At 39.0% G+C, this 144,179-nt stretch overlaps 1 protein-coding gene and 1 long non-coding RNA gene across 5 annotated transcripts; one reads left to right on the forward strand and one right to left on the reverse strand.

The window, feature by feature from the left end:
* Positions 1–2,677: 2,677 nt before the first annotated feature.
* RHOBTB1 (Rho related BTB domain containing 1) lies at positions 2,678–56,394 on the reverse strand. Of its 4 annotated transcripts, none has more exons than XM_057421526.1 (11): positions 56,373–56,394; positions 52,116–52,214; positions 27,559–27,760; positions 27,092–27,195; positions 15,176–15,361; positions 12,538–13,505; positions 11,996–12,114; positions 8,965–9,115; positions 7,125–7,213; positions 5,502–5,607; positions 2,678–4,969 (listed from the first exon to the last, which is right to left on the reverse strand). In XM_057421526.1, exons 3-11 carry the CDS (start codon positions 27,748–27,750, stop codon positions 4,800–4,802), a joined length of 2,085 nt encoding a protein of 694 aa, XP_057277509.1. In that variant the 5' UTR covers positions 27,751–27,760; positions 52,116–52,214; positions 56,373–56,394; the 3' UTR covers positions 2,678–4,799. The 4 variants fall into 4 exon arrangements, with proteins under 4 accessions (XP_057277509.1, XP_057277512.1, XP_057277510.1 ...); XM_057421529.1 differs by having other exon boundaries at positions 27,559–27,853; positions 56,373–56,391; XM_057421527.1 differs by lacking the exons at positions 52,116–52,214; positions 56,373–56,394 and adding an exon at positions 38,742–38,903.
* An 863-nt stretch (positions 56,395–57,257) lies between these two features.
* Positions 57,258–80,583, forward strand: LOC130605811 (uncharacterized). Its single transcript, XR_008973791.1, has 3 exons — positions 57,258–57,428; positions 78,244–78,287; positions 80,533–80,583. It is a non-coding gene; the product is annotated as an uncharacterized LOC130605811 (long non-coding RNA).
* Positions 80,584–144,179: the final 63,596 nt, after the last annotated feature.

Genomic DNA, 144,179 nt, shown 5'->3' on the forward strand with positions numbered 1-144,179 from the left:
TTACATTTGGGTAAGGTCCTTGTTGTTCTCGAATATACTTCAGTATGAGACAAAACCAGATGTACCAATCCAGGAGGTGGTACTGGGCTCCTCTGCAGGCCAAAGGACAGATTGTGGGGTACCAGTGCCTCATAGGAAAGGATTGAGGTACATCAGCAAATAATGTTTTCATTGTAACATGTTCCCCCCTCCCCCATGTGGTGGGGGCAGGATGCAGAGAACAGTTGTTCTGCATCTGGGAACAATTGTTGCTGCAGAACAGGCCAGTGGGATGTTGTAGCTATATGGCCTTGTTACAAATCAAACAGTAAAGCTGAACAATTATAAAGGAGCCATCACAATCCTGTTGTCCCTACGCTTCTCTCTCTGAATCACATCATTATCTTCCTGGTTTGGTTTTCTCTTGCGCTGGGATATGTTAGCATAATAATTTTTGTCTCTTCTGATGTTCAAATATTCTTCTTAACCTCCTGCAGCCTTGATTCAAAAGGTTTTCATATTTCTACCAGAAATCAAGATTTTTATGTAAGCATCAGTGAGGGATTTAGTGTGCATGTATAAACATACAATACTCTCACTACTCTGGCTGCTAGTGCAAGGTGAATTCATGACATTCTTTTAACTAAAGGCAAAACCATAAGTTAACTGACAATGAACTATCCTATTGTAGAGCCTGCAGGATGGGGATTATTCCTGCTAACCTACTCTCTTAGCCTGCATGCAGTACAGAAAGCAGACTTCTGTTACCAGATTTGGAACACAAGGAAGTGATAATGTATAAATTCATTAGGTGGCACCTCAAAGCACGCGTGTGTTATCTCAACCATTTCAATGGGTATTTTGCCTGCAGGAGAAGTAGACTCATGTAAATGCTATTAGATTATTTTAATAGACCAAAAATCTAAGGGGACTCAGGAGTGGCAAGCAGTCATCTTAAAAGACACCTCACTGCATAGCACATACCTTGGATTCCAACCCAGAGTAAATAAATGCTGGCCTATCCAGTGATAAGAGTGTGATCTAGAAAAAAAGGGACAGAATAGGGACAAAACTGTAGCTTCATTTGACAAAGCAAATCTCTTCACCAGACTGTAATCTTAAGAAGTCTGGAAGAACTGAAATATTTCACTATCCTGGAGTATAGGTACCAAAATTAATCCTATTTACTACATTAGACCTTTACCTAAACCTGTCTGTACAGAGGATGGAAGACTTGGCTCTCAGAGAAGCACTTCCAATATGCCTTCACCTGGTCTCCCAGTGCTTGTTACTGGAACATGGAAAAAAAAAGCCAACCCTGATTTTACAAAGCAAACACTTAAAATTATTCCGAGAGAGATCTGTGGGTAAATTGCTGAAGAATTAAGGCAATAAAGCCCTGTGGTGCTTTTCCCTTTCTCTGGTACAATCCTGCTCTTAGCGTTCAGAAGGGATGTCTAGATTAGTCCCTTCTACTAGGCAGCAGCCCTTCTTAACATACCCACATATGCCATACTGTCTAGTGTATCTGTCCATGCTTTGAGGCCTCTTCTGACTAAAAGACAATGATGAGTAGGTCTTCAGCGAATGAAATTAAGTGGTTGTGGTTGAAGTCTGGCCAATCCCATCTTCATCACAAAACTCTTCTATTTCTGGCTTTGGTGTGCTATTTGTGGGTGGGAAGCCACAGAAACTGGTTTGTGTTGTGATGCAGAGGAAATTGCTCACAGAAATTCTGTCCTAAAGAAAAATAGAAAAACACTATTTCTAAGAAGCTGAATGAGACTCCCCAGGAACAAAGGACACACAGCTTCTCCTAAAGAGTCATAATATTTTTAAAGTAATGTCCTGAAGAGCAACGCTTCTGATTTGCTCCTTCCTTCCATGGTACTGGTTTTATAATAAATAAGAGAAACATTTTTTGCTTCTAATGTTACCACTTTTTCAGTTGAGTCTATTAACTTTTCTAATAGTAAGTTCAAAGAAATAAAATTTTCCTTCCAGAAATAAATCACGGAGATATGTAACATTCTCATAAATTACCACTTAAACATGCACAGTGTGTGCTGAATGCGCTTACTTTCAATGTCCTTGGCACTGCTTAAGAGCTGAAAAAAAATTGCAAACATGGCATTCTTTGCATGACATCTTGCAAAAATCCTCTAGAAAAGCATTAGCTTTCTATCTCTATCAATTAAACAGCCTATATGCATGGAGGTAGTTGCTAAGAGTCTACTAACAGGTAATGAGGGATTCTGTAGAATGGCTGACAACTAAGGAAGTGAGAAAGTAGGGAAAAGAATGTTTGTACAAAGGTTAGAGTGTACTGAAAACCATACAGACCTCCTGTTGTTTACCTGCATTTTGTTTCTCCATGTCCGTCATGACTAATTAGTTCCATGTCCTTGGGTAATGTAATTCTAATTAAGTATCAGAAACCATGGGGAAAAGTGGCAAGAGATTTTTTCTGCTATGTAGTTGAACAGTAAGTCACAAACAGCAACCTTCCATCATCACATACCAACACTGTAGGATCTCCTTATGACACTCCCAAACATAAATCCTAATCTGCCATGCAAATATCAGTTCAGTAAAATTAAACGACTGATACCACAACTGGATGATTACAAACAGCACTAAGAAGCGCAGCACCTAATGCAAAATTCAGGGAGCTTCTTCAAAGCGCTGGGAGACAATGTGTAACTAAATGGTTTTATTAACTTTTTTTTCCAAAATAAAACCCACAAAATAAATACCAAGATTAAAGGCCATAGACAGCATTAACCAAATGAACCAGCCACTTGGTTATAGTAGCTGATAACTAGAACAACTGGATATTATTGCATATACCTCAAGTTCATTTATATATCCATTACAGTTTGGCAAGATTACAATCATACAGTAGCTTTGGTTGTGTAAAACCTAGTAGCAGTACTTACTCAAAATATGATTGGTTAACACTTTATGACAACAAATATTTCTCATCTTAGTCTTGACATATCTTCTCTCATGAATTCTTCTCCACACTGTATGTTATCGCTGATCAAGAATTAAGGAGACATATTTGCAACCATCATTTATAGCCCTTCTTTATCACCACATGGTGATGAATCTTACAGGGGTAGGAATCTGTCACCTGCTTTCCTTATAAAAAAATTGTAGAGCAGCAACTCTTCCATGCTGGGTAGCTTCTACCATCCTGTGGTAGCATCCACCATGAATTAGTCCATTCCGAATGCAAATACGTAGAGGTGTATATGGCTTTCAGTCCAAAGCCTTTCCTGACTTACAGTACTGGGGTTTGACTGCACTGCCTTGCCTTTGAATACAGAAAAAACCACAAACAAACAGCTTTTCACATTGGTATGCTGAGCTGCCAGCACAAAACAATATTAACAAATCTAATACACAATACTACTGTGGTTACAGAATTGTGCCTGAGACACTGTACAGGACTGCATGTGTATGTTCTACAGTCTATGTATTTCAGTTTTGGTCTTTTAAAAAATGCTCTCATCCTTACATAATCTAGTGTAACACTGCAGCTTCAGAGTAATGCCTGATAAAAGGTCATGAACACACAGGCTATTTAAAAACACTGGAGGCTTTTTCTTTTCTTGCACTGCTTGTGCAGAATTCCTCCTTTCTGCCATCATTTTCCCTCAGCTTTCTGGGAATACTTACTTCCAGGGGAAATATATCATCTACTTCATTAAAATAATCTAACAGTTTGAGTTCTACTTGGGAAAAGCTATAAAAGATTTTGGATCAAACTGATCTTGGGTGTGAAGACCCTTCTTCCTTTACAAAATGCTGTAACACTAGATAACTCCTAGTTGTTTTCGCAGCCCTTTCATTTGCTTGCACCGAAGCAAAAAGGAATTCAGCGTAAGGAATGGCTGCATGGTTAACAGAACAAAGTAACTGCCATGCAGTAATTCAAATGCAAGCAGTGTAACTGCTTTTTTTGCACTCAGATCCATACTTGTATGAGGATATAAATTAATAAGCCCTTCTAAATGATTTTAGAAATATCCTCTTTGATCTAGACATATAAAACCTCTGAATACTTAGAATCACTAGACTTCATGTGGCCCACATAGTCATAATTATTTGTACTTACATGGCAAATATTAGAAATACATTTGCCTGCGGTTGAACAGGTAATTATACTGCCTATTATTCAGCTGAGCAAAGATCAAGCACTCTATATCTTGCAGTTATTGGATCTTATTCCAACCCTTTGCTTTAGAAAGGGGAAATAACCATCTAATTAGATTACCCGTGCACAGTACTTAGTTTAAGAAGACAACATATACTAGGCAACTAGATTTTTTCCTAAGATGACTTTTTATGAGATATTCTAGAAGTGGTTTCTTATGACTGAAGATTGTCTATTTCACTGTACTCGCATAGTAAAAATAGTTAAAATCTAATTACAAAGCTGCTACATGGTTATTTTGTAGTCTGTAAAATAAAACAGTATCCAGAATTTCATCTGAACAAGATGTACCAGACAGTATAAAAATATTTCCCAACTGGAGACTGAAATATTAATGCTGGATTTTTTTTCCCTTTTTTTTTTTTTTTAATAAAAAGAAATGTAATAATGGTAGATATTTATCTTCTTACTAGTCAAAAATATACATATGACTTCAAGGAGCTGTTCCAGGCTCATTTTCAATGAGCTTGTGCTTTTGACCCTAGCATAATAAATGCACACGTGGAACAAAGTTTCCTGACAACCTGAAGTATATCTTATTTCTAACAATAAGACTAATTTTTGACATTGGTTATGGATTTTCCCTTATTTGCTTTGTTCAGGCAACTACAGCAGAAGAATTCCAGAAGCACCACTTCCGCTTTGAATGGTGTTTGTTCAGGGCAACATCTTCCTTTTCTCTTTCTTTTTTAACTCGCTGGTAGTGATCTTCTTCCTTTAAATACCACACAGGCGGCCACCGATGCCTCTCAAAATATTCTTGATTATCTGATTAAAGAGAAACAATAAAAAAGCTGTCAAACAAGCTAATAAGATACACATCTCAGAAATGTCTTGAGTACCTGCAAAAAGCTATGCAGCTAATCATTCATCTAGTCTTTACATTAGCTGGCTTTTTGGGGATTCCCCCAGTTTCTTCATATGCTTTACTTACAGTGTGAAGAGACTTTGAAAGTGGTTAGACACAAGAGGCCTTAGTTCACTAAAGTGTGAAAAAACAAGCCCCTTAGAGAGTGTATTTTTCATTGTGGAGCCTGAAACTACCTCTGTTCCTTTTAGCATCACTATAATAGGTAAAGAATGTAATGCTTGCCCAGGAATAAGGTTAATGATTATGAACTTTCTTTACAGGTAAGAATTCATGAATGATACTCAGGGTAACATAGAGTTTCAGTCTCTGAATCATGAGATGATGCTGATGATGAGCTGAGTCATGCTCATCTTTGTCTTCATGTTTAATCAACTGGGTGCGAAGAAAAAGGGAAACATCATGAAAGCTGTGGAGGGAAGTTGCCCATACCTGAAGATTTAGCTTTGATTTCCTTGCGGAATTTGGAGCAAACACTGTTGTAATTGGTGCAGATGTAATGCAAACACCAAGCTGCCAGCTGGTTTGCATTGTGAAACTGTAAAGAAAACAAAAAAGCTTATTCCATTTCCTGAGGTTATCATTCATTTTGCAGCTCCAATTAACAACTAAAGCTAGAACAGCCCCCAGTATATCTGGCAGAAGTCTCCCAAGCATACAGGGGAGTTATTTGAGGCTGAAGTGGCTTCTAAATGCCCTAGACCTTGCCACACAATTCTGCTGGAACAACCACTGGCCCAAAGGGCTCATGAATAGGTGTTTAGCATTTACAGCATACGGCAAACTGCGTCCAGTCCCACAGAGGATCTGAACCCTCATGAAGGCATGCTGGACCTATGATTGTACCAGTCATATATCCCTATCAATTACTGCAGACCCTGCTCAGAATTTATTGCCTGGGAAACTGTGCTCATCGACAGAAACAAAATATTACTTGAAAGCTCAACACAAAATCTTGTACAAGCTTCCTCTGGTTGTAAGGAAGCACAGCTGTAATGCAAGTCTAATTGTATAGCATATATATTTATTTTGGCATTCTGACTGTCTACTATGATCTTCTCAGGCTATAAACACATCATACTGATGCAGGTGGCATAGAGGCTATCCTACCAGTAGTTATATTACTTCTGTGTTCAAACAGGAGACAAAGACAAAAAGAAAAAAAAAAAAAACAAACAACAAAAGAACCCCCCCCCCCCCCCCCCCCCCCCCCAAAAAACACCCCTCATAAAAATCAAACTTAAGTGAGCTGCTCTTTTTTGGTAGGTGTTCACTCCCGATTTTGCAACAGCATTATAGGTATTGCAAAAGAGGTACTTGAAAGCAGTTTGGTGCTCTTGCTTGTGCTATATTTCAGTGCTACTTAAACCCCAGGCTTCAAGCCAAGCTACACCCAGATTCACCATCCGTGTGAAATCAAGAAAAATAAAGCTAAAAAAAAGTATTTTAGCTTGTACTACTGTATCTGAGAGACTGCTGTATCACTCCTTTTGGAAAACAAAGGTGTGCAGGGTAACTGTGAGCTGGACCTCTGTTCTCTTCATAGTTTCCAGGACTCAAGAAACATTGAAACATATTTGAACATAAAGTAGCAGGATTTACATTCTGAACTATCAGATGACTGGCTCTAAGTAGTCAGTCTAAGCGTCAAGACTAAGTAACCAAAAAATGTTGCCTTTATAATACAGGTCTACATCATCTACAAGAACTAAATTGAAAGGAATCACTCACTATTAACAAAGCTGCGCAGCTTCATTATATTGCATTTCATGTTACTGAAGCATGGCCGTGAGAGCTTAGAAGCTCCACAATCAAGAAAAATTGAAATACGTATTTGAAAGAGAATTCCTCTGAGATTGCTTACGTAGATGTTTCATCTTTGAACTAATGGAAAAATCTTCTTTAAAAAGGAAGATAAAACTAAATTTTATTGTCAGTCACTCTCAGAACTGCAGACTTTGAGCCACTGAGAAGCAATGATCAGAATCAGTAAGATGCTAAAAGAAAGTCCTGCAGTTCATCAGAATATCTTCAAAAAAACCAATGCACACTGACCTGTGCCAATTCCAAATAGGATAGTACTTCCCCATCAATTGCAATGCCGCTCATGGAAGCTTTTGTCAGCTCCTGTACTGCATGCTGTTCTGTTAGAGGAGAAAACTTATCACTCACATGCGAAATGGTCACATATCAAGGTCAGGTCATCCATAAGAACCAGGAAGGAGTGTTCTCCCTCCTTCTAGTGTTAACTCCAGCATTATGCAAGTGGCACATTCTCTCAGACATCCTGAGCCGAATGAATGGCCAAATGATGATGCCAAATTCTGTCCTTTTAGAGTTGTGGCTGGAGGTTCTACATCACAGGTATAAATTGCTTGCTCCAATGGAGCACAGTCCATATGAGGATTTACCCCTTTGCCTAAACCCAAACTATTAATTTTTGGTTTCACACACAATCTTACCTCTTTCTTACAGAAAGCAAACCTGCAGTTAATAACCACTTCAGGAAGAACAAAGTTTAGCATCCACTGGTCTCTTTCTGGCAGAATGGACAGGTGCAATATTCAGTATAAATTAGAAATATGGATCAGCTGTCTCTTTTGGGTAATAAAAAAGCAATAGCCAAATTTTTAAGCAACAGAGCACATGCCACTGCACTGTATTTATTAATGAATATAACCACAGCACTGATATAGAAAGTTTACTTCAGGCCCTTTTCAGATTCTCAGATTAGTTGTTCCTATGGATCCAGATGAATGCTGACCAGCTTCTCAAAAAGTTACTTCACTGCAAGAGTCTACTCAATCCTTTCCTAGAACCATTTCCTAGAACCTTAAAGATCTGAGTATTTTTTGAGAAATGCTGTCCACTGATTTGATTCTAATGAGTTCAGTTGTTAGCAGTAGCCTTTGTACTCAAAATTATTTTATCAAGAATTAAATGAAATTAAATATTCTTAATACTCCATGTATGCTTATGCCACAACTACTTAAAAAAGTAACCAAGACTTCAGTTAGAGATGTATGTATAAAATCAGGCAATAAAGATTTGGTCTGTCAGAACCAGTGAAGAGAAAGTACATGGTCCTGGTGCACAGCTGAAGGAGAACTAGGATTTAGTATGTGATTAAATTTTGCCTATACGTTGACCTGTAAATATGTGTAGCTTTGCGTCCTCTGTCTGAGTGTTTGCCTTGGCCATGTAGAACAATGCTGAATTACATACATAAAGAGAAACAAAAAAACAAACAAAAAAACAAACCAAAAAACAAACCAAAACAACTGCAAAGGTCTGGGGGTTGTATGGATTTAATTTTAAAACTAAGTAGTATCCTATCCTGTAATTTTTCTCTAAATATGTGATTGAAATTTTTTTAATCCTGAAACTAGGTTTAAATTCCCATGTATTTACCAAAATATTAACTTCTCATCTAGGCAGTAGAAAAAGATCCCGGCATCGTCTAGATAAGTTTTGAATTGGCTCAGTTATTCTCTTTAGATAGAAACATATAACAGAGCACTTCATTCATTACATAATGGAAAGCCTGGCGTCCATCCTGGTTTCAGATAAATTAATAACAACAGAATGGATATTACAAACCACAGACATTATTATCAATGCTAAAGAGAAGGTTTACTCTTTTTCTTTTTAAAGCACAGGATACTTTAGTGTCCTGAGTTGGTGGCATAAAACTAAAAAAAGGCAAGAATATGGAAAATACACTTTTCTAAATGCAATATCAATTTGTATTACAATATTCCCTTCATAAAAAATAAAAATAATAAAAAAAAAAAAATTCCCTGACACTTGAGGTAATCCTGTGTGTTCCAAAACCATTAAACATGTTTCAGCCATTGCAGAAGAAAGTTCTTTGGACAAGGCCACAAATTCTTACCTGCTAGTGCAACAAGGTGAGGAAGGCAAAACCTATTTGCCAATGCAATTAACTCCAGTGTGTCCAGCTCCTGACTGGAGGACAGTTGCTTGGTATACAAGTAATCTAAAACCGCTTGCATGGAAGTCTTGTTTATGTTGGGAAGAACTACCTGGAAAATATATTTAAGAAAAGAGTCTCTAATAATTAAGGTACTTTCATACAGAGGCCATACTTCACTTATGTCACTTGGCTGGACCGTCTCATTTTCTCTTTGAGTCATTTTAGAAATGCAGGGAAAACTTTTTTCCAAAAAAGAAATTTCCCATCAAAGTTCAACAAGCTGCTAACAGGTAAACATACCTCCAGAGCTAGATCCTTTGGCAGTTTACATACAAGCAACTTGGTATCAAGCTGCTGGAACTGAATCCACATCAAACGGTGAATCTGTTCAATGCTTTCTAGCCCGCAAATAGCCAGCTATGTGGGATATGCAAAAGCCAGTGAGCACTTCCAATGCCAAACCTCCCTTGGTAGACTTCTTGAGGAAAGTAATCTATCTGCTCTTGGCAAGAGATGTTCTGGGGGTTTTGAGAATAACAGAAACTAAAGGATAACAAAAAAACCCCAGCTATCTTAGTCTGTTTAAAAATAAATAAATTAACTTAATGATGGTAGGGGAAAAGACTGAGAAATGAACAAATGAGGCAAAGAAAATGTAAACCATTTCTGCCACACAAGTGTAAGTAATATAACCACCATGCAATGAAACTACCAAGGCTAGGACAAAAGCTTTCTAATTTTTCACCAGCACAACAGTAACTTCATTTTGTTACACTGAAATCTAAAAGAAAAAGGACAGTTAGGAAGCCTTGCTGTAACCTATCACTGCAGCATCTCAACTACAGTTTGTACATACGAATATTCCTCTAAACAACAGGATAAAACTGATTCTTGCGGGGCTCAAGGTTGCAGCAGGTTAAGTCTGCTTCCAATACCCAACCTAGTCAATCCCATTAATCACCAGTGTTCATAACTCAAGAAACAGATGCTGGCACTGCAGAATTCACAGTGGTACTATGAAGGACTTGCAGTAAAAAAACGACAAAGATAGAGTGATAAAATTATGATGAGGAATCAAATGTACATGCAACTTTGAGTGCTTGGAGGCAGTCAGCACATAGAATCACAGAATCAGAATAGTTAGGGTTGGAAAGGACCTTAAGATCATCTAGTTCCAACCCCCCTGTCATGGGCAGGGACACCTCACACTAAAACATCTCACCCAAGGCCTCGTCCAACCTGGTCGTGAACACTGCCAAGGATGAAGCATTCACAACCTCCCCGGGCAACCTATTCCAGTGCCTCACCACCCTTACAGTAAAGAATTTCCTCCTTATATCCAATCTAAACTTCCTCTGTTTAAGTTTCAACCCGTTAACCCCTTGTCCTATCACTACAGTCCCTAATGAAGAGTCCATCCCCAGCATCCTCATAGGCCCCCTTCAGATACTGGAAGGCTGCTATGAGGTCTCCACGCAGCCTTCTCTTCTCCAGGCTGGACAGCCTCAAACTTTCTCAGCCTGTCTTCATATGGGAAGTGCTCCAGTCCCCTGATCATCCTTGTGGCCCTTCTCTGGATTTGTTCCAACAGTTCCATGTCCTTTTTATGTTGAGGACACCAGAACTGCACACAATACTCCAGGTGAGGTCTCACAAGAGCAGAGGGCCAGGATCACCTCCTTCGACCTGCTGGTCACGCTCCTTTTGATGCAGCCCAGGATACGGTTGGCTTTCTGGGCTGCGAGCACACACTGAAGCCTGCTCATGCTCATTTTCTCATCGACCAGCACCCCGAAGTCCTTCTCCGCAGGGCTGCTCTGAATCTCTTCTCTGCCCAACCTGTAGCTGTGCCTGGGATCGCTCCAACCCAGGTGTAGGACCTTGCACTTGGCATGATTAAACTTCATGAGGTTGGCATCAGCCCACCTCACAAGCATGTCAAGGTCCCTCTGGATGGCATTCCTTCCCAAAAGCATTGCTGAATACTTTAAACTCTACAAAATGGAAGCTAAATATTTTAAATTGGAAAGATGAGCTAAGACTGTTAAGTTAATCATTAAACATAGGCTGGTAGAAAATAAATGAGTGTTCTTTATTGCCAAATGTTGCTTACTAGAACCAAGCTATGTATTTTTAATGAATCACTTGTTGAGCGTGCCTCTGGGAAAACAATTGTTTACAGCTGCATTAGAAGTAGCAAGAAAAATCTAAGTAGAGCAAAATCTTCCAGAATATTAAACACAAAAAACCTCTTCATATGAGCAAGATCCATGAGTATGGAAAGGAACAAGAAAATAAAAACAAAAATCAAAGCCTTGGTATGGGTAAGACACAAGCAAAAACATACAAGCAGAGTGTTTAGAATCTAAAAAACAGACCATGAGGGCACCTGAAAATACAAGGCTTCTGCTGCAAAATATTAATTCAAAGCTTTGAGTTATTTTATACCGTACTTCATACCTGTTTTACTCAAGCGGACAAGCTGATGTACTAGAGAATCTAAGCTTAGTTTCTGTTGAAATACCGTGAAGGCAGCTCCTTCTTTAAGTTTAACACTCTGTGTTATTTGAGCCTTTCACCCCTTTAATTCTTTTATCAATGCCCCTGCCCCAAGAATTTTTTGTTATGCTTCTGATTGTATAAATACATACTCACACAGCTTCATAACCTATTTTTAAAAAAATCATACTTAGTTTCTCCCTCTTTTGCCATATTTAGTATTCTAAATGATTTCAGGTTTAAACACATGCTCCACATTGGAGGAAGTCTCATGCCTTGCAGAATATCTGTTATCTTCCTAGGCATCTTAATTGTTAAATTAGCCTTAAGGCATTAGCCTTCTGAAGAAGCAAATCAACACAGGTCTGCAAGGGAAGAATAAAGATTCATTCCAGGGATTATTGCAACCTTTCAAATAGATACAGAATGATGTTTCCATCACCCTAAATCCGTCAGACATTAAGCAAAATGGACAAAAATGGATAAATACCTCACTATTGGAGCTTTCAATAAATGATCCTCCAAACATAGCAGACATCCATTCACAGCTACAGATCAGCAGTGGCTTGTGTGCATTTATGGTTCCGTCATCCAATTTAAATGTTACATCTGTCATGGGAACAAAGAAACAGGCATGCTGCAAGTCTGTGCTTAAGGTGAAACTGTGTCTCAAGAATATATGTTTCACTTGCTCATTGTTAACCAAGGACTTCTTTCACTTCCCATGAGCCTCACCACAAAGATAACTCTAGTGTTTTATATAGTTAAATAAAAAGCCTCACTTAAAAGAGGGATATTGGATGTTCAATGCTTAGGAAAATTGGGTCACTTATTTAAAACGTTTTGTGAAATTTTAAGAAATTAAACTGCAAAATCACAGGTTGGAACAGTTGGCCCTGAGTAACACTATAATTATAGGCTCATCCCTCCTCGCAGAACAATGTAAGCTGTCACAGTTTTTGAAGTCTGTGAAGTGACAGTAACTCGAATGAGAAAAGAATGTTTTTCCTGCTAAAGCATGTATTTACTTACCAGAAAACGTCCCTTTGCAAAGGCACTCTTTTATCCGGTTAGCTTTTCTGAGATGAAATGCTTTAGTAATCTCTTGATTCATGAAGGCTTCTTTATTCATAATATTCTCCACCATCATTCGCAAGTCAAATACTTCTAAGATTTCAGCAATTTGAGCCAGTCTTGTGAGGTCTTTTTCATTTTCATCCAGCTGCCCTGTATATAAAAACTGCAAAACAGTTTTGAAGGGTCCGGCCTGCACAGATGAATCCATTTTTACCACCGTTACAGGACATGTCCTATTCGAGACAGGATTTACTTGCATTTCCTTATGCATACTAACAAACCCCTTTCCCCAGGATGACAGAGATCTTGCTGCAGAATTTGTTTCACCAGGTTGTGGTTTCAGCATGTTTAAAGAGTCAGTACGTTCTGGTGAGGGAGTTTTAGTATCAGCAGATTTTAAGCACATATCACTGATGTCACCATTTGTCTCAGGATGACCTGTCAGAACATCCTTATTTGTATTTTCTCTATTACACTGTACTTCATCTAAGTCAGAACTTTCTTCACATTCCATTAAGAAAAGGTCATAAAACTTTGAAGAAGAGGTAGCTAGGTAAATCTTATGAGCAAAAATGTAGTCCTGATCTTGAAGAACAAACATAACATCTGCACTTAGTGGGCTGTCCAATAAATATCCAGCTTCATTCATGCTTGGTACAGGACACTCAGGAATTTTGATAACCGGAGGAGGGGCTTTTGGAGGTAGGAATGGAGCCTGAAGCAAAGGTTTTTGGACCTTCTTCAAATGAGATTTCCAGAACTGCAGGTGTCTTCTGGAGATCAGGGCAGCTCTAATTGCATTGTCAAACACATCTTTAATCCCAAACTGGTCAAACACACTGGTTTCATAGTAGGGTATACCAAGTTCCTTGGCAACCTCTCTGCCTCTTTCCGGTGGCAAAATGTCTCCTCTTTTTATTGGTCTGTGGTTAAAAAAAAGAGTAAACCTCTTACACACAGTGATCATCACAAAGTTACTACAGAAAGGATGGAATTTTATAAAATGTCTCAGCACCAATTCTGAGATAGACATCATTCAAATAAAACAAAATATAAAATAGTTTGGTGGTGTCTTTACAATGCTACTTAATATATGTAGAAATCATTTGCACAAAATGAAGCAAGCCTCCTCTCTGTTAAAATGAAATCTACGGTAAAAGAAGTTTATAAGATACTTGAGAACTTTCATTATTTAAAAAATCTCCTACTATCCCTTTCTACTCAGATATTCTGTCAGCATCTTTCTTTGTATCCATCATTTAAACTCAAATGGAAATTCTCATGACATAGAAATGCCACAAATACAGCTAAATATGAAATGAGAAATATCTCCCAAGCTCAAGCTTTTTAAACAAATCATAGTCGCCTATGACAAAAGTGTAACTGAACACACACTTCAACAGATAGGCCTGTTTTGGCTGCAGGAGCAGTATGTGGGAACACACAAATTTCCAGAGCAGCTCTAGCACATGATATAGGGTAAATAAATCAGAAAAAAGTCTGGGCTAGGATCCATTTTCCCAACAAAAAAAATCATCTCACCAGAAGACATGACCCAAGAGTGTGTTCTCTGAGCATACCATATTGGGCAGACAGAAGCTGGCACAGACTTAACACACCCCAGACAACAGCTTGCTTTAGTTGCCAGCTAATAATCAGCTCAGGTGTCAGAAGTCTGTGCTAGACATGCAGACTACTGATTCAAACTTTATTAATGGTGAAATCAGAAAGGAAGATTAGGGCAGAAGAAAAGTTTTGAAAAACATTTCCTTTTAAAGAGTCAACCAAAAAGCCCACCCACCCACCCAATGAAGAAATGTTTAAAAAACACACAAACCTAAGAAAATCATATTGCCGAGTCAAGAATTTAAATCCAATTCAATGCAAAGTTTTCTAAGAGGCCACGAAATATTAATTCAATCCCTTTATGGAAATCTGTTACAATACAGCCTTTAATTACATGATCATGAATATTATTTCCCTTAATCTGATCTCATTCAAATTCACATATAATGAGGAAACCAGAAGGGAGCAGGTAATTGTGGGACTGTTTTGCCCAGACATGTGAATGCTTGCCTTTTGAATCTGGGAAAAACAAGACTTCTCCAGAATGACCCCAAACTCTCTTTAAATTTCAGAACTTTAAAAAAATTAATTTGCAACCACTTTATTTTCTGATATGATCTAGGACTACATTTACAAAATCAAAAACATTGTGTATTAAGAAAAATTGAGTAGAATCTGTGAGTTTAAAACAGTACCTGACAGTAGTAACAGGGTAGGACATGATACACATGTTCAGATGGATAAAGACATACATGAAAACCTCCAGTAATCACTATTATCTCTATATTATCATGGTGCTCAGGCACCAAAACAAGTTTAGATGTCCAGTGTGCAAAAACATTGTGGGAAACTTACAATAACTGTCTGTTAAAGAATTAACCAGACAACAGAATTAAAAATAGGAAAGCACATATATTTTCATTAAAAAAAAAAAAACAGAAATCAGACTCTATCATTTCTCTTTTGAAAGTACTGTACCTGATTACCAAGGAGATTATTTTCATTCATGTTTTTGTTTAAAGTTTACCTTGCCAGAGGCCGTCTGGCTCTGTTAACAGCCTCAAGATCTGCGTAGCGGAGATCTAGTTGGCAGCCCACCAGAATGACAGGTGTGCGAGGACAGAAGTGCTTGATTTCTTGATACCACATCGTTTTCACATGATTCAGGGAATTAGGATTAGCAATTGAAAAGCACAGAACAACTACATCAGACCTAGAAAGACAAGAAAATAGCAAATTAAACCCCAACAAATACGCTTTCTGCTACAGCTTCACTGATTTTCATTACTTCAGCTTAAAGCCACTTCACTCCACACTTTGAAAAATGGACTGAAACCCAGATATCAGGATACATGTTGACTGTGAAGAGGTCTGACAGAAGCTACACATTTCACCACAAAAGCATAAGAGCACAAAGCTCCACACCTAGGAACCACTGCCCCTCTATGCTGAGAGATGATTCCTGCACATATGAACAGAGCGCTGAGAGGCAGGGCTTTCCATTCTTTACTTTTACACTAAAGTTATTCACAGGCTGCCATTGCTCAAAAAATAATTGTGCAGCAATTCTCTGGCATCTTTACTAAATAACCTGCTAGAAGGGCAAAGTACAGCAGAATGACCACTTCTACAATATAAGCAAAAAATTAACATTATGATGAAAATAAGGTCAGTCAAATGTAGAATAGGACATTGGCTTAAATCACAGTAAGCATGACAGTACTTGCAGGCTTTTAAAGTTGTTTTTTTTTTTTTTTAAAGTATTCCACTAAATAAATTTGCTTTAAAAATTAGATGTATGAGGATTAAGGTTGACAGTTCATCCACTGACCCACCACCTTGTCAGAGCTAGCACACTAAGGCAGAGAAATGCTCCAATACTTGTCTCGGGGCAGTCCTAACTTGGGGCAATTTCATTATAAACTGGGATGGGATGTCACAAAGCAGTTCTCAATGTCTTGGGTCTCTCATGGGAAAAAAGGGAAAGAAGAAAAACGTTGAACTCTTAACAAAATATTTGAGGGGAAGGAACATTTTGAGAGGGCAACTTATTGCTACAGAATTGTCAGCAGGGTAAGCTTGACAATACCATGTCTATCTCACTTCTATTATTCTTTAATTTTGCACAAATGTGTTGTGTCTGCAGTTTGTGTAATGTATAGAGCAGCTGCAATGAATCTTACCGTTCACCTTTTAAATAATGAAATACTCCTCAATACTGCTTTCTATGTTTCATTGAGGGCACAGATATACCCAGCAAGCTTGTTTCTAAAGATAGCTGCCTACAATATGGGTACTGCTGTGAGCATAAATTTGATGCAAGAGAAATGCTCCTGCTCCAAGTCTGCATCTTAGACAAACTGCCACATATCTGTCGTATCTAGAAACAAGGCCTCTTCAAGCTGGAAAGTCAATCTACTAAATAGCAAAATGGTAAGCAGCTAATACACTGGTCTTTGCATTATTGAGGCAAACACCCTTTAAGCTCAAACTTGCTCTGTTCAAGGTCACATAAGAGTAAAACCTAGGCCCCAGCAGACATTTGCTTAGCTCCCTGAGAGAAGAAATTAATGCACAGCTAAGATAAAAAAAATTGTGTTACACATATAATCTGGTCAACTAATGTTTATTCAAGATCATCAGGACTGCTGGAGCAGCAAGCGTTGGCTGTCTGGCATGTCCTAACTATAACTAAGCATCTTAGAGAGACTGTCTTGTGTCCTTCAGAAATTAATACCTAAGCCAAGTAATTGCAGTCATGAGTATCCAACCCTCCTGACTCCATAAACCACAAGACACACATCACATCTGTCAAAGGACCAAAAGGAAACAGAGCTCCAGCAGGACTTTACAGGCTGATGACAACAACTGCTTCCCCACAGTGCTGCTGCTGACCCATGCTGACCACAGATCTGAGCTCCTGAGAAGAACCAGTGACGATGTTTCCTTGGACAGGACATGCCCAGACTATCCAGCAGACTAGCCCCAGCACAGCTCTGCATGTGTTACAGACTTTGCCAAGGGAGTCTCACATTTTTGCCAGAGCTGCATGTGGTTCTTGAACAATTCATTACATCTGACTTGAGTAAAAAACCGAGCTGGGGAAAGCTGGTTTCTTTACCCATAACTCACAACACACATAGGATTGCACTTCTGAATGTAGTGAAAACAGAATAAACGGGTAAAAAATGTGACTTGCATATTATTTATCCTGTGTTAAAACCTGGACTTCCTTCATAAAATTAATATTCTTAGAGTTCTATATGAACAGAGAGAAATAATTGGCCCTGTGCCATAAACAGGACAGGAGGGAAATTAGTGGGTAGTGACAGAGTTCACATGCTGAACCAGCACTACAGGTGGGTCTGCTAGATCACAAAATACATCCACTCTAACATAATAGATAAAGTTTTCATTCAAGTCATAAGCATGATCTGCAATACTAGTACGAACTGGAGACATCAATATATAAGGAAGATTAACTGTCTACATAGGAATGTGAACATTTGGGGAAAACTGTCCTTTGGAAAATTTAATTAAAACACCTACAATTCCTTTTAATGTCAAAAGCACATTTACAACTTGCCAAAGCCTCAGTATAAAGTCTGGTTTAACATTTGTTCATAAAAGCCAGAACTTGTCAGGTTAAAATAATGCATTAATATTTCCCAAAATTAAAATTTTACCAGTGTTATTTTAATATGCCCAGGCAACATAAAAGGATAGGATTATTTTTTTTTTTAAAAAAAGCAACCCTAATTTATTGCCATTTTTGCGTGGTTTGGTTACTTGGAGAATGAGAAAGGATGAATCAGGTTTACTTCTGCTTTCCTCTTTCCCTCTGCAGCAATATATTCACAAATACAAGCCGCTTTTTTCTGAAAAGAAATTTCATAATCATTTCCCAGTAAAATTAAGGAATGATTCAAGAAACATTTCCATAGATTTGAATAAAAAGAAGTGCTTTAGAATGTGTCAATCACATTCCTCCTAGAGCACCATTAACTTGAGCTGAGCCACAGATTAGGCAGTATATGCATCCACCTTTATTTAATGCAAGAAAAAGCATATGATTACATTTACTGCAAATACTGATGTTTGATACTTAAATGTCATAAGAAACAAAGATATTATAAATAACTCAGCAAAGAGAAATGGCAGCTTGGATATTCAACATATTGTCTTGTAGATTTAGTGGTACATCTTGATAATGCATAACTGATTTTTTCTTACATTCTACTTTTCATAGGTTTATCAGAAGAAATTGTGACTCATCTGCTCTTATTATCTGAAACATCTGAACATCACCAAAACTCCCCTTTTTAGACTTCAGAGAATGAACAGAAACCCTTCAGACAACCAGATCTCTGTCAGGAATCAGCACATGGTAACATGGGTTTATGTCTCATTAAAGAAATAGGCCTTCTGAAATGTATACACTGTATTGCCTAGGAAGAAGTTGTTCCCTCTAGTTTTATAACCTACAAGTTACTGGGAAAAACTGCTGCATGCAAGAATTCCTGGTCATGTGTAAAGGGTATCTATCATCTGCCATACTGTCATGGAATAATACTGTTGGGTTTGGACAGGAGAAGAAATAAAGAGGAACGTAGTATGTGAAGACAAGATATCTCTGACCTGGAATTCGGTGCAGGAAGTGGGAAAGAGGAAAAGGAGGAAGACTGAACTGTATTGCCATGCTATCTTCTCATCTTTCTAGAGAGCAAGTAAAAAGCAAGTAGTTTGTTTTGGGGAGCTTAAACGAGACCCAAGAGTTAAACCTGACCTGAAAGAATCAGTTTAAGGATAAACAAATTGTATTCTTGCTGACAAGAAATCTGTTGCACATACTGAATAAAATCAAACTTCGAGAACAGACTTGGGGGGGATGTGGGACACAACAAACAAACAAACACTGGATTTCTCCTTTGACAGTCTTTATTTCTCCATATTTTTAGATATCAGCTTTCTCTGAGAAGCAAGGTTAAAGGAAGGGACTCTATTTGAATTCTACAGACCAAATGATTTGGTAGAGGAACATCCTAATCCTAATTGTTAGACTCTTTATTTTACCAGAACAGCTAATTTTTAGACATTTATCAATAAAAAGTTGTTTAGCTTTTGTTCCTGCCTTCATTTTTTCCCCTACACACTTCCCATAATTTTCCCAAGATTTCTCAGAGACCTGCATCACAGCTGAACTTAGCCCATTTGAGACCAGAATTTGAGAAGAGCTCTATAGTGTTCACTTTGCATAGCGCTTCAACCACCTGAAAGAAGAGATTGTGTAGGGCAGTAGCCTGAATGCAAACACCATCCCCTAAGTTCCCAAACACAGTAGGTTCAGGCAGCAGAAAGACATCAAAGAATTAAATTGAGACTTTTACTTATGGCTGAACAAAATCCTGCTACATCTCCATGCCAATCCAGATACATTTTGAAGAGATTCACTCACTTATATGAAATTTATCATGCATGTATCTCACTGAGCCAAAAAAAAAAAAAAAAAAAAGTGTGCAGATAAGCAAGGCTGATAATGTTTTTAGTGGGCTCAGTTTTTAGTAAATGCAGTTGCAGCCATCACATGAAACGAGAAGAAATTCATTAAGTGATGGGTGAGCATAACAAAGTGACCTGAAGACACAAGACTTATGCACACACACTCAAAACAGATGAGAGGATAAGTAAAATAAATGCAGGGAGTGCCTGGCATGTGAAGAACTGAAGATACCCAGGTAAGGCAGGGCAAGACCATGCAGTGCCCTGGATGTGAGCAGGAGAATCAATTAGTTCTATACTTTACCAATAGCTGTGAAGCTTCTTAAGCACTGGTGTAATGTGCGAAGCTGTCAAAATGCCCTGAAATATATTCAGATTTTGTAGTGAGTAGCATGCAGATCCATTTCTATAATTTCTGTAACATCATTTTTAGTAGGAAACAACAGAAACAGACAGAAGATAAGGATACCTTTAGAAAATTTCTTATTTCAAGATTGTGTTTCAAAAGTGGAGTTTTCCCAAGCATCCTTTACAAACAATACATAATTCTTAAATGTTAAGCATTTTAAAATCTCTTCTATTTCCTTTGAGGTACTCATGGGAAACCAGTGGTGGATTTACAGACAATGATAAAAAATGTTTTGATATCACAAAGAATGATTAAAATATCTTATTTTCTATTGCAGAAACTTGTAAGAGCTACTCTTATTGTACAAATACCTGACCAGAAATAGTGCTAAAAAGAATGGTGAGGTCCTGTGGAAAAACATAACGAGAGGAATTTTTTTTTTTTTTTTAAATAATTTAAAGACTTCTTACACATTCTTGGAATTTGATTCATTTTATTGCTGGCTCTAAGAAATGAATTCACCATAATTCTGGTTCAGCATTTACATTTGCAAAAATTCCATCTTAGTGCTAATTAGAACTCTGCAATTGAAACAGGCTGCTGCAAGGTACCCATGGACAATTCTGGGCCAAATTTTTCCAGGAGACTCAATAAAACTCTCTTTGGAATCAGGTATGTTTGCAGTATACATATCCACCATAACATACCAACATGCTTTTCTCCCTCCCCTGGAGCAGAGATCTCAATTACTGCATTTCTAACGCAGGAACAAAAATGCTATGATAAATAGAATTCTAGAGATAGTTAATTGAGGATGAAATACTGAAATATTCTGCATATGACATGCAAAGCAGGGGTTTATAAAAGTAGCACAGAAAGCCTGAACACCAAATCAATGAAGAAGGATAAAAGAAAATGATAGAGAAAGAGAAGGTACAGGGCTAGCTGGAACATGCCAACCCAGGGGAGAACACCAAACCTCACAATATCATACAAAGGGACTGATAAGATTATAGCTAAAAATGCTTTTGTAAGATATATCAGCTGACTGCTGATTCCAGAGAGCAGTCAGAAAAATAAAATACTGTGAAATAAGCTCATAAAACAGTGGAGAAACCAGAAAAAGGGAAAGTTGGGCTTTTTGAGCTTATTTTCTGTTACTGTAAGAAGGCAGCTTACAGATGGGAACTACATGTTATCTCACTACAGATAACCAACTAACATTCAAAGATACTGCAGAAAAACAAACATGGGAAGAAATGAACCCTTTCTCTACTGCCAGCCCCACCCTCTATGATCAATGATAAATCAGAAAATCATACTGAGTTGAAAGAAGTAAGAACAGCTCTAGCTAAAACATCATTTCAAGCACCATGTTTGGAAATAAAAAAAAAACAAAACCAAACTATTTCAGGGTAGGGAGGGATGTAAGGATAAAAAAAAAAAAAAAAAAAAGAAAGAAAAAGGAAGATCCAAAGTTAGGTCCCAGAATTCAGTAAAAGCATGATTCTTTGTAAGTTTTGATGAACACAGAACTAGGAAGCCAAAGACAAAAAGTGAGGTAAAAATCCAGAGCAGGAAAAATTATAGGGTTTGGTTGGCATCCAGCATAAGACTGACTTCTGAAGCCACAGAACACATGAAAACATTAACAGATGCTAAATGCATCTCTTTCTCTGGGCAGAAAATATGGATTTTTGTAATTCTTGCTTTCTTTAGGCTAGCACCAAAACCAGCCGCCTCCTCCTCCTTCTTTTTGTTAAAAGAAAACCAACAAAACAAACCCAACCAAACCCAACCAAAAAAACCCATTCTAAACAACAAAAATGGTCAAGAAATTTTAACTGGCAAGTTGATGACACAAAGTTACTGATAACAGCTTTTAACAGCTATATCTGGCTGTGCAGAGTGATTTCTATATTCTGACATGCATATGAGGAAATCCAGACTGAAATACTGAGATTCTTGGAGTAGAAAATGACTCAAGAAATCTACCCAGCACCTATTCACAAGGAAATAATTCACTAAGATCGAGACTTTGATGGAAAGTCACTTCCCAGGTTTAGCGTTTCCAAAAGATTTTGATGTTGCCTTTCAGCCTTTTAGTATAGAACCCAAACACCCTCCTTCTACCCAGCCACTTCGCCACTAACTTAGAAGAGCAAGGAAAAATGGAAAATGATGTAATACCACAAATAACATTTGATACATTCTTTTTCACTCCAGTCAGTGAAGGCTCAAAGCATTACAGGTCTCTCTAGTACAGATAGGTATGCATCAAGTCAGGGCTCAGGCTGCACCAACAATTGTTTGGCACATACCTTTTAGAGGAAGGAAGAATTCCAAACAGCAATTCCATAGCAACCTCTTTCTACTCACAACCTGAAACCATGGTGTGATGCAGATAAGATTTCAGCGGTTTAAGTATATATAAACCATATACTTTCCATAAACTGACTGAAAAAGCCTCAAATACTAATATAGCTAATGAAAGAACAAAAAAACCCTAGTGCATATAAACACCACATCATAATAATATTACGAAGAAAGCTATCTCTCTTTGATGCTCTCTGCTCATTGTAGTCTTTCTTGGGGCTGATCCGAGTCAAACCCAAAAGAGAAAAAAATCATAACAAAAAAAAAGTTTTTTACAGGAGTTCTTTAGGATTTCTTCATGAAGAACCTGAGTGGCTTATAAACCACTGTAAAGTAGATGGGAAGGCTCACTAATTTTGTATTTGAAGATGGTTCAACGATACTGCATATCGCTTTTTGTTGCAGCAAAACATATCAAAAGGAAGCAGCCAAGGTAGAGACATCTGGAAACAACTAGATTCCTCATCAGCTGACTCTTTGCTAACAAAGGAAAGGACTCTCTTGTGTCTGTTAAGTGCTACTGCTGTGAAGACATAGCTCTGATGATTCCCTCCAACCCATGCCACTAAATGGCTTGTAAGGCATGTGAAAGACGGAGAATTACTGCAACATAAAACAGGGGTAGCACGACTGGGGGAAAGCACTTCTGAAACCTTGGACCTTTTCTGAAAAAAGGAGCTGCTGGATGATTCTCAGCCTAGGCACAGGCAGGGAGCGACAGAAGGCACTGATTTAACTAAAGGCAAACCAAGTAAATCTGCAAAGACACTCAGCTCACCCAAATCTCACTGGATTTGCTGAATGCAAATACAATTTAACATCAAAGCTACATGTTTGTTTTGTTTGTTTAATAGAAATATTATCATTGTCCTTTAGTAAAAAGAAACAGAAAATAAAACAGCCGTAAAGAGAATGGTGGAAGTCTTCAAATATCAGTGAGAAACTCCTATTCCCATTGACCTTTTTTAGTAGCATTCAGAAGGTCTATTTCTATGAATTCAATTACATTGAAGTAACTGGTTAAAGGAATTGTAATCACACAGAAAAAGATGAATGCATGTGTTCCTCTGTGTACATACAATACCCACAAGGCTTATGAAATCCATTCACAATAGAGGAAATACTCTGAACATATTTTAAAAGGCTCTGTCAGCACTCTCACATCAAGGCTCATTCAGATTTGTAAGTCACGAGGAAAAAGCTGTTTTCTGTCCATGCTGTATGAACAGATTTTGTTTGGTCTACAGCTCATATTTAAGTTGCAAGTAAATAAATCATCCTGGCTGAATTAGCTGACAAACCACATCCTTGCTATTGAGAATAAATATTTGACTGGGACTGAATTAACTCTTTGCAGATTTGTACTCATGTTTACACATACTAGAGCTGCATGTATAAAAAAACAGGATACACAGGATATTAGTCAAATTGTAGTCAAACATGTTCACCTGAAAAAAAATTAAAAAAGGATGCAAAACAAAAAAGTGAAAGCCAGTCTTTTTTCCATTTTGCTTCTAGAATTAGTTTGAACACAGTATGCTGACGCTCTCATTCAAAACCAGATTGGACAGGAGGATACAGCATAGTAAACCCTGACAAATTGAAACATAAATTAAGATCCTTTCATGTCTTTACACATGCAGTTTAGTGCCTCCCAGAGAAACTAGTATGGAATAACAACTTGAGCTTTATATGAAGCTTCCACTTAATTTGCAGGCTCACGGAATACAATAGCACTGAGACTAGATTGTTATTAAACAAAGAGGTGACTAGGAGATGGAATCAGTATGCCAATCACAACAAAGACATTGTCATTTTACAGTGTTTTGGAGTGATTTTGCCTCAGATGAAACCTTGTGAGACAATATCGACAAATGACTGCTTGGCATCACATAGTGCCTAAGCGAAACTGAACAAGAAACTTCCAGAACTAAAGCACATGCTTTAGTTTAAGGGGGAAAAAAAAAACCTGAAAAAGCAACCCAAAACATATGCTACAAAACTGCAACAAGTATTTCCACAATTTCCTCCAGCCACATCCCTCTCCCTCCCTTAAGCTGTCAGAAGTCATTTCCCAAAGCTCTCAGAGAATTGTTATTATTAAACTAAACATCAGACTGTAGAACGCAGGCTGGATCTCACTTTCCATAGTCCCATTTTAAAGGATGGCAGCAGAAACATTAACTATTCCATCCTCAGTGGCATTCAAATGTTTCTCTCTGTCACAAAAATAGTGGAAAGCACATTTCGTTTGTCATCCTTTCAAGTTCCTCTGAAAAATAAAGAACTAAGAAGCATTTATCATTGCTTTAAGTCCTATTAACTGTTCACCCTGTCATCTATAGCATAATCTATTTATGAAACATTTTCTAAAACTGCATGGAACATCTTTTCCAATGAGCAGCAGGTGAATTAATGACCTGCTGGTTCTTGTTACTTCAAGTTTGGGACAATTAGATGTCCTGGCTGAATGTTTGGCTGAAATAAACCTTCCCCTGCACACAAGTGCATATGCATAAAAAATTTTGAAGAGAACCAAAGGGTTATATTACTATATGATCCTTCAGACAATTGGAAGTGTGGGGCACATGTAGGTGTAGCCTTGAGCAGTTTGGTATAAAATGTGCCTTCCGCTGTACTGCAAGATCTGACTCAGCTATGAGTAGACTGTAGTTCAATGTACAGAAGTGATTTAAAATCAATTCCTATAAATGTGAATATTAAAAATTGGAAATCTCTTTTTAAAATGCTAAAATAGATAAAATACTAAACAGTCACTTTTAACTGAAACACTAATATCTTTCAAAACAATAAAGTACCTAAGCAGTGCTTTACAACTAGTAGATTTTACAACTATATTTCTATTTATAAACTAGTGCCTTTAGAATTTCAGTTACTTTCTTCATTAAGACTTGCAGAAAACCACGACAGCAGGTATCCAGAACAGCCTTTTTAAGTTAACCAAGGTATAGCAAACCTTATGTTACACAGGCTCAGTTCTGCTAATATCACAGGTGAATCACTGTGTTCATATGCTTAATCCCACGAGATCTCAAGTTATACACGTTCTCCTTGGCATTTGCAGGATTAGAATCTAAGTATGTTGTTTCCCCCCTCTACTATCCTACCAGTAAACGTGGGATCAGAGTTCAAAACATGCCTGATTTTGTCCTCCTAATCTCTAGTAATCTTCTCAGTGACACAGTATCTGTTGCAGAATTATCAGGAAGCCATATCACAGAGGAACAGTTAGTGAAAACATTAAGGTACATCTGTTTTTAACAAAGTAGGGCTCATATTCTGCCTAAAGGTAAAAGAGTACCTATTCACATACTAAAGTAGCCCTAAATACTAAGGCAAATATTACCTTAAAGTCAGTAACTATCCTCACTCTCAAAGCTGATTTACAAATGGTACAGGTTGTATACCCACGTGCTGCTATAGGTTCTGATACAAAAGTCAAAGTAATTCATGACGCTGTGAAAACAAACTAGCACAAAGCTGTGCTGCAAAGGAGGGTTTGCCATACAGAGTTGTGCAGTGTGAAAATTTAACCATTGGGTTCAACCAACAGAACCGTCTTCAGTGGTTCTATGGGGTAGAGAATAGAAAAGACTGGCATCACCCCAAGTCACTTGTTTCATCAGGTAGTACAGAGCAAAGGAAAAGAGTAAGATGGTACATTTCGGCAGCATGGAATGCAAAACTTGGACAGACACCCTACAGTCAGCATTCCCAGCTGGAAAAAAAAAATAAATATCCAAAATCCAAATCCCAGCTGGACATAAAGGTCTACAGAAGTCTGATTAGCTGCAGAGACTGAAGCAGGTAAGAGGATATAAAAAAGTTCAAGAAGGTAAAAAAAAAAAAGTGTGAGGATCAAGACCTCACTCAAATGTCAGTTACGAAAATATCTGACCAAAATCCATCCTCAACTCAGTTTTTGCCCAATGCAGCTAATCTGCTCACATGATATATGCACTCAAATGCGCGCCACAAAGCTGTTCTGCTGTTTGTACTTCCAATAGGCTAGATCTAATTACCATTAAACAAAACAGAAAGACTATCACTGGCTTCAGTTCTTGTTGAAACTATGCAGAAGTTATACATGCTGGAAAGATCTAGATTACTCTTTTTTTTTTTAATTTCCAGGGTTAATCTATTCACTGGCAGACACTTGATATTTATAGAAAAAAAAACTTCTTTCCTCAGCTTTAACTAAGAAAACACAGAAAAGCGCCCCTTTTCACGAAACTGGCTCTGGTCTCAAGGGGTCAGCTGCTCATTTAACATTACAGGTTTTAATAAAATAAATATTTAATTGAGTAAGAGTGATGTTTCCCAATATCTCTCCTTGTAGTTGCTTGTCAGGCAACTATATCATACACTGCTTATACAGGCAGGGAATGCTGATGTTTAATTTTGTAAAACTACAGTCTTATTTTGGGGAATGTTCCTTGAAATTTGAAATAGGACAACTGTTGCTGGCAGAGCTTAGCAGGCTGTTAAAGGAAATGTAGTGTAGTAAAACTATGCTGCTTTTTAAATATTTATATCTTTTTAATCCTTGCAGCAGATAATCCTCTTTGCAGCAGGCAGGAATATGAATACCCTTGATTGTTTTTAAGTCCTTGCTTTTCAAAATTAAGATTTGTAATTTTTTTCAGCCCTAAAATTTTACTACAAGTATTACTTAAAATTTTGCTTGGATCAATTTACCTTCCATAAGCAAAGCGCCTGTCTTTGTGGTGGTCCCCAAATGTATCCCATAGCCTGAGAGAAACACTCACTTCATCCACAACATCTCTTGAGCGTTCTAGGACCTAGAACAGAACACATATAACATACTCTTTCCCTGTATGAAACAAGTAAATTTCTAATTCGTCCTGTAAGAAAATTCAAAGCATATTAGACCAAGAGTCTATCACATATATGTCTACCACATATGGTTTTTAATTTTATAAAACAGGCAGAATATGCATCTTCCTAAAAATAGGTTTGATAAAAAAAAGTTACTTTGGAATGAGAGATGTGGGGAGATGCATATCAGACCATGGCTGCAGTAGAGACTGCGCATAAAATACTTGTGAGTTCATTGCTGCATCCCGACAAAGGCAGGCTGGCCAATAAATAATGGTACAACCTCACAGCATGTGCTCCATATTTTGTACACCTGCAGTCCTTACCTCTTGGCAGACACGATACTGATCAATGGCCCAGACAGTTGGTACGTGAGTTGCCAGCAGCTGATACTGAGTCAAAGTTGTATTGCATGCTCTTGCGCAAATTAGACGAGTCTTTCCCACTGCATTATCTCCAACCACCACACACTTGATAGTTTCAACGTTGGGTCTTTCGTAGTCCATGTCAATGTCCATTTATCAAAAACTGTAACAAGACAGTTAAACTTGTTTTCTACTGCTCTGTAAAACCAATGCTATTTAGAATCAGACCCTTCTACTTCCACTTCTTGAGAGATGCCTGAAGAGGACAAACTCTTAAGGAAAAGCTAGTAGTAAACTGTACCAAAGCAAGCTAGTGGTTGCTTTAAATACCACACAGTTATGCAAATGTACAACTATTTTGACCGTGGTCTGTTTATGCTGTTCACATGCTATTTTCACTTTGGTTTCTGTAAACACAGGCCTGTTTGCAGAAGATAGATCTTGGTGAAACAAGGACAGCTAGCACAAACTTACCTCTTGCTAATACTTGTTATACCAAGACAGAAAAAAGACTGGACTTCAGTGGGTTTAATCTGAAGGATACCAGTATAAACCTGCCTTCCATACCTTGCTCATTCAGGATTTGATTTAGGGCTGTCCAAATAATATTACTAACAGCAAGTCACACAGATGGTTTTAGTTATATGCACACAATAAAACTGAATTGTAAGATGATTGCAGAGACTCTGTTTTCCATAAAACACAACTCCCATTATATCCTTCATGTATCACACACTCCAAATTTTCCAAGGAAAAGTGTGTACAAATCATGTACTAAAATGAAACCTAACAGCCCAGCAGGAACTTACAAATATACTTATCTATACCTACAAATTATTTTTCACTTGACAATGGAAAATGATTTTTGAAGACATTACCTTCATGTAAAGTTATTATTGAAAATATTTACTTAAATATTCTATGGCAACATATTGAACAAAGCCTGGATATGAATATAAGCTGGAAAAAATTGATATTTGAAAAACTAAAAATAAGTCCTGTTAAGTTTACTGCAGTATGTCATTTTCATATAAAGGAATGTGGTATTTTCATATAAAGTAATGCAGGATCATAGTTTGATATATCTGATTTTGATTTTCAAATGTCTAGTAGTCTGCTGAGCACTCTGGTCTCTGACAGAAAATTACAATCAAGGAGGGAGAAAAGGGAAAATGAAGGGTACAAACATGCTCAGGAAGGCTTGCCTAATAATTATTTCAGCAAGGAAACCTACAGCATTCTAATCAATGAAACACAGGTCATCATCTGGAATGATGGTGTCCTTTTTCCTGAGAGTAAAGCACTACAAATAAAGAAGCCAAGTTATTTGTTTTAATACCTTCTTTAATATTCATATCTTATTTGCACATAAATATAGAATATATGTTAACTGTCAGGCTGTTTAAAATAATAGATACAAACTGTCCTCATGTCCATTTTTCACTGTCAGAGGTACTGTTATGATTCAAGAAAAAGCATACTTAGTAATGACTAGGCAAACACTAATTTTAACTGTATTCTGTCACTATTTAAAGTGAAACGGAAGTCAATGTTAGAACTAAATGCTACCCATTTATTTAAAATTTTGGACACAGATTGCATGCTAATAGCTATCATGGCTAAGGTATAGCTACAATCGTTATTTACTTGTGAATAGGAGGAATTAGAGACCACACAGACAGCAAGGTGCATGGATGAGTTTATGGCACTACCGTGTTACACTGATGTTTTCACAGACATTGGATGCTTATGGAAATGCTACAGCACAGACTAGCACGTAAGAATATATCTAGAGAGCTGTCCTACACTAAACTGAAACACAGGCCCAGAACTTCATCCTGGCACAAGTACATGGTTGCACAACTGGAGCTCTGCAATTTCTCAAATGTAGAGCAAATAACAGCTTCAAACATACATGTGAATATGTACTGCAATGTAAACCCTCATGGCCTTGTGATATCAACTTGTTATGCTGGCACAGAGGTTTTAGATGATAAGGAAACAAAGCTATTAAGATATTGCCGTTATCCCTTCATCCGAGTTGTAACCTGCACCCTGAAAGGTTACTAGTCTTGAAGTAAAGGACTACAGAGACTTTCAGTCACCTTTCTGCAATCCAACCTCAGCTACTTGTTGGATGCAAGCTCCTATGAGGCTAATACCTCTTAGGATGGCCCATGGGTTTTGCATCATCGTCTCCATTAGTCCAAATACAAGAAAAAAAGTGAGAGCTAACTCCTCTTTTCTCCTCCACATTCTTTCCAAGAATACAAGATATAAATAAAAGTACAAAAACAATACCTTTTTTTCCACATTAGAGAGAATGAAACATATTTGTACACCACAGCCTCAAAGACAGGCCCCTGAATAAGTAAGAAAAACCCAAGAGGTTTCAGTGTGTGATTTAAAAATGTCTCATTTCAAGTCTGAGAATAAACAGCTCCCCCTCACATAATATGTGTTATTAAATTACTTCATATTTTATTCATGCATGGACTAGACATCACAGATGGAATGTGGAAATATTTACAAGGCTGGAAAACAAAATGAAGGAGTGTGGCTAGTCAGTGTGTCTGGCTGGTTTTAAACTATCAAGCAGAGAGATGGCAAACCAATTTTCCTCCAACCCAATATTTCATTAAAATGCTGTTACAAAGATTAGCTGAGGTTTTATATAATAATCTGATTTAAAAATTCTTCAAAAGTTCTTAAATGGTAGTTCTGCAAAAATGCAGTTCAGTCAGTCACAAAATATGTATTAAGTAAAGAGTCTGGAATTTTAAAATAATTTCCAAGAGGATAACAAAGTGAGTTAAAAATTAATAGGCAAATCCAAATAAAAGTAACAAGCAAAATCAGTGTAATTATTTGAGAATCCTGGAAAAGAACACATCAAAATATGATTTAACTTTATTTTTGTTTTAAATTTCCTATATACTTACTAAATTAAAGCAAAGTTATCATAGAACTCAGACACAACATGCTTGAATGCCCTTTTGTAGATCAATGGCAGTCTAATGAAGATATTTTTAGCATGACTCAATACTGCACAGGACAGAGATTAAAATAAACTGGGAAGAAAAACAAAAGTAGAGATCTGAGACAATGTTAAGGGAACTCCTAAATCCACACTATTATATACAGAGTACCTATTTATTAAAAATGCAAGAATTTTAATATTTTTCACTAGTTTTCAGGAAGTGATTAAAACAGCAATAGCTCCTGAAGAGGCTCACAGACAGAAGCCTGGACAGCTATTTAGACACCGCAAATAAATACAGATGCAAACAAAAAATTACAGTATAAACAATTAGCAAAACATGTGGACTAAATGCTTACAGATGTAGCCAGAAGCTTTCTGACTACTGGAATGATTAACGCCAGGAATATGTAGAAGACTTTAAAAATACAGCCACAGTTAGTTGAGGTTTTTTTTACGGTACCCTCTAGGTTAAGCTTGTGCTAAAGCTATTATATAATCAGACTGATTAAAAATGATAAACATTATTTACAAAACTTAAATGAAATAAACCCTCTAGATTTGAGTTCTGAAAGACTGGTAACAGCTGGGAAGACCAACTGGAACTGAAACAAAACTGGTTAGACAAGAGCAAATGAGCTTATATGGAGCTTAATTAAAAAAAAAAAAAAAAGCAGCATAAAATTCCAAGACCAGTGAAAAACTTGCTAAAACCAACCTACAGCCTGCATTAGTTTAGTTTACCAAGAAAACAGAATAGCTTAAAGTAAGAGGAAAGTTACTGGAAGTGTGACCAGTCTCAGAAAGGACACTGCCAAAAAAAACCCAGAAAGACAGAAAGGCTATCAAACGACAAGCATCAAGAAACCTACTAGGGAAAGATTTGATCAAATATGGCAGGTCCCAAAAGAAAGCAGTTAAAGATTCACCTGCTTAATCCAGTTATAAAGAAAGATGAGCAGATGGATGGAAATGAAAAAAAGATACCCTCAAGAATAACACAGGATCTCAAAAATCTCTTAGGATGTTTCTATTTTTACATTGTCACCTGTGATTGTTTGCAGACGAAGAGGAGACAGAGGCAACAGAAATCAGGAGATGTGAGTAGACTCAAGACCTAAGATAGAGCCATTTAATTTATCAAATTGATTAGCACAAAAGAACTATTCTAAATAGAGCTGATTTATTTCCAAAGAAGTCTAAGGTTACTGTTCTGAACCATGGCTTGCAGATGGTTACAGACACTGATTTCTTTCTCTATTGCTTCACCTCAAATTGCTGTAGGGTGCTTGTTCTTTTTTTTTTTTCTTTTTCTGTGTAGTTTTACCTTACTGCTGAATGAGTTGTTATTATTATCACTTAAAAACAGTTGTGGTTGCCATAGCATGCAGATCCCTCTGGCTGGTCAGCCTCAGTAATGAAACACCACCTTTTTAGATAATCTGTAGATGAAGCATATCACTTGATCATCTAGTCCACTGGTACACAGATTGAACACAACAGACACAAACAATCTCTTTCTCTCTGTATTAATATAGGCATATTCATATACAAAAAATAACCAGATCCTAACCATGAGATTGTCTTCTTTTGAGAATTAATTTTAATATATTTAAAGCTATAATTGCACTTTGCTGGAAAGAAAGTAGATGAAGATCCAAACCCAACAGTGACTTCCCTGTGCAGGATTAGGAATCTACTCATGGATCTCCCTGTCTATGCAGCTAACAGCCCATCCTGAAATGTCTAAATATTTTAAATCATATACAAAACAATATCAAGATTTTTTCAAGGGCAGGTAGCTAATTATCAACCCTTTTCTCTTCAGCAAAACACCACAAAGCAGTAAGTATCTACATTAATCAGTGATTACAGAGAGATCCTACAGGCCTTTACTTCTTAGCTCAGTACTTAAACATGTCTTGTAAGACTGAGATAGCACCTCTTAGCATAAAAACAAGTAATCATGTTACTTAGTTCTTGTGTTAAGAGCAAACCTTTCAGCTGAAGGTTCAGTGACAGCATGTAAGAAACTTGCCAGCTCAGTAGTTTTTAATAATTCCAACTTGTCTCAAGTAATTTGGCCAAACATACAAATCAGGAAGTCATTCAAACAACACGCCGACCTGACAATTATGAAGTCACAATCTTATTGGAGGAATCTAATGGAAACAGACACAGGAATCTACCACCATTTCGTATGAATGGTGCGAGTGGAAATGGTTTGAAAAACTGAGCTCATCAGTAAGGTAGTAAGACAATCAACATTTATCCCTGAAAACCACAATCTTTTGAAACTATAAGAAAGAGCATTTGTAGGTACTCCCATCTTTCAATCTATTCTGGAGATGTATTTTTGAGTATAGTTTTGGAGTGACTCTTTCAGAAAGCCATTACACAATTACATATCAAAAGGAGTACAACAAAAATTTACAAGACAATGCAATGCTCTTACCCCCATCCCCAAGTTGCAAAATTACTGCTTGCAACCATGGTAACAAAAAGGAGATGCAGAATGCCAGTTCTTCAGGCACTGAAGTCACTACTTTACACTCCAAAATCCTAAGGCACCAGCATGCTGGCAAGGACCAAAATACACACGAGCCAGAACAAGCGTGTGAAATGCTCATTCTCAATATAACCGGCCATGTTTCACAGTCTTAACAGATTAACATATATATGCCAGGGGAGAAGACAGAAGGACTTACTGTTCATTTGTGCAAAAGCATAGAATTCACAGACAGCTCGATATGGGGAAAGGTTAAGGGCTAGCTAAAGCACTTGCTGATGACAAAGGGTAAGAAGAATCAAGGTGGGATTAGATCACTGGGTCACCAGGGGACAAAGGTGGGCACGATATGTATCAGCCTGGATTCTCACCCAGGATAAAGAGGCATTGCCCTCTTGCTATTATTTAAAGTTCTGGAAATTTACATGGAAAGACTGTAAAGGAAGAGACTGACTCAGGAGGAAGAAATTCAAGATTAACTCTGGAATTTATAAACTACTTGCCCTACCTGGCCCATTGACAGAAGACAGTAACAGTGATTGGGAATTGAGAAAATGGAGAAAAGCTCTTATATTCTAAAGCTAACCTGATCTCAAATGTGAGAACCTTGGATGCCATGGGTAGAAAGAGAAGGGTAGCTGACTGAAATGTTTCTTCATTGTATGAGATGATGAGATAACCCTGGCTGTTGTTGCCCACAAAAGAAGAGTGCAGGTCAGCAGGAACACCTTTATCTCTCATAGGGGTTCTTCCCTTTTTCAGTTATTCTAGGATAGTTGGGGTGTTTCAATTTATGGTCAGTATCAACAAAGAAATAAATCTCACAGAACACAGCCAAAATTCGATACAGTTGAAGAAGGTAAGTACTGAGGCTGCTATCAAGACAGACTCCTCTTGGCTTGCCTGAACCAGCTTCTTTCATGGCAGCTTTTGGCCAACAGGCATCAGATGTAATCCTGGATGCTACCCTTCGCTTTGTATGCTTTGCTGGAAGAAAGATGTTCTGAGAAGCCTTCATTCAGCTGCCTTGATCCCTGCTCTATCCCTCAAATTTGAAAGGGAGCAAAAATTTGACCATGGTCACACACAGAAATGAAAGAAGCAGCCTCTAAGGAAGAAGCAAAGTTGAAGACAAAACACATTTCTATATTTACCTAGAAAATTTCCCAGTCAGATCATCACCATAACCTTTGTAGAAACTGTAGAGGTGTAGTAACTCATGGCTTGTAGTATCAGAAGCCTGTCAGTCTGCTCTTTCTCAGCATGCTTGACTCCAGATTTGTTTCTGAATGCTAATTATTACAACTCTGTCAAGCCTGACCTACGTCTGCGATGACACAACACCTTTTGATCAGTAAAAGTGAGTACTTCCTCAGATGACCAAAAATCAGATATAGTAGCAAAATACAAATTCTTCTTTATTGTATAAAACAGAGTGCCCCGAAGCTCAACAGCTGAGCAAGAAAATATCTAATTTTAGGTACAATAAGTGGTTCTCTTGAGCCTCCTGAAAAAGTGCAGTCCACAGGTACCTGCTATACACACTTACAGACTATCAGACCAAATAGAGATCCAAATATGAAGCTCAGCATTAGACTTGAGCTATGTCAATTTTCTGACAAGTTCTGGAAGACCTGGAGGGCAAAAATCAACAAGCTGATTACACTGAGCAGCTTACATATTATTTTGACCTGCAACACACCTTGCAATATCTTTTGTGACCTTTTTTCATTTCTCTAGAAATTAATCCATACAGCAGGTGAAGGACATTTAACTGTTTCAGAACTTTGAGTATGAGAATCCTGGGTGAGTGTTTTCTGTATGGTGGGAAAGCCTGCAACACTGCCACCCTTCCTTCCACCGATTTTCCAGAGGCTACCTCAAGAACAGGCCACAAAGCAGGGCAGTCCCTTATGCCTCCTTTTATTTCTTTCTTGTTGTGCAGAGATGTGAGGAAGGGTGGCCACACTGGACCCATCCCTGGAAAAAGGGAAATAATCCATAGCTGGTACATTTTTTACTCATTTAAGGCTGACACTTTAGCTTTGCCAATGTGTTTTGTCAGGATTACAGATACAGCTGGCTACAACTGACTATTCTTTCAATTTCCCAGAGATGTCTAGAGCAGACTAGGCAGTAACCAAGATCTGGCATTGCTGTGGGTCACAATCTGTCATATCATCACAAACTGAAATTAACTGTGGCTGACATTAATAAAAGTGGCTTGAAATTAAGTAACTGAAGAATGTACAATACCCATTGATGGCGATAACCATCACCAAACAGCTGGTACTTTATAAAGCAGCCACCTATAAATATCACTGTGCACTGAAGTCCTTAGATTGGTCCTCCTTCTGCAACAAAAGATTACACTGCAGAAGCAGATTAAGGGTGCTCCTCTACTAGCATTTTAGTTCAGATCAAGAGTACATTTTTGAAGAAAATTCTCCATGCTTTGGTTCACATCAGGTGCAGCCACGGAGTGTACAAACTGACTTCCTTTCAGATGAATCTGAAGTGGAAGATGTGCCACCCACCACTAATAAGCAAGCACTCAATCTGCAGGACCAGATTAAAGTTTATCTGAAGTAACACCCTTTGCCCCTGAAATGTGTGCAGTATGGACGCTGCACACGTGGTCTTCAGCACCAACTTTTCAATCCCTAGGTTCCCTGCTACTGCAACGCATGACCCAGTAATGTACATAGAGTATCAGGTGATCTGGCTCCTAGTCTGCTATCTGGACCAACATAACTGGGGCAAAGCTACAGCTGAATCTTTAGTGACTGCAATGCTCAGGAGTATCCGGGATAACATAAAACTTGAGGTTAAAAGAAGGATCACTGGAAAGGCCTAATTCAACACTACTGGGTTTCATGGTAATAAACTACATGAAATCCCTGATTTTACTCCTATGTAATTAGGAGCATCAGAAATTTGTACAGCATTAAATTACTGATATTCTAGCATAAGTTGTTACTGATTTTAGCCATTTCTAAGGACAGGTGTTGACATGTATGCTGTTTGGTAACAACATTGAGCAGTTTCCCCAACAGTACAGAAGGAAAATAAACAAATCAACAATAACTACCAAACAAGGCATTCTCCCAACTTTTGTGCATTTCTGTGGGGAAAATATTTATCAAGTTTTGCTAGAGTTACAAACAAAGAAAAATATTCCAGAGACACTGTTGACCTTCTAGCACAGAACACTGTTGAATTCACTTTCTGTGCTTGTTTTCCTTCCAAAAGAGAGAACCAGGCTCCTCTTGTTTCATTGAACTTTATGTGACATTTCTCTTGCATTCTCCTTTTTGTTAATCAGAGATGTTAGAAAGATGTTACATGTGATTTTATTGACTCCCATATGTTATTGCTACAAGGAAACTACATAAGGAAAGTGAGGCCTCATAGTGACAGCAGGTAAAAATCCCCCAAAGACCTCAACACTGACTAGAAAAGTAAAGACTTCAGGATGGCAGACTTAAGATAAACACTAATTTCAGATCTTGGGTCAAGTTCTGTATTCATGTCTCAAATGTAAAACCAGCAACATGAATTGAATTGTGCAGGAGGTGAGTATATGTGAAGTTTAGTTGTATATAGTGCCACACAGACATTCATTCCTGAAATAAAAAAAAAAATAAAAAAAAAGAAGAGGGAAATTGCCATCTTGTGTTTTTCATGTCAGACAGAAAGCAGCGCAAAACAGAAAAGGAGAATTATGTTGGATGGGAGTCAAAGGGAATATACTTCACAAACCTACCCATGGTAATAAAGGGCCCAACTATAACCCCCCATACTGCAAGCTGCAGCAATTCACACAGTGTACCACCATTCACTCCTTCACCACAAGGTTTTGATCTCTTTTATGGAAACGCAGTCAGTGATCCAAGGGTGCATTCTCACCAGTCAGACTTGCCTTGATATGAGCTTCAAGTTTGCTGTATGCAGCAGACTGCTCATCCTTTCCCTTTCCTTTCCTTTCCTTTCCTTTCCTTCACGTACTTTGTCCTACAACATGCTCTTTTAGCAGGATAGATGGGAGCAAGGGAGAAGCTTGTCAAATACCTGTTGCTCCTTTCCTTCTCCTGTTTCGAGGCTTCTCTGTCCTTCATCTCCTTTAGCACAGGGCAACATCTGGATGCAGGACTTAAACATTTTTCCACTGAATAAAATGTATTAGGAAAGAATCAAATGTTGAGATTTACTGGTCAAGTGATCAGCTCTTCCTCTCAGCCTAATGCTCTACAGTACTTGTGAAGCTTGGAGTTTTAAAAGGGCAGGAGTTTTAGAAAGCTCCTGAGAGCTAAAATTGATGTTTATTTCTTCTTGGATAAAAATACTTCTACGCATCTGAGCCTGCTCCAGATCTTATGCTCCTTAAGTCACTTAAAGAACCCTAGTACATATATTGAAGTTACCAAGTGTTGTGCCTTTTCCTCCCTCCCAACCCTCTCCCCTTTAATAGTGTATAGATACAATGTATACCCAAGACATAAAATCTGGCATACAAATCCAATGTGCATATAAAAGAAAATCATAACCTAATGGGAGAGGAAAAATATATAAAGAAATTAAGCTATTCTGTTTCTATGTACTGTGACTTCCAGTCTTGAAATACAGCTTCTACAGAGATGTGCCACTCAACTGCTACTTGAGTAAGTATGGCAACTCTTAAATGTAGCCCTTAGAACATTGTTTTTCTCCACATATGCTTTATTTTTGCCTAGAAAGCCCAGCATCTGAAGAACTCCCCTTATGCACACTGAACAAAGTAATTTCCACCTCAGCTTCTATTACAGTTCAAGCTGAACATTTGGCTTTGAGTCAGCTGTGTGTCCTGAAATAGTACACAAACTGAGGATGAACAAAGTCATTGAGAATATTCTGGCATCACTTCCTTGCTCTTGCTGTGACCAGAGCTTCAAGGGCTTTCTTTTATTATTACCATTTTTTAAACAAGTATGTTGCTGCCTTCTGAGCCTGAGTAGTGCCTTGATTGATAGAAAGCAACCTGGAGCTCCCAACTAGACTACCTCAGTCTGTCCCGCGACTGATTTATGTTTGCTTTACATGTGGGATGCCACAACACCCACTAAAGGTTGACTTAAATTAAAGCCCTAACGTTTGCCTCTACAGCCGTTTTCTATGGCCCCAAACAGGTACCGACACAGACACCTGATAATCTGTGTGCTGCAAGACCCCCCAGCAGCCTCCTGCTGTTGTCACAGCAACCCACAACAGACTCCATAGACACAGCACGGAGGAAAAAAAAAAAAGAGAAAAAGAGAAATCTGTCAGGTTTTTAGTAAATTACACTCGTAAGTACCAAGCGCCAGGAGGTTTCTGCTCCCCGTACGCATCGTACCTCTCTATTTTTGCCTTGCATCTTGTGGCCTCACTGGAAAAGGAAGCCAGACAGATGAGCTTCATCAAGGACTCAGCCTTCTCTGCCCTCGGGGAGGGAGGCTGCCTCCTCCTTTCTCCCGACGAGGCGGGAGCGCACCTGCGGGGAGACAGTACCCGCAGGTCGCCGCCACCCGCGCCCTGCGGAGCCGCTGGCTGCCAGCCCGACACGGCCTCGCACACGCAGCCGCGGAGGGTGCGCCCCCAAGTCGGAGCACGATCGCGCCAGGGCGACGCGGGACCTACCCGGGAGGGCGGGATGCCCGGCAGGCGGCCGCCGGGGTGCACGCAGCGAGCCTGGCCTCCGGCCCCGGTGGGACGGGAGCGGGGTGGCAGCCGCCGCCGCGCCCCTTTCCCGGGGCTCCTTACGGCGGCGGGGCAGCGCCAGGAGCCAGCCGGACTTGGGAGGGAGGCTGCATGCCCCCGGCGATACTCTGCCCGCCCGGCCCCGCGGCGCTGATGGGGCGGCAGGGCGGCAGCAGGGCCGGCAGGAGCCGCGCGCATTGTGACGTCTGCAGCCCCACGTTCTATTTTTAGCGCGCCGATTGGATTTCATTCATGAAACCGGGGCCGCGCGTAAAGGAACGGCGGCTAGAGCCGCGCCCTCCGCCTCCGCCCAGCCCGGCCCGTCTGCCGGCAGCGGCGGGGAAGCGAGAGGGGGGCAGCTCAGAGGCGCGCCCGCCTTCTCTATCCCGGTAATAGCGGACTGGGGGGGCTTTCTGCCACGGCCTCGCACGGGAAAAGGTCGGACACGAACAGGGTGAAGAATGAGTACCTCCCCACTCGCATATATCTACAGTCTATAAATGATGTGTTTGCATAAACAGCGCAAAGTCCTGAAGGCCTCCCTGGATAATCCCCTATATTGGGTACACAGTTTTTTAGTGCAGGTACTGCACTAAAGTGCAAGTACTGTGTTTCAAAATTGCTTCTCTCCATTTTCACTAATATTTGAAGCCTTCATGTTAAACAAACATGCACAACTGAACCACACCCCCTTCTCTTAAACTGACAATCTATCTAGGCTTGGAGTTTTCCAAACAGTGAAAATGGTTCAAGGCCCTGCATGTAAGTGGGGAAAGCACACACAATTCAGACCAGGCTCCCTGCTGTGACACTGCTTTGCGGTTCTTCTATTTACCACTTGACATCAGCAAAAATGTAATAACCAGTAAGGGGGCATGGGCACAACTCCTGCAGCTAAGGGAACTTTTTTTTACTTCACTGTGACTGCTTACAGCAGCCTGGACCCATAGACTGCAGTCTTGTAGCAGTAACAGAGTAATTTAAAAAAAAAAAAAAATGTTGCAAAATAATTTAAAAAACACCACTTCCAATCACAGTTAACACTACCAGTAACAGGTTAACCACATCCAACTGCATTTGGTTATAGTCAATTACGTACAGTTTTCAAATGCCCAGAAGCCAAACTTACATTAAACACATCACACTGCAACAATGTTCAATTGAGTTCAATGTATCAGAAACTGAAACAATGTTCACTCGGGCAACTGCCTGCAATCAAACAAATTTCAAATTGATAATTACAAAAGTAACAAAAAAAGAGTCAACAAATTTAAAATTTATAGCATCGTTACCTTCAATTTTTTTAAGTTTTAAGCTCTACATGAACTATTTTTTCTCCAGAAGTGAAGGCTAACATTTTTCATTCTATGCAAGAACAGCCATCCCTGTGTATTCAATTTTTTTTAGGACATGCAACTTTTAGGAAAACAATAAGGCCCAGGTTCATCCCACCTAATTCAGGGGGCTGAGCAAAATAGAGTGAAATAAAGGGTATTCCTGTTACTTGACTGCTTCAGTAGGGCAAATCTTAATTCTAAATACTTAATAATACTTCTTAATACAGAACACACCTAGACTATCACTGCTGCAGAGTGAATGTTATTGTCAGAACAGGTGAGTTAGTTAGCATCCTGTGGGAGAAAACAGAGACAAAGCAACCAAACTTGCTCTGATATTGACTCAAGAAGCATTGAATTGCAATAAATCACCCAGACCAAACCAAAACAAACACTCAGCCTTTTAGATATGCTTGCAAGCTTGTTGCAGAGCTTGCCTACAGCAATAAAAGAAGAGTGCAGGAGGAAAGGAGAAAGTGTTATTTTTAGTACACAGTACTAAAACTACACAGCACAACAGTAAATTTAGCAGAATACAGCAATAACAAAGAATAAACAGGTGGTTAAAATGGAAAAAAAGAAACAGTACATTGCTTTTGATGAGGATAAAGGTCTCAAATTTCTCTCTGTATTTTTTGTTTCGTTTTGCTTTGTTTTCTGTTTCATCAAAGGGTACCCAGAGCCTGAAGGCTTCTGCAGCTGTGGAAACAGCTACATGCTACTATGTAGTTTCCATTTTAATTACCCTCTACAGCAACTTTTACCATTCAGCGCTTTCCCACCACGAATGTATAACTTAGATAATTTAGAATGCATCTTTTTCAGCAAAGTATAAAATAAACCCCCAGAACAGCTAGAAGCAATCTGTTCTCTAGGACATAGCTCTATTGAATCATATTTACCTTTTCCAATACTTTTAAACAAACAGTTGAGTTTTGATCATAAAATTGAGTGACACAAATAAGAAGCGGCTGGAATGCATCTCTAATAGGGTGTACAGCAACTGACAGTTTCTAGGCTTTGGTACAAGAAAGCACAGTAATAATTCACAAGTATTCCCACTGACTTTGCATAATCATTAAAAATATACGAGTGGTAAAGCTTTACCCAATTAGATGTTTAAGTATTCCAGGTAGCCAACTTGGATTTTCCTTTATTTGTTTTCAGGGGAAAAATACAGCTAGAGGGAAAGGGAGAAGGAAAGAAGTTCCATCTTTGCAAGCAATCCTAAAGGACATGGCATTGGACAGCAACTAGCATTCAACTACAGTCTGCTTCTGCCAAGGCCATACAGACTTGTAAAGCACGACTATGGGCTGCCAAGTGTGCTCCATCATTACACCTCCATTATGTGCTTTTAACACTATCACAAAATTTAAGAGTAACTGGATTAAAAATAATAAAATACTAAATTAAAAATGCATTCACATCCATTGAGCATTCTACTTACTTGGAATTATTTTAATATTGCTAAATCAGAAAATGCATTTTGAAGTGCCAATGTAAATGTATATTCCTGTATGCTACAACATCTTATTTGTTACTCTGGGGCTAAATTAACCTTTTGTTTTTGAGAATATATTTCTCAGACAATTAAAAAATATCAGGACAGAACATAAATTGTGCATAAACCATAACTGAATTAACAAATAACCTTTCTACTCCTGGATCTGGAGAGTTAAACTTCAGAGGCTGATCCAACATGCAGTGTTAGCAAAAGTCCTTAGGGAGCTTTCTACCAGCTCAGAAATGCAGGAGGCTCAGTGCCCTCAGGCCCTTCCACCCTCTGCACTCCTTTGACACCAGAGAAAGACTCAGGAGCAGACAGCTTGAAAAAATACCACCCCAGGATAACAGGAGGTGCAGGAAGAGTGGAATACAAGTACTTACTTCACATCTTTGTCAAAATTCTTCTGGAAGAGGAAGAAATGGACAACCTGTGCTTCTTACAACCTCATCATAACCTAAGTGTGCTGTAATTGCATAAGAATAATAGTCTAAGCATGGTTAAGTCTGGGGTTTAGGTTTTGTAGTAGAGTATACCAGTCTTCAGAGAAAGTCTGCATCCCAGACCCATCCAGATTTGTGGCCATGTGGAAGCAAGGGGCTCTTCTCTGTATTGGAGGTTTAGGCAGGATCTACCACAGATGCCTGCTTAAAAAGAAAAATAAAAAAAAATCCAGTGATGTTGGCCCTTGCTCCCTCTTAGAGGATTCACTGAAGCTTTAATTCAGGGCAACTGAGTTTATTTCCCCTCTGTTTTAAGTAGCAACACCCAAGCCTGAACACAGTTTCCTAACAAGTTATACACACTGACAACAGTCATCATGGACAGGTACAGGACTGGGCTTGAGTGTGCACTCAGAGAGGGTGGATCTGATGCTGGAGAGACCATCTTGCACAGTTGAAAAATGAACTCAATAGTACAGGACAAACTAGAATTTCTCTGTCTCCCTTATCCCTGAATGCAGGGGACCTTCATTTTAGAAAATTTAAGAGCATGCTGAGATTAAAAGACATAGTGGAAAAAAAGTTTAAATGCACCAGAAATTAAGCAAAACAAAGTAAGTTAAATTATCTTGTATGGCCTCCATGTTGCATATGGCAATCTCACAGAAACATAAGGTGCTCTCTACAGACCATGAAACCCACTTTCAACAATACAAAAAAACAGGAATAAATGATGTACAACCAAAATCAGGAAATGTGGTGCTTGAGTTGTGGAATTCACCCTCTACCCATTGTATGTGACACATGTAGTCTCAGCCAACTGGCAGCATGTGAATCAAAAATATCAGAATTACCTAGCTCCTGTCACTGAAGCCTCCCCACAAGTAGGCTTAGAAGCTTTAATTATGTGGACAGATAAAAATCATTTCAAACTACTTCTGTAATGGATTAAGATATATTTAATTAGATTTTATCCATTAAAAAATCATAAAGAGAATAAATGCCTTGAAACAACTATGTAAATGAATATTCTACACACATTGAAGAAAAATTCAAGTAATTCCCTGTCAATACAATTTTTGTATTAGTGGGTTTGCATTCAGAACTCTAATGTTCTCATGCCAAGTGCTTATGCATTCACAACTAGCTTTCTTTCCAAAACTATTACATATTGTACACAGTCCTTCTTTCTCTTTGGTGTAATAAGGACAGAGTGCCAATTTTTGACATAAGGTGCTTCTATTTAGTGATGTCAACATCTATTCTCAGCCAACTGTACAAAATGATTAGGTCACTTGCATCCCTTTTCATACCATCACACACAATTGTCTCAGTTCTCAGAGATGGAGACACATAATGTATACAATGATATCTTCATTGTGTGTGTGCACTAGCCACTAACTACTTTGCATTTATTTCTTAAGGGTTTTTTTCAGTTATTCATTGAATGGTAAATACAGTGCAAGAACATCACCTAAGAAGCCTGCAGTGCCCCAGATTTTATTAAAGCATTCCATGAATGATATATAGCACCAGTTGTTTGCCTTATGCACTGTATTTCCACATTCTTTTTCATTAGCAGAGGGTTATAAAATGCTTAGTATATACATACATTTTAAACTGGGTAAACCAGAAAGGGAATATCTAGAGAAGGAAAATGCTAGTAATTATAATTTTGCATAAAAAGTATATACCTACCACTTGTTCAGAGGGCTATATCTCTGCAATGCTTTAGTTTTTAGTCTAATCATATGTAAAGTGTTGGCTTTTGCTTTTTCTCGCTTTCATATTTAAACTGTTAATTATAACATACTGCTCTCCTCACCTCACCCCCCAACAGAATCACAATTTAGATGGGAAGGGGCCTCTGGAGGTCATCTAGTCCAACCTCCTTCTCCTCAATGCACAGCTAGCTTGAAAGCTTGATCAGGTCAAGGATGCTAAGCCAAGTCTCCAACCTGCTTGTTCCATTGCTTAGCCACTCACTATGACAAAGTTTTTCTTTACACCCAGTGAGAATTTACCTTGCTGCTACTTGTGACTGTTGCCTTTTGTCCTTTTGTTGTGCAACTGTGAGAACAGTCTGGTCTCCCCTATAACCCTTATTAGATACCTGAGATAGTAATTAGATGCCCTCTTAGTCTTCTCTTCTCCAGGCCAGATAAACAGCTCCCTCATTCGCTCTGTGTACATCTTGTGTTTCAGTCCCCTAACCGTATTAATGACCCTTCACCGAACTCTGCAGTTGGTCGATCTCTTCAGTACTGTGAAGGCTGAAATTCGGCACAGTACTTCAGATGCAGACTCACAAGTACTGAATAGAGAGGGTAATAATGACTGCCATTGACCTCACTACACTTGTCCTAAGGTAGCCCAGCACATGGTTAGTCTTTGCTGCTGGAAGGGTGCTCCACTGAGTTAGTATGTCTCAGCCTGTTCACTTCTGCTGTCTGAGTCTCTCTTGTGAAACCTTACAAAACTCTATTATTGCCTTTGCTACTGCACTTCTCTTTCTACAAGCTGTATAATCTGGTCTTAAAAGAGAGTGGATTCATTTGAATAGTCCAGGCTGCAAAGTTAGGTGTACCAGAATAGAAATAAACAGAGTAAAATTTTGGCTTAATATGAAGAACAGCAAGAGAAACAGCTGACAGATTATATAAGAGTCTCCCAAGGGAACAAGTGACAGAGTTATGGCTTGCTGCATTCACAACCTAGAGAGGATAAGGCTGTATTAAGAATTTGTTATGCAGCACATTTTTGTATTAAACATGTAATTCTTTAAAATGGTAACAAATTTGCAACAGCTTGTATTTGCTCTATTCTATTCTAGATCCTCAGAACTACAAAATAAGTAAGAAACACTTAATCAGCCTTTAAAAATAATTCTAAACAGAAACTAAATGGGAGGAAGTGACTAGTAAGAGGATTTCTTCTCGAATGTGTATCATTTTGCTGTTTGGCAAGGAAATGCAAGTGGAAGTGATTGCATCAAAGTGCTATAAGACTTCTCCCCAACTATCCAAATGATGTCTGCTTTATCAACTATTTCCAGTATTAAAGGTATTTTCTAAGGTACAGGAGATTCATCTTCAAAATCAATGGTTTGCTCTATAGGGCAATCTACTGAAGTGCTATAAAGCTCATTAACCAAAATTAAGGGTAATGTTATGCTTAATCCAGCAGTGAAAGTTTGACTAATACAAGAAGAATTATTCTAATTTCTTGACAATTCTATCACTAAGTACTGCCCCTGATCTCAGACTGGGACACACCAGAAATACATTTTGAGCCCAGAATAACTCTTTATTGCCCTATCACAGATCAACATTCACACATACATATGAAATGTATGTGAATGTATGAATGTATGTGAATGTATGAAATCCCAGAAGCAAATCCTCACATTGAAGAACTCATTTCATGTCTGTACCATGTTACCCAATTATCTCACCTGTAGTGCTGTCATCCTCATAACTGTTAATAATTTCTTAAAATATTTCTGCTATCTAATCAGACATTAATGGAATGGAAAGAATTTTTTTGTGGAATGAAATGAGAGTCATAGCAAAGTCAGCTGGGGAAGATTTTCTGTCTGTTTGACCTTCTGGCTAGCTGTCAGTCTCCATCTCTTTTCTATGTAGATGAGTCAAAAAGAACTTCTGAGTTTCAAAGAGACAGTGATACCTTGGAACCCCTTTGAACTACAAGAGGAGTTTTTCAATGGCGATCACAGTCTTCGCTTCTCACTCTTGATCTGAGCTACTGAGTTTTAAAAGCCATATATAAATGGATCAGCTCTCATTCTTTCAAGCATTATAAATGCTCTCCCTGCTTTTTGAGTCTTATAAAAATCACCCAGTGTATTAAAAGCCTAGTAGCTTTATATGTAGAAGGATACAAAATGTAGACCAAATTTTAGAAGCTGAAATATTGGTCAAAGAGTGCATAAATTCTACAGGAGCAATAACACAAATAGAGACATACCATTACTGCTCTGAGTCACTTATACTGGTGCTGTAAAAAGATCACAAGTCTCGAACATAGATTTCTAATTACAAAAACTGGAAGATGTATGGTACGGGTAGTGAGGGGAAGAGAAGCAAAGTGTATTTTCTCTCCTTTTTCACAGTCACCAAAAACTAGTATCATTGGTCTCTGACTCAATGCATATATACAGGAACAGCAGCCAACAGACATATTCTGATCCTTATAGGGTGCCAAACCATCAGAGCAGGATTAAATAGTAGAATCAAGGGCAGCTTAATCTCACCATCATTAATCTTTGAGAAACAGCCTTATTAACTACAACTTACTCTTCTACACCTCTGTCCCATAGTTAGCTAGACAGGAAAGTAAAAGACCCCAATTATGGTTTAAGAGCTTGATAGAAATCCTACTGAAACTGCTGGGGAAAAGCTTCCATTGACTCCTCTGGGCTTCAATTCAGGTGATAACTCAAGAAGAAAAGTCCGCAGAATTAGCTGCAACATGCTTGTCTTTCTTAGAAAGATGAAGACATGTAACTTAAAGTAGCTGAAACAAAGCACTGAAACAAAGCAGCACTGAATGAAACACCTATCACTTTAATACTTTTTCCACTAGGTTGTTTAAAGAAAGTACTGGTTTGGATTACAATCCTCCCCTGCCTAAGGTTGCAGTACAATTCTTCATTTATTTTGAACAGTGTGATTCTGCACTGTAGCAACACTGTGGCTTCAACTATTAAAAATCTAAACTAAAAGTCTGAAAATTCTGTTATATTCTGCGCATTCTCTAATTTTGAACTGTATATTTTTTGAAAGAGAAAGCTTTACCAGGAAGGTAAGTTCTTGTGCCTCTTACAAGCATTTACACTAATTTAATGACATAATTTAGTTACACTAGAACAGATAAGCTTGCAAAGAGTGCACTTTTGCAACACAAACTTAAATTCTGTGGGTCAGACTGGATTATATCACCAAAAGAGCTCTACTGTCCAAACACTGCTCATTTATTTTAGTGGTTTACTTCAGCATGTCCAGGCAAATCTAGTACCACTTCGTTTCCCCACTGAGCCAAGGCCTTAGAGCATATGCAGAAATAACATTACCACGGTTGGTTCTGATGGATATCTTTCTGCCACTGAAACACATTCTACAAATTCTAGCAAAAGAGTGTAGCTGGAGGATAACAGTAATTGCAGAAATTGCACAAGTGATGAATGTGCACAAGTGATCCATACTAACAAATGCACACAAGTGATTCCAAGTCTAAGAAGTGTGGAATGAAAATAGTTTTCATGTTTCACTGCAGACAGTTTGGTAAGACTTTCCTAAAATATGTTTATTATAAATAGTTACCAAAAATGATTCTGCCACTATTCACAAATCATGAAAGCACATATGTCTTGCACATATTTACAGTTCTTATAGATGGCGTGGGACATACTACCTCCAGGACCTGTCTAAGTATCACTGTTACAGGTTTGAAACACACATTAGGCAAAAGACATGGGAGTAAAGAGTTGAACCTACTATGTATACTGTGTTATTTCGAAAGTATGGAGAAAAAAGACATCCCTTTCCAATTACACATACACAAACAGATAACTGCAGCATTTAAATATTTTTGGAGCAGATTTACCATAACTAAAACCAAACTAGAACTACCAGGAGTGGTTCTGAATTTAATCAGGCATTCAGGGAGCTTTAACAAAATCAAAAGTATCCCAGTGCCTTGAAATTTCTCATGCATTCATTGCTTGGAATTCATATTGCCAAAGCATCACGAACTCTACTAACAATTTTTTTTCCTTTTCAGTAAAGTAGCAAAGTATGTAGCTTTTTATTTTTAAAGAACTTTTCACAGTCTTTTCTGACTCAAGCAAGAGTCCTTTTCCTGGGTAAGGGTAGATGAGAAGAACTACGAAAATATTAATCCTATTTGCTCCCATACATCTTGGTAATAGTCCTAGAGCAGGGTGCATTTTGTAGCATAATAGAAGCTTCAAGTGAACTGAATGCCTCCCCCAACTCGCCTCTGAAATACTTTTTCACAAAAAAGTATGACTTGTTTACAGAAGCAACTGCCTACAAAATTTTGTCAAACTATTTGCTACAGAAGAGCAACATTTCTCCACCACTCCAATTTAAAATAGGCAAACAGCACTTATTTTTATATTAGGTTTCTAGCTGAAATTCAAAACTATAGCTAAAATACTACTGTATTACTATTGTAAGAGAAATGCTGAGAGTTCCTTTATTATAGTGCTCCCAGGAGGAACCACTCTTGCAAACACACAAAGAAGGGAGGCCTGAAAGAATGAAGTTCACCCCTGGAGAAATTCCAACAGAGACCATTGTGTCAAGAAAAGACTGACCCACACATACTTCCTTAGAAGACCGGTGAGTACTTTTTTGCAATGTTTGTCTTTATTTAGTGACCAATAATCTACATATACACCTAAGCACATATGAGAGTCAAAAATATGTATCTGAAATAGAAGAGCTGAATTTAAGGAGTTCAAGTGTTTGGCAATAGCCATTAATCAAGAACTGAAACATGGATAGTCATAAGTGCTACGACATATATATGTGTGTCAGGTGTAAATAGTACCTGTTGCTCAAGACAGTTATTGGAATATCTGAGCAGTAGGAGCCTGTGTAGAAGTACCTTTCATCACTGACGAAGTGGTGAAAACAAGTAAGTATCTGAAGTTCAGGTACTGTTACTATACTAAATATGTTTATTGTTCCAAGTCCTCATCTTGAGGATGCTAGGCCCTTGCTACCAGAAGTGTGAAACACAGGTAATTCCAGCTGGCAAGAGGATGCTGTTGGGGATAGCACTGCTTTTATGTCACAGTTTGGATTTCACGTGGTAGGTACCTTCTTGCTTTAGGTCACTGAATTAATGGACATTTCAGAACTGCACCATTTCTTTCTTCATTTCCCACCTAACAACAACAGAATTGTTTCCTGATTCTGCATAGATTGTTAGAACCATTTATTTTCCTTCATCAAAAGCACAAAAACCCCCATAATGAAATTTGAAATGTGCTTAGTACAGGATTTCAACAGTCTTTGAGAGACAGTGCTAGAGATCATAATTAATTACAAAGATTAAAAGCAACAAACAACAACACTGCCCCTTCCTCCAACACCAACCACAGACATACTGCAGTGCCCCAACTTCTTAATCTCTAGTCACAAGCAATAATAAAGAACTAGCTCAGACAGTTTTAAATTTTAAAATTTGGTCTGCTACATTTAATTCTACTGAAGGTTGCTGCTTCACACACACACACATCTCTCTGATGGTTTTGCACAGTCCAGAGCTTTGTTTTTACCTATCTAAATTGTCAGCTAAATTAATTTGCCAGACTCCACACTTTAGCGCTAACATACATGCACCTATTTTATTCCACTGAGTGTGGAGAAAGTAATTTCTGAGAGAGCAGTAACTTTTTTAACCAAGAGCTAAATTAACTATTACTCATCTCATAATGCCTCAAGCGACATAAAAGCCCATAAGCAAGTAAGCTGTGACTAGGATATTAAAGAGCAAATAACACCTCTACAAGGACATGCCTTCCACAGATGTAGCATTTTCTGACTGAAGCACATGACAAAATGTAAATTAACTTTTGCCCTGGCCTGCAGATTTGTTCTGTTCAAGAAGTGAGACCCAGTCACAGAAGCAAGAGAAACTAGTGTGGAAACAGTGAGTTTCCAAGAATGTCATTCTGTGCCTTAACTATTTAAGCTATGCATGTTACTCAGAAATTCATTTAAATACAGAAAATAAGGCTAGGAAGTGAGACTTGACATTGGAATCAAAGATGAAGAGAGATATTTGGGTTCTTAGGTGTGCCATTTGCCTTAGTAAGTACTTTGTGATGCTGAGATCACTCTCGGTACATATTAAATAATTAATAGCATCATTGTCCTCGTCTTGGCTAGGATACAGTTAGTTTTCTTCCTAGTAGCTAGTACAGTGCTGCATTTTTGGATTTAGTATGAGAATAATGTCCATAACACATCGATGTCTTAGCTGTCTCTAAGTAGTGCTTACTCTGATAAAAGATTTCTCAGTCTCTCATGCTCTGCCAGTGAGGAGGGGTACATGAAGGCGGTTGTGAATTACTTCTTTTTAACTTGGGTTTTATTACTCCTTCTCTTTTTGTTGTCTCCCTTTTCAATACTATTATAATATTCTTATCTTTTATTTCAGTTATTAAACTGTTTTCACAATTTAAACAGATTTTACCTTTCCTCCACCTCTAATTCCCATCTCACTGGGAGGGGAATGGGTGAACAAACAGCTGCATGGCATTTAGTTGCCAGTTAGGGTTAAACTGTGACAATCAGAACTTGCATACATGTAATATTATATACTGGCTTTCAGGAACTGCATTACCTATAAAATGACTTCTCTTTTTGTTCATAAAGTATATATTTGTCTTTGATGATGTGCTGGATGAGGCTCATTAAATTACTAATGTAACTATTAAAGCTATTAAATTATAAATTTTGAGGGATCAATTCAAAGCACATTGAGATAAGCATAAATCCAAAGTAAACCAAGTGCCTGTTCACTTCAATGATCTTCCTATGAGGCTCTGAATTTCAAAATGTCTTTTTCCTGACAGCATTAACCCCTTCTTTGTATGGCCTTCCCTGGCCAAAACACTGAAGTAATTATTTCTAGGGCTCACAAAACATTCTGTTTGGTAGTACATAATGATGGGGGGGGGAATGCCTGGTTTGTGTTTACTTTGGGAGCCCAGGGGAGAGATTGCTCCCTAAGCTTCCTGACGAGATGCTTATTTTTATTCACATTGTCACTGTGTTTTCCCATGAACAAATATTTATACTTCAGAGGAAATGTTTCAGTAACATGTATGAGTCAGGATAAGCAACACGTTCACTTCCCTTTATTATGTGAAAGCAATTTTGCTTACATGAGGAAGTAAATAAATAGATTTCCTAGAGATGCCTGGGAAGGGTCATTCTTGCAGCAGAGCAGTCTTGAAAATATTGGCAGCATGTCACTGCATTAGATAACCTGTAGAGGTTTCATTTGTAATTGCAAGAACTGAACACTTCAGAGATTTATTGTTTCCTTTGTTCAGAGAGGCAGACCATTACTGTACAATCATGTCTTAATTAAAATATTTTCCTGTCTGACGAAGTTTAGTAGCATGTTATGATCTTATCTGCATTATAATAATGTACATTTAGTACATATGGAAAGATATAAATCTACCTTTTGTTAATGATAATGAACATATAACAAACTGTGAAGGCCAATGGGTAAAAACAACCCAATTTTGTTGACTACTCTAAAATTTGAGCACGTAGCTTCATATAGAGGTCATAGACAACCTGAATTTGCCTGTGATCCTAAATTAAGGATATTTATTTCGTTTTACTAACTTACATGCTTACTGTATGAACCTGTGAAGATCTGAGTGTGGGACTTGGCAAAAGCATTATTAATATGCATCTGTAATTCAGGCTGGCAACAGCCCCACCTTTTTCCTAGGCTGCACAGAGCAGGAACAGAGAAACCTGCCTGGTAGCATGGAAGAGTACCTGCGTATTTTTGGTGCAAACTCTTTATTTATCCCAGGATCTCACTCATTTCCTGCACCTTCAGTCAGCCTGCATAAGTATTCACTCTTGAAAATTAGACTTCACAGCTTACATTTCTTTGATGCCTTGAAGAAAAGCTTGACAGTGGGTCAAAAGCTACTATGTGCAGAATCCACCCATTACACTAGCTCTGCAATAATGCAGATCATTTACACATGTTTTTATCTACTGGAATATCAGAACAAGTCTGACTAATCCTGTAAGTGAAAGGATTAATTCTAGGACTTCTCAGTTAAGACTTTCAGTACAAATTTCTACAAGTCACAAATGCTATATTTTAAAACACCTGACGAGAAGCTGCTGAACAGAACAGCAGCAGTGACAGACAATGCTAAGTGAAATTAGCCAGTTTTATTAATTTTTTTAAATTTCTCCCTAAGAATACTTACCTCACAGGAGAAAATAATGTTCATATCCATTTTTAACAGCGTGATCAAAAGCAGAAGTCTATTAAAGGTATTTCCTGTCTTTCTCTTACTGCGGCACTCCTGAAAGGGAAAGGAGAAAAAAAAAAAAAGAATAAAAAAAAAAAAAAAAGAAGAGCAAGAATAAGCCTTAGTGTTTTCAACCTAAAATTATAATACATGAAATAGTAAAGACATTTCTTATGATCCATTTTATACTGGAAAACAGGCCTCTCAACAAAACAACCTTTCAAAGTTTCAAACAGGTTAATTGAATATCTGCATCTTCACCCCAATGCCATGAAGAAATCATGGCTAGATAGATGAGCTTTTTAGCATAACTGGAGATGGACACAGCTCTGTCAGATAGACTTTTTTCTTGAATAATTTTCCTCTGGATTTAGGGAAAAAAAAAAAATACAACACCTTTCATGTCAGAACCAAACACTGCTTATCACAGTTAACCAGTTCTTCATAGATTAGCTTAAAGACCCTAAAGAGGGTTTTTTTTTTTTTTCCCACAAGACTTTAAAAGATAAGCTACCAGCCTGATGACGTGTGAACTGGGACTTCTGTGTTGCTTTCACCTTTAGTCACAAATGAAATTAATCATACAAATTAATCATTTGGTTTGGTAAATGTCTCCATTACTGTGGCTTGGTTTCCATCCAGGAGCAAGGCTGAGGTTTTCCAAGAGCCTAAGGTGAGAGCAACATTGATTTCACCTCAGATGCTGCTCTAAATGCAACACTCAATGATACAAGTAGCTTTCAGAGGCTTCAGGCAATCTTGAAAAGCAGACGTGAAAGGCAGATTCTCCGCTGAAGAGGCTGGAGACCTCTTAGGCTTAGCTTTTCTAGGCATTTCTTCCTCCTTAACAGCAACATTTAGGAGTTGAATTTACAATTCACGTTAGTTTCTCACAGAAATTCCCATCTTCTGTAGATACTCTTCACAAGACAATAGTGAGGGCAAACAGGAAAACGAACTAACACCTCATTCCATCTTTGTGGAATAGGCAAGCCACTGGAATTGACACTAGAGCTAGAGGCATGATATTTACAGCCATTTAGATCTGCCTCCCTTCCCTGGAAGCAGCGTTGCTACTTAACCATATTTGCCTTCCTCAGCTGGCATGTTTCATGCAGCTATGACTGTCAAGAATCTTCTCACCATCTTTTCTATTGTGTTCACCCTGACTTTCTGAAGGCAGGCCCTTAAAGTCTCCACACATACCTCCCTTTGTGAGCCCTACAAATAACAGCCTTATCCCACAGTGAAACAAAACCCCAGATAATGAATTAAATAGTGGCATTAGCACACACAGGGCTCTCAAACTATTTAATACCTATTTATGTGATAGTTTACCATTTATGACAGTTCATTCATTCCCTCAATACTGATGGCAGATCAGAAGTTACTTACAACTTCTTTCAAAAAAAAAAAAACCAAAACCAAAACAAAACAAAAACCCACAACCCAACCAAAACCCAAAACCAAAAAAAAGGGAGATCTGGTTTATCTGATCATAAACCTCAGAGATTTCTCTGTTTTTATTACACTGAGACATTTCACATTTCAAGCAGCCTTTCTGTGCTTTGCTCTCATTAAAATCTACAGAAATAGCCTCCCCAGATACATTGAAATCCTTCTTACTCTGAAACAGACATGCAAAGCCCTTCTACCAGCTCATTCATAATTCTTATTCAGAAGCCATTAATTATTTACATTATTGTTCTCTTAAAGGCCACAGTGTGACTCTCCTGCTTGCTGAGACTTTAATTGTTATGCTGTAAAGTCAGACCAGTTGTTGGAAGAGTGTAAACAGATAGAAATGTAGTTAAACCTGATTTTCACCATTACTAAAGCATAAGCCAAAAGTCCCACTTCACAGAAAAAAAAGAACACGTTTCTGGCTTCCAACCCCATGACCCTCAATCTTACTTCTGCTTTCTGGGTTTGAAGATAATTGGGACCACAAAAGAAAGGTTCTAATATTAATTAGCATTGTGCTGCCTGATTACAACTCCAAATTATAAATATCTTCCCTACCATGGTAATGGAAAATCTTTTATTTCTGTGATGAAGATCTGCACTCAGAAGAATACAGCAGCTAAACCTTACATGCAACTTCCTTTCCTGAGTCTTGAGTTCACAGCTGAAAAGAGAGCTGGCTTTATGTGACTCTTACCCTGAGTGCCTGCACCAGAGAGCATCAATTACCTCTGCAATTGCACTGCAATTACCTCTCTCTCCCATCTGCTCCTCACTCAGGCAGGCATTACATGAACTAATGCTCACTATGGTGTTGTCTGTAGGACCTGCAGTAAGGTCACCATAAGCTGAGGGAAAATAAAGTCAGGAACAAGGAGTAATTCAGTGAGGGGTGTATTGATATGGTCTTATTCTCCAAGGTGAAGAACTGCCTTTAAACAGGCAGGAAGAAGAGGAGCAGGTGGTTGTTCCCGCAGGTTGACAGCTGATACAACTGCAGTGCAAGGCAGGCCCAAGTCTCCCAAGAAGACAAGCACATGCAGAACACCGGGCTCCCTGGATGGCTCCTTTGTGCCAGTGCACAACCAGTCATGTATGATCTGGCCTAGAAGCTTCTGCTATGGACATGTAATTCTGCTAACACAATGACACTAGAGAAAACTCACGGAAAACAGCCCAATTTTCTCCTCAAATCCACTCCAGTTTCATCTCTGGCTTGTTCAGTAGCCGAAGTTGATTCAGTCTTTTTTTCTCACCCAGTTTTAAGATTATTACCAAACTAACAATATTGAAGAATTTTACCCTCTCAACCTGCTTAAGAGCTTCCTTTTACTTGCCTATCATCTCTGCTTCATGTTTCTGTAACATCATACATTTACAGTACATCTGCCCAAATCTCTTCAACAAACTTAGAGGGATTAGGTGGAAGAAAAGTAACTGCTTATAAGCATAATGTTTCTGCTTTGCTTAATATGGCCTTCTTTCAAGATTTTGCTTTTAAAAGTTCAAATATTGAAAGAATTTCAAGTAAAAGAAAGCAGAACCTTAGTCCACTGTTGTAATCTTTACTATGACACACCTCATTTGCTGTACATTACATGGTTGAACAGACAGTAGAAATTTTGCTTCCCATTGACACCTAACCCAACATTTCCTCTTAACAGATTTTCAAACCTTTAATATGCCGGAATCTATAGTAAATGCAGGTGTTTTGCCCTTCCTACTTCAGTTTAGGCAAGTGTGCTTTTTCTGGGGTGTTCCTTAGCGATAGATGATTTTTTTCCTGCATTGATTACATAGACAGAAGTAACTAATGACATATGATGCAAATACTTTCATTTAACTAAGTACAAATGATGGCATTTGGTAAGAAGTTGTCAATCAGGTTCTAAAAGAAGACTGAATACCATGATTACCACTAAACCCTACCTTAGGAGCTCCCACAATGATTCAGTTCTAACAGCTGCTAAACAAAAGTATATGTACTAAAGCTCTAATTTCCTATGCTCTCTTCTCTGAAGGGAAGGGTCTTACCCTTTTATGATTCCTGAGACCTGCTAAATTGCTGGGCTGGATATGGTGCATTGCTTCCCCCCCAAGAGGTTCTCAACAGCTGTAAGGAACAGAAGGGGCTCTCTTAACTTCATCCTGCTAGGCTTTTTGGAGATATATGATTCTTCATAACCAGCTCCTCTTGTATCTGGTTCTCTGCATGCATTTGCACTCTGTACTGATTGCAAATTTCATTCATGTAATGCAGAGCCCCATTAATAATTTAAGATTAAAATGGAACCCAAGGGCAGGAATATTCCATTTTTGCTCATGCAATAGATGTTACTTAGCTTGTACGTCAACTCAAGTTATCTTTGGGCATGCTACATTAATTTGGTAAATTGCTTTTCAAACAAAGTACATTTAGAAAGAGCCTGGAGAATCTATATGAGAGGTAACTTTAATTTTTAGGGCAAATGTGTCAGATCAATATCTAGAAAGTAAAATACAAACAGATTTTAGTTTTTTGCCCATTGTGTTTTCAGAAAGAGAGGGCAAACAGAATAAATAGTATAAAGAAGCCCTCTGCACAAACAAGTAAAAGTCGTATCAGCTGTAGCGATAAATACCGCAGCACACTACTTAACAACGTCTTCAACGACAGAATAAATAAATCTAACGGTATTTAACAACTCGATAGCGTTGCAGCAGGACCGCCTGCACACCCAAGGGAACGGTCAGCATTCTTAGTCTTACCGGGGAAGGGTGCGGGACACCAGGTCAGGCCAGGCAGGTGCCGGGTCCCGCCCAGAGGCAGGACGCAGCCCCGCTTAGTGCTCCGGAGCAGCCGGGGCTCCTGTCAAGACCTGCCCTCTCAGAGGGGTGGCGGCAGCCGGCTCACCCCAGCCCTCTGGACAGCGCTGTCACGAGCCACGCAGTAGCTCGGCCTCCCGCCGGGCTCCTTTCTCCACGGCAGCTGTCAGCGACTCCCGCGCCGGCAGCTTCCCGCGTTGCTCGGATCCAGCGGAGCTTGCCACCCCGGCCGGCCCCACCCCGAACACGCTGGGTCACCCGCGTCCGGCACGGCAAGCGCCCCAGGAGACTCGGGCAGCGCCTGGCAGCGCTCTTCCTCTTTGCTCCACCGGGACCGCGAGTCTCACCTGAGCGCGGAGCGGGACCTGCTGAGAACAAGGGTAGAAGTGCCAGCCGCCGCGCGCGGCGCTCTGCCAAGCACAGCTCGCCTCCTCAGCGGTGCGGTGCGGTGCTGTGCTGTGCTGTGCTGTGCTCTACTATACTGCACTGCACTGCCCTGCCCTGTACAGCCGACCGGCCTGGCCCGGCCCGCCCTGCCCTGCCCTCTCTTGTGCTGTCTTGCCCTGCCCCGGCCCGCCCCGCCCGGCCGGCGGGGAGCGAGAGAGGCCGGCTCACCTCGAGCAGCCAACCAGCCCCCCGGGGCGGGTTGCGCCGGGCTGTCACGTGAGCGCGCTCGAGCACGCGGTGCCGTTACAGCCGTTACAGCCGCGCGCGCCGGAGGCGGCGGGAAAAGGGTGGGGGAAGGAGGCGGTGCCGCTGCTCGGGTGAGGTGCGACGGCTCCTGCGGCCCCTGCCGTGTTCCCTCCCTGCCCGGGGCCCCGCCGCGCCGCACTTCCTGCCCTCGGGAGAAACCGTTTCCAGGAATTGAGGGGCTGCTGAGGCAGGAAATCCTGCGGGGCCTGGAGCGGCTGCGCTGGCGGGGCCGGGATCGGGCATCCCCGCAGGGGGGAGGTGCCCTGACCCCCTTCGGTATGACCAGCAGGGACACCCACGACCTGTGTAAGCACATGCGTAATGAAGTGTTGGATCCGTTTGCAGGATAAGGGTCTGTGTGTTTCTGTGGAGTGTGTGTACTTTTTATGTTTTAACGTTTCTGTCTGCTGAGTAAATTATGCCGTGCTGTTCACCTCAGTTTCCCCGCAAAGAGTTTTCATGCTGAATCATAGCTAAAAAGCAACATTAAGCCTGTATTCCTACCAGGATGGTTCCCACTTACTCTGTCCTCAGGGCATTTGACCTCCCTAGCAATAATACAGTAACAGAACTCTTGAAAGAGAAGAGTAGTGGGAAGTCATAAGTAATCCGGCACCATTTGATATTTAAAAGGGTTGTAGAGCATATTGCTGAAATGCTTAGCTAAAGTTTGGGAAATGGCCCAGTAGCCTGGTATTACAGGAATTCTCTGGTTACTCAGTGTCTTGGACTTGATTTTCCATCCTGGATCTTCCTGTTTATGGGTTCAGGAGGAGTATTGAGAACTGTGGAGACCAGGCACTGTGCAGTTGCCAGTGCTTCATGTCACCCAGCAGCGACATTTAAAGTTGGTTGTGGAGAGTTTCTTCCAACGTAGCTCCTCTAGGCTAAAGAAGAAGTGGTACATGGTCCAAAGACAGCAGGAGCTGGCAGTATTGCAGGTAGAGGCAGGCTGGCCTTGCTGTCAAAATGCTCTCCTGTTTGAAAGGCCGAGTCAGGCATCCTGTTTAGAATTAATGAATCTAGCCCCCAGATCATGAAAGCCAGAACAAAAGTGGTGTTCACTGAATCTGCTTTCTTCTTTTGGTGATTTCTATTTCATGTGCTTTCCTGTGGAGTCATGAAGGCCTGAAATTTACCTGAATCAGTGCTGCTCTATACATGCATATTGTACCAGTACATGCTGTATTGATAGGCTGAATTGTGCAGCAGGGTGAATTAGCCTGTGTGTAACTCCACGTTGCCATGGATAGAATGCCTTCAGCACATAAATTATCCCTTTTGAGTACTGTCAAACACCAGCATACCCTCTGCTTTAACTTTGTAAAAGGAATGTGGGATGATAATCTCAGGATTCCAAGAGCTGGGCCTTTACGATAAATAACAGTTGGTATTGTAAGCCTCTTATTAAGGAAGTAAAAAAGAAAAAGTGTTAACAATTTGGGTAAATTTTAAGATTTGGAATAAGTCCTGAAAAAGAATTACCTTTGCAGTGTGGTACCAATGACAAAGGAAGATTGCTAGTTATTCCCTAGGAATGGAAGATTTATTTTGTTTGGAAAGAGTTTGTTCAGAGTTCTGGTAACTCATATTTAGAGCCCCAATGAGAAAGCTTCCACAGTGCTTCCACAACATTTGTGTGCAAAGTGTGTAGTTGGGCAATTTCAGTTAGTACAAACTGTCTAAATTCCTGTAATTTTTACTGGAAACACACTACACCAAGGCAGTTGGAGCAGACAGCTGAGCTCACAAGGTTATCATCTGTATCTGTTCAGAAGACAGCCTCAAATCTTGTATTGGCTAACATTTTTAGCTTTTGCTAACGAAGCCCACATGAGATAAAAGTCAGCCCCTACAGCAGGTTATATTGTTTGCTTTAAATCAACTGTGTTTTGTGAACACTGAATGACTTGCTTCTATTTCATGTATTTCACTTAGCATTTCAAAATGAATTTAGGTTGTGTGAGAAGGTCTTGACTGACACTTTTGGAAATTGAACTCCTGTGTTTAATCCCAGACTGGGCACAGCGTAAGGAAAATTCTCAATGCTACTAGGGAGGAAACTTTTTACTAGGCTGAAGATAGTCCCATTCACTTACTTTCCCAGTCCAGCAAATGAAGGATTTCCTGTTCCTTCAGTGCCCTATAGTTACTGGGTCTAGGATATTTTTGTTACATTAAAACTATGCCTTAGATACTAAACCAGCATGTTTAATTCAGAAAAAAACTAGTATTTAGTAAGTCATCTGCTTTTTAAAGTACGATTGTTCTGTTTCAGCCTGAAATTAGTTAGACAGTAGTTTGGAAAGCTAATGGTCTACAGCATACTGGCTCTGTTTTCACCAGCTTTGTTTCATTGTCTTTACTGATTTTTGCAAACAAATTTGTTTATGCTTTTAAGATGCAACTTCTTTTTTTTTTGTGAAAAATTGCAGGTGTTGAAACTATAAGCAGAGGTGGAGGGTATGATATTGCCATTCAAAGTGCACGTGGAATAGGTGAGGAGAAGCTGTGTAAGTTCTAGGCTTCCAGGAATGGATGCCAAAGCATTTTATTAAATTTGCTGCTAAGAATAATTGTTGGCTGACAGTTGTGTAACTTTTATGACAATATCTCTTGATCCAGTCATAAGACAGACTGATACCAGTCATGATGTCAGGACTGTGATTGCATTGCTCCCCATTCACAGAAGACACTGTAGTCACAAAAATATTTATGATCGTGAGTCTTTTCATTGCTGCACCATTGTATATGAGCTGCAATTACATTACTCTGACTATAGTAGCTCCAGATGACTCATGTCTTCCACTATATGTCTGGGTTCTTAAAGGATAATAAGACTGGGAGAGGTTTTTGTTCTGCAGAAAAGTGATGCAAAATCTGTTCTGTGGTGTTTATTTGTCCACTTCAGTACCCACTAAACATACAGGATGGAGGTAGACTGCCTGCACTTTCCCAAAGTCCTAACATCTGTTTTCAAAGCGTGCCTCAAAGCATTAGGTGTCACAGTTAACAGAGTGTAGGTCTTTGTGCTGTGGTGGATAAAGAGTGTTTGTGCACTCAGTTCTGCTAACTGAACTGCAGTGACAAAGGAGGTCGTATGGGAGGTGGCAATGAGCAGGTCTCTGGTCTTTCCAGATAGGCCTGGAAGACGATGGTTCATTATGGTACAGTTTATTGAGATGGTTTAATATTTTACCCTCTATTGTCACAAATAGATGCTTTTATATTTTACTCTCCATTGTCTTAGGGTTATGACTGGTTACTGCAGCTCTTTATGGCCACGTAGGAGAGGAACAGGTTTCAGATAGTGGCATTCCATCTCTGAGTATTCTCTGCCTCTGCTCGCAGCCTGCAGCAGGCTGTGGCCAGCTCCGGCTTACATTCCTATTCCCTGTCATTTGGTGTTAAGGCAGGTGGAACTCCTGTTGTCCACATCTTTGGCAAACATTATACTGGCCTTGTGGCTGCTTCTTTGTCCCAGGAGATACCAGAACCACAATGATGTAGATATTGGGGGTTTTCAGAGCCTTTCTTAGAAGGCTTTACTATGGTTTAAGCTGTAATACAACAAAACATTACAGAGTAGTGGGAGGTTTTAGTTCTTTACTACGAGGTTTTGGCAAGTCCACACCTAAACCACTGTCCATCGTTCAGTGAAAGTTGTGAACAGAGCAACAGCTGAATAAAATGTCAGAGGGCATACTGTAACCTTTTGCTGAAGGTTTACATCATCTTTATGGGCTGTTATAAAAATATTATTCTAAACACTGAAGTAGTCATCAATGTGAGTCACATTGTGTGCATTCTACACAAATCTACGTAAGACTGGCCGAGTTTTGTCTGGGTAGATACTGGCTTGGAAACTACATGAGAGAGAAGGGATTTCACTGGCAGGTTGTCATAGCAGTGAAATATTTTAGCCTAAGCAGAAATACTAGTTAGATTGTGGAAATGCCAAATCATAAAATATAACAGTCATGCAGAGGGAATCCATTCTTAGTTTTAACAAGCCTACCTGCATCCCCCATTGCTTTGGGACTCAGAAATAGTAGGAGTTAAACGACAGCAGAATTTTGGACATGTAGTGGTTCTAATAAAAAAAACCTTTTGTTAACTCTGCTTTGATGGACAGTTTCTGTTTATCCAGCATCACTCATAATGGCCTTCATACAGCTCCTTCTTCTTAAATACATCAGTTCAAATGTAAAAGAACTCTGGAGAGCAAACTGGAGCTGTCATGCTTGCTCCTTCCCACCCCCCATTTATCTTGACAGGTTAGAACAAGTAAGTAAGGATATGAACTATGACTTTGTTTCTGTCTCTTCACAAATACTGTTCACAGTACCAAACAGCTTTGGCTAAAATAAGCCAGTCTGTAAAATTACAGAAAAAACAGTGCCTTCTGATATCTCAGATTATGATGTGCATGCAAAGATGGATACATATGTTTGAAATAGCAACACTGGCAATTTTTTGAGTTTTGAAGCTGTGTTTTAATATGTTACTGTAATTACATGTTGAATGTTTGAGCCTCATGTAAACATCCTTTTCCAGACCTGGTAATAGGCTACCATCCATAAAAGGAAAATTAACTATATATAGTATTTCTTCATGCTGTTTAATCTTCTCGTCTCTTTTAATTGCTTTGTTCTTTCTCCTATTTATCAGCTAAAATAAAACGTTTTTTAAAAAGTCCTTAATGAAATCAATCATTGTCAAAGCTTCATCATTGTTTCTAGGTATTGTTGCTACTCTGCTAGAACTTTCAAGAAACACCAGAGTTTTTGAAGAATCGTAGTTTGAAATATTCCAGGAAAATTCAGATGGTTTGAAATATGAGGAAGGTACAGGCCAGCTGGTGTAATCGATGTTGTTATTTGGCTACCAGCTCTGAAGCAGGTGCACTAAAGTAAACTTTCAACAGTTCATAAAGAGCTAATATACATATTCTTAAGTATGTAATATTTTGGTTGAGCCATTAAAATTGTAACTCTCGATATTACTTTTTTGTCTATGATATGTTTTAAAGGTATATTAATCATTCAGTGAACTTTTGAATATTATATTTGTATTTCTATATACTTTAGAAACTATAAGTCTGGATTTCTTTTAAGGTTTCTGTAAATGTAGTAATAAATTTATGAATTTTTTTGCCCCTTCAATTATGATCTACTATGAAGAACAACGCCTTTAATTTCTCTGTTCCTCATCTAATAGATCTCCAACCATAGGTGTTACCATTTGACTGATATATACAGTTTAGAAATATTTCCAAATGTCTCACCAACTTGAGTTTTGAAAACTTCTTGATAACTTCTGAAAAGAATTCTTGACAGTATTTCCATATTCTGAAAGTGCAGAACAATGTTTATGATGTGACTAGCACTAAAATGGATCCATGGATACTTGGGTCTCTCAACACAAGTATGCACCATTTTAGTTAGTTGTGACTGTACATAGCCACTAGTCAGCACATGGAAGATACAGGGGAAACTAAAGAATTAAATCTGGCCATGAATACTGAAACAGCAAAATAATCACAGAACTGTAGAATGGTTTGGATTGATAGGGACCCTTGATGGTTGTCTAGTCCAACCTCGTCCCCTGCAATAAGCAGGATATCTTCAGCTAGATGAATTTGCTTAGAGCCCTGTCCAACCTTACTTTTAAGTATTTCTAGGGATGGGGCATCTACTGCCTCTCTGGGCAACCTGTTCCAGTATTTCACCACCCTCATTGTAAAAAAATATTTTCCTTGCATCTAGTCTAAATCGCCCCTCTTTTAGTGTAAACCCATTACCTCTCATCACAACAGGCTCTACTAAAAAGCCTGTCCCCATCTTTCTTATAAGCCCCCTTCAAGTACTGAAAGGCTACAGTCAGGTCTCCCTAAAACCTTATTTTCTCCAGGCTGAAAACCCAAACTATCTCAGCCTTCCCTCATAGGAGAGGTATTTCATCCCTCTGATCATTTTTGTGACCCTCCTCTGGACCCATTCCAACAGGTTCATGTCTTTGCTGTGCTGAGAAATCTGAAAGAAGAGTCCTGCCAGTTTAGATGGCAGCAACTAGAGTTGCAAAGAGAAATTATCACAAGTTATTGATATAAATTTCAGTTATTCCCAATTTCCCTAAATACGACTTCTGAGACACAAGGCCAGAGGGATTTTGAAGCTGTCAGTGAATCTTCAACACACAGTCAGACTCCCAGCTTCAGGGATGAAGGCCTGCCAGCCCTGATACTACAATTACCAGCAGGGCCTACAGAGCATCAAGATTCAGTTCTATCAGAAGGGATTTGAACTTGCAGCAGTGCAGTAACATGCACTTTTCCTACCCAGTACAGAAAACAAGCACTACTGCAGGGTCTTATTTTGAGACTACTCATTAGGTCATGGACCATGCTACTGGTAGCAAGTCAGTTTCAAGGACCTACCCTAGCAAGTAGGTCATATATAGGAAAACAGTGTCAGTATGTCTAACTAGAGGAAGTATCCCTCATTTCCACCTTTGAGTCTATTTTGGCTCTTTGAAGGATGACATGACAATCTGTCCTACTATCACTTGTACTGTTATGTATTGTGGCTCCCAAGAACAGAAAATAGAGTGGAAAAACTTGACAAAATCCATTGTTAAAAGCCAGGTTATTTTTAAATTTTGGGTTTGTTTTGTGGAAAATATGTAACTTTTTCGTTTCTTAAGCAGAAGTTGACCTCTGATGTAAAAAAGCTGTAGCCTCAGTGGCATGATTGGCTTTCTGAATTGTTTGGCAAGGGCATTTGTATTTTCTTATTAATCTGGGCAATTAGAAAAAGAACGAAGAAATAGTTTGGGTTTGGCCAGTGTAAAATTGATTAATAAAGCATATGCATTCATCTGAAAACATTCTGGTTCTTAGGCTGTATTTCTGAGCTTTCAAGCACTCTTGTTAATTATTCATTGATAATTGATCCTGCTGGGAATTAAAAGCAAAGAGCACTGCTCACTGGATAGCGAGAATGATACGGATTCATACCTACTTTTTGGTTGGACCATGAAGTAATGAAAGTGAAAAAGCCTGTGGCACAAATTGGTACAACTCTGAGAAATTCTGCAGCATGGGGATTTTTTGTCTGGTATTGGTATGTTTGATAAGCTTAATGTCTTCAGTAGTTGCTCTATCACACGCCTGGAGAACAGAGCAACTAGAAGGCTGCCAGGAAGGTAAGTGAGCACTTTGGTGGATCTGCCAGGACACCTTGTCTAGTTTATGTCTGTTGAATTACAAATAGTTCTGTGAGTAGAAGAACCAAGGAAGATCCAGTTTCATGTTTGCATCTTCTGAGGATCTAATAGTGTCTGCTCCGTGACCAAAATTTTCCCCACAGTTGGGATATCCATTGACTGAAATTGGGTAGATACTAGAACTGGACTGGGTGTGTGCATATAAGGAAAGTGTCATGCCATAAGAGTGATTATTTTTTAAGGCATTCTTTTCTTACTAGCCTGGTTTTCTGTAAAATATGCCATGTCTTACTTCGTCACTTCTCTGCTCTGTGATGGGTTGGGCTTTTTTTTTTTGTTTTTTTTTTGTTTTTTTTTTTGTCCCCTCCTACAATATAGTTTAGTTATCAATAAGGGTATTGCCATAGGCTCAACTTGCCTTTAGCTCAAATGCCATCTTGGGCTGATGCGGTTATATTGCTTTTGGTTCTGGGGCAGTGTAGGCTTCCTGGGTATGTGTAGTGATCTCCTGTCCATGTTCTGTGGGAATAACTGGCCCGTTCTTAGGGTCTTTATCTTGATGCACAGTTACAGGCATTGTCCTAGCCCTAGCAGATTCAGCAAGGCCGCTTACTTAAGGAAAGATATACAATTTGAGTAAATGAAATACATCTGGTTTGTAAGAATTCATACTCAGACTTAAGAAATTAGATGTGATGAAGTCACTGTGGGTTGAAGGTAAAATAAGGTGTAGCATAAACAAGGACTTTGCTGTTTAGCAATGCCTGTATATATGGGGCAGTTCAGTTCAGTTCATTTTAATCCTGTTCGCTTTTCCTTACCTGCAAATCATAGAGTGACTGTTTGAAGAAGATCCTGTGTCTCAGAGTGTGTGGGTGACTGGCGTTCAGGTGACTCTTGTGCAATCAATTTCAGTGGTACCGTCAAAAGAGTGGACAATCATGGGGAGAAGAAAGGGATGGAGAAAGGTGAAGGGAAGACTCTTTTTTCCAATGTTGCATTAGGAAAAAAGGGCTTTGATACTTGGCTGCAGCTGGATCCCTAGCAGGTATATGAGGATATGCTTAATGCTTGCCCAAGTGTTCAGAAATGCAAAGGAAAGGGCTGGAACCCAGAACCCCTCTTCACATTCTTCCTGAGGTGATAGGCAGACAGGGAGAGCTGGGACATTGGCCGTATGCTATAAAACAGTGGCTGTTTCCCTGCATGGTCGTAGAAGGGCCAGATATATTTGCTTTATACATTAGCATGAAAGAAAATTTAGACCTTTTTCTGCAGTAAGATGCTGAAATGTGTTGAAGATTTTGATATTCATAAATGCACAAGATAGCCAAAGTTTAGAGAGTTCAAAAATGATGATAAGGGTGATTCAGAGATTCTTTTTGGCATGAAGCTCGGGGTTTAATGGGCTACTTTTAACCATGTTATCCACACAGGTATCATTGTACAGTTGCTAAACGAAATAGTTTAAACCTTAAGCCAAGAGGCAGAGAATCTCTGCATTCTTTTTCAGTTCCTGTTTCAGTGGAGTGCTCTCAGCTTATTGGTATCCACTTAATGGTTTGCACAAAGTTCATATTCTTACCATTATGATTACTGGAACTACTTTTTGTTTATTTTGTATGTGATGTTCCTGAGAAGCCCTCAGTCAAGTGCACTTCTAATTACAGGTTTATCCACAAACCACATCTTGCTGCTTCACTCTTGAGGTGAGCACTTGTAATGCTAGAACATTGGTTTTCCTGAAATTACTGGCCTTCACCCAGTTTCTGTTCTTTCTGGATGCCCTTCACGTATATTTGGGAACCACCATTCCTTTTGTAGTCTTACACATCCAAGGTGTATAGGTGAATGCCAATTTCTGTTATCTTGGAGTTAGTGATATTAGTTAGAGATATTCAAAGTCTTGAATGTCAAGGCTATTTCCTATGATAAAGTAATGTCTGTTATAAGGGGGGCACGAATTACATGTTGTGTCATTATATCCAGGATACCTAAGTGTAGATTCTTTCTTTTGGACATGTAGGATATATGATGTTCATGCAACCTGGCTATCGCACATAAAAACCAGCATGGTGGAAAGGAGCAGATCAAGAAGTTTTGTACAACTGATGTTTATAAATGTATACCTCATTGGAAAAAAAAAAAAATCTTTCTGAGGGAGAGGAGGTAGTGGAGGGTGTCAGTAGAAGGGGCATGGATGGGACATGAAACTTCATGTCTCCATAAGCCTTTAAAATCTGAAGAGAGGCGTGACACATGGGCAATGAGGGAACTGTGGATGGCAATGCGTTCCTAAGCAGTTCTGCAGTTCTGTGCAAGGAGTAAGGGATAGGAAAAGAAATACACAGAAAAAAAGGAATGCATAATCTGGTATATTATCACCCTAAAAGACGGTAGCCTGTCCTCTCCTTTGCTCTCTAGCATGCTGCAGCAGAGAGTGCAGTTACCTGAGTTTTTTTGCTGTCAGACCTGACAGTTACTGAGAGAACAGTCAGGATCCAAGGTCATTGCACGCCAGACACTGGGTAAATGTAAATACAGTTTATCTCAGAAAGTCATTAATGGTCTCTTGCACCCCTCAACCTGCCCTGCCTTTCCCCACCCTCCAATAAACCACATACCTTTTTAGGACTAGGTACGATCACAGAGTAGCTGGGTGCGGTACAGTAGAAAGCAGATATAAATTAACTAGGGGAATAACATTATCCTTCTTTGTATAGGTCTAATGACATCTGCTATATGTGTTGCTATATCATGATTCTAAGGCAGCCTTATGAAAAGTTCTTTCTACTCAGTGGACACAAGGAAGAGAGTTTCCTCTAGATATAGAAGCTTCCAGCCACTAATAAAGGTATCTTATGCAGAATTTAATTTAGAGTGAAACACCATTTTCAAGGATTTACTGGCTCATTGTTTTTAGCAGCACTTATGCCATGAAAACTATGCAACATCTGTCTTTTGGAAACCCAGTCTTTTCAAGATGTCTTAAATTTGACATTGCAAAATTAAGGTACTTTTCAGAAATTTTCAGAATTTAGGATTTTGTCTGCACTAAGCCCAGGTGACTCCACATTACACCGTGGGGAATTTCTTTATGAATTCCTGGTTAAGTCTTAACTCTCTCTCAGGCAGAGCTGTTATTATTATTCTGTTCCATATTAAAATGCAAAACCACATTAGCCAAACCTAAGACAGTGCTCACAAACCGAGAATGAACACAGCAAGTTGACTCTATTAATTTGAAATTACATTCCAAATCCAGATTTTCCCAAATGTTTCTCTATAAAGCAGCATATAAGTTCCTTACACATTTTGTACTTTGTGATCCCACGCAGAAATGTTACCTGGAAAGAAGCTACTTCAGAATAATGAGGAAAGGAACTTTTGCAGTAATAGGTCAGAAAACACGTGTGGCTGTGTGGGGATCTCTTATCAGCCTTATTTTTTCTCAGTGTTATTAATCTGGATAAAGCTAATTAAATATCTTAGTTGCACTGGAGATATATAGAACACACATATGTCTTGTAGCTTTAGTAGCTTTACCTAGCTCCTCACTTGCTTAATTATTGATACTAAAGTATAATCCTTCAGACTCACAAAGACCATTTTTATGCAAAAGAAGGAATTACTTTGAGCCCAGGAGCAGAATAGTGAAGTATAGTCCTACTCCTGTAAACTATGGTATTTGGTATCCACTGGGAACAGGAATGTCAGACTGACAAGAAGATAGTTTATACTTTCCCTGATATGCAAGTTTTTTATCTAATTCTGTAAGGGTTTAGGATGACCATCTTCCATCCCTTCCATAGTGAACAGGCAACTTGAAAGAACACTGAATGAGGTCATATAGTTTTCCTCCACCACAAAGCCTGGCTGCATGATCCCTTGATACTGATACAATCACTAATTCCTGGCTGTGATTCTTGGGGTTTATCCTATATGCCTGGCTCTGTCAGTCTTCATATATGTGCATACATGTTCTGTGTTTGCCTGTGTGGAATATCCTGCTGTATTCGCTTGTGGTTCCACTACATACACTATTATGTAGAAATAGACATACCATAAGATCTCAACCACATAAAGCCTTTAAGGGAAATGGTATGGAAAGACATAGGTCAGTGAACAGGATAAATTGTCAGATCAGAATTTGGGTTTTGTGAAATACTGTGTGTAGCTGCAGGTGGCAACTTCAGCCATAAAACATACATTTCAGGTAATTATGTAATGGAAAAATAGAACCACACACAGAGAATCAGTTGCTTCCTGGAAAAAAAAAAAACAGCAATGCCACACTTTTCATCTGCAGATTTCTATCACTGTACTCTGGCTGTACAGGTGAGCCATAAGTCATTCCTGACAATCCCGCCTACTATGATTAATATCAACTGAGTATAAAGGAGAACTGGCTATTTGGCTATTTGCCAAATGTTGCAGCAGGGTAATCCACAATCTGGTTGAGGCTGGTAGAAAGCTCCACTCTGGCTGCAGAGCTGCAGCCATTTCCATGTCAGGCTGGTCACTAGCACACATGGTAATAGCCTTGGCCCTTGGGATCTGAACCAACAGAGTGCACATTGCCTTCTCCGCTCTGTGCCTCTTGTAATAAAAGAGGCCAATTCGAGGAGATAGTGAAAGAAGCTACTCTGGCAGCTCCATGCCCTCTGAGAATTTCCTCTGTACACCAAAGGTCACTCACATAGTCAAATTCAGCAAACTTAAGGATGCTTTGAGCTTCCAAGAGAACAAATTGATTGGTGACCGAGTTCTTCCATTCCGTTTGATTGCTTTACTGAGCCAGAATTCCTAACGCCAAGGGAATCTCTGGGGCCTGATAGATTTGGTGTGAAGAGCGATGTTTGAATTAAGCACTTTGTGGATTAAGAGGGCACAACAGCTGAAACCGACTAGCTATTCCTACTTCTACTAAGAAACTGCAGTAATATTTGAAGTCTGCCTGCAGGTTTTAAATAGAAAATCTGTTTTCTCTGCCACAACTTAAAGTTTCATACATAATATATAGTAGGTGTGCAATGCATTGCTGATACTGTTAATGTGTAAATCACCTTTTGTATGCAGAGCTAAAGGAAGTTCCTACTCCTATCAGACTTGTGATTCAAAGAGTGTCCAAAACCTAACAGCAAAAAAAATTTGCAAGCCTATAAGTAGAGAGAAGCTTCAGGACTGTGTCCTCCACACTTCCAATGGGATTTGAGAATTTTTCTTTTTTTTTTTTTTTTTTTTTTTGTTCTAAAGAGGTGAATGTAAAGCTTTGCACTTTTATTAGTGTTTTATTAGTGATGCCCATATTTACTGAACGGTACATTTACTGGGTTTGTTTTCTGATGGCAAATATTTGTGTCTTGTTATTGTAGCCCTAAGCAGGGTTCATTCACCCTCAGTTCATCCAAGGCCCCCCGAAAGCCTCTGACACAACTGCAATCTTGTTTTTCTTTTTTTTTTTACCTCTATTTTTGCTGTTCCCTAACATTCAATTCCACTGGGTGTAGACTGTTGCAGGTGTACTTAGGAAGTAGCTACAGTATTATGAATGTTTCTGCAAACTACCAATTTCAATGAAATCCTCAATAATTCAAATGCATTATTGACCTTATGTATATAAGGTAAAAGTAGTCCCAGTTGAGTGAAAATAAGAAGTCATAAAAGGTAAGAATCTAGTGAGGTCATTCACACAGATAAAGTGAACGTGATCATGATCATGACTATGCACAACTCCAGCTTTGTCAGAAGTTCATTGTTCTGCCATCAAAAGCTATGAATGCATCCATAGTAATTTTCTGCAGGAAGCACTAACAAAGAAATACAGCAGTTTGGAAAATCGGTTGAAAGGCCCATTCTGTTTCTTGGGAATGTAAGAGATTACATGAGTCTGGAGGTTTCTAATGATTACATTTAGCAGTTGGAAACTCAAAACTTAAAGGTTAATACCAAGTTATTAACTAATCACAAACACTCATTGTTGTCAGGCTTCCCTGTATATTGCTTACAGCTTCCTCTAATTCATCAGGACTTACTCATAGATGACTTACAGCTATGTTGTGGTTTAACCCAAGCTGGCAACTGAGCACCACTCCGCCACTCGCTCACTCCCCCTGGTGTGGTGAGGGGAGAGAATTGGAAAAGTGAGGAAGCTCTTGGGTTGAGATCAAGACAGTTTAATAGGTAAAGCAAAAGCTGCGCACACAAGAAAAGCAAAAAGGAATTCATTCATTACTGCCCATCAGCAGGCAGGTGTTCAGCCATCTCCAAGAAAGCAGGATTCCATCACATGTAATGGTTACTTAGGAAGACAAACACTGTAACTCCGACTGCCCCCTTCCATCCCCCCCTCCTTCTGCTTCCCCCAGTTCTATGTACTGCACATGAGGTCATACGGTATCAAATGTCCCTTTGGTGAGTTGGGGTCAGCTGTCCTGGCTGTGTCCCCTCCCAGTTTCTTGTGTACCCCCAGCCTCTTCACTGATGGGGTAACGAGCAGAAAAGGCCTTGACTTTGTGTAAGCGCTGCTCAGTGATAGCAAAAACATCCCTGAATTATCAACACTGTTTCCATCACAAATCAACAGCCCCCATACTAGTTACTGTGAAGAAAATTAACTCTATCCCAGCCAAAACCAGCACAAACTTGCATTGAAATGAACACCATGTACAGGAAATTACAAAAGAAGATTACTCAAGATGCTTCTTCCATGATGTAACTTAACATTAAATTGTTAATCATAAACCTAGGGCTACTCAGTTTTAAATAGCATGTACGGCTGTTACACAGCCAGATAAAACGTCTGAGGAGTCTGGTGAAGTTGCTCTGTTCTTGCTGATGTTTGTCAAAAGCCATACTCTGCACATAAACCAAGCAAAGAGCAAAACCTTGCTTCAAAAATAAAAGTTTTTTGTATGGCAAGGACACTGAGTTTTGAAAAACTGGTTTATTTTAGCAAGGACGTGCTTTTATTTTGTCTTTTCTGGACACATGGCCAAACCTAACCCTAAGGGAAATCATTTGCTGCAGCTTGGTGGTGTGTTATAGTATTTTCTGACAAGATTTGTTTGCTATGTCAGTTTTAAAAGCCAGTCATGTAGATCAAAACCAGAAAGCTCAAATGTTCCCAAGCATTCATTGTGAGAGATATTTTTTCCCTTAAATCCTCTTTCTTTTTTGTTATCTTGATTAACACAAACTTTTACTGTAATAATGACTTGGTAATCTTTTAAGCTGAAGTTGAGCGTGTCAGATGGAATGTACCATTCCCATATTGTTATTATTCATAAGGCAGTCTATAAAACAATACTATGGTTCTCTGCATGGGGTGCACTAACTAGCTTGCAATTTCTGATTGATTCTAGTCTAGATTATGTTCTCTCTCTTCAAGTAATGAATTTTTTAATTCCAAAGAGATGCATTCATTGTATCACAGCTTTTATTTTGTTACATCTTTTTTTCTCTTTTGACATTCTTGTCCTACTGTAGGTAGTTGTTATACCATGTTTATGGAAGGGAAATGAGCAAACTGCGTGCTGTTACAAACTACCATGTGTGCAAAGGTATGATAGTACAGTACCTTACAATGTAGGGAATCATGAGAAATACAGGGGAGTGGTCTGGATCAGTTCCTGACAACCTCTATGTACATCTGTGAACCAAACCTCATTAGATAGAAACCGCTTCTATTTTTACTGATAATGTGACCAAAAATCCTTTCTTCCTCTTAGATACAGTGCTCATGCAAAAAAAAAAAAAAAAGAAGAAGAAAAGAAAATTCAGATAATTTTAAAGTGGTTTAAAAGCTTTCAGGCATTTCTAGGCAGATCTAGTTCACCCTCATTGATATAAGTGCTACCCCTCTATATATACTTGGGCTTCTCCAAAGGCAGCAGTTCTCTTCTTGATGCTGGTCAGGCAGAGACCACATCATTGCAAAATTGCAAAAGAATAGTACATTGTACACTCTTCATGCACAGTGGCTGTGCATTCTTCTGCCATTGTCAGACAAGGAGCAAGGTTTTTATTGTGCATCTTGCTAAACCTGTACAGTGGGCTTAATGGAGGATTAATAGGTCCGACTGTTAAAGGGAGCTCTGTATTATATATTCTGTTACAGCCTCATAAGACAAGGAGACATGCCAGTTGTGGAGGGAAAAAAAAGGGCTGGATCAACAAAATAACGTTTTGTTAAATCTGTAGATCCCAGGTATAAGGGCATGCCTACAAAAATGAAATGAAGTGCAAAACAGTTGCATTTTTTAAAAATGATATTCATGACTATGACCAAACTGTTTCCATAATTCATGCAGAAAATTATACTGAAGGGAATGAGAGACACATGTCTCAGTGATTGCCATAGCATCTTTAGAAAGGAAAAGGAGAATTCCATTTTGGAATATAGTGGTTCTGTATTTGTGAGTACTGTGTTAGCTTTGAGTTACAAAATAGGCAAAGATGTGAACCAACCCCGATGGAGTTTATACTGTGCAGAGGCCAGGTTCGCCAGTCCAGGTGCTTCGTGATGCTTTGATGACAGGTTGCAGATCAAAATTCTTTGCTACCGTGAGTTTTCTAAAACGTCACTTATTTTCCACAGCAGGTCTTCCTAGGCTGTGCTGTTTATCCGCAGGACTACAGGAAGTAGTTTGAAGTAGTCCATGGACGAAGTCTTTCTGGCTGTATTTCTCTGAAGGAGACTGACGATAGCTAATGGGGTGGTAGATTATTCACCAAGAACCACATGCCTACTCCTGTGTTTTGCGAGGCCTGGTAGAGAGCTTAGAATTCTTGTCTTTGATTTCAGGATGAGGATATGAAAGTGGGATAAACCACTTCCTCCTCTCTGCTTACATAGCATGGCAGAGAGTCAAGCACTGGCAATACCCAAACAAACTAAATTCAGAAATCAAGGATTTTAGAGAGTAATTAAAAGTTCATGTGCAATAAATATACTTTAAGAATCCATTAGCAAAGGGAGCATATTCCACAAATTTTCTGCCTACAGTTCACTGTGGTTGAAATGTGCTGTTTCTCCTTTGTCTCCTGCTTGGTATTGAGTCTTCTTCTTCAGCACACCCTAACCTGTCAGTCACTTGCCCAGGAGGCTTAGGCATTGCTGAGTCAGGCCTTTGCTTGCAAGTCCATGTCTAGAGCTGTCCCCCTGTGCTTTTGTCTGGCACTGGCACATTTACCCTGGGGCTACTGGTGGCTGAACTCTGTACTTGATGACACAGTGGAAAGAGGCTTAAAATGTTGCAGTAGGTGCAAAAGTCAATGTGTCAAATGCTGGTGCTTGTAATTACCTTACGTCAGTAATGCTGTAGTGTGCGGGGCTGTTTTACTCTACTGCAGGCCATATATAGCCTGTTACACTTTGATCTGCTCAGAAAAACAGAATGGATTCCTTTTGTTTGTAGACAGCAGTTCAGTGAAAGAAAAGGGTAATGGAGCCTGAGGGTATTTGATGGATTGGTGCTCGCTTTGAATCTATTTGCTGACAAGATAACAACCCATATGTGTATTGCCAGTGTCAATTTGGTCTGTACTTGTTATTGCTTCTAGAGTGAAGTTGTGGTCTAAACCAGTCTGTTCTGATTTCACCTTGGGAGATGCAATTCTGGAAGGAAATATGGCCTGGCTAAACTGGTGTGGTGTGCCTTCCTGTGACCCTCTCATCACACGTCTTATTTCAAATAAGACTTCCCTTGCTCATGACAAAAAGGACATAAAATCATAGAATAGTTAGGGTTAGAAAGGACCTTAAGATCATCAAGTTCCAACCCCCCTGCCATGGGCAGTAGCACCTCCCGCTAAACCATGTCACCCAAGGCTCTGTCTAACCTGGCCTTGACATATTCTTTGATGGATAGATTGCATGTCTTGTTACTTTCAAATGTGGATCTTCACATTTAAGGAGCCCCTTCAGTACAAATGGAGTTGGTTTGTACCATTCATCAGATGCAAAGATGATTTAAAATGAGCATATGGAGGCATATGAAAGGCTTGTACTGAAGCTGAATGTGTCTGGGGGTCAAGGAGGACCAACTAATTTATATTAAATACTTGCATTTTAAAACTTCTTTTCTTGACCTGGGGCAAGTGTCCATGAAGTTTGAAAGACAGCATCATCTCGTCCCACCTCATCCCACATTTTCTAAGCAAGTTCACATCTGCTTTATTTACTGTCTATTAGATTTACTGCATTCTTATAATACATTAGAAAAGAAACATATCTTCAGACAAACATGGTTTTAAAATGGGATTATAATTCCAGGGTCTTCAAACACTCATGTTGCAATGAACAAAAGTAGACTTGTCTGATTAATTTTGCAGGGCAGAAATGGTTGTAACATGGCTCATACCTATTAAATCACATACTTAATAACAAGTATAGATTGTGAATGCAAAATTCAAAACTCTTACAGTAAAGTGTAGAATGTGAGACATATTAAAATTCTTAGCATACCAAAGGGTGTGAACCAGATTTGGAAATCTGATAGTGGTTTTTAACACCTCTTTTAAAATTAGGTAGATGCAGAATAATCTAATCAAGATGTATTTCCAAAGTATGGAGTGAAATCTACTCTGCACCCAACTTCTCGCATTCAGGAACTGCACATCCATGAAGTTCTCAAAGAAAACAATGTACAAACCAGGTTTCTTCCTCTTAGTGAGCAGAAAACAGAATGCAAATGCTGTGGCTTTGTAAAATTCTGGTTTAAAAGTAAACCTTGAAAGCAATTGGAAGTACAGAAGCAATCATGCTGTTTCATGTACTATCCATTCTCGTCAAGTCAGTTGATTATGAGTAATTATAAACATGATTCTGATTATAGCGGAGAGCCAGGCCACATGAATGCTTTGTGTGGCTTTGTGAATTTGCAAATGCAAAGTGTTTGAAACCACTTTAGTGACAGCAAGAATGCTCCAGGGCACAAACACAATATGTTCTACCCCTCTGAAAATAAGCGCATTCCTCGTTTTTAACCTAAGATTGTTTTGATTCTGGTTAAAGTAGATTGAAACAAGGCAAGCCGTTTCCTTAGCATCCAGAGTAGGGAATGCTGGGGAGAAAAGCAGGTTTGAGCTTAGAAGTGGTATGGGAAAAAGGTGTCCTTTTGCTTTCATTGCTTTCTGTCCATCTTTATAGTGTTAACCTGAATATCTTTTAATGTTACGTAGTTCACTATTTTTCCTGTGACTGAAATTTCTCTCATTTAATTTCACCTATTTCTAGTTAGACATCTATAGCAGGAGTCAGTTGCCTAAACAAAGACATGTAGTGCCATTTCAGACACCCTGTAGCATCATATAACTTTTTCTAAGGTACTAACGTAGGTCTGGCAGGTATGACACAGGACTTAAAGCAAATCTTTGTACTTCTGGAGCAGCACTGGTTATGCTAGGGCCTCTCACATGGTACTAGATGCTTGCATTTAAGCCACAGCATAAAAAAATTATCTTGGCTCCTAGTGTGGTCAGAGAAGAGATGATGTCTCTTTCAGAAAAATGGTTGTATGTGCTGTTTTAAGTATTTAGACAAGTCAGTCATCCCTTCAAAATATTTGGCTCTTCTTCTACCAGGGAGCCCAGGTGACAGGGTAAGTTTAGGAGTCTATTTTGTGGATGGCAGAAGTTGTTACAGTAAATCATGTCTTTTGTGAATAAAAGATATGGAAAAGATGGGCTTTTAAAGAGTTTGATTTAGTAGTGTGGTTGAGATTTATTACTTACAGATGAACAGTGGGAAGTCCTGAGGATGAAACTAGCTAAAACTCCTGTGAATTAAAAGTGCAACTTAAAACCTAAATTATAATGCTTTCCTAGAATTAGTATCGGTATACGTGGAATTGTTTTTTAAAGGAATACAGGAAAGCTTTTATTTGTTTAATCAGCCTGGGGAGCTGTACTCCACAGTGTTACTGAGAGGCATACCTATCTTTTCATATTGAGCCATTCCTCCCAGTTTTAAACTGGCTTGTTAACTGACACCTGTCTGAAGTTGTGATGGTCTGGGGATACAAATTTGATGGTCTGGGGATACAAATGAAACATGATTTCTGAGAGGTAATACTATATTATCTTTTATTAGACCTGCTACTCTAACAGGAGAAAACAGAGGAACATTTAGCACACAACCCACTCCCTTTGGGTCTGCAGCTTCTGTTTTCTTCTATTATTTTAGTGCAGCTGTTAAAAGGTACTACTCCCTTTACAAGACTAGCCTCATTTATTACTGTCTTAAGGAATGCACATCTATTAATAGTGGAAACGAGGTAAGGAGGTCAGGATATAACCTTTAGAGCTGTCTCACTTCAATTAGACTCAAAATGATAAAAAGATTCCTTTGACATTCTAAAGCAGCTCAGGAAACACAGCAGTGCAGTTTTGTGTAATACACTTTCCAGTGCCATTTGAATACCAACACAGCGATTCTGAGGTTTGGCCAAGTTATTTAGCACGAAGACCCAAGAGGGAGAAAAGGATTATTTATATCACTGTCATGCGTTATATAGGATTCATATAGGAGGCAGGGTAACACACATCCCGTACCACAGAACAGTCCCTACAGTGTCTTACAGTGCAGGTGGAGGCCTGTGGAACGCAAAGCACAATAAAGTCCAAACCAGAAACTTTCCCAATTACACAAATACAACAGCTTGCATAATATTAAATATACTCTTTGTTTGCCCTTTTAAATATTCGTATATCATTACTGATACAGAATCCCTCATAGGAGTTCTAGGGGATTCTGGCATTTTGAAACAAAATGCAAGTGGAAGCAAATATATTTCTTGGTTTTGATTTTAAAAGTTTAAGGACCCTTTTTAAATAAGTTTTATAGGAGATAAGTGACCAGCTTTTGGGTCAGATCCTCTAATAAAGAATTTGATAATGAAGAGACTGAAGGCATTACCTAGTGTGGTCCATCCTACAGCAGTGAAAAAAGCCTGTACAAAACCATCTATAGGATATTAGATGTTACAGTGAGGTTTAATCAACATGCAAGTGACTTAATAGTGTTCTGTTGGGTTTGGTACCTAAAGTGATTTCCTATCCATGGGTTGTTTTGACATTGGTATTTTGACTTTGGTATTTTAAACATATGCAATGATGGTGTTACTCCCTTTATACTGGGAAATCTTGTGTACAGTAGTCACAACTCCTGAACTACGTTTGTTTCTTCCCTGTACTTCTTTGCTTGATTCTTTGCATGTGTGGGAATATGTCTGCATGCTTTCTTTGCTGGTTTTCTTACGTACTCTTTTCATAGACTATTTATGATGGGTTATGGTCTGCCAGTGATCTCTGGACCACTTGGTGAAGACCATTTTGAATCATGAACACAGTTGTCTATGTGCTATGGAAAGGCTGGAAAACATAATTGGTCTTGTTGAAATTAATTTATGACTTTTTTTTCTGTTGAAAAATCATGGTCAACTAATACTAGGATTTATTTATAAAAGTGTCAGTGTGTCAGATGATTAACAGATGAGATAAGATGCAGTCAGCTGGAAATATCTCATTGGAGGACTTCTGTGAGGATTTTATGCCATATTCTTCTATTGAGGTAATCCTGATGAAGCTAGAGAAGAGATCTCTGATTGCAAGTAAGAATGAAAGATCTGCAGCATCCCCTGGAACTCACTTCAGAGCTGGGCTGTAGCAGCTGGTCTGTGAGAGACAGTGACTGCAGGGCACAACTGTTTTGAAAGGCTATTTGGTGTTCCAGGTCTCTGTGTGCTTAAATGACTGTTACAGAAAGAAGGTTAACCATAGTTCTTTATTTTAAAGGTTAGCCTGGGAAAACTGAATTAATTATCAAGGCAACCCAATGTTCTTAGCTATACTAAGCAAAGTAACTGTTGTTTAATGTTTGTTGCCATTGTAGATCTCAATCTGAAGGACTTTAACGATGTATGATCTGGTGATAAAGTATGTGATATTGTTGTCTTCATAAAACTTTCAATCACTATTCCTTAGATAACAGTTTTCCAAAAGTACAAACGTTTGCTTTGTCAGCTTTGAATGCACAGAAATGTTGAGGCATGTCCTCACAAAGTAATTTTGTACATGAGGTATAAATTGCTTAGTTTCAGTTTCACAATGTGGAAATTTTTTTATGATGATCATAAAATTAGCACAATCTGATACTGCTTGTGCTGATATTTATGACATTCCACATTACTTGTGTCGTGGTTTAAACCCAGTCAGGCAATTCGTTCACTCACTTCCCCCCCTTCTTTCCCTCCCCCTGCTCCCGGAGGGACGGAGAGGAGAGTCAAAAAGAATGCAACTCCCACGGGTTGAGATAAGAACAGTTTAGTAACTAAGGTATAACACAAATCACTGCTGCTACCACCGATAATAATAATGATAAAGGAAATAACAAGGGAAGAGAATACAACACCTCAGCACCAGCCAACCGATAACTCAGCCCCCCAGCCCGACCAAGCTCTCACCAATACCTCCTCCAACCCCGCAGTCTCTAAGCCCTTCCGGCTAAATCCCAGTTACATCCTGGGCATGACGTGCTGTGGTATGGAATACCTCTTTGGCTAGCTTGGGTCAGGTGTCCTGTCTCTGCTTCCTCCTGGCTTCCCCTCCTCCCTTCCAAAGCATGAGGCCCACAAAGTCCTTGGCCAAACCAAAACATCATTGTTATCAGCTCTGTTCCCAAGCCGAAAGTCAAAACACTGCACTGCACCAGCTACCAAGAAGGAGAAAAATGACTGCTACTTCTGAACCCAGGACAACTTGAAAGATAAGTTTCAAAAAAATAATGAATGATACATTTTTTATTGTAATTTTGTAACTGCAAGTTAAACAGTTGAAATTTAATTTCATTCAGAGCTCTCAAACACACCTGACTTTAATTTTAGTGAAATAACATTGTCTTAGCCTGATTCAGCTAGTCCCTTAAAGGAAGCTTTGTTTTAGAAAATTGTCACTTCACAAAAAATTAGATATATCATATCCTGAGAGATTCAGTAGAATGTGTTCTCACACTTGAGGAATCTTGGATTAGGACAGGACCAAATGTTGTATTATCTCATTCTCCACCTTCATATCCTAGTTCTTCCAGTTTATTTTCATTTGAAGAATTCCTTTTATCAAATTAAAAACAGTACTGGGAAAGATGTTTTAGGTGCAATAATATCTAGCTTTTTGAATGATATAATAACGACGTCAGTTTTCTGGTCCTGTTTCTTCCTTGCTTTCTCAAGCTGGGACATCAGATCTCATTCATTTTTCAAAGAATGATGCCTTTCTGGTGAAGTCTCTCCTTCAGCATGTAGCTGTAGTGCTTCAAAATGTCAAGAAAAACTACATCAGGGCGTGAGAATTTATATACAGCCAGTCTAAAAGGACACTTCAGAAAAGTCTCTTTGTAGCAGACATGGGAAACATGTATAGTGCAGATTTGCTGTGGAAAGAGGAGCTTTAACCATGGAGTAGTGACTGTATTCATACAATTCATCTTACAAAAATCAATAAGTATTGATCCAAGGATAGCATGACTGTTTGCATTATATGGCAATATATATATATTGCATAACCATGGAAAATTTGCTACTTGTATCTGAATGTGTTAACCTAGTAGTTCAAGCAAGTTAAACACAACTGGAATAACAGATTTTCGTTACATATGTGTAAACTTTTGTCAATTTTTGTTTTTAATGTTCACCTTATGACCTCAGTCAGACAACACAGTGAAATCTGCAAAAGTATTGACATGGGATGTGTATTGCTTAGGTAATGTTCATTTGCTGTCTTTGGGAAAAGTTAATTGGACCAACGGCGAAATTATCCTAACACATAATCTGCTCATAGCTCCTGAAGAGCTGTGTGGTACCTGATCTAATGGACTTCCTTCTAATCCATGGTCCTGTTTACAAAGGGTAAACCCAAGCAGAAAGTTTGAATTTCTACAGAATCAGGCAGATTTGAATCAGTTGCATTTATCACGCAACTAGTATGTTTTTCATATACATATATATTTACATTCATATACATATACACACATATGTAAGTTATTTTTCATTTTAGAATGCTTGAAGTGCATGATAACTGATGTGATGTCTACTAACACTTTTAATGTCATAAATAGCTGTTGGCACAAATAAGATTTTTATCTCATTGCGATTTCTTGGTAACAAATGTATCAATTAAAACCTAGGAGTCTTCGATGAGGTTCTACTCCTGGAAGATGAGAACAAATGTATTTCTCTGATCTACCACAGTAAAAAAAATCACTCAACAGTAACACTGAAGCTATTGTTATCCACCATCTTCATCAAAGTCTTAGGAGGAAAGTTATAAGAATGACTTGGTGAGCTGGAAACAAACTTTAAATTTTAGTAAAATAGTTGGTAAAATTATGGATTCTCTAACTCTTGGTATATTTAATCAAGTCTGGATGCCTTCTGGGAAATATTTGGATGAACACCAGTTTTGTCAGCAATATAGATGGCAAACTATATGACATTTATTTCAGTGACATACTAAACAATCTTTGACTCATGGAGTCAGGTCAAAGAATAAATTAAAATTAATCTAGCTATTTTTTACCCATATTGCTACATATGAAATGTTTGTGACTTAGTGATTCAAAAATTCCCAAAGCCTCCAAAACCCCACCATCTCTTCAGTGAAGAGTTCTGTGGCACACTCGGATGCCTGCCATTGACTACGTCACAACTCAGCAAGGGTAGGTAGGAGAAATGGGACTGGGCACAGTGTACCTGCTCAGTCACGCTGCACAAAAGTGTGCATCTAGGCTCACCTCCAGGGTAGAACAGGACATGGCATGCCTTGGAACTCACTGAAATAACATGGGTGGGAGAAGAGCTTAAGCTCAGGGATTGGTGCGAGTTGGAACTAATCCCCCAAATATAGTGTAGATCTGCGTTATGCATGATTTTGTAGGTTCTGGAGAACCTGGAGTGGTGAACTGTCAGTGATAAAATCTTACAGCTCAGGATTTACAAGCCATTGTCAGGTCTTGCATTTTCAGAGTAGTCATTTGTGTTTATTATATGCTATCTTAAAGCATTACATGTCCATCTCTTTGTAGTCCAGTGGGCAGCCATCCCATGCCAAGTTCATGAAAACTGTGTAATTGCTTGCTGTCTCTAGTTTCCTTTGCAGACTATAAAAAATAAAAGATGGTAAGTCATGAAGTCCATCTCCTTGCTTGAAAATGGCTTGAACTGTAGCAACAATAGCCTTAAGAACCATGGATGGAGAATTATTGGCTGAAAGTAGGATGAAAAGGTTGTAAAAGATGCAGCTATTCTTTTTGCTTTACAAAAGGCATTGAAATACACATTCAGACAATTTTGTATGGCTTAGAACTGGGTCAGCTGCATACGCACCAGCAAATTTGATCACAGCTCTGGGTTTGTTTGCTCAGTTGCTCCTGGAAATCCATCAGTATCTATAAAAATGCACAGTAGTACAGCAGATAATATCGCAGTACAGGGCAACTTGTTCTCATTCATAACTGAATGTTCCCATGTATCATCATCAAAAACTCATGGGCATAATAGGAATAGCAGGAGTCAGAGCTTATCACAGCACAAAACCATGGTCTTGTGGTCATGAATAATAAACAACCTGTATCTGAGCATGTGAGTCATATCCTCTGCATTTAGCACTTGCAAGATAAGTGGTTGGTTGCATCATAGCAGCAGCTATGTAGCCAGAAGGTACTAGAAGGTACTCATTGGTCATCTTAACAGCCACCAGAGTAATGTGGGTATTTTATGTACTGAAGGTGCCAGTAGGACCATGTTTAAGTGAAAAGTAATAGGCTGTGGAAGGAAGGCATGGAAGGCAAGACTGAATGTAGTTACTTTTATTTAAAACTTATGAAATATGAAAGATAGTGTCAAAGCTGTTCATTTTCTACGAACAGCAAACATGTTCTCAAGTCTGCCTTCATCAAAACTCTCATCTGCTTAATGCCAACTGTTAGGCTACTGGGCTGGTTCTAGCAAAAGCTGTGTCTTGTTCTTTTGTGTATGATTTGTGCAGATCCAGGAGTTTTTCCAGAGAAATTCTTTTTCATAGTGGCTGTTGTGGTTTAAGCCCAGCTGGTAACTCAGAGCCATGCAGCCACTTACTCACACCTTTCTTCTTCCCCCAGCTCCTGGAGGGATGGGGAGGAGAATCGAAAGAATGTAACTCCCACAGGTTGAGATAAGAACAGTCCAGTAACTAAGGTATAACACAAATCACTGCTGCTACCACCAATAGTAATAATGATAAGGCAAATAACCTGGGGAAAATATATTGAACTAAAAGGGGAAAGGAAAAATAACCCAATAAATACAGGTGATGCACAATACAGTTGCCACCACCCACTGACTGATACCCAGCCTGACCTGAGCAGCAATCTGGGCCTTCCAGGTAAATTCCCCTAGTTTATGACCGCTAGCGTGACGTGCTGTGGTATGGAATACCCCTTTGGCTAGTTTGGGTCAGGTGTCCTGCCTCTGCTTCCTCCTGGCTTCTTGTGCCCCTCCTCACTGGCAGAGCATGAGACTGAAAAGTGCTTGATTGGAGCAAGCATTACTTAGCAACAACTAAAAACATTGGTGTGTTATCAGCACTGTTCTCAGACTAAAGCTGAAAACACAGCACTGCACCAGCTACTAAGAAGGAGAAAAATAACCGCTATGGCTGAACCCAGGACAGTGAAATGATGGTTTAGTAGCTGTTGCCTTAATGGCATGGCCCATGATATAAACACTCTTCAGGCAGAATTGAGGTAGCTCTTTGTATCCTATGTTTTGCTTTTGTTTCTTAAATTCTTATGTATTCTCTGTTTTGGTTCAGCTCCTGGCTGGGAAACCTGAACTCTTCCAGTGACAGCTGTGTTAGCTGGAGGTTGTTGGCTGCACCTGCCTGAGATGCTTTCAGTGTGGGGCTGGGAACTCAACATTGTGTGAAATTCTCCTCAGTACTTTAAAGGGAATTTCCTCTAACAGGAAATTGGAGTGGGAGTGAGTCTGCAAGACTGAACCAGTATTTGGTTTGATTTCATTTTCTGCGTGAGTGCAGAGTTTTTCAGAAGAACAGCCAAAGACTGGCCATGTAATAGTCTATGGTGCTGATTCTTAGGGCCTCCTCTCAATTGTTCCTTGTCCTATAAACAGTACTGAGTATCCTTCCACAGCACCATACTTTTGACCAAAGAAATACAATATTAGTATAGAAACAGTTCCAGGAGCTTACTAGAAGTGGCAAATTTTTGATGGCTTTAGTAGTATGTGCACAAATTACATATCTATACAGTTGCTTTACTCAGTGGCTTTACTTGGCTGCAGCTAGCAGAATTAAAAAATTGCTGAATGCTGTGCCAAGTATGTTTGAATGAGTTACTTTCTCTAAGGCAGCCATCTCTGTATTTATATGCAAGAATTGAAACAACCTTTCCCATAATATCTCAATAAGAAAAAATGATATTTCTCTGTTTATTCTCCAGCTGTACATTGCTAAAGATGTTATTTGTAAGTCTGTGTATAACTCTTGCCTTCAGGAAAAATTTCCCCTCTTTTTTCTGTTACATAGCTGAGGACAGTGGAAACAAATGAAGAATACATTTTGTATCCATTCACTGCTACTCAGATACTCATTTTTGTAACATGTCACATTAATTCTTAAGGGTTGGGATTCATTGCACTAGCAAGAGTTGTTATAAATGTTCTTTACTGAGTATTTATTGTCTTTTGTATGTATTTCATATGCATAATGCATATGCAGTATGCTTATATATAAATTATGACTAAAGTATAGATGCCCTGATATTTCAGATACTTCAGGTACTTGGAAATCCAAGGAAAATCATATATTCCTAGTAATATTACTTCATCTATTTCTATGCCGTACAATAGATTGTTATATTGTCGGTGTTCCACATTGTGAAAACTGTGTATTGCGTAGGCAGCTGCTGCAGGAATCAACTAAACGCAGATCAGACTGTCCAAACTAACTGCTAAATAGAAAATAAATGTAGCCTAATCTGGTGGGTTGGCCCTGGCTGGATGCCAGGTGCCAACAAAGCCACTTTATCATGCCCCTCCTCAGATGAACAGGGGTCTTGGCCAGCGGTGGGTACGTCTTGGAGCTGGCTGGCACTGGCTCAATCGGACATACCGGAAGCTTCTTGCATCTTCTCACAGAAACCACCCTTCTAGCCCTGCCCACTATGAAAACCTTGCCATGCAAACCCAATACACTTAGTTAAGCAACGTTCTGGTAGAAGACAATAATAGTGTTGGCCTTTGGTCTCTAATTTATTTATTCTTGTTTTACCAAGAGAGTACACATCAGAGAGGTTCCCTCCATGTGCCATCTGTTCCCTTGCAATTGGGAATGGTAGAATAATTTTCTGAAGAATTGCTGACAAGATGTGGCAAGGGAACTGTAATCCATAAGGATAAGATTTCTCATTAAAGTCAGTCATCTCATCTCTGATATAGCAAGCTCTTAATTTACAGTGGTCACCTCTGGAGCAGGGAGGACAGTGACTGGTAAGTTACATTTCTTATTGCACAGGCTAATGGTGAGGTTCTTGACAGCCACTGGGATTGCTGTCAGATCAGTTTTCACAGCATGGACACACTTATCTAAATGAGATTATTCTAGTTAGACAGTTTATCATAATAACAGATGTGACCATAGATGCCTTTTGACCTTAGTTATTTCATGATGTTTTAAAGTTGGCTAGCTGTTGTCATATCGTTCCTTAAGCTATTGCTAGGAAGGGCAAGTGGACTGAACAAGGCCCTTCATGAATTAGAGGAGAGCTCTCTGTTTGACCTTGTGGTAGAGATCTTTTTGTGTGTGTGTGTGTGTGTTTTGGTTTGTTTTTTTTTTTTCCATATGTGCCTCCTGGTCTTCTCTCATGAACAGAACTTTACTGCAGGTTGCTGCTTCTGCTCTTGCTGAGTGGCCAGTTTATGGCGTAATGGTACAGCTGCACATGTCATCCAGCTGACAATAGTTGCAAGCAGACAAAGGAAATTGATCTAGGTCAACTTAAAAATTAAATATCTGCCATAAAACCTTAGGTGGAGTGGAAAAGACAAGGAATAATATGATAGAAATGAGAGGTGGAACCACAGACATGGTGGTCATCTAGACCAGCCTCCTGCTTAAAGCAGCTCTTGGAGGGCTGAGAGCACATATGCAGGAAATATACCTGGACTAATATAGAAAGAAATGTTCTCTTCCAACTGAGGAGCCATGTTGTTCCACAGTAAAATGAACTTTTAAGTTATGACCAGCTCTTACACATCCCTCTAATTCTATACATCAATATTTCACAATAAATGGCAGCCATCTTTTCAAGAGGGTCCTCAAAGTACTTCAAAGCACGGAGTAAGTTAAACCTCTATATAGTGTGAAAGAAGAATAATTCTCTAGAATGTGTAAAAAAGAATAATCCAGGTTTATTAAGTAAATCATTGGCTGGAATAAAGGAGTTATTTTTCCTTTTCTGTATAAGGAGCCTTGGGACAGAGATCATTTCCTACCTTACACAAATCTGAGTAAAGTAGTATAAGAGCTAGTCAGCTTTCAAGAAGAACTATGCCAATATTGCCAGATCTCTGTGTTCCTTCTGGCTTATCCATTGTTAACAGGAGGAAACCAAATGAAAAATCTAAGGTTGGCATTTCAGCCTGAGCCCTGAACAATCTAAAAGATGTCCTTAGTTTCATGTAGCAATGTAGTTAAATGAGCTAAGGGCATGATTCCAGCCCAATTTATGTGGTTGGAGAAGCACTTCCAGTTTGGTGGCCTTCTATGATGGGGCTACAGAACTGATGTACAGGGGTAGAGCAGTTGATGTCATCTACCTGGACTTGTGTAAAGCATTCGACACTGTCCCACATGACATCCTTGTCTCTAAATTGGAGAGACATCAATTTGATGGATGGACCACTCGGTGGATAAAGAACTGGCTGGATGGCCGCACACAAAGAGTTGTGGTCAATGGCTCAGTGTCCAGCTGGAGACAGTAACGAGTGGTGTCCCTCAGGGATCGGTGTTGGAACCGGTCTTGTTCAACATCTTCGTCGCTGACATGGACAGTGGGATCGAGTGCGCCCTCAGCAAGTTTGCCGATGACACCAAGCTGTGTGGTTCAGTTGATACACTGGAGGGAAGGAATGCCATCCAGAGGGACCTCAACACGCTTGTGAGGTGGGCTGATGCCAACCTTACAAAGTTTAACCATGCCAAGTGCAAGGTCCTACACCTGGGTCGGAGCAATCCCGGGCACAGCTACAGGTTGGGCAGAGAAGAGATTCAGAGCAGCCCTGTGGAGAAGGACTTGGGGGTGTTGGTTGATGAGAAAATGAACATGAGCTGGCTTCAGTGTGCACTCGCAGCCCAGAAAGCCAACCGTATCCTGGGCTGCATCAAAAGGAGCATGACCAGCAGGTCAAAGGAGGTGATCCTGCCCCTCTACTCTGCTCTTGTGAGACCTCACCTGGAGTATTGTGTGCAGTTCTGGTCTCCTCAACATAAAAAGGACATGGAACTGTTGGAACAAGTCCAGAGAAGGGCCACGAGGATGATCAGGGGACTGGAGCACCTCCCATATGAAGACAGGCTGAGAAAGTTGAGGCTGTTCAGCCTGGAGAAGAGAAGAGAAGAGAAAAGAGAGAAGAGAAGAGAAGAGAAGAGAAGAGAAGAGAAGAGAAGAGAAGAGAAGAGAAGAGAAGAGAAGAGAAGAGAAGAGAAGAGAAGAGAAGAGAAGAGAAGAGAAGAGAAGAGAAGAGAAGAGAAGGCTGCGTGGAGACCTCATAGCAGTATCTGATGGGGGCCTATAGGGATGCTGGGGAGGGACTCGTCATTGGGGGCTGTAGTGACAGGACAAGGGGTAATGGGTTAAAACTTAAACAGGGGAAGTTTAGATTGGATATAAGAAGGAAATTCTTTCCTGTTAGGGTGGTGAGGCACTGGAATAGGTTGTCCAGAGAGATTGTGAATGCTCCATCCCTGGCAGTGTTCAAGACCAGGTTGGACGAGGCCTTGGGTGATATGGTTTAATGTGAAGTGTCCCTGCCATGGCAGGGGAGTTGGAACTAGATGATCTTAAGGTCCTTTCCAACCCTAACTATTCTATGATTCTATGATTCTATGAATTATCTATGTTGATGGTTAATGATGGGATGCTATGCGGTTTTAATGGGAATAACAGTCTGCTAATTGTTATACCTGGCAGGTCTGAAAAATAAATAATTTTTAATGGGGTTTCACTCCAAACTTTGATTTTAAAAGTGGTTGTTCTACCCCTTCCTTCTCCCACATGCTTCAGGGAAAATGTGAAAATGCAGCTGCATATTAAGAAAATCAAGATCACAGCACAAGGCAGAATATCTAATTGGACTAGCTATTTGATAGGCAAAAGTGTACATGCCTTCAAGCAGTGAAAGCCCCAGCTCTTTCATGAAGGTGGTGGATGTACTGACCAACATTAAGTGGGCTTTGCTTCCTTCTCAGCAATGCACATTTGCTTTGGTTTATGTTGCAGACATTTTAGTTGGGATCATCTGGAAATAGAAGCCTAGAGAAACAGCATGACTGGCTTGAAACGTTATTTTGTTGTAATTGCCAAACAAGCTGCACGCTTCCACCAGCTCATCATGTCAGAGTCACACAAGCATATTCCAGTGCATAAGCACACTTGTAAGATGCTAAATTCAGCCAATCATCTCTTCAAGGGCTCAGATAAAGAGGAGTGTGAGTGGTAGATACTGAAGGAAGAAACTAACAGAACACAGAAAGACAAACTAACTGCTGAGTTCTTAGACACTTAGTCAGAAACACTTAATACTGCCTTAATAATTCAGTGAGACTGCCATGGTCTGAATGATACCATGGAAAGTACTTTGCAGCTTGAGCACTGTAAAACTTTCTGTTTACAGTATTTTCTTCTTAGTTTTTCCACTGGGTGGCACAACTCCTACATTGCCTTTTTCAAAGATATCATTCAATATTTGAATATGTTAAATTATTTTGCTGTATGCATTTGTGCTGGCAGCTACAGCCTTCAGTTCTGATCACATTGCCTACCCAGATGAAATAGGGACTAATTGGAAGGCAAGCACCACTGTACGATCTCTAATCCAAGACAAACCCCATTTCCTTACCCCCCACTCCCTACCCCACTTCTTCCGAACTGTGGTTGTCTGAATCTAATGTATGAGGAAAACATGTAGCTCAGGACTTAGGAGCAACTAAAATTTTCCACAGACAAAGCACTTCCAGAGGAAAAAATAAATAAATAAAATTTACTCCCTTCCTGGGAAGTGCTGGATGACCTGTATTTTAAAACATTCTGAGACCCTCCTGCTTCCCAAGGTGGAACTGGTAAGGAAACTGTCCTGCACTTCAGGTGCATCCACCCACAGCCTTTTATTAAATCCTTGCCACTGGCAAGGAAGAAATCTAGATCTCCAAGTTCTGTCTGCTCAGAGAAGCGTCAGTTAGAACTCCTCGCATTTCTATGTGGTTGCCTTGCTGATATCTGGTTTTGGCCTTCAGTGTTAGAAAATGCTCTGACAGACTAACAAGACCCAGCTGTTATTCTCCAATCCTTCATCTTTTTAAGGCTTTTCCTTAAAAAAAAAAAAAAAGAAAAAGAAAAATCATCATATTCCCCATAAACTCTGCTCTGAAAGGTAGTTAAGCCCACTGCAGTCCCCATTTTTAAACTTATGAACACCTTCAAACCTTAGAACTGCTTGACTGCTGACATGACAAGGCTGGCCTGTTACCTCAGTTTATCTTTAGGCAGAGGACATACAGTGGCAGTAACAGCACAAGCATCTCCTTTTAAGTTACATGTTTGCTGTCTCTCATTATGTATAACTATGATTAAGGAAAGAAATTCTGTGATGTTTAAATGAAGTGTTTTGTTATAGTGACAGGGATTTTGAGGTATCTCCAGATATTTTTTTTTATTTGTAAGTCTGGTGACCAAGGAAAATACTTCCGTAGTGTAGTGGTTGTCTCTCTCAGTTCTGCCCCTACTTCCATTTATGTTTGACCTTGGGGGGTTAATTTCAGTGAAACGTGAAAGAGGAATAGGTAGGACTACTCACACATTATCTGTAACATTTGGTTGTACCTAATCAGTCAATACATACATGACCATCCAATTAGTGTTTGTGCACTGTCAGATTAGCTCTAACTCTGCTTTTTGTGGCTATCTTTCATAGGATACAGCTGGAAATATTGCTGCGAGAACTGGGTCATGACAGTAGGGGATAAATCTATAAGAAAACCATTTCATTAGTTATGCTACTCATGCAACAACTAGTTCTAGATGAAGAAAATGTCTCAGTAGTTGAGTTTCAATCCACTTTGCTTTTATTTTTCAAATATATTTATTAGCTTTTTGTAAATTCGCTTATCTTTTGTTAAAATCCTGCTGTAGTAGACCTAGCTCCTTTGTTAACTGTAAAAGGAGGAAGGCTGTAAGAGTATTCTATATGGAAGGTGACAGCTCCAGAGCAGTAAATCAGGATTACTTACCAAAGTTCATTAATTGACCCATATAAGAAAACTTCTACACCTCATTTTTGTGTCTAGGGTACTTCAACTTCTCTGCTTTCTTTTTAAGCTATAGCTGCTATACTCCCAGATCTTTATACATATGGGATAAATTCCCCTTGACTTCAGTGGAGTTCTACTAGCCAGAAATTTTGCTTCCAGCCTTCTTTAGGACTTAAATTAGGTATGTTGGAAGAAAATGTCAGATTAGGCTCAGGAGAAAAAGAAATACAAAAAAATACCCACATGTCTAAACTGTGGGCAGAAAAAGGCAAGTGAGAACTGGTGCTGGATTATTTTAATTTAAATTATATTTTATATTTGCTTGGAAATCTAAATGTGACCTTTAGCTTTCCCAGGTTCAATATCATATCTGAAGTATTGTTTGGGACGTCAGACACTTAAGAGAAAGGTGATACGAATAGAAATTTTAAGCATCTTTTACTGCTAAATGTTGTGTCCTAAAATAAAAGATGGCATTTTTAGGAGAAATAAGGAGGGCATTTTTAAAAAATCAGGTTTTCCATACTTAGTTTCTTTCTGCATTTCTAAGAAATTTCAAAGGACAACTTCAACTTCCTTTTACAGAAAAGATATGCTACAAATGTGAATTATCTTGCCAAAGGACTTTGGTTTCTTAATTGAATTTCGTATTTATGTTGCTTCTGCAGTTGTAATTACACTAGTGTATCCTGATGCCGTGTATGTAAATCAGCATTCTTGCTAGCACTTATATCATTAGTTCCTCAGTTCTGCTGCATCTCTTACTAAAGTTCTGTGGCTCTGCTGAGGGCTTGCCCTTGGTTATCTTGCCTGTGCAGATGCCTGACAGAAATGAGGCTCTTTGAGAGCTCTAATGAGAAGAGAGAAATGAGAGAAATGAATTTGTTAGGGCATATGTGTCTACCCAATGGTGGATAATTAAAGGATGAGTATGGGGTAGGGCATATGACACCCTAACTCCTAACGCATGTCTTTCGAACAGTAGCTTGCCTGGGTTGCCGTGGGTTAGAAGAAGAGTATTTCCCCTGTGGGCACTTGGAGGCTGTAGATACTCTGTATAACCTTGTTCCTCGTTTGAAAGCAAGATGTGTAACTATGTGAGCAACAAGGATGTGTGAAAGGGAGGTCCAAAGTGAGGTTCTGTATGAATGAGAATCTGCAAGTAAGGTCAGAGTTCTCTTCCTGTGAGAAAAAGTAAAAAACAGGAGATAAAATTGCTTGTCACATGTTTTCACTTCCTTGTTCTTTTCTGATCTTTGGCTCTTCTTTTTTTTTTTCCCTGACTTTCTTATCCCCCTAATGGTCTTTATTTTTCAAAATGCATTTTTCCTGCTGGCAGATACCAGCTCTGAACGTGATTGTACCAGTAGAAACCTCCTTTTAGTGATAAAGTTTTTCACTTTGTTTAGGGAACAGATGGAAAGTATGCTGGTCAAAACACTCTTTCTAAATGAAGGTGTGTCTCTACCAACTTGCCATCTGAACACTTCCACCCTCAGCTTAGTTTCTTCCTTTAAAATCTTTATTGGTTTGGAAATGAAGGTCAGGCTTTTGATTATTCATACAGCAATCCCAGTGGCTGTAACTTGGAACTTCTATTCTCAAGATGAAGCATCTTGAATTATTTACTACACAGGACATTTTCTTTATGAAATATTATCTAAAAATAGCCCACATCTTACCCAACAGAACAGCAATGAACGTTCATAAAACAGTGAGAGTTCATGATTATTTGTGGCTTCTCTTTAGGGTGTGAATCTAATCCTTTAAGCCCTAAATTGTTGATTTTTTTTTTTTTCATGCTGTTTCTCTAGCTCTGATGCTAGCCTGCCTATCTAGATTCATAATTATTTTCAACATCAGAAGGACTTCAAATAGAACAGTACTGTGAACTGGGTGGTCTGGTTCCCTTTGAGTGCTTGCCCACTGCAAAACTGTTAGACATAGAAAGTGTAGGGGTTTTCCTTCAAATTTTAACTTACACAGTTGCTTGCACAGGTAACTTTGGTATTAGTATTGAATAAGAAAAGCAGTAGATGATTTTAAATGTTTTTTTAAAGAGAAAATTTCATAGCGTTGAATTCTGTGTTAGAATAGTTATCAAAGTGCTCTTGGTACCTAGTTCCAGGTAAGGAATATACAAAAGGGAAATTTGTATTGGTTACAGGTGTCACGGTTTAAACTCAGTTAGCCACACAGTCTCTCTCTCACTCCCCCCTCTTCCTCCGCTCTGCTCCCGGAGGGATGGGGAGGAGAATTGAAAGAATGTAACTCCCACAGGTTGAGATAAGAACAGTCCAGCAACTAAGGTATAACACAAATCACTGCTGCTATCACCAATAATAATAATGATAAGGGAAATAACAAGGGAAGAGAATACAAGTGCTCACCACCCACCGACTGATACCCAGCCTGACCGAGCAATGATCTAACCCTTCCGGGTAACTGCCCCAGTTTATATAGTGGGCATGACATGCTGTGGTATGGAATACCTCTTTGGTTAGTTTGAGTCAGATGTCCTGTCTCTGCTTTCTCCTGGCTTCCCCTTCTCCCTGGCAGAGAATGAGATTCACAAAGTGCTTGGTCAGATTAAACATTACTGAGCACCAACTAAACCATTGGTGTTATCAGCGCTGTTTCCAGGACACAGCACTGCACCAGCTACTAAGTAGGAGAAAAATGACTGCTACCGCTGACAGTATCCACCCCTTATTCCATACCATTCACATCATGCTCAGATCCCACATTTTCAATATACCGTCACTCTTGTCTCATATATGTACATATATATATATATACATGCACACACACAAAGAGGGAGAGATATTATTCCTTAGCGCATGGACCAATCCCTATAAAGCTGCTAAGTTCATCCAGGCCATGATGTCGGGTTCCATCTCTTGTAACAGTCTTTCAGAGCAGAAGAGAGAGTGTGGTGTAGTCAATCTGCCAGGCCTCCCCATATTTGTACTTCAGCCATCATCCTCCATACCAAAGAGGCTTTAACCACTTGGCTTGCTTAACCGCAGCATGTTTCACACTCATGAATAACCTGGGCAATAGTGTCCATTGCTAAGTCCAACCCTTGATCATGAGTCTATCTCTATGTTGCATCTCTGCCCTGATGGCCTGAAGTGCCATGGGCCCACAAGGCTCAAAATAATTCACTGTCCCCTTCAGCAGTTTCTGCAGCTTGGTGCTGGGGACTCCATACAGCTGCCTTCCATCTCCGACGCTTCCAAAGCACTGAAGGGCCCCAGTGGACTAGATACTTGCCCATACTGTCCCACATGCCCTGCCACTCATGACTGTCCAGCCTCGGTGAAAATCTCTTGGTCCTCCTATATCATTGTCTAATCCTAGAAAAGACCCACACACAACTCCGCTTAACTTTTGAGATCAGACGAAATGGTCGTGGATAAGACACATTCTGTATGTGTGCCAACATGGTGATCCCCATCACAATCAGCAGGCAGGTCTCAAGGGTACCCAAAGGCCATTTCAAAACCTTCAGAACTCTCAAATGATGCTGCTGTACTTGTCGCTGGGGCTGGTGTAGCTGCTGTGCTTGGAGTTGGAGTAGCTGCTTTACCTGTTTTAGTCAGAGTTTGAGTAGCTGCTGTACTTTTCACTAGGGTGTGTGGGAATGTCTCCCTCATAGGCTGACCACCCGCGGAGGGGAAAAAACGTGTAATTGCTAAGCGCTTCTATTATATACCTCCCAAAGTACAGACGTGGTGACCACACTGGGAACACAAGCCAGATCAGTTTCATGATCAGTGATCCTATTGTATTACAAGTCATTACCATGAAGTACAATGAAACAAGAACCTTAGCCCAAGGGCCCCAGCCGATAAACACTAACTCAGCAAATACCGGCTGTAAGTAAGGTACAACATGCTGAAACTGTGAGATCAAGAGCAACAACTTTGAGAGCCAATAAATCAGCATTGTGACGAGTGACTATTAATCTGAAACAATAAATGCTTATCAGAAATACAATTAGTCACACTCGTCAGATCTGTCGTTATCTCAACCCTTTGTGCCCCACATTGTGTGCCAAAAAAGAACTGTCATGGATTAAACTCAGTCAGCCATGCAGTCTCTCTCTCTCTCTGCCCCCTCCTCCCAGCTCCCAGAGGGATGGGGAGGAGAATTGAAAGAATGTAGCTCCCACGAGTTGAGATAAGAACAGTCCAGTAACTAAGGTATAACACAAATCACTGCTGCTACCATCAATAATAATAATGATAAGGGAAATAACAAGGGGAGAAAATATAACCACTCACCACCCGCCGACCGATACCCAGCCTGACCGATCAGTGATCTAACCCTTCTGGGTAACTGTCCCCAGTTTATATAGTGGGCATGATGTGCTGTGGTGTGGAATACCTCTTTGGTCAGTTTGGGTCAGGTGTCCTGTCTCTGCTTCCTCCTGGCTTCCCCTCCTCCCTGGCAGAGCATGAGACTCAGAAAGTCCTTGGTCAGACTAAAAATTACTGAGCACCAACTAAAAACATCAGTGTCATCAGCACTCTTCCCAGGCCAAAAGTCAAAAAACACAGCACTGCACCAGCTACTAAGAAGGAGAAAAAAAGGCTGCTACTTCTGAACCCAGGACAACAGGTGATGAAGAAAATAAAAGAAATATCACACAATTAAGAATAACTGATTTTAGCTCTGAAGTGAATCATTAGTTTTCTAGTGATCTCTTGGACTGTGCAGGTATCATCTGTAAGGAAGGAGAGCTTGGGATCCAGGAATGTCTGTCATGAAAAGTGACTGTTCACAGTATGTCTGTAGGGTATGATGGATTTGCTATGAATGTGTAGAAATATCTACTACTGTGTCGCTAATACCATTCTTTGGACCATCTAGCTCAAAGCTAAAGCAGATAACTTTATCTACTTGTGCCTTTGATGGCAGGTATTTCCAAACAGAAAGTTTATTTCTCTGCAGTAATAGAAGTAAGTGGAACTATAAAAGCAAAGAAGATAGAGAAGGGACATGGTGAACCTTGGAATAAATCCAGACTCTTCTTCAGCCAACTGGTGGCATTTAGATATCTGTTGCATTGTCCTGTAGAATACTTCCAAAGTCTGCAGCTTAGCAAAGTACATATTGAAGACAGAAGAAGGGCTGTGTCAAAACATGCAGCAAATAAACTGAGGTTATTAATACTAGCTGTAAAGGATAAGGAATACGATGATTGTAGTGATTCAATCATGTAAGAATGTGCAGAGAGATGGGGATACTTTACAAATATCAAGGGACAAAATATACTAAGGAGATAATAAGCTTTAAATGATTTTGAATAATGGATTTAATGTTAATGACACCAGGGGAGCAAAAACCTAGTTTTTGCTGTAGAATAGGTTTAAGTAAGACCTTTTTTAAACTCTTTTTAATTAAAAAGGAAAATAAAATTATTAGGGATGTTAAGAAAGCAGACTGATATGGCAAGATCTCTGCTCACTACCTGGGCAGGAGTTCCAAAACCTGTATTTGAAGGAACAAGAGAGATCTTTGTTGAGGTAAATGAATGTTACCCCCAAAGTGCTCAAACTGGCTTGTGAGTACTCCCAGAGTTCCAAAAAACCCAAACTGCTGAAGAACACAAGGGTGATGTAAGGAAAACCACTAAAATATAAACAAGTCTCCAGAGGAATAGGTAGTAAATGAAGTGGGACAAAACTCAGAAAGTTTGTGCTGAAGTGAACTCATTCAGTCCTGTAGTCATGCAATTGGTACTGTATTTGATTCAGTGGTTTTCCTGTACATATCAGCTTGCAAAATGGGGTTGTGAATGATCTAATGCCCATCTTCTATTTCAGTCTGTTCACATCAGTTTAACTACACCATAACTCACAGAGAGATTTTCTCCAGTTCTGTTCCCCAGTGGCATGACAACACATACTAAATGTACCTAGTAATATCTTTTTGTATCAGTATATTAAGTAAACCTGATACTTCATTTAAAGAGGGAAAAATATGGATGAAAGAACCATGAATTCAAGATGTTAAGGTTAATAGGTCAAAATCTAACCTAAATAAAACTCTCAATGAGAGTTTTGCATGGGCAAGGACTGTGGGATTTAGCCTTAAGAGAATTAACAAGGTACATCAGGTCTCTTCACTGTTCTGATTGCCAGAAGCCTGTCTGGGCTGTGTCCAGAAATACATTCTCAATCACAGCAGATTAAAGCATCTGATACAGGAAATGATGTGTACTACTTCACGTTGTCTGCTCTGCTTTTATCTAAACAGGTACTGTAGTAAATGTAGAGATAAAGTAAGAGGGGAAAATGCTGAATTAGTTTAATCAGCTGATGTTTTTCTCATATACCTCATTTCTGGGAAAGCAATTATTTTCAAGTAATTGCAAGCTGACTCTTAAACATCCTGTTATAGCTCTTTTTTCACCTTGGGAATCCTTTTTGATCTTTTAAAGCTGTTGTGGATCCCTCCCCCTTTAAAAAAAATCTCATAAAATGTTTACAAGTCTTGTTTGTATTCCCACCACATTTTTCATTATGCTGTGACAGCTTCACTGAAAAATTATTTTAATTATCTCAAAATGAATCTCACAAAGGGGGAATATAAAAATATAAATCTTATGTCTGACTGTACTTTAATTGCTTCAGCTAATGAAAGAGGCATGAGCTATCTGCACAATGTGAAAGCTAAATTGCATGAACAATATAACCAGTATTAGAAATGTGCTGAATCTGTGATTCTCACTCTGCTTCAGTGGGAAAATATGGGGACTGTACTTGTTTTGCAGCTTTTGTTTTCTGTTCCTGGTATGGCAAGCTAATGTTAGTGGGAAATGGTGTTGAAAACACCTAATAATTATCTCTTCTGTTCTCTAGGTCAGCATCATGGAGACGTTAATGAACAAAACAAAGCAAATTTATGTTACAGAATCTATGGGACCTCTCCTGCCAACCTATCCTCAAGAATTCAGTTGTGAGAATAGTTCTCATCTGACAGTGTAATGTGAGCCAATGCTTTGTATACGTTATTAAAGCAAAATATCCATTGATATAGGAAGTAACCTATTCCTACAAAAATGTTGATGAAGCAAGATTAAAGTGGGCACCAGCGTACAATAGAATGGTTCTAAATATGTGCACACATAACAGGTCAAGTCTGTAGGTCTAATTAGGTATTGTCTGTTCCCACAGGAGAGATTTTTGCTTCCTAGGTTTGTTCCTAACCTTGTGATCTTTGACTGAATTTTATGCAAAACAGTGCACACAGGCATTTTACTTTTACAGACTCCTGAACTTTCAGCTGTTTAGAAGCTGTTGGTTGAAGGTGGTGAATTCAACAAAGAACAAGTGTTCAAACCGCTACTTTGCCAGTGACTCTTCCACCAACATAATGCAGGAATGCTGCAAGGTTATTAACCAGCAAATCTCTCCTCTGAAGTCTAAAAATACCTCCCAATTGGGTGCCTCAGTGAAATGCTTTGTGTTATAAATGGCAAAGCTGATTTCCAACTTACGAAGATAGTGAGGAAGGACTGCAGGAGCTTTGATATTTAGCAGAAAGGTAGCAGACATGTTGTCCTACACATAGCTCACCCTAAGTAATTGTTTTCCTCCCTTAGATTAGATGCTTCTTATCTTGTGATAATGTCGTAAGTCAAAATCCTGCCATTGCTTACCATTTTCTTTATACAGTTGTTGTTTTTGCTCCCCCCCCCCCGTTTTTGGATAATAGAGTTTAAGAACCTTTAAATCTCAGAGGGATTTTGCTTGGTTCCCAGATACTGTATTGAGTTGTAAATCTGTGTGATTAGTGACAGACGTTAAGGGAACTTGCTAACTCAGGAAACTAGTAATGATTAGAAGAGGCTTTTGCTTAGGTTAAATCAGCAGTGATAGGATGTTTTTGCCATTTGATGGCAAATTTATGTTCATACGGGCCCTGGATGCTTTGAATTTGTACAACACAGTGCCTCTTCTGCTAAGATGTTTTACCTTCTGTGTTTTCAACAGTAACAGTTTTATCCGTGCAGCAGTGGGTCAGATTTATCATTAGTGTAAATCAGAGTGATACTGTACTCTCCTATGCCAGCAGTTCATCTGACTGCATATATCTCTAATACTGTGATATGGGGGCTTCAAGCCAAAACTCGGAGTTTTTCTGGAAAAGCTAAACTGTATGTTGCTCTTAGGAGAACAGATATGGACATTTGTAATTAATGCTGTCTTTTCACATGCAGGAAAACCACACAGGACAATCTCAGTTTCTCACAGTACATATAAACCAGTGTGGCACACTATGTGTCCAGGGTATAAAGTGTGATCATACCCAGCTATGTTATATCAAACTGTTAATTTTTTTTCTTCTGTCTTTTCTAGTTCAGATTTCATTGTCTCTACTCACCTCCTTGCAATCCACCATTCTGTCACTTTACTGTATTGCATTAACCTGTGTTGGGCAGAGTGATAATCTGAATTTTTGTCAATATTGGCCCCCTTGCTACAGTAAGCATCATTAACTTCCTCTCTTCCATGGTATTGTGATCCCTTGGGAGTAACCTTTCACATGCTATTGAAGCAGTGCTCCAATTCCTAATGGATTTTCCTATTATTTTGTTTGGTTTAATAAAAAAGAAAATTTCAGTATTATAAATACAGAGCAAGTCAAATGAACATACAGCAGTTTCAGGGACAATGCTGCAGACACCAGATACACATACATATCGGAGAAAATAGCTGACTTTTACAATGCCATTGTGTGAATTTGGGTAGATTTTCCTCAAGTAACCATCTACCATATTGAAATTGTTCCAAACTGTTGATTCACCTAAGGAATGCCCCTCTAGTGAGCAGCACTGTCTGTATTCTTCTTTCTAAGTATTTACACTAATAACATATTTCCTACTCATGAAACATTTCAAGGCTCTATAGTCTTTCCAGACTGTAGTTTGGAACCTGCTATTATGTGCTCTTGCTACTAATTCTGTTTCACCATAACTGATGTGTTTACTTAGCTCCCTCCAGTGACTTGATGAGCAAATAAGTCCATGGTGTACTGTCATTCTAGATGTTGCAAAACAAGTTACCACGAAAGGCAAGTTCAGTTCTTTAGATGAGATTGTATGTAGCATTCTGCAGCATAATGAGTAAATACTATGTGCTAAACCCACTGTAGCATGCAATAAACAGAGCATCTGAGATTTACCACAATTCTACTATTATTCATTATTAATACTTTCTTATACTTGGCAGAATTAATGAGTGAATTTCAACATTAAGTAAATGTTGAAAGTGTGAAAAAAGCTCAATGCTTCTAAAAGAGCATTAATATTTTTAGGAGAAAAAAAGAGTCAGGTCAGAATCTGAATTCATTTTATGAGCTGTATTGAAGATGCTCCTTCAATCTTTGTAATGATATTCAGAAAAACACTAGGTATAATCAACTGTGGAAACAAAAGTATTATACACTGTATCCTGAAGAAAATCTGTGTGCTTTTACTAATGTTAGACAGAACAAATTTAACTGAGATAGGGCCCACTTGTGAAAATTGTACCATTTTTGAAATATATTTGAAAACCAAAAAATATGGTTGTTATTTATGAGCTAAATTGAATCAGAAAATGCTCTTGGACCTGAAAAGCTATGGAGACGGCTGTGCAGATAAATTGCTGCAGTATTCATAATAGCAGCAGGAAAAATGACAGGATAAAGAAAACTGATTAGATACTCAGAGGGAACTTTTATTCCTATTGAAGTAAATGGAAGTTTTACAGCTGATTTCAGCCATATCATGATTTAAGTACGTGAGAATGAAGCTTTGGGAGTTTCTTTGAGCTTGTGCCTCTATCACTGAAAATACATCATTAAAGACTTTAATTTTAGAGAACTGCACTCGCACTGTGAAGAATTTTTTTTTTTATTATTATTTTTATTTCTTAATACACTGCCTCAATTCCTTAGGTATTTTAATTTAAAAATCTCCAAACTACAAACAAAACACTAACATAGCACCAACAAAAAACCCACCATAAAAAAAAACGCTGTGAAAATTCTCATAATAAGGTTCTTTGTGTTGAGACACATTCTCAGCAGTTATAATTCCTTATTTAACACGTTGGAAGGGACCTCAAGGATCTTCCGATCCATCTTTTCTATGCAAGATTGACCTAGACTAGATGTCCCAGCACCCTGGCCAGCCAAATCTTTAAAGTGCCCAGTGCTGGGGAATTCACCACTTCCCTGGGAAGATTATTACAATGGCTGATTGTTCCTGTTGTGAAAAATTTTCCTCTTGTATCCAGTCAGAATCTCCCCATAAGCAATTCATGTCCGTTATCCCTTGCCTATTATATGTGACTCCTTGTAAAAAGGGAGTAGCATCTAGGATGTCTCCCTCAGGACCAAGCTATCACTGCATTAAGCTCTTAGAAAGCAGTGCCAGCTCCAAACAATTGAAAGAATATAAGAAGTTGGTATAACGCTTCCTGAACTGGAATCAGGCTGAAGGCAAACACAGGAATATAAATCCTGGCTAAGGCTGTTGGCATCTTATTTTTACCAAAAAAAGAAAAGGGGGGACAGGAGGGGAGGAGCCACATATCAAATAAATTTTCATTTTTATTTTCTTCTTCACTTCTCTTTCCTATACTTAACACTTTTCTCCTCTGCCCTACAACTTCCTCTGCCTTCAATAGAAAAAACAATGAAGAATGGAGAAAAAAGAATGAGGAGAGAAGAAGCATGAAAACAAATTTAGATTATCTTAAAATTACAGAAAGATGCTATAATTACTAAAAAGAAGAAATAACGTTTCTACAGGAATATAAACTGTGGAAAAACACCGTTTCAGACAACTCCAATGCACAGAGGTTGATCTAAAATGACAAGCCTGATCTGTACAGCTCTAGAGTTGCTGCAGTCATGGTTCAGAGTATGGTGATGTGCAGCAGGCAGAACTAGGGCTATTCCCTGACCACCTAGAAGGAGAATTTTTCCCAGTATGTTTATAATTTACAAGTACCAAAGCCAGTTTTAGGTTGTGGGGAAAAAGCAAGTGAGCATCTTCTACAAAAAAATATATGCACTTTCTTGTGGAGATTTGATAAAGCAAGCTCAAAACAATTGCTGGAGGAAAATTAATAGTCAGGAAATAGAATGTTCTGAAATCTTGTGAATGGATCTTTGTTTCTTAAGGGTGCTTAATGGTAACATGGTCTCAGTTTTATGTACTAGGAATTTTATAGTATAAATAATTTGCTTATGGGCCACAGAATTTTTCATTGTGCAATATATTAATGCAAGGTACAATGTATTCCTATTACAACTGACAGTGAAAGAGTATGACTATTTCATTAATGTTAACCCATTCAGTGGGATTTTCTTTTGTCTGTCCCTGGGCAGGGAAAGTTGTGTATGTGTGTCTATAAACTGTGACCTCCAGCTCTGCTGGAAATACACTTCTTCATCATGTAAGGTATTTCACCATGGGCCTGCACAATTTTTACCCAAGTTGAAATATTGCCTATCATTTCTTGTTGTTTATGCAATCTCTAGAAAATTAAGCAGGAAAAGGTGGGTCAGAGAGGTTGGCTTTGCGCTATGTTGCAATCATGATGGAAGTACTGCTCATTTGTATCTCTGGTTCCGGAGTGAATGTTGTTCTGTGTTTTGTGTTGTTATTGTTCCTGGAGCTAGAGAGTCACTGCAGTGTCCAGGATACCTTCTAGCTTTCAGCTCCCCACTGTTGCTATGCGTGCAGCTCAGCCTTTGGTACAGCTGTACAGACCAATGGAGGCCACAGACAGCGTGACCTTGATGTATTTGCTGCCCCTTAGGGGAAGGTTGAGGACCTCTTTCTTCTTGCTTTCTGGATCCTGCTCTTTTCTTATCCATTTATTTGTTCAGGCAGGACATTTCTGATGCTGGACGTTGTACTTAATGTACTGAATGGCAAGCCTGGGCCACAGAGGACTCTTAAGTACGTGAACAGATTTCACTAATATGGCTCTCTAATCCATGAAGCACAAGTCTGAAAATCAGATCAGTGACGAAGTAGCAGTACAGTCTATGGCTTAAGAAGGAAACTATTGTCTTCTGTACTAGTTCACACTGTAGCCCCAGGGTAGGTTGTCTTATTTCTAGGTAGAATGAGGAACTCAAGTGGAAGCTCTGTAGGCAGAAAGATCCTTTACCTATAGCCAGGTCTGGGTCAGATGATATGAGAGCATAGCCTTTCAGTCAGCAAGTGAAGTAAAATAAAAATGAGCCTCCAAGAGCAGATCAAACTACATCTTCCATGTAAAAAAGAACATAAATGTTTTAGTTCATTTGGCAAGTGAGACAGAAGAATTGTTTATACTAGAGTTTTTACAAAGAAGAGTTTAAGTATTTTTCTTCTAGGTTGTCAAATCAGGAATGTCACCCATCTTGAGTATTAAATTTTGATCATTGAGTCAGAATGTCAGAGTCCTTTTGCTAGGTCTTCTGAAATTAGAATGCTGTTCTGTTGCTAGGCTAGGTCTCTCTGAATCTGGGTTTGTGGTCTATCTGTTATGGTTTGCTCATGATTAATAAAATATTAAGTCTTCCTTTCCAAGCAGAAATGAACAGATGGAGGAATCAACTGATCTGATGAACACTGTGTGTATATATACACAGTCAACAAATAATCGGAAAAATAGAAAGGAACATGCTCAGATGTTACCTATTTAAAAATATTTATTAAATCACATACTAACTATGCTGCCAAAAGGGTAGATTGACTAAGGAAAGTGTATTATTGTATGCATTATTTATCTGCTCTTTCATTCACAACAGGTTTAATTAAAAAACTACACTTCTTTCTAAATATTTATTCAGTATGTTGTTATTTAATGTAAATGTGGCATTTTGCATAACGTTAAGTGTTAACTTTTTGGATTAGAATTTTAAAGAGAAGTAAACAAATCAAGAAGTAAACAAATGCTTCTTAGGAAGCATTTATGTGCTTCTCATTTCAATAACACCAAGTCAGCTGGCAAAATCGTGTAGAAAATAAGTATCTGTGAGCAGTAAAAAACAGCTCTGGAGCACATTCACAGTTTAGACTTGCAAAACCCAGCAAACCCCTCACATGAAAATAGCTTGAACACAAAAGAAGACTAAAACCAAAACAATCCTCAGCTGATGAAGTACACCAGTATAATTACCTAGTTTACCCATTCTTCAAATAGTAACTCATGTCTGTGTTAGAGGTGAAATGCCTCACAGAGCAGAGTCTGGGACCTGGAATAGCGTTAACAACCTCATCATCCCGGTTTGCCCCTGAAGTTCCCCAGATGATAGCACTGACAATTCTAAAGCCTGACCTTACGTGATTGTCAAGGATGCATCACTCACAGCCCTGTTGAGTATTCGGGACTGTAAAAGACATATATCCAATGGAAGATATGCGGTCCTGTGCATCACTGGGTAAACTCTGTTTGGAGGTCCATGACTGAAAGAAGGAAAACTGTATTCAGAGGGCAGCTCTGAAAATGGGATTTACACAACCCAAACTGCATGTGATATGATTTCCAACCTTGAACAAGGACCACCACAATTGATTTAACATTGGACGCAGCTGGAGACACGTAAAAGACATCGTGTTTATCTGTATTTCTAACTTCTTTGCATCAACCCAGCAGTCTTTTGCTGAATGGTGATTTTCTCATTGAATGACAATCAGGCTACATTGCTATTAATAGAATTGAAGAAGTACACAACTGCTCTACCCTCCCCTCTTACTGTCAAAGCTAAGCGCCGTGGAGACAGCAAATGTTTCTGTTTACTAATGGAAAAGTACCTGGACAGACCTCACTTGCCCTGGGAAGGCTAAGAAGTGGGCCAGAGGCACTTTCAAGCAAAAAAGGAAATCTTAGATAGGAGGTAGAAAAACACCAGCTATGAACCAATACACACAAAATATGGGAAATATTTCCATTATCTCTCATCATCCTTGTGAATTCCAGCCAAGATGAACTTTCAAGATAGCTTTACCGTGCCCATCAGAAGGCTTCTGATAGAGTAAATTTGCAATTTTCCCAGTCTCTGGCCTTCTAACAGGAGTTTCTGGGGTTGAGAAGCTGTCTTTCCTCTCTAACCTGCCTCCCTTCAGAATACCCTCTGCACTATACAACCCTGATTTATTGACAGGGCACCTTAGTTTGTGTATGCAGTGAGACAACAGTCATGTGGAAAAATGTGTTATAGCAAAAAGTGAATCTCATTTAATGATAAATGTATAGCCCTTCAGTAACTCTTTCCAGAAGCAGCCTTCACAGCACATTAACAAATGAGGTCATTATCATTTTGGATGGGGAAACTGAGGCAGCGTTTTGCAGTGCTTTCATACAAAGTTGTTTGTCAAATCACAGAGTCATCATTAAAAATTACCAAGCATGAACATTACTGCTTATACTTTGTACTACCTGAAAGTCTGTGCAAACACTGGATGAACTTACAAATGCATTTTGAATGCATTATGCACAATGATTTGGTTTAAAGGTGTCCTGGGTTCAGCAGTAGCAGTCATTTTTCTCCTTCTTAGTAGCTGGTGCAGTGCTGTGTTTTTGAATTTAAAGCTTTTATCAGCTTCTTGACTTGACTGAACATTCTCTGCCCTTCCTGGGATAGGTGGGGCTGCAAAGATGGACAAAAGTTATATGTAAAATGTCAGAAAGTGTTTTATGTGCATATTATCCAAAGGCTTCCATATTATGTCCCACTTAGATAGAATAAAGTTTGCATTCAATACACTGCCAGCCCTTGAGAAGGCTCAGGTTAATGCCCTAAATGTCTCTTTTCATGTAAAAGGACCTTGTGTAAATAATAAAAAAAGATTTACCTCCTACAGCAATTGCTGGACTCTCTAATCGCAAGGAAGTGTAAAAATCCTTTGTCAAAAATACCTCAAGAAGTAGCATCTCATGTAATTTTTTTGTTAGCATGTTGATAAAAGTTGATCAAACCTCAGATCTCATCTTTTTAAACATTAATCTAGCTCTGTGCTGGAAAATGTCTCTTTCAGGCAAAATGCGATCCAATGAGTTTAGAGTATGCCTCTGGAACATATCTGGTAACACCTCACTTCTTAGTCTCTCTGTGCTTGAGATACCTCGGTGCCATCATAACCCTGGCTATTGTAATAACTTTGAGTAGGTACAGTGAGTATTGCAATACCCAGAAAATTAAATTTGCTGAAATGTGAATTTTCCCTTTGGTGCTACACCCAAATTAGATTACTCTTAGTCTTGTTGCAGCTGGTTTTGTGGAGCCACAAAGTGTCCAGAAATGTCTCACTTGCTAACAGCACAAGAAACACAGGTCGATTAAGGCTATTTGGGACCACATCTTGGAATGCTTAAATACAACTAAAACTGTGCCCATGTGAAGCTGCTATTGCATCTGCAATTGAGGACTGTACTTTTTGATGATGTACAAGTTATGAAGGTTTTATTTCATCATCTATAATGGTCAGTCTTTTAGGTGAGGTGGCATCTGTGTGAATTGGTTCTAACTAGGTTTCTGACTGTTGGATAAGAACCATTAGGCAGACCTGCCAGAAGCCAAATATTATCAAGTGCTCAGAACGATCTTAGGGTGTGGGAATGACTCCTTCTGTGAACTCGTGCTTGTACTTTGAACAGATGCCTCAGCATTTTCTGTGTACTGCTGAGGAACAAAATCCTTGAAATGGCTGGAGTGGTGCCTGTGAGTTCAGTGCAGGTCTCTCTCTCTAAATGGCGTATTTTATACTCTGGAAACACTTAGAACTGTTGTAGTAAGCCTAGTGCATCCCAAAACAAATGTCAAGTCTCTGTAAATTACGGTATATAAAAACTGTAATTTCCCCTATTCCCCAAGGGCAAAGTATAATTCATACATAACATTATTTTAATGGAAATCTCTTATTCTATTCCTTAGTGCGGAGGGAAAAGGTGGAAACTATCACAGTGGCTAAATATTTCTCCTTGGGCATTCATATGAAGGTTTAAGTTGATTTTGCATTTCATTTAGCACAAATGCTTTACACTCCCAGGGGAAATTATTTTACATCATATTTTCAGTGTTACTGGCTTTCAAGGACTAATTTGTTACATGCAGCTGTTCCAAGGTGGAAGTGAAAAAGGAATGAAATGAGAAGAACAAACTAAACTTTGGTAACAGTTTTGGAAAAAAACCCACAAAACAACCCCCAAACCAACAAAACAAAAAAAAAACAACAAACCCAAAAAAACATGTGGAGTATTGTGGGAATTAGCCAAGTCTACTCTGCTGTTCACTAGAGCAAGTGACTGCTTGACTCATCTGGGAAGTATTTGTATTTGAATAATTTTCACAGTACTTATAAACTTTCATCAGAAAAAGACATTCTGTGACCTGTGTCACAACACCATTTCATTGCAGTATCCACTGTTTATTACAATCCTAAGTGAGAGCAGAATTGAGCTTAGTGAGAATATTACAGTGTTCTTTATCAGACTTATAGGGATAAGCATTGATGCCCATGTTAGGGATTACATTACTGTTTTAGGCAAATTGTTCCAGATGTTCTGGTCATTAAAAATGAGTCTTTTTAGAAGGATAGGACAAAGTAATTCTTCAAAAGTCATGGTGGGCTGACAGACAATTACTTAATTCCTAAATGTAGGCTTCATGGAACTTCCAGTTCCTGGAATGGAGAAGGGAGAAATTAAAGGGAAAACTCCCATTTTAATCATCATCTATCCAGAAAGAAGCTGAATGATATGTTGTTGTTCTCACTAGAACTTAGACTGAAGACCCAGTCTTTTGTCAATGGAGGGGAAAAAAGCCTTTGAAAAAGGGTTTGTCTCTCCTTTTGTATCACTAATTGGAATTTATACAATATATACAACAAAATGAGGCCTAGTAAGAATGAAGCTGAACAGATGCTTTAGAAATCAGAATTTTTGGGATATCACAGAGAAAGACAACCCTTAACATCACTAAATGGTTCAATTGAGGTTAAAATGTGTAAGGGTATTAAAACTCAATCCAGAGAACAGATACACATGAGAACCCAATTCATTCAAGTCCTGCTATTCCTTTGCAGTATTCTTTCCCAGAGTGCTTACATTTCTCTTTCGAAATATTTATCATCTGTTAGAAATGATCTGAGAAACCATAGTTTGATGTATGCAAGCTCTTAAATAAAACACAGGATTCTCACATTTGAGCATAAATATTCTCCTCAAAAATATTCTCCTCACAAGAGCTGATCTTCAAGGAAGCTCTTTAGTGACTTTGTTTCTATCCAGCAGACCCTTGTTTATACCAAAGCCATCGTGAACACTGACAACTTCTAGTTCACTGAAACTACTGATTTTTCCATATAGTTGTCTTATTCCGGTTACAGGTCTTACGAGAGTAGTAGGTTCCACGAACAGTGAGCACGGCTAGTCCCTTTTATAGAACAGAAGGCTGATAGAGGACCATATTAAATGCTGTGTTTTGTATTAGGAAGAAATGCTGTACACAAGCCTTTTGTTGGTGCTGAGAAATCTCTGAGTTGTTTTCACATTCTCAAAGTCAGCTATATTCCTAGAAAACATTTGTATTTCCAAGTATTTCAGAGTCAACTGTGTGACAGTTTGGATAATATATTTCATGGAATGTATTTTAGTTGCTTGTTTGCAGGCACAAGCAAGCAGTAGGTCTGGATGTTTTTTTTTAAACATAGATAATTTTTCTTTTTTTTTCTTTTTTTTTTTTTTTCCCACCAGTGTTTTTTTTTTGAGCAGCTTGAGGTATTAGTTTATCTTCTGGTGGATTGGAACAAACGATAGGTAGTTAAGAAGTTTATATGAGAGATGCAGGACAGCAGAGAAAAATGTTTAAGATCAACAAAATTATGTTTGTGGGAGGGAGGAAGGGAAGGAGAGAAGGAAAGAAGAAAACAAGGAGAGAGATTTATTATGTGAGCAACTAACATATCAAGAGAAGAAAGAAATTATCTGCCTGAAGAAGCAGAAGTTGGTTTTATGTAATTTGCAGTGATTTTTTTGGCTGCCTGTGATAAAACTAACCTTTTTCAAATATATAAATGTACGTAAGTGCTGATTCTAATTTTGACATAAAGCCAAAATGGAATCTGGACTTTATGAAAATATTTGGCTCTGTCATCCTGGAGAAGAGGATTCCATGGGCTAAAACCAGTTTTGAGAAGCCGTATGATCAAAGTGACGGAGGGGCTGTAGTACCATTTGATGTTTATAACCTTCAGTACTGAGACATCTGGTCCTTATTCCACCAAGTGCAATTAACAGAATTTGTTATTAGTGAAATCAGTGATGCCTGTGAGAGTTACAGGGATGTTTAACACATTTCAGAATCTGAGTGTTCAATGTCATTTATCCTTAAGGTGCTCAGAGTAATGAAGAAATTAGCGCAGTGTGGAGCTATGCTTCTTTTATACATTCTACAATTACAACTATTAATTCCAGCTGAATTCCTGTCAGCAGATATAAAAGCAGATACATCAGCTAGCAAAAGAAATACCTCTGTAGCTATTTCAATTATGATGTTGAACTCGGAGGATAATAGCCTTGATGTATTTCCTGCTTAATGAAGTAACATTCCTGTCAGATGGGAATCTGCAGCAGCAGGGCTCTGGTCAAAGAGATTTCTTCTCTTTGCTTTTATTCTGCATTCATCACTGTGATATCTTAGTTTCTTGAATTTAGGGGTTTACTTTCCTTTTGTGAGCTGCAGTCTTGATGAGGGTAACTGCTCCATGATGGCCAGCACTGATTGTTGGTAACAGGCCCTATATTGCAAGTATTCTTTGTGTGATCCCCACTGCAGTTTACAGGGCTGTAGGTAGAGAGTTTTTTGAATAACACAGTTACATGGAGAGGCTGATCTTGCGTATAGTGAGATTAAAGGTTGAATTTCTGTTTTATTTGATGGGAGCAGATCAGGGAAGAGGTACTAAATAAAATCTTAATCAAACTTGGAATCTGAGGTCCTAAGAGCACTGGTCCAGCAGATTTGATCTCTGTTTGCCCCTGTACTAAGTAGAGATCTATGGTTGCTGCCAAGTGTGTACCAGAATTGCTCAGTGGTCTTGACCATACAGGGCACTGGCCCACTAACAGTTCAGTGATTCCTCCGCTGGGAACTGAAATGGTCCCTTATCAGTCAAAGCAGAAACAAGAACCAACCAAAACAAAAGGAACAGATTTTGAAAAAATCCTATTCCTGTATTTCTAATTTTGTCCTTCTCTTCTGCTATCTGCTTCCAAACTGTGTCAGGCCGCTGGTCTGAACTGATCCTGCCGATCATGGGAACTATAAAGAAAAACAATGGCCAAGATGAGTCGTGTTTCTGCTCAGAGGAACTGGGAAGCAGAGAAACATGGGTTTTGGTCTCTCCATGGTTTTCGTGGGTGTTTCTATCAGCCTGTCATTGCTACTGCTGAGTTACAGATTTTGCTGGACCATATTGCTGCCGTTGTGATGAATGCACGCGCTGCACAGATTAATGCCCAGTCCATGTGTTTGTTACACTGTAGCACTGTCTGCAAAGTAATATTAGGTAATCTAAGTGGTTTCCTATCCACATTCTGTCTTAAATAGTGAAGGAAAGGTGAGTCCCGGGGACTCATAAAGACCTGTGGGTTATAGTCTAGACTCATGTGTAGTCTATACTCATGTATACTCATGTATAGCCTGTACTCATGTATAGTCTGGAAAATAGATTCAGAGACCAACAGAACAGATGATGAAAGTAATTTTGCAGCAGTCTCTTAAGCATCCCCTAACCTAGCCAGGCAGGCAGAAGCCAGAAAAACAAGAAACCTTATAGTTAGGGAGTTTTATAAGTATCTTGAAACAGGAATTGGATTGTAGATGTGCTATCAATGCATTTACTAGGGATGTAGCTTTGCTACTGATTAATGGCAGGAATGCCTACAGCGTACATCTCCATTATTTATGAAGTAGTGACAGTGCACATGGCAGAGGAGAAGTCCCAGTTTTCAGCACAGTGATTTAAATACCTCTTTGGAGTGATGCTCCTTCAGGGGAAGTGTTGAATGTGGTGATAACTTTGGGAAAACAAAATCCTTTCGATTCCCTTCTTTTTCCTGATGCTTTCTCCCTATTTCTCCTCCATTCCCCTGTCTCAGCACTCCTAGCAGAAATGCTGTGGTGACTGGAGAGAATAAATTGTCCTCTCAGTAGAAGGGCAGAACGTCACTTCATACCTCCATAACTTAGCCTTTGCTCGATGTGCGATCAGCCCATGCTTGCCTAGGCTTCTTCCCAGGGCAGATACTTCATGCCTCTATTGCAATGGAGAAGAATGACAGTTCTGGCAGACTTTGCTGACAAGGAGTGAAGGGAAGCTGGACTCTGTCCTTTGGCACCACTGTCCTGGTCATCCTTGGTCAATAATGCCTTTCTGTGTTGTCTTTTTGGACAAGGAAGCTACATATGGGTTCAGTATCCCACATCCAGAGATGCTTTTCCTCACCAGGCTGCCTACCTCCCACCATGGTACATAGGGTAATAACAGACTGAAGTGTCATTGCAGCTGCCCAGCACTGGTTCTGCCAACCTCAACAGCACCTTTTATCAGTGGTAAATACACTTTAAACATAAAAGGCTTCAAAGTGTCTCACTAAAAGTTCAGCTGAAACAGCATCTTCTCCCCCTGCCCAAAGTCAGGCTGTGATGGATGAGAAGGTGTTTGGCACAGCAGAAGGACCTCACAGACGCCTAGCCTGAAAAAGGGGTGACGTGTGCTAGAACCAGCTCACAACATCAGAGTTGGAGGCAATGGCAGTAAAAGAATAGAAGAGAGGACCACCTGCAAAATGCTGTTAATAGTTGGACTCGGTGACTTTAAAGGTCTTTTCCAAAATAGTTGATTCTATGTTAATATATCATGATCAGACCAGCTGAACTAAGAATGTGTATACTCTTTGTGCTCCTACACATACATTTATATACATATATATAGGTGATGGAACACATGGAATAGATGTCTTTTTTTTCATACACTCTGCATTACTATTAGGCTTTGAAGTCATATTAAGCTTTGGATGAAATGGTATGCTCACTTGCCTCTTACGCTCTTTTCCAGGACTTTCAGGGCACCCACAACATCTGAACACTTGAAGCAAACATTGGCAGAATTTATTGAGATGAATCAGGTCCACAACTAAGGCTTTTCTACAGAATATTTAGAATTGAATGTTAGAAAACTAGAGGTCGTAGACATCTACATAAGCAAATCACATTATTTCAACAGGAAATCAGGAGTTAACCCTCTTTATGCAGTTGAGATTGAATCCAATTGACATTTCACTCAGAAGGGAGAAGAATAGGAGAAGTTTTAAATACATTCCAAGAAAATGAACTCCTTTTTATTTTTTTTAATTCAAATTGATGCATATTTGATAATTTTACTGATGTCATAGCCTGCTCCAGTGACGTCTAATGGCATGAGGAACCTTGTTTGATTATACTGCTAAAGAGACAATGCTACTTTCCCTTTGATTCAATTGCTGGCTATAGTAATACACATGATTATGAATCATGAGCTGAGTCTCTCTAATTTACTGTGGTTTTAATAATTTCATTGATGATGAAACAAAGTGTTCTGTTACTTGGAGAAAGAAACAAATGGTGCTCCAACACTGTATGCATTTCAGATATAGACACCTGAACTAATTTTTTTCCCAGGATCATCTGCCATAATGCACATCAGCACAACAGCACTGGTTCTCTGGAATCAGAAGATTTGTCCTAGTGGAGCCTTTGCTTTCCACAGAAATGGGCATCATGAGATTGTAAGAGTGGTTTCTCCTCCTCTTCTGTGCCTGTACATATCAGCCCCACAAGCAAAACCAGACAACTGGTTACTGCAAAGTATAAACAAAAGTAAAGAACCTGTGTTAGATGATCCTTAAAGAAACTATAATGGGTAAACATGCACTTTCAGGATCAAAATATGTGCTACAGAATGTGTTTAAGTGAGATGGGATAACAAAAAAAAAAAAGAGTCATAAACCCCCAACTAATTCAGTTTTCTTTTGATCTGCCCCCTCATTTAATTCTGGTGATCATTGTATGCTTTATCATTTTCTAATGATAAAAGGAATTTGGAGAAAGGGAGGAAGATAGTTTCACTTGGACAACAATCAGAATTTCTGTAAACATCTGGTTCTGTTTAAGATGTTTTTTAAAGCATTTAATACAAAACGCTACTAGAAGGTATCAAATGAATGCTGAGTGCTCTCACTGTGTAAGCAATGCATTTTTCCTTCCTGGAAGTTTGCATGTAATTGAACTTGAGTCAAGTTTATAGATAGGTTTCACAAAGATAACCTTGCATTATCTAGTGTGAGTGAAAGAGACTTGCAAGAACAACAGTTAAAGTCATTAAATACCTCTTTAAAAAAGAAGTTCAAAAGATGATCAAGCCCAACTGGATACATTTCAACCAGCTGGATTTCAGTAATTGAATGAACATAGCTGAACAATTAGTTAGAGATGAAAAGAGAGTAGTGAATAAATTGGAGACAATGGAAAATTCATGACACAATGGTCTACTCTTTTTCTCACTTGGACAGGACTCAGTAGATAACTAGGAGGATTGCCTGTGTCTTTGATATTCTTATATTAAGTGATATGCTCAAGTGATAACACTGAAGAGTGTCTTTAGCCCAAGTTGTTATTAATAGCACATTTTTATTGTTTTGAAACATTTCAACAACATTTTTTGTTCACTAAAAATAAATGCTCTGAAAGATATAAATAGGATTAGTGTCACAGCTGCAAGTAAATGTACTCGATTTAGAGATTATATTAAATAATTGCAAATTTATAAATATTCATTCGTAGAGGAAATAACATAAGACAAGAACAGAAATTGCCCTTTTGGATCCTACTGTTCAGGCCTTTCAGGTCAGATGCTGTTGATGCTTGCTGAGCAGGCTGTAGTTAAAGTAGTCCTTCCTGTAAGGGTTATTCTTGGGTCAGGTTTTCATTTTAGAATAGATACTCTAAGTACATCAAAGTAGACTGATGACAGTCAATTTCCTCTCATTTTCAAAGCAAGGACCTGGAAAAGGTACCTGAGGCCTGAATAAGCAAACACATTCTGAGACAACTTTAAGTATATGAAGTGCGGATAACATACAGTGCAACCCTTTTGATACACGTGAAGACATAAAAACTTGAGGGTTTCCTCAAATGCTTGGGCTGAAAAATGTGGTTTTGTACACTGTGACCATTTGGGATTATCCCTGAGTATTAGACTGATAGTACACAGCTGATACAGGACTGTCTATTCTCAATCAGGCTTGATTTGGACAGAGCAACCTAACAGGTTGAGCTTAGAGAGGGGACACTTTAAAATGTAATTTGTCCCTAGGATTTCTGTTAGCTTAAAAATCAGTCCTCACGGCTTGCTGTTTTCTGCTTCTGCCCTGATTTCATGTTTTCTGTTAAAGAAAGTGTCTGATCCAGATCTAAGGACTGGACTGCAAAAAAAGTTTTGTTCAATCTTTTTTTTTTTCTTTTTTTTTAACAGGCACTGTAAGTAAGATTATTTGTGAAAAGAATACTCAGGATAAATAACTGCACCTCTTCAGGTTTAAATGGACCTCCACTCTTCCTCTGAATGGACTATCGGCCTCTTCTTTCTTCCTTCTGACCATGGTTGGCTTCTTTCATGAGTTCTCATCCTCCTGACGTGTTTTACTTAGAATTAATTAGTATCTAAAAGCGGCCCAAGTGAAGGTCCAGCTTGTGGATTTATTTATGCTGGTGAAATTGCACTTCAGGTAGATGGAAGATGTGGGGCTGGGGTTTTGATGTCAAATTAAAGTCTCAGCCACTGGCCATATTTACTTAGCACTTCCTCTTCTAGTTTAATTCAGGTTTTCTTTTCTGGTTACTCAAAGACTGAATGCCAAATCACAACTTTGTCACACAATCCAGTAATTTGACAAGAAAACAACAGCAATATATGTTAGAATTCAGCTCAAAGAATAATGGTAAAAGACAAAAGAGAATTTGTATTCCAAGGCTGAAAATGTAGGGATATCACAACTGTCCTACATTAACAAGGACGTAATGTGTTTTAAGAGAATTTGCACAGTAGAGTAACACTATATTTAACCGGGAGAAAAATGAGTCTGTATGTCACTTGTAATAGTTACAATGAACCCTGTTCATAGTATCATAGTATCATACTATTCTATGATAATAGTAGGGTATGGTACAGCATCTTGTCTCAAAAATGCCACCCTTAGACTTGAGTCCAGCTTTGCCCAGGACTCTGTTTTGAAGATGAAGTTGGAGACAAAAACAGGCCGTGGTTCACATATAGTACTGGCTTAGACACAGGAGTTATCAATGGCATTGTGGCTGGTCAAAGGCAGTAGAGGAATGTACAAATATGTATTTTGCTGTTGTTTTCTTTTTAAGTGGAAAGAAGAAAAACTTTAGAAGTCTGAGATTAAATCATCCTTGAATGAAGAAATTGCTTTTAGGCTGGTTTTGCTCTCTCTGATCTTCTCACATATTGCATTCAAGTCAATATCATTGAAAAATTTTGCATCTTTTTTAAGTCTTTGTGTCAAGGGAAAATTTAGAAAATCATAGAATGGTTAGGGTTGCAAAGGACCTTAAGATCATCTACTTTCAACCCCCCTACCATGGGCAGAGACACCTCCCACTAGACCATGTCACCCAAGGCTCTCTCCAACCTGGTCTTGAACACTCCCAGGGATGGAGCATTCACAGCTTCCTCAGGCAACCTCTTCCAGTGCCTCACCACGCTCATAGTAAAGAACTTCCTCCTTATATCTGACCTGAATCTCCCCTGTTTAAGTTTTAACCCATTACCTCTTGGCCTATCACTACAGTTCCTGATGAAAAGTCCCTTAGTAGATAATTAATTGAAATGTCAAGACATTGGAATAACTTTTACTTCAAATGACCTTTACACAAATTACTGATGAGAGCAGAGATTCTTTGCATGCTTCTTGGTCTCCAGGCCATTTCCAGGAAAGGATAAAGGAACTCACATTTACTTGTTTGGTGGTGGGTATCCAGCATCCCACAATAAAAGTAGCAACTCACTGCTGGCTTGATGAATCAAGTTGGTGTCATTCAACTTTCTGAATCATCTTTACTCATAGAACACCTAATTTGTCAGGCAATTATATTATTTGTCACTAGAAAGAGAAGTTATGCCTTTGTCTTTAAGCAATCACAAGACCTAGGGGAAGAGTTCTGTTATCTCAGTTGTGGAGAACGCAAATTCTGCTGAACTCTGCTCAGCTGTCAATTGTTTTAAATTCCTTTTATTTCAGTAGAGTCACAAGTCACATCCATTTTGTAGTGATGCAAACACTATGCATATGGTATCTAGGCCATATGTCATAGACTTTTCTAAAGCTTCAGTAAGGGCTGGTCTTGAATTTAATGCAATGAGAACAGTGTGAAGCAACTGCACTTCATCGCCATGACTATTATTTGGTTGCTTTAATAATATGTTCAACCAAAGAACAATTGTGCACCTGACCACCAACTCTCAAGGGATACCTGGGGGAAGATGAAGGGAATGCAATCTATGTGATGAATTCCGTCACCAGTAAGTTACCCCATAGGTTTCGTTAAAAAGAACATTTTAGGAGGTAGGCAAGGGGACTGCACAGTAGGTTATGTGTGAGAAACTTAGTATTTCCCTTAAAAATATATCTTGCCTGCTGCTTACAAAAAGTAGATCATTCCTAATGCAGAAATGCTGAACTGATATAGTTAGAAACTGTTTATCTATTCTGGTTGTCTGGATTCGTAGCAACAGGTGTGTTATCCCTGCAGGAAAATACAGAAAAAAACAATGATGTCACCCATTTTCACAACTCTGTTCTGGTAAAAATAGTCACTTAAACTGTAAGAGCACAGAGGCCGTTCAGCTGAACCACAATGATACCCCTATCACAGTTACAGTTTCATCGTCTGTGCCTGCTCTCAGTAGAGGAAAAGATAAGTGTATCACCTCCTGGACACATTGCATAATATGTGCTTTTATATTCTGGATTACATCCACTTTGGAGGTTATTAATCATAAGGAAAATTGAGAAGCTAATTAAGACTTTTATACAGTTGTTAGTGTTTTACATGGTCATATAATCTGCTTGCTGTATACTTACAAGTGTAAATATATAATTTTTTAAAAGCCTTAGAAGCATAATGAATAAACCAATGGCAGAAACAAGTTTCTTTCTTTTTTTCCATAGAAGACTTTCTTTTAATAGCTTTTAATTCATAGTTTCATTTGATATCTTAAATGGAATAAACCTGGGTATTATGAATGGCTGGGATTAAGTTAGGAAAAAGAGTCTGACTTTTCGAGTACTCACTGCAGCTCAATGAGTATGTGAACAGGTTAATAATGGAAAAGTATTTCTTTTCTATTTAGGCCAGATTGCCTACGACTCTGGGTGGTTCTTTTCAATTTTATCTTGCAGATCATGTTTACCTCAATTTTTGACAGTAGTGAGGAGGAAGGAGTGTGGAAGTGTGTAGATTCCTTATGTGGTCAGGAAGCTCAGCCCACACAACTGGCAGCTTTGTGACAATGAACTTGTAAGCCTGACCTCTGCAGCTGTCCTGGAACACACACCAGAAAGCTTTGGTGTCCCTAGCAGACTGTTGTGGTCCTGAGGAGAATTTGTAGGAGCTCTGAATTTTATTTATTGGAAATCATGGATGTTTAGAAAGAAATATGTGTGACCTGTTAATATCACTTTATAAGTCCATTTTCCTGATTTTTATTTTTATAATTTCTAATATAGCTAGCAAGTTCATTAGGAGGACTGAGAAATGTCAGCACCTCTACTTTCTTGTTTCCACCCACAGGTGACCCATGGCTGTGCCAGCTGTGTCTAGATTGCTTTCCGTCAGATTAGGTTGTGATTGTGCAGCATTGCCACTTACACTGGTTCTGCACCTCCCCATGTTTTAACTCCTTAGCATTATTTCTCTAAAATAATTAATGGGATATTTTCAGGGATATTTTCCAGTTTTTTTTTTTGTTGTTGTTGTTGTTTTTTTGTTTGTTTGGTTTTTTTCCTGTTCCCAGGAGATCCCCTTATTTAAAGGAGGCTGGAATAAATCTTAGGGTTTTGTAACACAAACACTGTATAGATGTGAATCAGAGACACAGGGTTCTGACAAGCTAAATCATGTGCTGAATAACCTGAACTCACCTCTTTTTACAGTCTTACTTCTAGACATAGAGCCTTGGGCCTTAAAAAACTTCATGTATCCCTTCAGCCATGAAGTATTTTCAGTCAGGCTTTGTTGGCAGGGAAGGAAAGTAGCATTGTCTATTTCTGGTTCGAAATCTGCAGGTTTCTGTAGGAGCCACAAAAAAAGCTTTGATTTATTTTTTTTTATCACTATTTTTATTTCTCAGCTTTAAACTGCTTAAACTGTATTATATTGCTGATTTAAAAAAAAATAGCTAATAATTTGTCAGAACTCCTTGCAGCAACCAGTTCTGTATAGCTTCTAAAACTGTTTTTACATTTTAGCCAGTTTCTAATCTAATTTCCACATCCTGTTTTCCTGCAGCACTTATCTGCTCCACTGAAATTGTTCAATGGAAGTCCATAATCATTAACTCTCTATCTGCAGTTCCATGATGACTCTTCTTAGAAATGGAAAGAGGAGTGTGAAATTGCTTCAATGCTGAGGATTCATGTTTTTCTTGGCTACAGGAATTTGCACAGAAACATAAACCCTAGTGCTGCTACATACGACCCAGGAAAGACACATCCCCAGCTTATCCTGGCTTCATTGTCACCTGCTTTTGTGTCTGCTACCAAAATGGAGTGGGACAGACCTTAAAACTACATCAGATTGATATGGCATGCCATTTGTATCACGCTGCCATGTCAGGGATGGTAAGTCATACGGATAATAGCAAATAAAAATATCATACGATGTTGCTTGCCAGCTGTAACACTGTGTTTAAGAACTAGCCTCCAAGTCTATTTCACAAACATCAAAGTGTTACCTTTTAAGCACACTGAATAGTCATAGAGCCAGCAAAGCCCTGGAAAATTTGTTCACATATCATTACCACTCTTACTCGTTTTTATCTCTCACCTGCCTCTTTCCTCCTTTCCACCGATTAACACATGCTCCTGTTTCAGGTTCAGACATGTTGGAAGTTCCCTGTATGAAAAGGTCACACTGCTAAACTCAAAGGAAATTTCTCTATCCATTACATTTTAATAAAACTGATGAAATATTATAAAATTTTTCTTGTGATCCCAGAAATAAATTATTTCACCCTTTAAACTCATATACTATAAGAAGACCATGCCTGTTTAGTATAATGATTACGTTAAGATATTTTTTGTTTATGCTAAGGCATAAAGTAAAGCTGTGTATAAACATGTATGTCATTTATACCTGAGAGGCAGATTTTGATAGTTCTTACAACTGACAAGAGAGTATTAGACCTTGAACAGAAACTGAAATAAATATATGAATATTTGATTTACAAAAGGGCATCTGGTTCTTGCTCATAGAGTAAATAGGAGCAATTAACTTGGGTTGCATTTAGGTTTTAGTTCAAAAGGTTTGCAGGCTAACTAATGGAGATGTTTTAGGATTAGCTATCCTTACATGACATTTATGAAGTCAGACTTGTTTTCCAAGACATTTTCAATGTTAATCTTTAACAACTCTGTAACTAGAATAATATACTAATGTCAACATAATGTCAACCAATAGAATAAAAGCACTGAGGATATTGTGAAGTATCTCGCTGATATTTATAAATTAATGTTAGAAATTACCTAGTTGGGAATTATTTTTGATGACATTTCTCTGTGTCACCTCCATCTCGTATCCAAAGAGGTAGAGAAAAAAAGAATCATTGTAAGTACAAGAGCTGGTAAGGGTTTGGTTTTGCTTGAAGTCCTATGAAATAAATGCACCTTAAAGGCGTAAAACAAGTATACCTCTGATTTTACTGTGAAAATAACTGATATTTCCTATAATACTTTCCATTTGACTCTTTACAGGGATGAACAAATGAAAACCCAGGCATTTTACTGGACTCTTTATCCAAAAGTTTATAAATGGCTTTTGAAATCTTGCATATCCTCGAATGAATACATTTGGAATTATGTAGAATTTATAAAATAGAGTGAACCTCCTGGTTCCAGTTTCTGAAACTGTTCTCCATGTGTAGAAACACAAATTATAAGCATGTCAGAAGTCTCTTCAGTCAGTTTTAACATGAGGCCTACAAACTTTCAAATAGCATTTACTTGGCTCCACAACTGACTAGTTTGGACAAACAAAGGTACTATTTAAAAGGGAATATTTTAGACATAGAGCCAACAATGTTGGATGGCTTTGTTGGTTTTTTAACTTCATAAACTTGAAGTTGGCATTTTCTAACAGATTTCTCTGTTATGATAGTTACAATGCATTTAAAATTAATCTAACTAGCAAAACAAACAATTTCTCCTGTAAAAATCATTGCATTAGTTCCCTGCTGGCATGATAGCTGTTATTCATGTAATTAGAGTCTAGTTATTAGCACATGGGCAATTTTTGAATGGAAATGCTTGCAGCACTGAACTCATCTCAGATTTTATGAACTGTATTTTTTCCTAGGCATGAATGGAGGTTTTTGTACACTTCCTGATAATCTGAGGTCAAAGCACAAGGTTGGATTTGCAGTAATTTGTAGTGACCACAGCACTGGGTACTGGTTGGAAGGCCACCACATCTTGAAAATAGGACTTGTAATTCTTAACCTTCCATCCACAGAGTATCCCCTGTATTTGATCTAGAAAAAAATACTTTATGCTTTTCCTGAGTAGACCTTGCATTTCTTCCTTTTTGTAGATAACTTAAGAGTCTTCCTTAACAGTAATGCAAGAGGACCCATCAGGCATAACTAGATGTATTTTCCCAGCTTTTCCCTGGAGAAATACGGTCTCAGCTTCTATACAAAAGCAGTGGCTGGTATTAGAAGTGTGGGTCATTCCTGAGTTCCAAGTGATTTTCTTTTCAAAGCTAGATGTTGTTTATGTGTAATGTTACTATTCAGGAATGGTTATTCATTTTATCAGCATTGTTTTTTCCCCATCCAGAATTGCAGCAATTGAAACATCATTTGAAGTCAGAGATTCCTTGGAATATCACCAAAGATTTTGTGTCACTGTGCTGTGCATGGCCACTTCACAGGTGAGGACAAGCTAGAGTGGTCTCTGTGGCCAAGAAATGGCACTGATCTATTTGTTTCTATTTGTTCTTTGCACAACTTTTGATACAGGTCAGTGCTTCCATTAATGTCACCTGATAAGCAAGCCCTGGCCTTTATAAATTAATGATCACATGCCCTTGGAAACCTAGTCCTTGTTTTAATTTAAAACAGAAGTTCTTTAATTCTGTGAGGGTTCCTCCCCCCACATTTGGAAAACAGTTGCCTATGTATTATCTTTCCACCATGGCAGTTCCTGAGTAGATCCTGGAATAGATCAAAGTCCTGTGTTAATTGCTAGGTCTGATACACTTAATTGTTCTGTTGTGATTTCTGGATGGACATATATGATACGTTCTTCCAAAACCAGGTAAAAGCTATCACATAAGGAACCGGAGCATTGTCGTCTCTTAACCTTCAATATAACACTGCTAGTATTAAACAGTGAATCTCCCACTTCTCTGTTCTTCATGTTTCACCCTGGACACTGATTGGAAAGACACTGCTACCTAAGAAAATGTAAATACAGATTTTTTACTATTTCTGCATTATAAAAAATGTACTTTCATATTGATAATAATAATTAAAGGTGGCTTGATCCTTTTAGGACACATAGTAGTTTTTCTAACATCTATCAAAGCATCAGCTTATCAGTGTGCTTGGAGAACACGTAGGAATGTACAGCTCTGACTTTTTCTCTATGCTTAAAAACATGCTGGCCTCACTAGGCTTATCTGTTCTTAAGGACAAAACACTATAAAGCTGCATTACAGGGGAAAAAATGAATAATTATGTGTTATTTCATATTGCAAATCTGCAATTTGAAATCTTAATCCCTTAGTGGTTAGAGAGAATTATTTTCAGCAGGCCTATCTTCTGTATAAAAAGGCAGTTAAGCCATCTAACAGGCCTGGTGTGGGAAATAGAAGTTAAAGTTTCTCACAAGAAAACTTTGACACAGAGATTGTTCCATTCATGTCATGCAATAATTTAGTCAGTCTTAAGACTATTTCACACATACATGCAGCGTACAGAGCACTGTCTCAAACCTGAAATTCTAACTGATTTGTGTAGAATTTTTTTAATGGAGGGGTCAAATTCAGCTTTTTGATACAAACCATAAGACTGTTGAACTCAGTAGGAGTTGTGTGTATAATGGAGAAGTGCAGCATAACACTGAGGGATACTCAGTGCCCTGAGCTTACTCTGAAGTGAGCTTACTCTAAGATGCTGACTCCTTGTTGGATTCATAGTCCATATAACATATCAGCGTAAAGAATTGTCATGGTAAGACCCAACACTTTAGCTGAATAGTTGCCAGGGATGCGAAAACCCAGCACTTTCAGATGAATCCCAACCTGACCTCTTCAGGTTGGTGGAAGAGCCATTTAAAATCCTTCCTGAACTGAAAACTTTCAAGTTTGAAACCAATTTTTCTTCCTATTAGTGAGGGAACTAGGAACTTTTATACTGATTTTTACTTGCTACATAGTTTTCAGGACATAGAAAGACTCTGTAACATCCCCTCACTCTGCACTCCCCCTTTTCGGTTTTGTTTGTTGTTTTTTCTTTCCAGGTGCTGTGTCTATTTTCAGTATTCCTAACCTAGACCTTGTGGCTGGTAAGAGATGGAGGAGCGTGACTTTTTATTGCGTGTATCCTCTTATGCTCAGTATGAATTCCCTGAAAAGAAGCAGCGTTAAGCAGCTAGCATGAATCTGGTAGCTTTTTTCTGGTTGTGATGTTAAACATCCTGAACAATTCTAAATCTGTCTTCAATCTCATTTATTTTGCTGATTTCTTGTGAAAAATAAGCATCATAGGAGCTGAAGCTCTCAGCTCAAATTATAAGTAATGTTCTATTATATGTTTACAGGCTTATAAAAAATACAATAAACCCCAGACTGCTCCAAGAATAGAACAAAACTGGGAAGGAAATGATGGAATTGAGGCTTATTTTCAGCATAGTCCCCTCTTTACTGAATGGACTTTCCAGTTCTTGATTATATCCATATTTATTTATTTATTTATGCTTCAAAATACTTTATTAAAAATGTGAAGGGTATGCAAGTTAGTCTTATAACAGACATCTGTTCTGTAGGGAAGGAAAATAGGTGTACTTCGGAAAGCCAGTCCTGAAGCCTTAGTTAAGCAGGCAGGGTAATAACCAAATGTGTATGACTCTTTGACAAGTGCCGAACCTTACTGCAGATTAGAAAATGGTCAAGTCTCATATCAAAATACTGGGAGGCAAAATATTCCTCCTTACAAAGCAGCTGGGTCCTTATAACAGCCATGCTACCCATCACACCTAATCCTGTGATGTGCATAATCATCCTAGATCTCACTGAAACCAAGCTCTGAATACCTTGTGCAGTGGGGTCTTTACAAAAATGCTTTCAGACTGCACAGGCAGGTTCAAAATACACTTCCTATAGCAATTTCCTGTGTAAGGCATTGATGAGACAACAGATCCCTTTATGAGGCTCTGTTTGACTACAGAAATGAGCAATTGTTCACATTACGTTTAATAAATCCCTCGACACCCTGTTAAAAGGACCTATGTTTAGCTGAAGTCTTGGCATGAATGTACTTCCAGAGGTTTAATGACCTTTCACTTTTTGAGGTGTTCTTTATTTAAACTAATGAAAATGAGCTCCACTTAAAAGGCTTTTAAATGCTGATTAAAAATTAAATCAGCTGTTCATTATCCCCAGGTGGCCTTATTCTAAGAGCAGTAATTCAGAGAGAGTCAAACAAGTAGTCTTTTTTAATGTAGATAGATCTTGAATTATGAGGACTTTATTAGAGCTGTTTATTAATCACCAAGCTTTCAGCTTCTAATGCAAATGGGTCTGTAAACATCAGACTTCCTTCCATTTCTGGCCACTGCTTGTTAGAAATATGGAAGAAAATTACACACATTTCTGAAGATTCCTTGAGGCATGTACAGTAGAAATGTGGATTTTGCAGGCAAGCAAAATATTGATTTAGTGGGTGCCATCACATTATAATAAACTGAGAAATTAGCTATAAAGTCTCACTTTACATATTAGTTTGTTTTGCTCTAACGTTGGAAAAAATTTCAGAAGCATTTACAGTACAAATCACAACAAGCAATGCTAAAACCTTAATGGGTTAACCTTTTTCATTTTTCTCTTTTTTTCATTATGCTGCTGAGAGCACTGGCCTTGGGTTTAAGTAGTTAAACATGACAAAAATGGCAAGAGAACAAAATCTTCAAGGTTTTAAAGTATAATTTATCTGAAAAGGAGGAACACTCACTGCTTGAACACCAAGATTGTTTTACACAATTTTTCATGTACTTTTTAGTTATAAAATTTCACCTGATAGAGAACTTCCTGATCATGAAATGCAAGCTTAACTAGTAAGAGATATACTTGGAGAGAGTATATCTTCATGATGACTTTGAGGAAAGATAAAGCACTGCTTTTTTTGAGAACATTTAGTCATAAGAAGAAAGGAAACATTGTAATACCATTCAAACCCCTCAGTTTCACCATAGATAACAGTTCTTGTTATCTATAGGCCATATGACTCTTTGCTCTTTGCACGTAAAAATGGGTGCCAAAATGTTGCTGAGTGAAATATGCTGCAGAATATTAGGGAAGCTATGCAGCGCTGTTTACCTTGTTTCTGCTGCAGCAAGAAGGATTGAAAAACTAAGCCTTTGTCAGCCAAAATGTTTGAAATTACCTGCCCTGAAAAGATGCTTGCACCTCATCTCCCATTCTTGTCTAACAGAGCTATCTGTTAATTCACCTGTTATAGTGGCCACTTTAGGGACACGCTGGAAATGCATCGTATTCACATATTATTTGAAAAGTCTGGCTCTGGCTGAGCTTAACAAAGCTATTGTATCCCAGATGGCTGCAAGGAAGACTGGCTCAGTGCTAGTAGCCACGTAGCTCCCTGAGCCCTGCTCTTGAATGCTTTGCCTGGTAAAACTTGTAGCTGGTCAAGATGCTCGTATTCCCAGGTTTATGAACAAGAGCAGAAGAGACTCCACTGGTGATGTTACGATGACAGGGTTGCAGAGACATGAATGTGTCCTGGTAGCTTGTGGGTGGTTTATGAGGTCACACTCACGCGCCTTTTACCTTGTGACTTTCTAATGGGTTTTGGAATCGGGCACATGACACCAGGGAATGCAGCATGTGTGTCTGAGGTAATGAGCAAACATCCCTAAATAGGATGGTTGGCTGGAGAGCTCTTCAGACTTTGGTCAGTAACACTTTAATTTCCCTCCTGCTGCCCAAGTTAAAACAAGCTTTGTTTGGTTTTTTGCTGTCCTTATTGGAGAAGGAATAATAATTTAATCGTAGTGTGAGATTCCACTTTAAACATCAAATTCTAAGAATCCTTTCTACTCCAATGCTAATGAAGAACAGATTGTAATACAGGGGTAACTGCATGTCTAAGCTAATGAAAACACTGATGTTTTGAAGAATGTTGTTGGCTGGTATCTGTATTTAATTATCCAAAGTAATTGGAAATTATTTTCCAAGGTAACAAGCATTCTTCCTAAAAAAATCCTGTTGTTCCTAGAGAAAAGCTTCCCTGTTGTCTGTGGAAGAAACATGTTTGTGGAAAGAACAGTGCTTTGAATACAAAAAGCAAAATTCTGCAAATCTGTACTAAATCTACATGGATAGGGTAACCCAAGCTGTCTGTATACATTAGTATTGCATGCAGTGTTGTACATGCAGCAGAGCTAGGATTCCATTCTTCTGCCTGTCATGTAATACTTTTTTTAGCACATGTGTAGGGGCTCTGATGAAGATCTGTGCCTTTTGAAACAAATACAGAGAAATGGCAGATATACACACATTAATCAGTAAAGAGGGTAGCATAAAATTTTCATCTTGAAATCCACTCCCTCCTTCCTGACTGTTTCTGATTTCAGAAAAATACTGCACATTTTTAGCCTATTTCCTCCCCCCAAGAAAAGAAAACAAACCCACCGAAATATTTTTCTTATTTCTGATTATAAGAAATGAGCACTTCTCTTCAAATAAATGATTTCTATTCCCTTTACCATTCCAGGAAAAAATATTCTCTTCCAGGGGAAGGAATATCTCTACAGAGAGGTTAGAACTGTGTTAGCAGGGGAAAGAGATTTAACAGGCTGAAAAAGACTGGGCATGAGAGATTATCGCTGCCAAGAGGTGTTTTGCACGGCACACCTGTAGTCAGAAATCAGTTGACGGCGTTCTGCCCTCTCACCAGCACCTTTTGCGCTTTTTCACAATCGGAGGGCGCTCTTGCTCTCGTTGTTCACAGTATTTAGAAAAACTCCAGCCCGGAAGGTGGCACCTGTCCGAAAATGGGTGTTTTCCTCCAGTAGTCAAGACTTTTGTAATTAGTTCAGGTGTGTATTCTTAACTTTCCTACGTGTGAGCACTGCTAAATGAAAATGACTCCTGGCCCTTGGGCTAGATGGAAAGGTCTTGTGTTTTCAGGTGCTCATTGTTACAGCGTCCTGCTTTAATGTGACTTGTTTACTTACAGGAATAAATCACTGGCTCATTTGAAACACGTCAGCTATCTAGATGATCTATCAGGGCAGTTAGGAGCTGGGCATATTTCAGTTCACTGTATTGTCAACTTAGAGCGTTCTCAGTCTCATTTAGATGTCGGAAAGAATCTAGTAAAAAATAGCACAAAGCTCTGCTTAGATTTATTCATCCTTTTCTACAGAGTAAATTAGACTAGTTGGAACACTGTGCTGCCTTAAGGACAGTTTAAGCTAAACCTAAGTGTTTACCTGGACAATTATTCCAGACTAGGATGTATCAGGCCAGTTACAGCAGTCCTGCTGACACATGGGAAATTGTTTAGTGGCTGTGACTTTACTGCTTGTGATTTACCATCCCTTGCAGATTTAGTCCAAAATGTGATGCCACATCCTTCATAAAGTTAGAATATTTTCTTGCTTCTTTCTGTTCTTGTGAGGGTATTCCGTGCTTATTTTGGAATAATTTTTGCATGGAAACAGTTTTGTTTAAAAGCACATTCTTCATTTATGGGTTATGTCTTCCTTTAAACAATGTCAACGTTTCTCTACTTAAAAAAAATATTGCACTTGAAAAGCTGATGTGATAATTTAGAGCCTTAGAATAATTATTTCAATCCGGCATCTAAAAGAAGACACAAGACTGAGATCTAACCCTAGTCAAGCCTTCTGGTTTTTACTGTTCAAGCTACTGAAGTAAACTTTATTGGGTGAGAGGTTTCTGAAGTGTCCAAAACCCTTCATGTGTGCTTTGAAATAGATGCAGCCATCATTCAAATACTCTTGAAGAATATTAATTTCCCAAGCTGTTTATTATTATTGTGCAGAGGAGAGTGTTACTGACACTGGGAAAAGTGATAAAGTATTATAGCCAGTGCTGTTATAATTGAATCTTGAGGAGATTTAATTACTTTGGGCAGATCTTAAGTGTAACTTTATTTAACAGCAAGGAAAATGTGTATCAGGAAAGGACATTCTTATTTAACTTTTTAATTTATTTAAGAGTCAAGAGATCTTTTGAGGAATGCCACAAACACAAGTAATATTCTTAAATAGTAGAATCTACATTTACAGCTCTGATTTTGCTGAAAGGTGTGTAAAACTATACATAGCTGAATTCCTGTGTGCCTGAGCAGGCTCCAGCATTAAAAATTGTTTCCAAAGTCCATTTTGACTTAATTTCAGAAGATTGTCTATGGATAAGTTTTTTTCAGAAGATAGAATAAGAAGGATAAGATAACTTCTCCAGAACACCCTGCTGTATCCCAAACCAGTGACATTTTGTTGGGTTTTGCCATTGCCAGCATGGAAGATAAAGGCCTTATTATGCAAGCTGTTGCTGGCCTTTTAAAAACAAATCCTGAGAGCGCAGAGATGAAACTCCCCAAGTGAAGGTGTGAGCACTTATGCCTGGAAGAACTGAAAAATGGTATTTGAAATAGGTCAGGCTATTTATATAACCTTAGGCAAGCTCACCCTCAAGTTTTCCTTTGGGAAACTCTAAAGAAAACTGTACCATGTTGCCGTGGAATAAGTTCAGTCTCATGAAGTAATTATGAAGTCAAACTCAGGACACTGAAAAAAAGAGGGTGTGGAAGGAATCTGAAAGCTTCATTCTGCAGAAAGGAATTAGGGATAAGATAATGTTGACAGGAGTGCTAGCAGCTCTTATGCCACAGAATCAGACTAGAGCTTGTCTAAAATAACTTTGCCATAATACATAGTATGTGGTCATCAAGTTCTCAGCACTGGTTTTTAATTCCCTTCAGTTCTGGCTTGAGATACTCTTGTCTGGATGGCCAAGAGGCAGGTGATTGGGAGAGGTGTTCTCCTTAGCTGAACATTTTAACACCAAGCTGGAGTGCTCCTGCAAGCTCCAGTGAATCACTGGTCTCCTTTGGCTTCTTCTATGTATGTGTGATCAACCAGAATTGAGGAAAGACTTGAAAAATAATTCCTTCTATCTATTTATCTTGCTAATGCAGGGAATGTTCCTGCAGTACTTGGAAGAGAATATCCATCCTAGGTCTTTCTGGAGCAGGTTGCAGACATACTATAGAGACAGCTAATGAACAAGATTCAGTAAATATCCGGCACACCAACCAATCCACACTTTTATTTATCTTATGCTACAAAACCTGTGCTTGTTTCTACAAGCTCATGGATTTAATTCATTCAGAGACCGGCTTGTTTGATATCTTTGTATTTGCTACTCAGTCAGTGTCAATATAAATTTCCAGTGCTGCTGTAGAAGCATCTATAAACTATGCTGTAAATGCAAAAGGATTAATCACTAAATAATATTCTTTCATCCATCAACCTAGCTATAGGGTCAGAAGATGTACTACTGGTATCTTAGGGATTGTTGAAATGTTATTTTAATGAGAAAATAATTCACGTCACACATCAAATATGAGGATACAACATGTCTGCACAAATGCAATATGGAGTATTCTTATGAGGAAATAACAAAAAAAAATCATATGGTCTTGAGTAATTAATCACTTGAAGGCCCTAATTCATTTTGTGTCTCATTCAAAACAAACCGAGCAAAGATATGGAGTCAGACAGACTTAAATATTGTTCACGTGTCTCTTAAACCCCATAAAAGAAAGGTGATCTACAGTAATGAAGCATCTTCTAAAGCTGTTTCTCCTCCCTCTTTGTCAGCTTGGAGGTGCTTTGGCAGCTGAGAGATGATCAACAAGTCTTTTCACCCTCCAGACTTTCTCCAGAGCACTTCAAGCCTTTTCAGTTTTCTGCTAAATAATTTGCTTTTGTAAGTTAGGTGCATATCTTTTGGATTGAAACCCTAGGCTCATCTCCTTTTTTGGAAACACTGCAGCAGCTGATGCTCTTCTCTGTTTTAGTCAGCTTGCACATACAGGCCAAGAAAGCCAAAGCCATACAGAAATGTGAATATTTATCTGCCTTACCTTGCAGAGATCACTGGTCATGCTCAGCTTAAGGCTTGCAACTGAGGTTTCTCCAACAGCTTGGACACAGGCAGAATTAATTTTGTGGCAGAAGAGAGATGTTAATTAATCTCACATAATTTTCCAATACCGTTTTGAGCATTCCCCCTTGAATGTTCAAACCTCCTTGAGAGTATTCTCTGGGCATGAAAAACCCATAACATGGCCTTTTCATAGAAGAAAGAATTTTATGTTCTCAAAATCTTGTGCAAATGTATTAGCCCTGCAAATATGGAATTTGAAAGTAATTTCTAAGTAGTGCCGAACACACTTTGCTTTAAATGTTTTAGCTGAGATTTACTGCATTAAATTTATGACCTCTTAAACATGATGTAAGAGTCTAGGCCTGCATAATTAGAAAGACAGTGTTAATGTTCACATATTAAAAACAACTGTACCTAAAGTATGCGAAAAAAAACATTAGGGTATCATCTTGGCTGCAGTCTACCAAGATGTTTAAAGCTCCGTGCACTCCCTCCCTAATAAAAAATGTAAACCTGCTTATTCAATCAAAGGTTTGTCAAGATGTTGTTTCACAGTAGTTTGTAACCCATCACAGGAAGTCAATGTAGTTTGCCTAAATCTCAGCTGAAAGTTCTTCATGTAGTTGTATTTTGTGATACTTAGGTGTTTGGCCTTCTCTTAAGCCAGAGGGTTTCTTGGGAATCTAGTTCTTTCTTCCTCCCATCCCCTTTCTCCTGCTGCCTGTTTATAATGAAGAGAAACCTGAGCTGGGGAATCCAACTGGAAAGGGGAGCAAAGAGCAAACAGAGCTCATTCTTGAATGTGGGAATGATTCTGGATCCAACAATTCTACCCTGTGGCTTCCATGCAATTGTGCTGGTTCCTACCATCTGCTCTACTCATTCAACCAACTAACACAGATATTTGTAGAATCACAGAATTGTATAGGCTGGAAAAGACAAAAAGACCTCTAAGATCATCAAGTCTGACCCTTAACCTGGCACTGGCAAGTCCACCACTGGACATGTCACTAAGTGCCACATCTACATGTCTTTTAAATCCCTCCCAAGATGGTGACTCCACCACTTCCCTGGGTAGCCTGTTCCATTGTTTGACAACCCTTTCGGTAAAGAAATTTTTCCTAATATCCAATCTAAACCTCCCCTGGTGCAACCTGAGGCCATTTCCTCTTGTCTCATTACTTGGGCAAAGAGACCAACAACCACCCTACTACAACCTCCTTTCAGGTAGCTGTAGAGAGTAATAAGGTCGCTATTCAGCCTCCTTTTCTCCAGACTAAATAACCTGAGTTTTCCCATCTGCTTCTCATAATACTTGTGCTCTAGACCCTTTACCAGCTTTGTTGTCCTGCTTCAGACACACTCCAGCACCTCAATGTTTTTAGTGTAGTGAGGGGCCCCAAACTGAACATAGTATTCCAGATGCAGCCTCACCAATGCCTAGTACAGAGGGCCAATCACTTCCCTGGCCCTGCTGATCACACTATTTCTGATATAGGCCAGGATGCCATTGGCCATCTTGGCCACCCGGGCACAAGCTGGCTCATGTTTAGCTGACTGTCAGCCAATGCCCTCAGGCCCTTTTCTGCCAGGCAGCTTTCCAGCTACTCTTCCCCAAGCCTGTAGTGTTCCACTGGGGTTGTGACCAGGTGCAGGACCTGGTACTAAGCCTTGTTGAACCTCACACAAGTGGCCTTGGCCCATCGATCCAGCCTGTCCAGATCTCTCTGTAGAGTCTTCCTCCCTCAAGCAATCAACACACCTACCCAGCTTGGTGTCTTCTGCAAACTTACTGAGGGTGCACTTGATCCCCTTGTCCAGATCGTTGATAAAGATATTAAACAGAACTGGCCCCAGTCCTGAGCCCTGGGGAGCACCACTTGTGACTGGCCACCAACTGAATATATCTCCATTCACCACCATTCTTTGGGCTTGGTCTTCCAGCCATTTTTTTTACCCAGTGATGAGTACACCCACCCAAGTCATGAGCAGCCGTTTCTCCAGGAAAATGCTGTGAGAAATTGTGTCAAAGGCTTTACCTTTGGTAGAGAACATTCATACCTCAGGTAGGCAACATTTACAGCTTTTCATTCGTCCACTAAATGGGTCACCTTGTCATATAGAAAGAGATCAGGTTGGTCAAGAAGGACCTGCCTTTCCCAAACCCATGCTTACTGGGCCTGATCATCTGGTTATCCTGTACCTGCCATATGATGGTACTGAAGATGATCTGCTCCATAACCAAGTCAGATTGAAAGGCATGTAGTTCCCTTCTGTCCCTTCCTGTGGATGGCCATCACATTTACTCACCTTCAGTCAACCAGGACTTTCCTAGTTATCCAGAGCTGCTGATAAATGACTGAAAGTGGCTTGATGAGCACTTCTGCCAGCACCCTCAGTCCCCTTGGGTGAATCGCATCTGGCCCCAAAGACTTATGTATGTTTAGGTGGTATAGCTGACCATTTTCCCTTGGATTATGGGGGCTTCATTCTGGTCCCCATTACTCACTTCCAGCTCAGGGGGCTGGGTACCTGGAGAGCAGCTATTAGAGACTGAGGCAAACAAGGCATTAAGTACCTCAAACCTTTCCATATCCTTTGTCACTGTGTTTATTCCCACATCCAGCAAAGGATGGAGATTTCTCTTTAGCCCTCATTTTGTTGCTAATGTACTTATGAAACATTTTAAATTATTTTTTATGGCAATAGCCAGATTAAGCTCTAGTTGGTCTTTGGCCCCTCTAATTTTCTCCCTGCATAACCCCATGACATCCTTGCGGTTCTCCTCAGTTGCCTGCCCCTTCTTCCAAGGACTATAAACTCTTCTTTTTTTTCCTGAGTTCCAGGCAAAGCTCTCTCTTCTTCCCCACCAGCTTGTCTTTCTTCACATGGGGACGGCTTCCTCCCATGCCTTTAAAATTTCCCTCCTGAAGAATGTCCAGCCTTCCTGGATATCTTTGCCCTTCAGGACTGCCTCCCAAGGGACTCCGTTAACCAGTCTCCTAAACAGGCCAAAGTCTGCCTTCCTGAAATCCAATGTAGCAGTTCTGCTGACCCCCCTCCTTTCTTCTCTGAGAATCAAAAACTTACTGTGATCTATATGCCCAAGATGGCCTCTAACCCTCACGTCACCCACAAGTCTGTCTCCATTCATAAACAGTAGGTCCAGCATGACACCTTCCTTAGTTGGCTCACTCACCAGCTGTGTCAGGAAGTTATCTTCACATATTCCAGGAAGCTTCTAGACTGTTTCTTGTCTGCTGTATTTTATTTCCAGCAGACATCTGGTAAGTTGAAGTCCCTATGAGAGCAAGGGCTAATGATTGTGAGACTTCTCCCATCTTTTTATAGAATATTTTTTCTGCCTCTTCACCCTGGTTGGGTGTTCTATAACAGACTCCCACCATGATAACCTGCTCTAGGTGGCCCTGCCTTGCCTGGGGGGGGTTGGACTAGATGATCTCCAGAGGTCCCTTCCGACCCTAATGATTCTGTGATTCTGTTGGCCTTCCCCCTCATGCTTACCCCAAACTGCTCAATTCCACCATAACCATCATTAAGAGCTAGACAATCCAAACACCCCCTAACATACAGGGCTACCCCACTACCTCTCCTTCTTTGACTATCCCTTCTGAAGAGTTATCTTCTATTCTCTCAAATTAATTATTTAAGTTGGTGCTTGATGTGATCATATAGACCTTTAATATATTGGCAGTGTTAATATTTAATGATCTAAGGCATAGGGAGGAAGAGAGAAATCAATATTTGTGCAGTGTTTTCCATCTGTTAAGAGAGCTATAAAATTTTTGCTCTCTTCTATGTATCCATGAATGGTACTAATGTTAACTGAAGCAAGTGGATTGGCTGGATACTGAAACTGAACTCTCAGTCTCATAGTTTTTTCATTCCAGCTGTCCCTGGAGGCTGCCTGACTTCTATAACGTAAACATGTTTAAAATGTCAAGTATCCTTCTTGGAAAAGGGAAAGACTTTTGTGAAATTTCCTGGTCTTTATCAACTCTCAAGTTTTTCAGGATTAAAAGGGAGGAATCCATTTCTAGCATGTATATGTCTTTCAGGGAGATCCGTTTTTAGAGGTACAGAAGCAAGAGGGTGGAAAACCGGTAACATAAGCTTTAAGGCTGAAATCAGTTGTGTTTATTTTCAGCAACTCAGTAATTATCAGTTCACCTTGAGACTGGCCTGCACAGACAAGGTGTTTATTTCTTCAAGCTTCTAGTCTTGTAATAATGTAGCTGTTGTACAAGTTATCTCTTGCTGTTCGTAAGAATTCAGTGTGTAGCAAGCTGGATATGGATGGACTTTGTGTTTCCTTTAGTACTGGGGAACTTTGGACTTCAGTTGGAATAAGATTTTGTGAATGTACTGTGTTCTAGTAAATGAGAATGGGAACAGATGCTACCATTTGACAAAGCAAAAAGTCAACAAACTCTTGCCTTTGCAGCATCGTTTTGTGTGTCTTTGGGCTAGGAGCAGTCTCTAAAGATACAAGAAAGTCATTTTTTCAGGTGGTAATCCTTGTAAATGATGAGAATCAACCTCAGAACAACTGAGAAAGGAGACAGCCATTTATCTGCTATTCCTTGTGGATCAGATGTCTGCATCAAATAAATAAATAAATAAATGTTGTGTACACATTTCCACCATAATGCTACAAATATGCATGAGATTGAAGCTAATAATAAGACAGAGGAAAGTCTACTTTTTTTTTAAAAGGGACCTATATAAAAATGCTCATAATCTGAAGGACCTGCCAATCAGGCTGAAAGGGTTCCTAATTTATACAGTCCTGCAAAGCACAAACTGTGAATTCAGCCATTCTGCTAAGCTAGCTTTGTCTTTGCTGCAATTCACAGTTGGAGAACTAACATCTTATTGCCTACTGAGATTCTAGAAAGCTATCCAAACATCTTTGGGGATAGACATTACCTAGTTTCTAGTTTCCTGCTTCCTGGGTTTGGGGAATTCCAAATGAGGACTGGCTTAACTGGGACATTTGCAGGAAGTCATCCAGGACCTATGGAAGAGCTGTCCAAACACTTCTACAGATTTACAGACATCAGCTGTAGTGTATTGTTGATTTTGTTTTGGTTTTTGATGGATCTTTGGAGTAGCAAAGAACTGGTACACTCTATACCAGTAGTAGATTTATGTCTGTATTGATTGCATTCAGAAAGCCGCTAATGCATATTTTAACATTTGAAGTTTATTATTCCAAATAATTAAAAATAGAAGATGAACAAAAATTGATTCAAGTCAGTAGAGGAAGTTATGTTTCAAGAGTGCAACAGAATTTTTATTCTGATCAGGGTTGGTAAATTATTCTGAATACTGCTGTTAGGTTGCTTCAGCGGAGATGTGGAGCTGGATTATTCTTTGCCTTCTCTGTAAAAGAGCTGACTTGCTAAAATGTTAAATTCTGGGATCATCAAATCTTGGGAATACTGGTAATGCTCAGGGAATGGTTCTGTTTTTTCCTGTCAAAGCAGGAGGAAAAAGTCAGGTGTTGAAATAAAATATTTTGGCAGTCAGGAGAAATAAATTTTGTTTCCAAAAGTTCTTAATTTCTCAACTATCTGTGTCTGCCAGCCTATCAGGCTGGACCTTAACTTTATGTCTCTGTGGAATGGCTTCTCAGGTATTGCTTTGTAGCTTTCTGGTAACCTTCAGAACCTAGGCTTGCATCAGTCTCTTCTCAGAGACATTGTCTACGTTTCCCAACTACATTATTGTTAGCTCAGGAATTGCTTGCTGTTGCAAATGGTTAGACCTGTGACATGGGTGTAACATCTTCGCTGATGCTTCAGAGAATTCTGAATGGCAGCATATGGAAAATGACTTCTTTTCATTGCCCTGAGTCTGTGATTAAATTCCAAAGGACTTTACACAGTCTCTTAAAATACATCTGGTTTGCTTAACTTTTGGGTGTCTGATTTTGCTTCTGAATATCATGGAGTGATTAAAAAATTACCTCCTGGGATTCTGGGATTGCCAGTGTGTGTGATGAGACTGAACTGAATAATTGGGCCTCACACCCAGGAAATATTTCTGCTTAGAAAATTGTGTTTATAGAGGATGCAGCTTCCTCATCAGCTTTCCTCTAACCCCCAGAAACCTGTAATCTCCTTCATGTGACCTACATGTTAAGTTTTCCGGTGACCATCCTGCTGAGCTGATTTGAGATGGAGAGGTGGCAATATATGAGTTGCCAGTCCTTCATCTTTTATCATGAAACAGCTGGAGGAAGGAAAATGAGTGCAGTTTGTATTAATGGAATTGAAACTGGGCTGGAAGAGCTTGCAAGCATCTTTTGTTCATGACTCCATTTTCCTTAAAGTAATCTTCATGATTATAGAGAGGAGCAATTGTCCTTTTGGGTCTGAGCCAATGAAAGAAGATGACCAATATATCATATGTTCTTAGTAAAAATATACCTCTAGAAGGCTCATATGAAAATGAGGAATAGAAATATGTGTTAAGCGCTGGAGGTCATTGGCCCATGACACCTAGGAAGTCATCTGAATGTTGAACAGGCAGCAAACACTGAGGTGGCAGAAGTATCTAAGCACATTTTAACGTGTAAATCAGTATTCCTTTCATGCAGAGACTTTGCTCTTTAATGAGTAAGTGTCAAGTATTTATTCTCTCACTGAGCTTGGATGTTTCTGCTGATCTCTGACAAGCCCACTGCTTGTTTTCTTCGCTTCTAGGTTCTGCTCAGAGCTTCAAGTACATTCCAGGAACCGAAAGGGTAGACTGAGAGAGGTCCTTCTGAAACCCAGCCTGACTAACTCAAGGTACTGAGCAGCATTAAAGCAACTCTCCCAGAGTGATACCCTGATTCAGGGTGTGAATGAATCCAGCTAAAATCAGTGGGTCTTCACCAATGTAGAACTGGCTACAGGACCGTACGTTCACATGAAGATCTGCTTAGAGACAGCAATTGGCCAGTTTCTTATGTAAAGAGAAGGGGAGGGGAAGATACTTAACATATGTGAATGCTTTACAAGTAGCATATGGTTTTTATATTGGATTTAGGATGATGAATGCATTCTTTAGTGGGTGTTGGCAGGATTTTATTTTAGACATGTGGTATGTGGTATCTCAAGTATTACATGATTAGATGTAAAAATACTCTAGCCTGACAATTAGGATCACATATGCTGATAATATCTCAATTATATTAGTTACATATATATGAAGTGTATATATAATCATAGGAGCCCCTTGATCAAATGTATTTGCATGTAATTTCACCAAAGGCTTGTTTGTTCTCTATGAACTATAACCTTATGCAAAAAGTAATTGCTCTGTGTTTTTTGACAGCCCTGTTAGTGAGGCTAGGATAAAGAATAAACTACTAACTTAGTGTTCTTCCCCACTCCCAGAATCTAAAAGAACTTAAAACAATGTTGTTAATAACATCAATAGTAATATTGATCCCTGATTATTTTATCATTAGTTTTAATAGTGTGTGGAGCCATTATCCCAGAGAGATGATACAATTTTGAGTGTGGTTTCAAGAGCAGTAAAACACCGATCATTCACTTTTAGTCCGATATAAAGAACTACTAATGTCATGCTGGTAGGACTGACATGTTGTGCTCTTTATCCTGCGCTGCCTTCTCTGCTGCTGTGATCAAACTAGGGTAGCAAATAAATCAACAATCCTTGCTGCATTCCCGATGCCTTGCCCTTACAGGTAAGTGGCTGCAGGAAACGGGCTACATACAGGGTGGTTACAGTTCCCAGTGCCATCTAGTGGTGTTCTTCCTGAAAATAACTAAAGAAAGACATTCAAAGGAATTTAATTTCCTCATATAATTTCCCTCTAGCTTGGTGAATTCTTCCTATGTGAAATGGTTAAGAAACTGTAATAAGCATTGGACTAAGCTCAAGGGCAGACTCAAAAAGCCTCCCATTTTATACCCATGCACACTCCTCTGCCTTTGCATGGGCCCTGAGGTACCACTGGGATTAGGGAAAGGCTGAAGGAATGGGAAATTAGAGGGATCAGAAACGTCTCAGAATGCCTCAGGAGATGGTTAGTTTCTGCACAGTGCTATGGTGTCACCATACATTGTCTTTCCATCTTCTTCTTGTTCTTTGTTAGGGGCTACAAGGCTAGCTCAATAAAATAATAAATAAAATAAAAATAAAACAAATAAAATAAAATAAAATAAAAATAAAATAAAATAAAATAAAATAAAATAAAATAAAATAAAATAAAATAAAATAAAAAAAAAATAAAAGGCTGGGGTTTGCCATTTTCCTTTACCAGGAAATGTTATTGCATTCATTTTACCTGATGAAGCCAAAAGCAAGAAAAGCCCTATTGTTTTCCTCCTGCTTTTATCTCCCTCCCACCCATTCCACCAAGGCCTCTCTTAAAAGCTCCCTTTTATATCTCCCAGGCATATGTTTCAATTTTCACTTGCTGGGTGTGATATTTGGTAACATACGGATGAGTCATATTAATACTTTATTGAATCAAAACATAAACTGCTCTCAATCATTGCTTGATGTGCTGTAGCCTTCATTCTTGTGGTAACACCTGTCCAGTCTTAATCACACTGTTCACTGCACCTGGGCTTTCCTCAAATCTGTTAGAGCTAGAAACCTCATCAGTTTTTGCTCTGGCAGGAATATCTCCCTACTCTGATTTCCTGGAGTGAATTTTCATTTTAGGCCAAGAAAGGGCTATGAAAATCCTTTAACACAAACCATCTGATGAGTCTCTTTTTAGAGCAATAAGCAATGAAAACTGTGGGATCCATAAAAGTGATATTTTTACTTTCAAAATAAAATATTGGCAAAATTTAATCAGAATGTTAAGAAAACAAACACTGAAACTGTGTGTCAACATAGTCATGTTTGCTATAAGCAAAATGGGAGCATGTTACTCTGCTGTAGAATGCTATAGTTTTCCAAGCCATAGAATACCACAAAATCTGTCTCCAGATGATACTGGAATCATCTAATCTCATATGACCAAATTAGAAGTCCTATCTTGCCATAAAGTTTAGAATTTTGACTACATAAAAATCTTTCTGCTATAATACAGTGACTTACAGATCTTACTGACAATGAGATTTCAGCCTCTTCTAAGTCTCCCCTCACTGTTTCATGGCCAAGATGGCACAAAACTACTTCTCCAGTAGGAAAAAAAAATGCAGTGAATAAAATAATTCATTTTCTCCAGAAACACTTGACTTCTGTGGGATTATGAATTCCCTCACAGTTCAGGAAAACATCCCTAGTCCATACCCCCATTTTGGTTACTTTCTTCTTAGCTGACCAGATTGTTCTCATGAGAAGCTGTACAGGAGACTCTACGGCACTGATCCCTGACAATGCTGAGAGAAAGGCAGGAGCCAAGTGGTTGGTGCATTAATGCTTACAGATGTGTTACATGTGATTTTCCAACAATGAGTAAATATTAAAACATTATTCTAGAACAGACTAAAGTGTGTAAAAAGATACATGAGCCATTTGGGAATCTAGAAGGGCAACCAGCTCTTTTGGTAATAAAGATGCTCATTACTCTGAAAGTTAGCTTGGATTTTTTTTACTTCCTCCCCCCCCCCCTTTTGCTGTTCTAAAGCTTTTTAAGCTGTGGGAGGTGATTGTTGTAGTAGCTTGTTGAAACATCCCTGGGAATATATTGTAAAACAAATTCTTATTACATTAGTTTCCATTGGATTAAAGTTTCTTTGTATTTTGTACTACTGGAGCCAGTTCTTTTTATAAAGATATTGCCACTGTTCATGACATAGAGACAATAGAGTTTAGTCTAGGTTTTAATTTTTAGGGTTTTCTTTAAAGCTTTCATTTGCACAAAGGGAAGAGAAACAATTTCTTGGTGGGCAGCAAAGCCATTTCAGCTTAGATTGGGGCAGTTGTAGCCTTAGTCTGTGAACTGCAGTCTTTCCTGGGGAGGAATATATTGCCTTCTTTTTTGTGGAAGTGCACTCAGCCCTGACTTTGGACGCATTTCTGTTTTCTTTCAGTATAGCAGACATTTACACTTGTTGCTGATTTAACAGTACTAGACAGATGAGTCTCATCTTAACTTTATTCTGCAAAATGAATCAACTACATATATTTATATCTCCTTTAGAAAGATCAGTTTTAATAGGGAAAAGAACCCCCACTCCTTTCCTTCCTCTTTCCTTTGTGCTTGTTCTTTCATGATAAAGTACTGAGCACAGAATGTGTAGCAATGCCAAGCTCATGCAACTGGTGTGGTAAAATAAAAGCTCAAGAAATCTTTTCCCCTATTTACTTACTGTTTAGGTGGTGAGAAAGTTCAGATAGTACTTAAACAAAATGCTTTCTTTACCAAGGAAGCCTTTATTTATGGCCCTTATACTAATGACATTAAAAAAAAAAAAAAATCAAACCAACGACAACCAAAAAGCTAACCAAAACCACAGACAAAACTAACCAAAATCACCAAACAAGGTTCATTTCTTACATGCTGAAATGAAAGCAAAATGCTCACTCTGCCCCAGAGGGATGGAGAGAATCAGAAGGCTAAAAGTGGTAAAACTTGTGGATTGAGGTAAAGTCAATTTAATAAGTGAATGCTACTTGTACAAGCAAAGCAAAATAAGGAATTCATTCACAATTCCCTGCCTACAGACAGATGTTTAGCCATTTCCAGGAAAGCAGGGCATCACCACATGAAATGGTTACTTGGAAAGACAAATGAATGACCTCACTTCTTTTCCCAGCTTTTTTTGCTGAACACAACATCATATACTCCTTTGGTTGTATGGGGCAACTTCAGTATATTATCACCACTGTTTTGGTCACAGATCCAAAATATAGCACCGTATTGGCTTCTATGAAGAAAATTAATGCTATCCCAGCTAAAACCACCAAAATCACTGCCAAACAGTGATTGCCATCAAGAGAACTCAAGGAATGGATATCCATGGATGCTATGTATCACCCCTAAGAAAATCAATTTAGATGTCATCATGAATGGTGAAAGATGAAGTAGATCTGAAAACTAAAGGATCATCCAGGGAAACCACAGGGACAGTTTCTGGAAAGATTGCTGCTGCAGTCCTTATGCGCCCCAAAGCTCCAGCTGGAACAGAGTTAGCCTAGGTCTAAAACCCAGTACATAAAGACTGTTCTTGAATACCATTACCAAACAACATTGCTCCACATAGGAGTATTAATACAGCCTAAAAAAAAGGGCGTATCAGCTGCAAAAGAATAATCAAGCTGAATCCAGGAAATGACCTGCTGTCATAGTGAGTATAGTCTTTGATGATGAGGTCATCCCAGACTGACTACAGCAGGTACTGAGGGGATCTGAATCCCTAAGTGACAAGTAGGTTTCAAGTAACCAGTGGTCTAATTTAGTAATTTCAGTGGTCTAATTTAAGCCAAAATCCTTCCAGAAAATTCCCTTCAGAAGGCATAATTGTCAAGGAAAAATGCAGCATCTGAAGCAAAATTTTAAAATGCCTTTTATAATCATTTTTATCTAGCACATACTGGTTCATGAAGAAAGAAATGATGTGCTTTCCCTGTACCGTCTTGATGTAGAATTTTATTCTGTAGCAAAGGTTGTAGTTGCCACTGCCTGTTGCTGAGGATGCTCATTAGATATTATCAGCTTCAAATACAAGAAACAACTTTTGCTCCTTATTTTTGTGGGGAAAATGATAGCACACAATGATCACTAGTCATCAATATGCCTTTCTGACAGCTTGATCATGCACCGTGCCTTAAAGAGATGCCTTTGCTTAAAGAAGAATTCAGATATCTACATGCAAGTGTATGGCATGGTGGAAAATAAACAAGAATTCAAAAAAGAGGTAGAACTTTCTGATTTATGTTCTCTCTGAAAACTCTACAGATGACTAAGGCTTTTTCAGGGATTATATCTGAAGGTTGGTTTATATGCAATAAAAATTACAAATATTTTCCTAACAATGGATTGTCTAGAAGCTGAGAGGAAGATTCTGTCAACTGGTGATGTCAATGCAAATGACAAGTGACATAATACTGCCAAATTTTTGTTTAAATTACTCTCCATTTACACTTTCTAAGAGTTCATATCTTCTGAAATTTGTACTGTTAGTTTGAAAAAAAAAGAAAGAAAAGATAATAAAAATTAGAACAGTTTCTACAGTTCTTTTTTAATGTGCTCAGGATACTAATGGATTAATGATGGACATAATGATTTTACATTTAGAAGATGACTTGCTGCAGTTTCAAAATCAGCCTTTCCTGTTAAGGTTGATCTGTTGTCAGTTTGTTTAATCAGTTTGTACCATATAAACCAACAGTAATTATCAAAGGGTGTGGATTAGAACATGGTAAGTGTATTTCCTAAGAGCCTTGGAAAATACTGCCAGAGTCTGAAACTCGATACACATCTTAGAGCCTATAACTGTGCATAGGCAACAAAACTTTCAGCATTATTCAGGAGGTCTGTTACTTAATTTTGTGTGCTTGGTTTTTGGAATGTCAATGTTTTGTGCATAATTAGTAAACTATCTTCTTTCAGTTCTACATTCTTATTTGTTCCATTCATTTTAGTCTTTTTGCTTGTGAACAACATTTTAGCTGAGTAGGGAGTTAAGTTTATGGCAACTTTTATGAAACAATTTCCCTTCAAAGACTGTGGTAACACTGTTGATTGTCTGAAATGGCATTTGGCTCCTTTGGCCAGGGTGTCTTCTTTTGCAGATACAACAGGAGATGCAGGAGAGACAAATCAGATGGATTTATGTAAAGTACACCTAGAAATATTTCTACTTGGAGAGCATGGGGCTTCTTCTAACACCACCCCCCACCCCCAGATAAAGACTGTTATTCCAGTGTCTCCCTGCATCTCTACTCTTTTCACCTGAGCCTCCTGCTGTAATGTTATCAGACATATTTATGGTTCATTCCCTGCTCCCCAGAGGGATGAATGGGGATCAATAGCAAGCCCTTTTCAGTTAAATGGATTTTATCAGATAGTATAAATTTACTCACAGGTGAATGTTTCATGGAAACTATTTGGGTTTCAGGAAATTTGGAACAAAATGCCAGCTTTCTGAACAAAATGCTGTACACCAGCTGGCTTGCTTGTACTACTGGAAAGCTTCTGGTGGTCTGGTATCCTTGCTCCAAGGGCCTCACAACCAGGGATCATGATCTTATCTTTGTACTGAATACTCTGAAAGCCTCAGGTCAGTGACAACTCTGAGTACTTCTAGGCTATTCTTACCACAGCATGGGAAACGAGCCAAAAAGTTCCTTATGTCCAAATATTCTGAGTTGCTCCTAGTATAGTGTAGCGTAGGGAACCCCTGAAGATGGACAAACAAATCCTCTTTTCCCCACATTAAAAAAATAAATTCAGAATGAATGTTTTTCCTCATTAAAAATTTAGTGATAAGAATGTTTTGTGTCCACAGGAATCTTTGAAATTCCAAACTTTCATACTCATCTGGGATTGAGACTTGGGAGAGTTTTAAGCTCTAAAGGGTATGGCTCTTGAGAAATAACACATTCTCAGCACTGAGAAATAATCTTTGCTTTTCACAGGCTGTTGTCTTGTCTGGAACCTCCCTCTCCTTGGTGCTTATTCATAGGGGCCCACACTTTCAGCTTCCAGAATCACAGAATCACAGAATAGTGGAGGGTAGAAGGAACCTCTGGAGATCATCTAGTCCAGTCCGTCCCCGTGTCGTGTGTCCCCCCCCCCAAGCAGGTTCAACTGCAGCAGGTTGCACAGAATCACATCCAGATGGGTTCTGAATATCTCCAGAGAAGGAGATGCCGCAACCTCTCTGGGTAGCCTGTTCCAATGCTCTGCCACCCTCAAAGTAAAGAAGTTCTTCCTCATATTAGGATGGAATTTCCCATGTTCCAGTTTGTGCCAATTACCCCTTACCCAGTTGCTAGGCAGCACTGAAAAGAGTCTGTCCCCATCCTCTTGACACCCATCCTTAAGTTGAAACAAGTTGCCTTCTTACAGCTAGGAAACAGGTCTAAGAGAATGTCACTTGCAATGTCATGGCTTCAGAAAGCTTACTGCAAAGCTGGGCAGTATCTTGGTCTGACCTGACTCACAATGCCTTCTACTTACTTTTATACCCACACTCCAAAAAAGACTTTTCCGTACTTCTAGGGAATAATGCTGGTATAATGCAAATAACGGTTGTAAACAAATGCTCTTTTCCTTCTTCTTCCACAGCTAATCTCTGGAGCTTTTAGTGGCTCCATATTTCCATCACTTCAGTCCTTTCCGCTGGAAAATCTTTCATTTTTCTAAGGGAGCAGAGATGGGAGGATTGCAACCACAATATCCATGTTAGAATGAAGGAACTCTACCTCTGGCCAATATATTTTTACTTTCTTTCCAAATCTGGATTTTTTTTCTTTCTTTTTTTTTTTTTTTTTCCTGGGAAACTTGCCTTCAAGTGCAACTGGCAGCATTTTTTTGCCTTTAGGTTCCTTTCCAAGGGGTGAGTCTCTGTGTACAGCCAGGCCCTCAGATCTCAGGGTCTAACTGAGTCTGTGCTAAGCTAACACCCTGTGCTCTCCTGCATCCAGTTCTGTGGCAGTCAGGTTAAGAAAGGTGAGAGTATAGTTCTGTGACAGAAGCAGAGCATTTAAATAATGGGTTTCTTCCTGTCTTTTTATTTTGTTCATAAAAATGTTCTAGTGAAGGTATGATAAAAAAGGAGAGTGGCTTTATTAAAAGAGAAAAAATAAGTTTGTAAAGTTGTTCCAAAATCTCCCTAAGACTCATCAAATGGTCTGAAGGCAGAGTTATGGGAAAATAGCTGCAGTTCAGAGCTATTTCTAAGATACAGAGAGAAAAGTGCTTTTATATATTAAAAGAATAAAATGTCCATTTTCTTTGCTGGAAAATGTGCTGTGGTTTGGTGTTGAGATAGTACCTGATATGGATCAGCTGTTGAGTGATTCAGTGGCTTGAAGCAGAGACCTGAGCAAAGCGTAACACGAGTTGGAGTTCAGTGGAGATTCTGTGACAAGAAGACGCCTCTGAGTCACTTCTCTTTGGCCGATCCCGAATCAAGGTGGGATAAGAATTTTCCTTCTGACTTAATTTAGAGCAATGACTAAAACGCCTTTACTTCATCATCTACTAGATGCGCAGGCTACCTAGCTACTTCAGACAGTGCAGAGCTAGGACTCCATTCATCCTCCTCCACATGGAGCTTAGCCATTGGGTGGCAGAACTGTTGGAAGAACTGGCTTCTTTCTGTATGTTGATTTCCATCCTGAAAGCGGCAGAACTGACAGGACTCCCTGCCCTGGGTTTTGCTGCTTGTGCGTCGAACATGCTGTGAGTTGCAATAGCAGCGTATGTGACTGCTCTCGATAATGTGGTACTTACTCAAGGAGCTCATGTCAGGGGTTTCCCTTCAGTATGTACACTAATAGTATCTCCCTCCTCCA

Source organism: Pezoporus wallicus, unplaced genomic scaffold, assembly GCF_028554395.1.
Source record: "Pezoporus wallicus isolate ANWC-B61680 ecotype Strahan unplaced genomic scaffold, APGP_CSIRO_Pwel_v1 contig_4816, whole genome shotgun sequence".
NCBI classification, from domain to species: Eukaryota; Metazoa; Chordata; class Aves; order Psittaciformes; family Psittacidae; genus Pezoporus; species Pezoporus wallicus.

Coding starts and splice junctions, on each gene's coding strand:
- RHOBTB1 (XM_057421526.1), bottom strand. CDS start 27,750: ATGGACATTGACATGGACTACGAAAGACCCAACGTTGAAACTATCAAG. Junction 13,506..15,175: donor GCCAGACGGCCTCTGGCAAG/GTAAACTTTAAA, acceptor TTTTAACCACAG/ACCAATAAAAAGAGGAGACA. Junction 9,116..11,995: donor TTGAAAGCTCCAATAGTGAG/GTATTTATCCAT, acceptor TATATTTTCCAG/GTAGTTCTTCCCAACATAAA.